General features: G+C 55.9%; 8 protein-coding genes across 20 annotated transcripts in view; 3 read left to right on the top strand and 5 right to left on the bottom strand.

The window, feature by feature from the left end:
• Nucleotides 1–874, top strand: part of CRTC1 (CREB regulated transcription coactivator 1) — a 78,523-nt gene extending 77,649 nt beyond the window's left edge. For all 5 annotated transcript variants that reach the window (XM_064597562.1, XM_064597572.1, XM_064597568.1 and 2 more), the window contains one exon: nucleotides 1–874. This exon is cut by the window's left edge and continues 4,598 nt beyond it. The gene's annotated coding sequence lies outside the window, so the exon portion shown is untranslated.
• A 432-nt stretch (nucleotides 875–1,306) lies between these two features.
• COMP (cartilage oligomeric matrix protein) lies at nucleotides 1,307–9,044 on the bottom strand. The gene is made up of 19 exons (XM_045902213.3): nucleotides 8,857–9,044; nucleotides 8,526–8,611; nucleotides 8,077–8,128; nucleotides 7,443–7,612; nucleotides 6,605–6,742; nucleotides 6,244–6,318; nucleotides 5,991–6,149; nucleotides 5,779–5,883; nucleotides 5,583–5,690; nucleotides 5,220–5,379; nucleotides 4,588–4,706; nucleotides 4,333–4,385; nucleotides 4,048–4,229; nucleotides 3,689–3,867; nucleotides 3,529–3,577; nucleotides 2,991–3,187; nucleotides 2,184–2,356; nucleotides 1,583–1,722; nucleotides 1,307–1,497 (listed from the first exon to the last, which is right to left on the bottom strand). The coding sequence occupies exons 1-19, from the start codon at nucleotides 8,933–8,935 to the stop codon at nucleotides 1,451–1,453; spliced, it is 2,271 nt and encodes a 756-aa protein (XP_045758169.1). The 5' UTR covers nucleotides 8,936–9,044; the 3' UTR covers nucleotides 1,307–1,450.
• A 34,883-nt stretch (nucleotides 9,045–43,927) lies between these two features.
• On the top strand, nucleotides 43,928–80,608 carry UPF1 (UPF1 RNA helicase and ATPase). Of its 3 annotated transcripts, none has more exons than XR_010413602.1 (24): nucleotides 43,928–44,433; nucleotides 58,315–58,457; nucleotides 60,086–60,175; nucleotides 62,419–62,586; nucleotides 62,933–63,113; nucleotides 64,428–64,589; nucleotides 65,244–65,361; nucleotides 65,513–65,611; nucleotides 66,100–66,208; nucleotides 66,360–66,519; nucleotides 66,633–66,751; nucleotides 67,191–67,355; nucleotides 67,457–67,571; nucleotides 68,053–68,196; nucleotides 68,854–69,067; nucleotides 72,514–72,631; nucleotides 73,008–73,164; nucleotides 73,820–73,962; nucleotides 75,118–75,292; nucleotides 75,733–75,814; nucleotides 77,198–77,359; nucleotides 77,492–77,709; nucleotides 78,038–78,230; nucleotides 78,746–80,608. XR_010413602.1 is itself a non-coding variant. In XM_045862673.3 (24 exons), exons 1-23 carry the CDS (start codon nucleotides 44,203–44,205, stop codon nucleotides 78,155–78,157), a joined length of 3,360 nt encoding a protein of 1,119 aa, XP_045718629.1. In that variant the 5' UTR covers nucleotides 43,928–44,202; the 3' UTR covers nucleotides 78,158–78,160; nucleotides 78,746–80,608. The 3 variants fall into 3 exon arrangements, 2 of the variants coding, with proteins under 2 accessions (XP_045718629.1, XP_045718628.1); XM_045862673.3 differs by having other exon boundaries at nucleotides 65,244–65,328; nucleotides 78,038–78,160; XM_045862672.3 differs by having other exon boundaries at nucleotides 78,038–78,160.
• Nucleotides 80,609–80,738: 130 nt separating this feature from the next.
• Nucleotides 80,739–82,761, bottom strand: GDF1 (growth differentiation factor 1). The gene is made up of 2 exons (XM_045862674.3): nucleotides 82,437–82,761; nucleotides 80,739–81,798 (listed from the first exon to the last, which is right to left on the bottom strand). The coding sequence occupies exons 1-2, from the start codon at nucleotides 82,759–82,761 to the stop codon at nucleotides 81,014–81,016; spliced, it is 1,110 nt and encodes a 369-aa protein (XP_045718630.1). The 3' UTR covers nucleotides 80,739–81,013.
• A 3-nt stretch (nucleotides 82,762–82,764) lies between these two features.
• On the bottom strand, nucleotides 82,765–100,719 carry CERS1 (ceramide synthase 1). 3 transcript variants are annotated; one of them, XM_045862675.3, is made up of 7 exons: nucleotides 100,447–100,719; nucleotides 97,894–98,053; nucleotides 93,795–93,975; nucleotides 91,819–91,980; nucleotides 91,327–91,474; nucleotides 91,000–91,109; nucleotides 82,765–83,142 (listed from the first exon to the last, which is right to left on the bottom strand). In XM_045862675.3, the coding sequence occupies exons 1-7, from the start codon at nucleotides 100,702–100,704 to the stop codon at nucleotides 83,100–83,102; spliced, it is 1,062 nt and encodes a 353-aa protein (XP_045718631.1). In that variant the 5' UTR covers nucleotides 100,705–100,719; the 3' UTR covers nucleotides 82,765–83,099. The 3 variants fall into 3 exon arrangements, 2 of the variants coding, with proteins under 2 accessions (XP_045718631.1, XP_064453611.1); XM_064597541.1 differs by lacking the exon at nucleotides 82,765–83,142 and adding an exon at nucleotides 88,223–88,921; XR_010413614.1 differs by lacking the exon at nucleotides 82,765–83,142 and having other exon boundaries at nucleotides 91,327–91,502.
• Nucleotides 100,720–103,755: 3,036 nt separating this feature from the next.
• COPE (COPI coat complex subunit epsilon) lies at nucleotides 103,756–119,290 on the bottom strand. 2 transcript variants are annotated; one of them, XM_045862671.2, is made up of 10 exons: nucleotides 119,109–119,289; nucleotides 113,768–113,830; nucleotides 112,344–112,444; nucleotides 109,819–109,971; nucleotides 108,577–108,630; nucleotides 108,257–108,338; nucleotides 107,145–107,300; nucleotides 105,232–105,300; nucleotides 104,122–104,196; nucleotides 103,756–103,972 (listed from the first exon to the last, which is right to left on the bottom strand). In XM_045862671.2, exons 1-10 carry the CDS (start codon nucleotides 119,232–119,234, stop codon nucleotides 103,925–103,927), a joined length of 927 nt encoding a protein of 308 aa, XP_045718627.1. In that variant the 5' UTR covers nucleotides 119,235–119,289; the 3' UTR covers nucleotides 103,756–103,924. The 2 variants fall into 2 exon arrangements, with proteins under 2 accessions (XP_045718627.1, XP_064453627.1); XM_064597557.1 differs by lacking the exon at nucleotides 108,577–108,630 and having other exon boundaries at nucleotides 119,109–119,290.
• A 199-nt stretch (nucleotides 119,291–119,489) lies between these two features.
• DDX49 (DEAD-box helicase 49) lies at nucleotides 119,490–127,374 on the top strand. Its single transcript, XM_045862667.3, has 13 exons — nucleotides 119,490–119,722; nucleotides 121,390–121,513; nucleotides 122,474–122,559; nucleotides 122,649–122,770; nucleotides 123,060–123,247; nucleotides 123,397–123,537; nucleotides 124,262–124,337; nucleotides 124,617–124,693; nucleotides 124,875–124,972; nucleotides 125,689–125,763; nucleotides 126,514–126,602; nucleotides 126,683–126,754; nucleotides 126,845–127,374. The coding sequence occupies exons 1-13, from the start codon at nucleotides 119,608–119,610 to the stop codon at nucleotides 127,031–127,033; spliced, it is 1,452 nt and encodes a 483-aa protein (XP_045718623.1). The 5' UTR covers nucleotides 119,490–119,607; the 3' UTR covers nucleotides 127,034–127,374.
• Nucleotides 127,375–128,005: 631 nt separating this feature from the next.
• HOMER3 (homer scaffold protein 3) lies at nucleotides 128,006–135,486 on the bottom strand. Of its 4 annotated transcripts, none has more exons than XM_045862668.3 (10): nucleotides 135,279–135,484; nucleotides 133,484–133,558; nucleotides 133,248–133,404; nucleotides 132,872–133,003; nucleotides 131,658–131,765; nucleotides 130,749–130,870; nucleotides 130,141–130,297; nucleotides 129,700–129,810; nucleotides 129,518–129,604; nucleotides 128,006–128,481 (listed from the first exon to the last, which is right to left on the bottom strand). In XM_045862668.3, exons 2-10 carry the CDS (start codon nucleotides 133,495–133,497, stop codon nucleotides 128,290–128,292), a joined length of 1,080 nt encoding a protein of 359 aa, XP_045718624.1. In that variant the 5' UTR covers nucleotides 133,498–133,558; nucleotides 135,279–135,484; the 3' UTR covers nucleotides 128,006–128,289. The 4 variants fall into 4 exon arrangements, with proteins under 4 accessions (XP_045718624.1, XP_045718625.1, XP_045718626.1 ...); XM_045862669.3 differs by lacking the exon at nucleotides 135,279–135,484 and adding an exon at nucleotides 134,613–135,108; XM_045862670.3 differs by lacking the exon at nucleotides 135,279–135,484 and adding an exon at nucleotides 134,277–134,298.
• Nucleotides 135,487–135,752: the final 266 nt, after the last annotated feature.

The raw sequence follows: 135,752 nt of genomic DNA, 5'->3' as shown, positions 1-135,752 counted from the left end.
TTCTCTTGGCCTTTGGCCTCCAGGGGTCCTGGTTGGGTGGGGCTCAGGCACCTCTCATCACCCTTCGTGTGCCACATTCTCTCTGAAGTGGCCACTCCCCAGGAGGGAGGTGGGGTGACCCGCACCTTCAGGCCTGGGCGCTGGAGTACTCTGAGAGGTATGGGGGAGGGGAGGGTAATGGGAAAAAGGCCCTTGTGACCCAGGCCTCAGTTTCCCTCCGTCATTGGCTCAGACCCCATGGGTCTTGGGGCCTCAGGCTCCTCCCTGGCAGGGTCAGGGGTAGGGGCTGGACATGAGAGTGATGCTGACTTCAGACAGTTTCCCCCTGCATTCTGCCCTCTTGGCCAGCCCTCCACACCCTGTCCCAGGATGCCAGGGACACATGGTACCTGCGGGGGAGGGGTGTTGCCAGGGGAGGGTTCTGGAGCTTGGGGGCAATCAATGCCCAACCCATCCTAGCCCATCACTTCTGACCTCTTGCCCACTCGGGACAGGTGGACACAGCTGTGGCCTTTGCCACTAGGCCCCGAGAGGAGGGCTTTGGCAGCCAAGGTCCACCAGCCCCTCTGTGCCCCACCATAGGAAACTGCCCCCCAGGGGGCCGGGCAGGCCCGCTGATATATGCAAACCACTGGTCCGAGCCCTGCTCCGCCTGTGTTCTTCTGTCCCCAGGCTGGCTCTGCCCCCCTCCTCCCCCCAGCATGTACACTCTGCTGTGGATGTCCCGTGGGCCGTGGGTTGGGTGCCCATGGCGGGTGGGGGCGGGCGGCTCAGGGCGCACTCGGCCGGCCCCTGCCCATCCTCTCTGGTGTGGACGCTTTTGTCTTTGTACCTTTGCATCCTTTGTAATGAAACATAATAAAAATCCAATGTTTTCGTCTCTGCCTCCTCCCCTTTTTTCCCCCCACAACGGGGATGGAACATGGGCCTAGTGGGATATGCCAGGTGGGAGCCACACACAGGCACCCCCACACACACACACATGCATATGGACACACAGGCGGGAGCCCCTCATCCCCAGCCCTAGCCAGCTAGTGGGGCCTAATGTCTGGAAGGGGAAGGACCCCCCACCCCCACCCCAGGATCCTGGAGCAGGCACTCGGTGGGATCCAGGCCCATGACCTTAAGTGGGTAGGATGCAGCAGCAGGCCTGGGGCCTCCCACATTGGGGTTGGACACTCCTAGTCAGGTTGTTGGGCCCTAGCCAGTCAGGAAGGGAGTCAGCGGCAGGCCTGGGTTTGGGGTCCTTTCCCAGTGCTCCCTCAGAGGCCCCACCCCACCTGCAGCAGAGCTCGCAGCCAGCCACTCCAGCACACACGCTTTATTCTGTCCTCTCTGAGCCCCTCTAGGGCAGCCACCCCCTGGAGCCGGGTGTTAAGTTCCCTGCTTGTCGCAGTAAGGGCGGCCACGATGGTGGCCATCTTCCAGCAATGGATCCCCACCCCCATCCCTAGGCCTGCAGCAGCCTCTGAGTCTCGTAGTCCTCTGGGATGGTGTCTGCGGAGAAAGGGCAAGCAAGCGAGAAGGGGTGAGCTGGGGCAGGATGAACTCCCCACCCTCCCTGGCGGGACGCTCCCCTCACCATTGCATCGGTAGCGTAGATTGGCCCAGATGATGTTCTCTTGGGAGAAGCAGAAGACGCCCAGGCGGCCACCCCGCATGGTTGTGTCCAGGACCACGTTGCTGTCGGCCACCAGCTCAGGGCCCTCGTAGAACCGCACTCTGTGAGGAGGATGGGACGGTGAGGCAGGGCCCTGGGCTAGGCCCTCCCTTCTGAGACCTTGGCGTCTGACTTGGAAGATGGGTCCCCTCCTGTCTGGGAGTGGGGGCCATGTGTTCCCCCCTGCCTGGGCCACACTTAGGGCAGGTGGGGCTTCTGAGCTGAGCCTCAGTTTCCCTGCATGAGAGGATGGACACAAAAGGTGCTAAGCAGAGTGCCTGGACTTGCTGGCAGTGCAGAGTGGGGACTGAGAAACAGGGAGTGAGTAGGACCCCACCTTCTATCTGAGGACCTGCTGTGTCCTGGGTCTTAGGAGGAGGGTCATGTTCCAGAGCCAGACAGTTAATCTAATTGCCCGTATCATTCCCATTTTACAGATAAGGGGACTGAGGCCCCCTGAACCGCCAGGAGCCAGGACAGAGCAAGGGACTCCTGGTCCATCGGCAAGGGGTGGGGTCCCCACCTGATGTAGCCCACTTGGGGCCGGTGCTGCAGGAACCAGCGGTAGGATGTCTTGTCCTTCCAACCCACGTTGCGGGGGTCCTTCCATAGCAGTCGCACCTGTGATGCTGTGTCCCCTGTGTGCCAGAGTGCGTTCCGCAGCTGCTCCCCAGGGCCTGTGGAGGACTTCACGGCCTGCCAAGCCCAGGGACGGGGGAACAGAGTCAGAGACCGCACAGGCTACTGGAGCCCCCCAGAACCCTGCCTGCTGGGACAGGTGGGGAGCTGCAGGTCTTGGCAGTGGTGGGAGGCCTTAGGGTACCTGGATGGGAGACCTGCAAGGAAGCTTTTCTGAGGATCACTTGGAGATTTGTAGGTGGGATATGGGGGGCAGGGATGGTCCGGGATCTCATGAGAGGATTTGGGAGTCCATGGACAGGTTTGGGTTCTGAGAGGATTTGGAAGGGTCTGCAAGAGGACTTAGTGACCTATAGAAAGTCTTGGGTGTCCATGGGATAAACGGGGGGCTAGAAGATTTGGGGAATTTACTACAGGGTTTCAGTGACATACTGGGGTCTAGAGGTTCTGCAGGAAGATTTGGAATCTGAGGAAAAGTTTAGGGCTCCATGAGAAGGTTTTGGGGCCTAAAGGACGATTGGGGGGCCCCGAGGGAGTGTGTGAGGGCCTGTGGGACCCAGGGGAGGGCTGGGAGGACTCTGAGATCCATAGAATGATGCTGGGGGGCTGTAAAGGCTTTGGGAGTCCGCAGAAGGATTTGGGGCCTCCTAAAGGGCACAGGGACCTAGAGGGCAGGTAGGGCCACAGACACCTTGAGCTGAATGCCGGGTTCAGCTACCGCGCGGAAGGGATTCGCCTGCCAGTATGTCTGCTCCATCTGCTTCCACATAACCACATAAAAGCTGGAGCTGTCCTGGTAGCCAAAGATGAAGCCTGCGTAGTCGTCATCCGTGACCGTGTTCACGTGGAACGTGCCTTCGAAGTCCACGCCATTGAAGGCCGTGTAACCTGGGGGAAGGGACGCTAACTTTACCCCCACCGGAGCCCTGGCCCCCCTCCCCACCCGCCCCTCTGGAGTCCAAATTGCCTCCTAGGCCCAGATCCCCACCCACAGGCCCTCCCCATCCCCCCCCCCCCAGGCCAGCCATGACCACTCCCCTGAGCCTGCCAACCGCCTAGGGCCACGCTCCTTCAGAGTCCGGAACTGTCCGGCCCCCGGAGCCCAGTCCCAACCTGGCTCTGCTTTTCCTGCGTTCGGACCCGCCCCTGGCCCCGCCCCGCCCCAGCCCTCCTCTGACCCCGCCCCCTTTTCAGCTCGCTGCACCGCCTTGCCCCTCTCCTCGTCTCACCCACAGCCAGGCCAGGGTCGCTGTTCATCGTCTGCACGATCTCCATACCCTGAAGGGGTCAAAGGAAGAAGGGCCTCAGGCCGGCCGCGTGGGCCCTCGGTTCCCCCGCCCCCAGCTTAGGACCCGCTCCCACCACCTCCCGCCAGGGCCCAGTCCCAACCTGGTTGAGCACCACCCAATTGGGATCTATTTGCGCGTCGCCCTCGGGGTCCAGTACGACAGTCTGGAAGGCCCGGAAGTCAGTGAGGGTGACCTCGGCATTCTCCGGGCACACATCGATCTTGTCCACCACCTTGTCCGCGTCGAAGTCGCCCTGGCACGCGTCGCCCACTCCGTCCCCTGAGAGACCCGAGCGGTGGGGTCAGCGCCAGCCCCGCCCAAGACCTGGTCCCGCCCACATCTGCTATCGGTCCCGCCCACACCAGGTCCCAGCCCCGCCCACACCTGCCCACGTCTCCACACCTGCCCACGTCTCCACACCAGCCCCAATCCCACCACAGGCCCCGCCCCCTGCCTTACTGTCTACGTCTTCCTGGTTTGGGTTGGGCACCAGGCGACAGTTGTCCCGACTGTCGGGGACCCCGTCGTTGTCGTCATCCTCGTCGCAGGCGTCACCCTGGCCATCGTGGTCTGAGTCCTGCTGGGCACTGTTTGGTACTGTGGGGCAGTTGTCCCGTGAGTCCTGGTGTCCATCCCCATCCCTAGAATTGGTGGGTGGGACACAAAGACAGTGAGATTTCCCAGAGTGCTGGGTCGGGGCCGCCCACCCTCGGTCCCCACTCGCACCCCAGATGGCATCCTTACTGGTCTTGGTCGCTGTCGCAAGCGTCTCCCACAAAGTCGTGGTCTACATCCCTCTGGGGAGGAAGGATGCAGGAGTCCGAAATAGGGCAGGGAAATTCCGAAGCCTCCCACCCACCCCCACCCCCATTCCAGAGCCAAGGTCATCCTGACCCCACGGAACACCCCCCACCGCGCTTAGACTAGGTTTCAGTCTCCTTAACTAGTCTAGAGCTCATCTCAGGGATCTGACCCATCTGGGGTGTGGCCCGCGCTCACCTGGTCTGGGTTGCTTTTCTGGGGACAGTTGTCGCAGGCATCCCCTACACCATCACCATCACTGTCCTTCTGGTCTGAGTTGGGCACCCTTGGGCAGTTGTCCACCGTATTTCGGATCCCTGCGAGAAGCAGGGGGACAGCACAGGATCCCAAGATGGGGGCGGGGCCAGGCTGACCAGCAAGGCAGATGCAAACCACGCCTCTCCCGTAGATACGAAGTTAAATCAAGTGCTTCTGCACGGGCCCAAACCTCAGAGACTTAATGATGGCCGGCGGCTGAGGGGACTGGCTCTCACAGGGGAAGCTCAGGGGGACCTTCCAATGGCACTGTGAATGTAAAATTGGCACCTCCCTGGCACTAAACCCCAAGCTCACGTCTCTGCGCTCCTACTTAATCCCTGCAGCATCTGACCCAGGGTCCACCTTCCCCTCCTCCAAATGTTCCTGCCTTTTACCCTCTGCGTCGTGTCCCGGCTTGCATCTTTCCGCCCACCAGAGCGCAATCGTGGTGCCTGGAGCCCAGGGGAGCTCACCGCGGCGGCTTCTAAAACTAGCCGAGCTCCGCCCCCAGGCAAGCCCCGCCCCTCGCTGCCGGCCCTGCCCTCTTCCCTCCCCTCTGCTGCTGCGCTCACGGTCGCCGTCGATGTCGTCGTCGCAGGCGTCGCCTTTGCCGTCCTGATCTGTGTCCTTTTGGTCGTCGTTCTTCTGGGACCGGCAGTTGTCGCAAGCGTCACCCCACTTGTCACTGTCCGCATTGCGCTGGTCCGGGTTCCGCACCAGCTTACAGTTGTCCTGGGTGACAGGGCCGGGTGGGGGGGGGTAGGCCTCGAGGGGCAAACGTCACTCCCCAGACCAGCCCATCTTCGAGGCCCCGCCCCCTCCGCAGAGACACCCTCATCCCTCCTGGACCCCCGAGTCCACATCCTCTTAGGTCACTTTCCTCACCCAAGCCACACCCCCACCCAGCCTTGCCTAGGACTCGACGTTGGCCCCACCTGCTCGTTGAGGACCCCGTCCCCATCGGCATCCGGATCGCAGGCGTCTCCGATGCCGTCGCGATCCACGTCCTCTTGCCCTGAGTTGGGCACCGTCACACAGTTGTCCTAGGGGCGGGCACAGCGGGCATGAGGGGCGTGGTCGGGGAAGCCCCGCCCATCGCCGTCCAGTTCACGCCCTTGAGACCCCGCCCACCTTACGGCACTGGAGTTCTGAGCAGCGAAGCTTCTCGTCAGGGAAGCCGTCTAAATCCGTGTCTCGGCCGCAGAGGAGCCCGTTGCCTGCCCAGCCAACGGCGCACTGCGGGTGGGGTAGTGAGTAGGTGCCCCGGCGTGATCGCCACCCATCCCACCCCACCTCACTCTTTCATACCCATGCCACGCCCCTCCCTGCTCGCCCGCACTCACCACGCACGATCGCGAGCCATCGCGTTCCAGGATGCAGTCGGCCTTCTCATGGCACGGGCTGGGCGTGCCGTCCGGGCAGAAGCGCTGTGAGCGCCGCTTGCAGCCAGATGTCTGGTCGCCCACGAAGCCGGGCTGGCAAGGGCCGCACTGGAAGGAGCCCTGGGCCCGGGCCGCGGGCAGTGAGCTTGGGCTGCCTGCCACTTTGCACCCACCCCCAGTGTCTCGATCCTTCCCCACTCCTCCCGGGCCTTACCCGGGTATTGACGCACACGGAGTTGGGGACACAGTTATGCTGCCCGGTCTCACACTCGTTAATGTCCGTGCAAACCTGGAAGGCAGGGAGCGCAGAGGTCACCGCCCACACGCACAAACCCTCAGGCCTCCCACCCGGTTCACGTCTCCTCTGCATCCTACCTCTCCCCTCCATTCCTCCCCCAACCTCAACCATCCTGATGAGGACCCTTCCCCTATCCATCCCCCAGGCCCCGGTCCTCCACCCCTTCCCGCTGAAGCGAGGCAGGAAAATGGCCGCAAGGCTGGAGGACCAGTTTATTGAACAAAATGAGGCGCCCCCCCCAATTCCCTCCTGGAACCCACCCCTCCATGGCCCTCACCTGCTTGTTGGCCTTGGCGAAGGCCAGCCCCACGCCCTCGTGAGCGGGGCCGCTGTACCCGGGCGGGCAAGCCTCGCAGCGGAAGCCGGGGCTGGTGTTGATGCAGCGGACGCGGGGAAAGCAGGGATGGGCGTTGCACTGGGGGAGGAAGGGCCACGGAGGGTCAGAGGATGCAGGAGGTGGGCCCCCTCGAGAGTGGCGCCTCAGGATTTTTGGGGCTTGAACTTAGAAAATTCAGAGGCCATCAGCCAGCATTTGGGGAGGGGGGTGCCCTGTGGGGCAGAGGCCATCGTCCCAGGGGTCAGGGGTCAGGAGCGACTTTGCCTTGATGGGGCTAGGGGAGCGACCTGGCGGAGAGAGGGGAGTGTCTGGAGGGGGCTGTTCCCGGGAGCGGAAGAGCTGGGTGTTCAAGGGTGGAGGAAGGAATTGCGAGGGCGGGCGTCCCCAGCAGAGGGGGGTAGTGGTCGTCGGGGCGTGCGTGTCCTGCGGGGGAAGCGTCGTCCGGGCGGGGGCCTCGCGGTGGTGGAAGCGCCGCTGGGGCTTGTGAGCCCCGGAGGTGAGGGGGGGTCGTCGGGGCGGAGGGCTCTCTGCCGTAGGAGAGTGGTCGGGGCGGGCGTCACTGGCTACGGAGGGGGTTGGCGGGACCGGAGTCACTGATGGTGAGGGAAGTGGTCGGGGTGAGGGCCCCCCGCCGGCAAGGTCGTCCGGACGTGCGCCCCCAGAGGTGAAGGGGTCCTCCGGGTGAGGACCCTCAGCGGGGGAGGAGATTGTTGGGGAGGTCGGTAGTTGTGGGGGCAGGCGTTAGGGAGATCGTCGGGGCGGTGGGGGGCGAGCGCACCTCGTTGACGTCGACGCAGTGCGAGCCATTGCCAGTGAAGCCCGCGGGGCAAGGTCCACAGCGCGCGCCGCTTGCCGTCTGAGTGCAGAGCACGCCCGGGTAGCAGAAGCCGGGCGCGCACTGGGATAGGGGCCGCACGCTCAGGCCCGGGGTGCGCGCCGGCTGCATCCCTGCGGGGAGTGAAGTGGGGCTGGTCAGGGCCACGCCGGGGGGTGGGGCGTGGGCAGAGTCTATCGGAACCACGCCCCGTCCTGGGGGCCACCCCTGGGGGCGTGGCGAGGTCCCGGGCTTTCTGGGACCCCGCCCCGGACCACGCTCCCTGCCCGCCAGGTTTTCTCAGTCACTGTATCTCCGCGCCCGTCCGTTTTCTGCTTCTGCCTCAGCGTCCCTGCATCTCCCTGCATCTCTCGCACGGCCTCTGCTTCTTTTCGTGTGTCCACCATCTCCCTTCCCATAGTCTCTGTCTCCCCTCCTTGTTCGTCTCTCTCCATCCCTCATCCAATCTCTCCATCTCGGTCAGCCTCCGTCTCTTCCTGCCTCTTTTCCTCCCGGTCTTATCGTCGCTGTCTCTTTGTCTCCCCATCTCTTCTCCAGCTCCCGCCTGCCGCCTCTCTGCCGCCCCAGCGGCGCTCACCGCACGCATCACACTCCATCACTGTGTTTTTCAGAAACGTGATCTCCTTGACCTGCGGTGCAGGGGGGATGGGGTGTAGTCAGCGGGGCCCCATCCCTCTCTTCCTCCCTTGTGTCTCCCCTCCCCCTCCCCCAGACTCCCTTCGCACAGGCCCACTCACTCCCCTCGGATCCCCCCCCCCCGCCACCCCGTACTCCCTATCCTCCCCGCCCCTCCCCTCCTTCCCTGGGACTTTAATCCCCTCACGGACCCCTGTCTTCTCCCGCGGAACCTTCTACCCCTGGGACTCCCCTTTCCCTCTTTTCTACAACGTCCTCCCCGGATCTTGGTACCCAGAACCCTCTCCCTCTCCACCGGGACCTCCTTCTCCCATCCTCCCTCCCCTCCCCTCCTCTTCCACGCCTCTCTCCCCTCCTCCGCACTCCCTGTCTCCCCACCCTGGTCCGCACCTGCTGCCGCAACAGCTCCCGCACATCCTGCAACGCGGCGTTGGTCTCCTGAAGTTCCCGAAGCATCTGCGGGCCCAGATCTGCACCTGCGCCGACAGGAGGCGCTGTTGGGGCGTCGGGGTTTGGAGACCCCCACCACCAGTCCTCACGGCGCCGCGGCAGGGACCCGGGACGCCCTCATTCCTTGAACGTCCGCCCTGCTGCCTGCTTCCTCCGTCCTGCACGTCCCGGTGAACAGTCCCCGAGCCCCTGGGAGCCGCGACCCCAGGCCTCACGGGTCCTCTGGTATGGTTGGGGGTCGAGGCCACGCGTGGGGGAAGGGGCGGCTTACCTAGTGGTAGCTGGCCCTGACCCGACGCGCCGAGGGCGACCAGGGTGAGCAGGAGAACACAGGCGGCGGCAGGAACCATGGCGGCGGCGGGGAGCTGGACTGCAGGTCGCTCTCTGCTGCCCACGAGGCCGCGGGGCCTATTTATCCCGGCGGCGCAGCCGGCTCCCGGGACGGCCCACCCCCGGCCCTGCCCAGCGTCCAGCCGCAAGGTAAACAGATGGCACTGGTCTCTGCATTCAAGGCCCCGCCCGGTGTTGCTGAACCTGGACACGGCGGGGAAACTGAGTCACGGGGGAAACTGAGTGTAGAGGTCGGTGGGGCAGGTTGTCAGGTGGGACCACCCTCCAGCCCTCTTTCCCTTATTTACTGAGTGCCTGCTGTATGCCAAGAGTGGGACATGGCTGAGTACGAGGTGATCCCCGTGGCGTCTCCCCTCAGCTCTCACTTGGGGAAACAGAGTCAAGAGAGGCTAAAGGTTAGCCTCCACCCCCGCCCTCTGCTTTAAGTCAGGCTGACTGGCCCTCCACTCTTTCCTCACTTGCTTCAAAATGTGGCAAATGACATCTTTCTGTGCTTCAGTTTCCTCCCCTGCACAATGGAGGTAATAAGTATCATTGTTAATGATTATCATTATTACAGGAAAACGGGGAGTCAAGTGAGAGCGGGGACTCTTGGGTTCCCTGCCCAGGTCTAGAGGGTTGCGAGTGCCTCCCCATCCGCTTTATGGTCTTCCCTCTCTGTGGTTCTCTGGCTGGTGAGTGGTAGGTAGGGACGGCTTGGCCCGGAGCCCACGCAGTTTCCCAATCTGTGTAATGGGCTGTGTGGAGGTCCATCCTCAGCAGGGGAGCGCACAAATTCAAGGGCTCCAGCAGGAGGAGGTCTGTGGGGGGTGGGCAGGGCTTCTGTTTGTGGAGACTTCGCCATACCTTCCGAGCTCCAATCCAGCTCCTGTGGGCACAGCCTGTAATAAAAATAAAAATTACTGCTAATCAGGAAAATCGTCCCTCCCAGCGCAGCCTCAGCCTCGCTCCTGAGCTACAAAACATCTCGACTTTCTGGAGTTAACCCTCTCCACCCCACCCTCCAAGTGCTCGAAACCTCTATTGTATAGATCAGGAAACGGAGGCCCAGAAAGGGGAAGTGGCCGGCCTAAGGCCACCACGAGGGGCAAGGGTGAAGTCAGAGTAGGGTCATAGCCAGATCTATTCTCCTGGGAGGCTGCAGAGAAGTCACCGAGGGCTTCCCAGAGGAGATGGAATGGAAACCTCAAGGAAAGGAAGGACTCAGATAAGCAGAGGAAGCACCTATGGCTTGGAGGTGGGGAAATTTCAGACACATTAATTTATTCTACAAACACACACTGAGCACCTACTATGTGTCATGTCCTAGGCCGGACTCTTGACACAGGATGAACAAGCCAGACTGGGCTCTTCCCTCGAGGGGAGACCAGGTTGGTGGGGAGGCAGCTGCATAATCACCCAAAGGGGCCAGAGCTGTGATGGGGATACACAGGCAGCAGTGGGAGACCCAGTGAGGTGCCTGACCTAGCCTGGGGTGGGGTGGGTTGGGTGGGGTTGGGGGGAACCTGGGTAGGCTTTTCAGAGGAGGAGGGAACACTACTAAACTTGGACCAGGAAGGTGAGGAGGACATGGCCAGGCAAAAAGATCTTGGTATGCATTCCAGGTAGAGGAACAGAATATGCAAAGGCCCTGAGACAGAAATGAGCCTGGTCTGTTAGAAGGAATGATCTCAGCGTGGAGAGATGTTGGGGCTCAGAAGATGCAGTGCCAGTGGTCCGGAGCTCAGGCTGTCTTCTAGGGCAATAGGGAGCTGCAGAGGGTGAGTAGGAGGGGTTGGGCCTGGCAGGGAGACTAGGTGGGAGCAGTCAGCCCCAATGTGGGCATTTCTAGTGAAGCCTGCGCCCTGACAGTGCCCACCTTGCCTGCTGCCTGAGGCTGGGCCATGAGCTCACCTCCTGTTTTCCTTGGCGCCCAGCACATCTGGGGGCCGCTCCCGGCTGGCACTGGAGTTCTTGGGAAAACCACAACTCCAGCAGGGCCTGTGGGCTTGCGTGTGCCTCATGCAGCTGAGACAAGGGCGCATGGAAGCCAGGCCTCTGCCACAGGCTGGGCACGAGGCTGGGACTTGGACGCACGTGGCCTTGTTCATGGCCAGGCCACGGGGAGATGCAGGGAAGGGCATTCCAAGCAGGGGGAATGGTAAAGGCAGAGGTCCTGAGGATGTCCCAGTTTGCAGATCAGACAACAGAGGCCCAGAAAAGCAGTCTGCTTTCACGATCCTGCCTCCTGGATCTCACCAACCCTGAAATCCTCCTTCCAGGCGGTGATTCCTTCTCTCAAGCACACCACACCACTCTCACATTACAGAATAACTTATTCCAGGTGTCCTTCCCGGTCTTCGCAGATACTGTTCCCCATCACCCCAAATACCTTCTTCCATCCTTCAAGTCCAGGCTCCGATGCCTCCTCTTCCATGGAGCCCTCCGTGCTCTTCCCGGGCTGGGCTCAGGGGCTGGCGGCTGTATGACAGCCCTCTGGGACCCCTGGCAGAATATTCCTGGCAGAAAAGGTTGGGATGGCCTGACTCTGGGAACTGGGATTGTCTCTGTTTCCTTCTGTCTCTCACAGCCTGGGGATCCCTCGGTGCAGAGAGAGGAGGCTGGTGAGCTGTGAGGTTACCTACTAGGATTAGCATGTCACTTCTTATTCCTTATCATTCATGTGACATCATTACTATTACTATTAATTATATTAATACTTACTATTAATCATTATTAATTACTATTTACTATTAATAATAGTAATACCTGCCCCCACTATACTTTACAACAGACTTGGGGGTCACATGGTCTAGGTTCAAATGTTGGCTGGGCTCAGCCTTCCTGTGTGACTTTGGGCAAGTTGCATGACCTCTCTGTGCCCCAGTTTCCTCACTTGTAAAATGCGGGTGATCATGGTTGAGAGAATTGAATGAGCTAACCTGTGCCTGATGTCTGGCTCCAGTATTAGCCTTGCTATCCAATATGGAACGTATATACTACGTCACTTACACCTCAGATTGCCCTTATTCACATTTTCCTTAGAGAGGAAACGAGACAGCTCGAGGTCACACAGCAGGAATTAGAACTGGGGAAGGCGGGACCCCTAAGGCCTTCACACCGCCCTCATTGCCCTTGGCCCCAGAATCCAGACAAGAAGTGCTGGCCCAGGCCCCTCATTAGCTGTGAAGATTCTGCTGCCCAGGACCTCCTGGCCTGAGCCTTTGGCTGGCGCCCCAGCCGGCTCCCCTTCCCATCACACCAGACCCAGTGGTTCTGGGACCCTGGCCAGGCTGGGGCAGAGGGGCTGGTGCCTGTGTGATGGGGCCCCCGGGCCCTTCCTGGCAGGGGCTTGCTGGGCCAGGAGACATGTGGGCGCCCCCAGCTTACCCAGCCGCCTCTCGTGAATCCAGAGGGAAAGTATGTCGGGAAGGCAGCTGCCCTGCCTTGGGCGGGTCCGGCCACAGGCCCAGGGTCTGGGGAATTCATCAGGGCCATGAGGGAGGCCACTTGGCCACGGCTGCATCCGTAGCTGAGAGTCTGACCCAGCCTGCCTCAGACGGCCCCACTGGACCCATCTCTCCAGAAGGACCAAGTAGTTGGGGGTATGGGAGTGGGTGCCAGGGTGCCACCCAGACACTGGAGTCGGGCACACCCACCCCGACTTACACTGTGAACTTCAGGAAGCCCTGCCTACGCTCCCGGTTTCCAATCTGCCCCAACCCTGTCCCCATTCCATCCCAGGTGCCCAGGAAAGTGCTGATAAAGAAAGGAGATAACAATAAATATAGTGGCTACAATTTTATTGAGCAAGTGCCAAGGGTTCAAAACCTTGCCATACCACATGTGTGGGTTTCCCGTTTCTGCTCCCCCTCTCCTGGCCCCAGGAGGCAGGAACTCCTCCTCATGCAGGGCAGCAGGGCACAGCGATGAAGGTCTTGCTTTTTTCCCCGGCAGGGGGCCCTGGGTCGTGTGTCCCAGCTCTGCTGTGGGGCCTGAGGTAGGCTGCTTAACTTGTCTGTGCCTCGGTTTATTCTTTTTTCTTTCCTTTTTTTTGGGGGGGAAGGGCAGAGCCACCTTCAAAAGTTTATTATCATGTAAATTTTGAATTCTCAAGGTTAGTGAGTGTACTGAACAATCATTGCAGGGGAGAAGGAACTTCACCTCATGAGGAACTGACTGGAATTGACCGATGTGGCATTTAGCGGGTACCGATTTTGGAGAATGAAGTTATAATTCAGGGCAAATCAGCACCTTGCTCCTCTCTCCTTTCCTCTCACATTTAATGAGAGTTTTGTAGGGTAATAGTAAAACAAGTCTGTGTCTGTGTTACAGGGAGAGAGACAGCCTGTGGGGCTAACTACACAAGTTTTGTTCTCTCTTTCTCTCTGTGTGTTTAATGAAGTGAAGAAGAGAAATGGCTAAAGTTTTGGGCGCCTTAACAGGAGCAGTAAAAACCCAGGTGAAATGGGGACAACAAGAGCCCCCACATCTTACGGTCATCATGAGAACTGAGTAAGTTAGCCCATACATAAGAAGTGTGCTGAGCACTTTTCCATGGAGGCACTCATTAATGTCCCCACTCTACAGATGGGCAAACTGAGGCTCAGAGAGGCAGGTTCGTCCTGTTGCCTCAGTTTGGGCACCGGATGCTCAAAGAAGGAAGTCACACACTCCCCTCCCCACAAAGGCCATAGGGAGAGGGTCCCCCACCCAGGCTTCTGCAGCTGTCGGGAGGATGGGTGGGTGGGCAGCAGAGAGCACAGGAAGCAGGGCCCTGACCCCGACTCCTCATCCTTCCTCATCCTCCCTCTTCCTGTCCCTCTCTGGCCCCCACCCCAGCTCATTAACAGGAGGCCCTTGTTCAGGTCAGGGATGGATGGGGCGGGAGGCTGAGGGCGGGGTGTGTTTACCCACCGGCTGCCTGGCAGGCAGTGGCCCAGACCAGGGCATGGGCCAGTGTGGGAGGGAGGGTACTGGGCAGGGAGGAGCCCCAGCCCCAATGTAGGAAGACTGGCACACAATGGGTGCCAAAGAAATGATCATTGGTCAGTGGGATGAAATTAGACAATTTCGTCCACCATACAGACCCCTTGCCACATGGCCAATAGGGAGGAGGTGGTCTTGGCTTTTCAGCCCCGAGGTGGGTGGTCTCGAAGGTGGACAAGTGCACGCAGGGGCATGGAGTGCTTGCTGCTCGGAAGGAGGAGCCAGCTGGACTGCAGGGAACGAAGCCCAGGGGTCAGGGAGGCCACTGTGGGGGGATGTTGGTGCCAAGACCAGGGCAGGTGAATGGGTTCTGGCTGATGAGCATCCCAGGCAGAGGGCACAGCAAAGGGCCCAGAGGTGGGAGATGTCTGATGCATTGGAGGTTCACCGAGGAGGCAGGCGTGGCTGGAGCAGAGAGGTGAGGGAGCAATGGAGTGGGGAGGGGTGTGGTGATGGGAACCCTGTGCAGGGACAGAGCCATGAACCATGTTTGAGCTCCACAGGTGAGTAGGTGGATGGATGGATGGGTGACAGATGGGAAGGATGATGAGTGGGTGCGTGGTTGAATGAATAGATGGATGGATGATGGATGTTTGTATTGTTGGATGGGTTGGGGATGAGTGGATAGATGGATGGATCATGGATGGATGGATGGATGGATGGATGGATGGATGGATGGATGGATAAATGATGGATAGGTAGATAGATGGAATGGCTGGCTGGCTGGGTGGATGGATGGACAGTCAAGTGGTTGGGCAGATGAATGGATGAGTGAGTGGATAGGTGGGTGGGGGGTGGGGGGGTGGGTGAATAGGTGGCTGGGTGGCTGGCTGGCTGGACCCCACCCAGGAGCCTCTCTGGCTATGTGGCAACCCCATTCAGAAATCACTATAAGGAGTCAATGGGAGAATGAAACTGAAGCACATAGTAGGTGTTTTTTGTCCATTCCCTGTTCCCTTTGCCCTACTTGAGACAAAGGGAGGTGAACAATTAGGCCTCAGTGGCTGCCTCTCTGGGCCTCTCACCTTTCAGCTTCTCCCCGTCTCAGGACCTTTGCACAGGCTGTACCCTCTGCCTGGAGCACTCTTCCTCCTGCTCTTTACCTGGCTGGCCCCTACTCACCCTAACCTAAAGGTTACTCCCTCAGGCCAGACCAGGCTGTCTGGCCTGTGTGTCCATATTCCTGCGCCACAGAGGGAGACTGAGGTGTTTAATAAAACCCTCCAGGAATGGCCAAACCACGGCAACTGTCAGGGCAGTCTGAGAGGGAGCTGTGGAACGATGACGGCTCCATGGAGCCTTCTGGAAAAGGGGTGATGTCACTGTTGCTGTTGGTCCACATGGTGCTGGGGGGGGGTGTCTCTGGAACACCCACCTCATGAGGCTTCCTGACTCTATTTCCCACTGGTGTGAATGACTTACTCTTTTCTAGAGTCATGAAGTTCCAAATAATCTGAGTCATGAGACCACAGAACAAGGAGACACAGAACTAAGGAATGACAAAGTCATAGCGTCATGGGTCAATGGGGCCAGAGGACCACAGTGTGCTAAAGCCACAGGACTGTGGGATCCTAGAGCTGCGGGACCGTGGTGTTACAGAGCCACGGGCCTAGGGTGATGTGGCTGCCAGTCAGTGGGAGCACGGAGCTGTAGGATGGTGGAAGCCACAGGGCCCCAGGGAGGCTGGAGACACGGCACGGGGGCATCCCACATCTGAGGTGCCACAGGAGGGAGTCTCCGAGTTGACCCCAACAGAACCGCCCTCTTGGCCATACCCTCATGCGTTGGCTGTCCGGGAGCTACGAGGCGCTTTCCACCCCCATCTCTGGAGCAGCCACAGGAGAGAAGGACCACGCCATGTGCCGACGCCCGGAGCCCGCCAGCCGCCAAACACTCAGTGAGTCCCTGTGCCAGGGCCAAGCGAAGCCGTCCAGGTGCCTGGGAACAGTACCAGTCTCCGGCCGGGCGCGCCGGGACGCTGAGTGCTCGGCAGCAAGTGGAAAAAGAATCAACGAGTTACTTCTACATCCCTATCCTTTCAGAAGCCAATAGCAACACAGCACAGAGGGGAGGATGTATCCTGGCCGCATCCCTCTCCGGGGGGGGAGGGCGCAGTAAACTGGAAAGCTGTCCCCGCCCCCTCCCCCAGCTCCCAGCTCTGCCCACACCAGTAGTCCTAGTCCAGCTCGGATGCCACCAGACACATCCGTGTATTAACGAGCTCTCCTGAGACAGCAACTGTTCACCCTGCAGACCCTGCACCCGACACCCAGAACAACCAGTCTGTTTTGGAGAGGGGAAACTGAGGCCCAGAACGGGAGAGAGCTGGCCCAGGATCACAGAGGGCCAGAGCCAAGACATGAACCCAAACTTATCAGATGCTAAGCGTGAGCTCATCAGCACCCAGCCGGGCTGCCTCTTGGGGCCCCAGCCACCTTCCTCCTGAGGCCCTGGCAGTTTGCTTAAAGGTGGCATGGCATGGAAGGCAGGAACATGGGCCCCGGCAATTTCTTCCCTTAGCTGAGCTCAGAACACCTTGTTCACAGGCCTGTGATGGACAATGAAGCATCATCCTAGTGAGTGCATACTGGGACCTGGTGTTGCTAGTGTGGCGGGACCTTGCCCCCCTCTCATCTTAGAGATTGCAAAGCAGAGGGCTAGGGAGTGAGGTTTGGACCTTCCTGAGGCCTCCAGCACCTTCGGTGAGGCTCTTCTCATCATGATGGGGACATGGGCAAGAACAAACACAGCTAACTTTCTGAAATGCCAAGTTATAGGGAGAGAAAGCCCATCTCTTGCTGCCTTACCCCAATGGCAGGTCTGCCTTCAGGCATGGCTGGATCCAGACCCCAAATGAAGCCTCCAGGATCTGTGTCTGTCAGCTGTCTTCTTCTTCCTTCAAAAAAAAAAAAAAAAAAAAGAGCTTGTGGTAAAATACCCATGACATAAAATGTATCATCTCAACAATAATGAAGTGTGCAATTCAGTGGTTTTTAGAACATTCGTGATACCCCACAATAATCCCTTCTATCTCAGAACATGTTCCTCTCCTCCCAAAAGGAAACCTGGTCCCCATTAGTAGGCACTCCCCAGCCCCTGGCAACCACTAATCTGTTTTCTGTCTCTATGGATTTGCCTGTTCTAGACGTTTCATATAAACAGAGTCATACAACATGTGTCCTTTTGCATCTGGCTTCTCTCACCGAGCGTGTCCTCAAGGTTCATCCACGTTGCAGCTTGTATCAGAGCTTCGTTCCTTTTCATGCCTAACTAGCATTTTATTGGACGCATGGACCACATTTCGTGTATCCATCCTCCAGTGGCTGGACAGCTGGGTTGTGCCCACCCTTTTGCGATTGTGCGGAATGGATGCGGTGAACGTGTCCCTGGAGTATGTAACTGGCGAGTGAGATCCCTGAATCCTATAACTCGATGTCTGACTTTCTGAGGACCTGCCACCCTGTTTTCCACAGAGGCCAGGCCACTGACAGGCCCTCCAGCACTTCCTGAGGGTTCCGGCTTCTCTGCAGCCTGGCCAACACTCATTTTTTCGGCTTGTGATGACGGCCAGCCTAGTGGGTGTGAGGTGGTATCTCGTCGTGGCTCTGATTTGCGTCTCAGTGGTCGGCTCTCTTCCTGCCCCTAGGGGCCAGGCGGGCCAGGCGGGCCAGGCTTAGATCTCTCCTAGCCCAGGTCTGGAGGAAACGGAGCACCTTTCCCCTGATAGGCGCAGCGGAGATCTCAGGGCTAACTCTCATTGGTCCAGCTCAGGTCCCATGCCCTTCCCAGGACCAATCACTGTGCCCTGGCCCGAGCCAGCCTCTCTAGGTGTGTGTTTGGGGGGGCGGGGGGGGCGGTGTCGGTGGTGGTGGTCAGCCCCTCCTGGATGCCACTCTGAGCAGGCAAATGGTAGAGACTGGATCCCCCACCCCTCACTCCTGCCTCGGTGGGCTTTCTGGATCACAGGCTGTTAGGCTCGACCTTCTTTAAATGGGGGGTGATTCTGGCAGCGTGCCAAGCCCCCATTCTCTCCCTCTGTCTGCAAACACTATGAGAGGCCCTTCTTGCTGCCCTCTGCCCTTGGGAAGGGTGGCGGTCCCAGCTGTGACCCAGGCTTCCCTGGAAGGGTGCTGCTGGGGGCGGCTGCAGGCCCAGCCAAAGCCCTTCCCTACTCTGGTGGCCTCTTGACCTCTCGTGGGTACCAGGCAACCTTGAACATCACAGGAAACAGGCTTTGCCCAGAACGGCTGCTACTGCCAGCCTGTTATTTCCAAATGGCTGGCTCATAGTGGAGGAGCCCACAGGAGGGACCTCCTCACCCCATCACCAGTTCCAAGGCAGCTCAAGTGATGTTCAGCTCCCTTGCTCCCAGCGCTGCTTCGAGCCCCAGAGGGCTGAAACCGGGAAACGCAGACTTGAAGGGAACCCGTAAAATCAAGGTGGTGACCCTGACCCAGAGCTGGGAGGGAGGGAGGCAGGGAACAAACAGGAGCCCAGAGAGGGTAAGACATTTGCTCGGGGCCACACAGTAAACAAGAGGCAGATCAGAGGGCGCTTGCGTGGCTCAGTTGGTTGAGCGACTGCCTTCGGCTCAGGTCATGATCCTGGAGTCCTGGGATTGAGTCCCGCATCGGGCTCCCTGCTCGGCAGGGAGTCTGCTTCTCCCTCTGACTCTCCCCCCTCTCATGCTCTCTCTATCTCTCATTCTCTCTCTCAAATAAATAAATAAAATCTTAAAAAAAAAAAAAAGAGGCAGACCAGATTCCAAACTCTACCTTTTTTCCCTCTTTTTAAAAAATCAGCTTTTATTGTAGTAAAAAACACATAACATAAAATTTACCATCTTAGGGGCGCCTGGGTGGCTCGGTTGAGCGACTGCCTTCGGCTCAGGTCATGATCCTGGAGTCCCTGGATCGAGTCCCGCATTGGGCTCCCTGCTCGGCAGGGAGTCTGCTTCTCCCTCTGACCCTCCCCCTTCTCATGTGCTCTCTCTCATTCTCTCTCTCTCTCAAATAAATAAACAAAATCTTTAAAAAAAATTTACCATCTTAATAAATTTTTTTAAAATATTTTATTTATTTATTTGATAGAGAGAGGGAACACAAGCAGGGGGAATGGGAGAGGGAGAAGCAGGCTGCCCGCTGAGTGTGGAGCCCGATGCGGGGCTCGATCCCAGGACTCTGGGATCATGACCTGAGCCAAAGGCAGACGCTTAATGACTGAACCACCGAGGCGCCCCCAGAACACCTGATTTTTTCTTTTAAGATTTTATTTATAGGGGCGCCTGGGTGGCTCAGTTGGTTAAGCGACTGCCTTCGGCTCAGGTCATGATCTCGGGGTCCTGGGATCAAGCCCCACATCGGGCTCCCTGCTCAGCGGGAGGCCTGCTTCTCCCTCTCCCACTCCCCCTGCTTGTGTTCCTGCTCTCGCTGTCTCTGTCTCTGTCAAATAAATAAATAAAATCTTAAAAAAAAAAAGATTTTATTTATTTATTTGAGAGAGAGAATGAGAGGGAGGAGGGTTAGAGGGAGAAGCAGACTCCCCGCCGAGCAGGGAGCCCGATGTGGGACTCGATCCCAGGACTCCAGGATCATGACTTGAGCCGAAGGCAGTCGCCCAACCAACTGAGCCACCCAGGCACCCCAAGAACCTGATTTTAAACAGCCAACTTGCCCCCTTGGCCTGGAAGATTTGGGACCACCTGGTGCTCCAGGCTGGGTCATAAACAGTCCCATAAGGGGAAGCTGTCACAGGAATAATGATGACTCTCAGAGGTAGCTGCTATTTTTCTCCCCATCATAGAGATGGAAAAACCAAGGCCCAGGGATGTGACAGCCCTTGTCCAGCGAATCCTGCATCTCATCCCACCTGCCTGGGAGACTGTGAGGGCAGAGCCAGGCTTGGCTTGTCCAACATTCAAGTCCCCAGCACCTGGAGAGGGGGAGGGGGGCTTGGTGACCCGTAGGTGTTTCAGGAGAACTTGAGCATGATGTGATTCTAGAGCAATGTCCTATTTTCCAGACGGGAAACTGAGTCACCCCGGTAGAGAAAGATTGGGATCCAGCTTTATGCCCTCTTGACCCCTGCCACTGCTCATGAACGGGGCGGGCCCCCTGGGCAAGTCTCAGGCCTGTGGGCTGGCGGGGGTCCCGGGACCTGTTTTTCCACCGGCGCTGGAGTTGATGCTGGGAGGGGCCAGATCTCAGTGCTGGTGATTATTTTTTTAACCTTTGTTGCAGCCAGAGACTCAAAGCCGAAGCCATCCTGCCCCCCACACCCGGCCGGGCCACACGGAGGCCTGACCCACTGGACGCCTGGCTGCTGGGCCTTCCCAAACCGCACGGTCACAGGACCGTGTCCAACTCCACATCTGGACCTTTCGATTTGGTCCCGGTTTCCAGCTGGAACAAAAGGACCTGGGGTGGGCCCGGCATGGTGCACAAAAGTTGGGCGTCAAGGGCTTGGCCCCTGCCCCCTGCCTGCCTCTCCCCGGTGGACCCCATCCAGGCCCGGACACCGAAGGCCACTCTTGGCCTGCAAAGCCCATGGTTCCATCTGGAGCCTGGCCATCCCAGCCCAGGCTCATGGGTCCAACCAGACACCACAAGTGCACGGCCAAGGTGGGGCCGTTCCTGACGTCATCTCTCCAAGTCTTCCTGTCTCCGACAACGACCCCACCATTCACTCAGCGCTGGGCCTGAGACCTGGGTGGTGTCTGAGACTCCTCCCTGCCCCCCTCTGTCCAGGACATCAATAGCTCTTGTCCCCTCAGCTTCCAAATCCAACCACTTGTCCTCTCCTGCCAGCCGGTCCTGGTCTCCGCCCTCCCGACTCCTGCCCAGACGCGGCCCTCGCCTCCTCCCCACAGCAGCCGCAGGGGATGTCTCAAAATCACAAATCAGATCGTGTTCCCCTCCCGCTCACACACCTTTCATGGCTCCTCATTTCTCTCAGAATAAAACCCACCTTCTCTCTGCAGCCTGCAGAGCCCCGTGTGATCTGGCCTCAGCCCATCCCTCTAGAGGGTCTCCTCCTCCTTTGCTCACTAGGCTGCAGCCACGCCAGCCTCCTCCATGTCCCTCCAGCCCCCAAGTCCTTTCCTGCCCCAGGGCCCCACGAGTCATCCCTTCTGTCTGGAATGCTCATCTCCCATAGCTACACAATACTCTCCTATCCTCCTTCAAGTCTCGGCTTAAATGTTAGCACCTCAGAGGCCTCCGCCAACCCCTGAGCAGAAACACCTCCACCCAACTTTCTTCCAAATACTCTCCAATCTTTGAAGTTATCATCTTGGTGTGTTCATGCAAATGCAAACTGTGTTTTATCCCCTGGGGCGTACCACTGTGCCTGGCCCGTAGTAGGTGGGGTTGTGTCTTCTTGGGGACAAAGGGACATACCCAGTCCCACTGACAAAGTTTGAGAAACATCTGTCCCTCCGAGACCCCCTGACCTCCCCTCGGAGGTCAGATTCACGGCAACACCCCAGGATCTGTAACCAGGACTTGCATCTCAGCCAGGATGGTTGCAGCCGTGATGGGGGGCACACAGGCAGCCACGGGGGACCAGGAAGAAGGACCTCTAAGCTCCAACTGAAGGAGGGATAGGAATAAGCCAGGTCAGAGGCCACAGAGGGTGCTTGGGGTGGTAGGCCCCAGTGTGAGCAAAGGCCTGGGGGTGACAGAGAACGAGGCGGCGTTCTTAGAACTGGGTACACATGGGGTGAGGGGAGACGGGCTGATGGAGCTGGATGGGATGACAGCACCTGGGATGACAGTGTCTGGATACCATCCGAGGGCAATGGGGAACCATAGGAGGTGAGTGAGCAGAAGGCACATCAGACCTGTACCCCATCGCCCTGTGCCAGGCCCTTGGAGGCTCCCTCCCCAGACCTCAGCGCCCTGTGGGGTCAACATGCTCATGCTTGCTGAGACCAGCTCCAGGCGGCTTTATACAAATTCCTGTGGAGAACTGCCTCTGACTGGTGAGGCCGCCCGCCATCCCCACCACCACAGGGCCCAGGGAGGTCCATCAGTCCCCAGGATCCTCCCAGACCCAGATAACACAGTGACAGCTCCCTGGCCCTGCCCGGGTCCCTCACCCTCCCCTCAAGACAGCTGGGTCCCCCCAGAGCCACGGGTATGGCCACCGCCTCCCAGCCCTCAGTGGCTGCTGAAGACTTCTCTCCCTATTCCCCTGGAATTTTCCTTACAGGCTCTGCCAACGCCTCCAGGAACATATTAAAGGAAAATGTTTCTAGTCCAAGCAGGGCTGTTTTATGGCTCTCGGGGCCAGGAGTCTGACCGCAGAGTGGAAAGGCCTCGTCACGCTGCTGTTCCTTCAGCAGAGCAGCTCAGACCCCACCCGTCCTCCTCTGCTCTCCTCGGAGGTCCAGGCTCTGCAGAGACTCTCTACCCGAGCAAAGTCCCCCTCGCCCCGTCCCCCAGACCGGGGAGAAATTCCCTAGAGGCTTGGGCTAAAGCCAGGGGCTGATGTATTTTCCATCGTGTATTCACTCAACAAACACCTACTACTGTCCCACTGTGCACCAGTCCCCATCGGGCGCTGGGGACACAGTGGGAACAAGAGGGAACCGGCCTGCCAGAGCCCTCGATTGTCCTAAGACAGTGCCGTGGAGAGTTTTACATGTCAACGTGGCTAAGCCTTAACGCCCAGTCGACTATTAAACACCAGCCCGGGTGTTGCCGTGGAGATATTTCGTAGATGTGATTAACATCCACACCATTTGACCCTAAGTAATTGGGGTGGGCCTCATCCAGTCAGCTGAAAGGCCTCGAGAGCAAAACAAGTTCCAGCTTGTCCAAGGTAAAGCCAGACCCTAGCTGAAGTCGGGACAGACTTTAGTCAGTAACATACTATTGCAGTAGGCAAAGGGCCCAGGGTGGCGTGAACTCAACATCAATTTGGCACTTTACAGGGAGAATGGGGGAATGGGGAGGTGGGTGAGGGGGGCTTCACAGTCAGGGAACTGAACAAGTACAAAAAACTGAAAGGAGGGAGGGCTTGGTCCTTGCGAAACCCATCTGGGTTTGCTAACTGGTCCTTCTTGAAGTTCGGCCCCAGAGGCTGGGAGATGGGGCCCACCTTCAGGTGCTGCTGGAACAAATGGCCAGTTCCTTGAGCAGCCTTGAGTTTTCTCAGGTAGGTACTGTAAGAGGGGCTAGGGTCATCCTAGGGATGAGGTCTTGAGCCTTTAGGCACCATGTTAGTGAGTCTTTAGAGGGCCAAGGTTCAGGCCTAGTCGAGAAGTGGGTTCAGAGGAGCCTGGCTTGAGTTTGGTTATGGAGAGTCTGGGTCAGCCTGTGGACTGTGGCATCGGGTCCTGCATGAGACTCCAGGCTGCCCGCCTGCCCTACGAATTTCAGACTGGTCAGCCCCCATGGTTGCATAAGCCAGCTCCTTGCAATAAGTCTCTTGACATATGCATATCCTTTTTCGGGGGGGGGGGGCAGAAAAGCAAATTTATTGAGCGATAGCAAAGTGATAGTACAAAGCTCCAGAGGAGGGAGGGGACCAGAGAGGTTGCCCAATATATGCATATCCTGTTGGTTCCATCTCTGGGAGAACGCGGTTGATATGCCAGGCAAGGTGGTAAAACCCCCACTGAGTCATGGAGATGGTGAATAGAATTAACAAATGTCTCTCTTGGGCACCTGGGTGGCTCAATTGGTTGAGCATCTGCCTGAGGCTCAGGTCATGATCTCAGGGTCCTGGGATCGAGTCCCACATCGGGCAGAGAGTCTGTATCTCCCTCTGCCTCTGCCTGCCACTCCCCCTGCTTGTGCGCGTGCTCTCTCTCTGTGTATCAAATAAATAAATAAAACCTTTAAAAAAAAATGTCTCTCTGGATGAGATGGATGGGCAGCCACCGAAGGTGCCTTTTAATTAACATCCATCACCTGAGAAAGGAAGATAGGAGTAGGATGCCGAGGCCGGGCGCCCCAATAAAGCCACAATCGCTTTGTGTGATTCTCAGGCTTGAGCCAGATGGAGGAGGTGGTCAGGTGCCATGACAGCCCCCAGTCCTTCCCCACGATGACCTGCGGTCCTGAACTCGAGTCACCGTTCACTGCGGAAGGGGGCGCCCAGACATTTCAAGGACTATCAGACCCAGAGGCTGAGTTGACACTGATCCCCAGAGACCAACAAGTCACAGTGGCCATCTGCAGACTGAGGGCTGGGGGTCCAGGGAATGGACAGAGTCCCAGAGAAAGTTCGGCTCACCGTGGCCCGGCTCACTGGGCTCCCAGTGTGTGATCAGAGCTGATAAGAGTTGGTGGACCTGCCTCCGACCATTGAGCTCCTGGCCTGGGGGTTAAGAGTGGGGAAGGCTGTAGGAGGCTTCTGAAACTGCCCCCCACCCCTGCCAAAGCAGTAAAAGATAACGGATATTGCACCTGCAGGGAGGCCACCATCAAAGGCCTGAAGAATGGAAGGTGTGGGTCCCTTTACATCTCCAGTCAGCATCTGTAGACCCTAGATGGGCACCAGAGAATGACCGTGGACCCCCACAGGCCTGAGTGAGTAGCTGCCCCCATCCAGCTGCTGGGCCGTATTGGGGAGCCTTGCCGGAGCTTATCCCTGGTAAGTGGCACATGCGTGTGGCTCATGGCCACTGGGTGGGTGAACACATTCTTCTCTATTTCAATGAGAAAGAAGGATGGGGGAAAAAAAGGAAGGAAAGAAAGAATGAGAAACAGTTCACATTCCCATGAGATGGACAAGAATATGCATTTATAGTTTTTGTCCCGGGGCTAGGATTGCCAGATAAGATACAGATGTCTATTCTGTTTGGGGTGGCGGGGGGAGGGTTGATGAAAAAGTTCTGGAACTAGATAGCGGTGGTGTTTATACAACATTGTAAATGTACTAAATGCCAATGGATTTTTATGCCTAAAAATAGTTAATATGGCAAATTTTATATTATGTGTACTTTACTGCAATGAAAAAAGAAACAAAAATATAGGACGCCCAACTGAATTTGAATTCAAATCAACAATGACTTTTTTTAAGGATAAGTATATCCCAAATGTGTTTGCTGCTCAACAGGACTAATTATTAGGGAAAGGCAAACCAAAACCACAATGAGATATCTCCACATCCCCATCTGGTAGCTGGTATCAAGAACACCAAAAGCAGGGGCACCTGGGTGACTCAGTCAGTTAAGCATCTGCCTTCAGATTGGGTCATAATCCTGGGGTCCTGGGATCAAGCCCTGTGTCGGGCTCCCTACTCAGCGGGGAGTCTGCCTCTCTCTCTCCCTCTCCCTCTGCCCCTCCCCTCCACTTGTGCTCTCTCTCAAATAAAATAATATATAAAAACCTTAAAAAAAAAAAAAAAGGACACCAAAAACAAGTGTTGGCGAGGATGTGGAGAAACTGGACCTGCTGTGCACGGCTGGTGGGAATGTAAAATGCACAGTCCCTGCGGCATTTCCTGAAAGAGTTAAAAACAGAATAAATAATCCAGCAAGTCGTCTTCTGGATAGATCCCCAAAGGAATTGAAAGCAGGGTCTCAAACAGATATTTGCACACCCATGTTCACGGCAACGTTATTGACAATAGCCAAAAGGCAGAAGCAACCCAAATGTCCATTGACAGGCAAATGGATAACCAAGATGTGGTGCATCTATACAAGGGAATAGTATTCCGCCTTAAAAAGGAAGACAATTCTGACTCAGACTATAACGTGGATGAACCTTGAGGACATTATGCTGAGTGAAATAAGCTGGTCACAAAAGCACAAATACTGTGTGATTCCACTTATATGAGGTCACTAGAATAGTGGGATTTTTGGAGACAGAAAGAACGGTTGAATGCCAGGGGCTGAGAGAAGAGGCTAAGAAGTTAGTATTTAATGGAGTTTTTGTTTGGGAAGATGAAAAAGTTCTGGAGATGGACAGCTGTGACGCTTGCACAGCATTATGAATGTTCTTAAGACTACTGAGGTGCACAGGGGCGCCTGGTGGCTCAGTCTGTTAAGCGCGTGCCTTCGGCTCAGGTCATGATCCCGGAGTCCCGGGATCGAGCCTCGCATCTGGCTTCCTGCTCAGCCTCCCCCTCCCCATCTGCCTCTCCGCCAGCTCATTCTCTCTCACTCTCTCATTAAAAAAAAAAAAAAACCTTAAAAAAAAGACTACTGAAATGCACAGTTAAGTGCACATAAACTTTATGTTGTGTATATTGTACCACAATTTTAAAAAATTGTAAATGAAATTTGTTGTTGCTTCTGTGAAACTCAGATCCATCCGGGTGTGCTTTTTAAAAAGCTTTGTTTGGGGGCGCCTGGGTGGCTCAGTTGTTAAGCGTCTGCCTTCGGCTCAGGTCATGATTCCAGGGTCCTGGGATCGAGTCCCACATCGGGCTCCCTGCTCCACGGGAGGCCTGCTTCTCCCTCTCCCACTCCCCCTGCTTGTGTTCCCTCTCTCGCTATCTCTCTCTCTGTCAAATAAAAAAAATCTTTAAAAAATAAAAAAATAAAAAATAAAAAGCTTTGTTTGTTTTCTGGGTGTGTGTTTGTCTGTGTTGATAAATCTGGCAGCCCGACACTCGGGGGCATGTTCACCCTCCTGCATGGGTCTGTGGGGGGTTGTTTGGCACACAGGGACAAGCCAGTGGCTGCAGTCCAGCCTTGCGCAGGTGGGTCTGAAGGACAGTGGAGGGGCATCCTTCCCCATGAGCAGAGCTGTGAGGGAGACCGTGGCCCCCCACTTTGTGGGGTGGGGAGGTGACCTTGAATGAGAGCATTTCTGGGCTGGGGCCACAAGGAAAAGGACAGAGACAAGGAGGTCAGGGGTAGAGGCATGCATGGACCAATGGGGCTGGACTAAGCGTGAGGATTTTTGTCCCAGCATCAATGTCCTCCAGGAGGCATCCGCCACGAAGGGGCTTGGAACCATCACACAGACCACATGACCTGGCCTGGTGACGTTGGCTGCCTTGGTAATTTGTCATGTGACAGGCTCACGAACAGAGGAATCATGGGGCCGCAAAGGGGCGACACATAGGCCAGCAGCAGGCACCCCCACTTACAATGATGATCCAGCTACCACTGCTTCTGGAAGAGTCCAGCGTATCAGCCACAGAGAGCAACACTGATATCGGGCAGGGCCCAATCAGGAGGACTCCTTCCTTCCACCTGACCTGGACCTTCTCATGGCTCCCACCCCCAGCCTCTCCCCACCCTCCTTCCTCCCCTTCTCGGGGTGGCACTTGCGTGGTCTGATGGCCCCACCAGCCTCTGGCAGCCCCCCCAAACCTCTAGCACATCTACTCCCTTCTAGGTGCGCCTGGACGTGAGCTCCTTCCACAGCCATCATCCATGCTCGGAAAGACGCATGTCTACCTCTCCCAACTTTGTGCGCATGGGGGTCCTAAGGGTACACTTCCTCTGTCCCAGCGTGTGCTGTTTTCCCCACGTACAACATATCCTGCAGGTAAGTCCTTATCAATTCTCCAGCACTGTTTGTCCTCTTTTCATTGAGGTGACATTTACATAACATAAAATTCACCATTTTATTTATTTATTTATTTATTTTTAAAAAGATTTTATTTATTTATTCATGAGAGACAGAGAGAGAGAGAGAGAAGCAGAGGGAGAAGCAGGCTCCCAAGGAGCAGGGAGCCCGATGCGGGACTCGATCCCAGGACTCTGGGATCATGACCTGAGCCGAAGGCAGACGCTTAACCGTCTGAGCCACCCAGGCGCCCCAAAATTCACCATTTTAAAGCAGACAATTCAGTGGCCTTTAGTACAATCGCAATGATGTTGCAACCATCCCCTCTCTCTGCTTTCAAATCATTTTTAAAAAGATTTATTTACTTTAGAGAGAGAGAGAGCACACAAGCAAGGGGAGGCGCAGAGGGAGAGGAAGAGAGAATCTTCAAGCAGACTCCATGCCGAGCGTGGAGTCCGACGCAGGGCTCGGTCTTGACCCGGAGATCAGGACCTGAGCCGAAATCAAGAGTTGGCCGCTCCACCAACGGAGCCCCCCAGGTGCCCCTCAAATAATTTTGATCAGTCCCACACAAAGGCCCCAGCCCCATTAGCTGCCACTCCCCATCCCCCTCCCCCAGCCCCTGGCCCCCACCGTATCTGCTTTCTGTCTCCATGGATTTGCCTCTTCTGGACATTTCATAAACATGGAATCCCACACGATGTGGCCTTTTGTGTCTGGCTTCTTTCAATCCGCATGATGTTTTCGAGGTTCATCCACAATGTGGTGTGTATCAGGGCTCCATTCTTTTTCATGGCTGAGTAATACTCCTCATGCCCATGGACCACGTTGTTTATCCGCTCCTCTGTTCACGGATACTTGGGTTCTTTCTACCTTTGGGTGATGCTGCTGTGATCGTACATGTATAAGAATCTCCTTGAAACCCTATTTTCTTTTCTTTCTTTCTTTTTTTTTTTTAAGATTTATTTATTTATTTATTAGAGAAAGCATGAGAGGGGGGAAGGGCAGAGGGGGAAGCAGACTCCCCGCCGAGCAAGGAGCCCGATGCGGGACTCGATCCCGGGACTCCAGGATCATGACCTGAGCTGAAGGCAGTCGCTTAACCAACTGAGCCACCCAGGCGCCCGAAACCCTATTTTCACTTACGTTGGGTACTCACCCAGAAGTGGAGTCTCTGGGTCATAAAATAATTCTATGTTTAACTTTTTGAGGAACCGCCAAGCTTCTTTCCACAGTGGCTGCCCCATTTTACACTCCTGCTGGCGGTGCTCGGGGGTTCCAGCGTCCCCACGTCCTTGACGACACTGGTTATTTTCCATTTTGGACGACGATCATCCCAGTGGCTCTGACGTGGTCCGTTCTCCTTTTGATTCTTTTGTTCACCTCCTGACACACTACGCGCGTTACTGATTCCCGACGACTTTGCTTGTCGTCCATCCCGCTGCTGGAAGAGGTCACACAGCTATCCATGAATGGGGGACAGTGACCTGGGGTCGGGGCCTCTAAGAAGGGGTTGGTTAGTTTCCCACCCCAGCACCTTCAAAAATAGCCACCGTGGTATTCCATCCAAAATATATCCCGGCATGCAGCCTGGTGCGGGAATAGAAGGGGGTCCCCAGGGGCTGCCTTCCTCCTCGGAGCCTTGCCACCCACAATAGGGGCCTTGAGTCTCTGTGGGAACCAGAGCTTTGAGGCCAAGCCAAAACCCACCTCTCCAGACACCCCAGCACATCCCCCAGAAAAGCAACGTATGGTCAAATTAGAATCGAGGTGGCCACACACGGTCCTCCCACCCAAGGCCTGCTGTGACCCATCGTCACCTTCAAAGAGGCCGTTCAGAGAGCAGAGAAGGGCTATGAAATATACACACATGTCTATTTTCTGTTCCCCACCAGCATCGCTGGGGCCTTGGCCACACAGCCATGTTCCACAAAGGGCTCCTTTGAAGCAAGAATGGGGCCGCAGAGGGGTGCCCACAGAAACCCACAAGAGCCCACTGTTCTTGGGGGGAACCCTACATGGGGTCCAGGTTTGCTGGAGCTGGCCTCATCTCAGCAAGGGCAGGGGGAGGGCCATATCTGTGCGAGCCGGGACCCCAAGACAGGGGGGTTTCACAAAGGCTGGTGGCCGGGCTGGGAGAAGCAGCTGCATGATCCTAAACCTCCTTTCTCCAAAGTTGTAGAACTTCCCTGCGGCAGCCACAGCCGCTGCTTACCCTTGAGGGACCTCTCTTGGTACGAGAGAAGAATTCCAGTTTCCTGGACTTGGAGGCTGGCGGGGAACTTGAGGAGGGGCTGGACCAGGATGTGGGGCCAAGCTGTGAATCCAGGACTGGCGGGTGGATTCAAGAGTGCAACCCGAGCTGGGTGAAAGTCACCAAGTGGGATGGGCCTGGGATTAGCCGAGACCTACCCGGGACCCAGCCAGGGCCGAGACACACACACACACACCTGTAGTGGAAGCCCTGTGGGACTTGGCATGGTCTGAAAGGATATTTTTAAAAAAATTTCAATGATGAATTGTTAAAATGTAGACAAAGCAAAGCAGAGCTGAGCATTCGTAAAAAGCCAGTGCTTGATGGCTGCTGGCCAGATGCTGCCCTAAGCTACACACCATGGGGCGTCGGGGCTACTAGAATCCCATTTCACAGGTGAGGCACAGAGAGGCCAAGACAGTTGAGAGAGGTCACAAAGCAAGCCAATGGCAGGGCAAGGAGGTGAATCCAGGCCTGCTCTAGTTAACCCAAACTCATCAACAGGCTCTCCTCTGTGGCTAAAGTGTACAATTTTTTAAAAAAGATTTTATTTATTTATTTGAGATAGAGATCGAGAGCGAGCGAGTGAGCACGAGCTGGCGGAGGGGCAGAGGCAGAGGGAGAAGCAGGCTCCCCTCTGAGCAGGGAGCCCGATGCAGGGCTCGATCCCAGGACCCTGAGATCATGACCCGAGCCGAAGGCAGACGTTTAACGGACTGAGCTACCCAGGCGCCCCTAAACTGTTATAATTTGATACATTTGGCATACGTCTACACCTATGAAACTGTCACCAGGATTAAGATAGTGACCATAGGGGCGTCTGGGCAGTCGTTAAGTGTCTGCCTTCGGCTCAGATCATGATCCCGGCGTCCTGGGATCGAGTCCCGCATCGGGCTCCCTGCTCCTTGGGAGCCTCCTTCTCCCTCTGCTTCTCTCTCTGTCTCTCATGAATAAATAAATAAAATCTTTAAAAAAAATTATTAAAAAAAAAAAAAGATAGTGACCACAGCCATCACTCCTGAATGTTCCCTCCTGCCCTTTCTCGTCCCTCCCTCTCACCTCTCCTCGGGCACCCTCTGATCTGTTTTCTGTCAGTTTACAATACTTTGCACTTTCTACAACCGCAAATAAATGGAATCTTGCGCGATGTAAGGTTCTAGGTCTGGCTTCTTTCACTCAGCGTAATGCCCCAGAGGTAAACCCGTGGGGTTGCCAGCTTCCACTTTCTCATTGTTGAGAAGTATTTCATCGTGGCTCCATCCATCACCCTGATGATGGTCAGTTGCGGGGACAGCCTGGCTCCACGGTGGGTCCACGATGAACCTGTTCAGAAACTGCCAAGCTGCCTTTCCAAGGCGCTGAGCCATTGTGCATTTCCAGCAGCCTGGACGAGAGTCCCGGTTCCTCCCCATCCTCACCAGCACTTGCTGGTGTCAGCTTTTTCATGTTAGTGCGGTGGGGAAGGGCTCACGGTTGACACAGTGTTCTGGGTTGTGAGGTTCCAGTGGTTTTATATTCCACTTTTCTTTTTTGTCCGATTTTTTTTTCTTTCCCAACATCAAGAATATGTTCCTTTTACAGTCGGGGACCCTCCGTCTCATACACACCAACCTTCTGGGTTTCTCCCAAACAGGAGAAACACACAAATATTAAATGCTGATTAGACAGCGGCTTAGTTTTGCTCAGAAGTCTCATTAAAGGTACAAGGTTTCCTTTTAAGGTGATGAAAATGTTCTGGAACTAGATAGAGCTGATGGTTGCACAACATTGTGAATGCACTAAATGCCACTGAATTGCCCAACTTTAGAGCCACTAACGTGGGACATTTTACGTTATGTGAATTTTTAAGATTAGATTTTTTTTTTAAATTCAATGTTTTAAAAAGGTGCATCAGAAAAGCCTGAGTACCTCAGTGAGATACCACTTTGCCTACAGTTGTTTGGGGAAAATGACCAAGGGAGACAATACCCAGCTTGGTGGGAGTGGGGCTCCCCAGGGAGAATCTCACAGACGGTGGGGGGTGGGGGTTTGCTGGGGGGTTTGCTGATGGGTAATAGTAGCTGTGTTGAAGCCAGCTGGTTCTTCCTCCTGGAGTGGAAGAGTCGCACGCCCTGTGATTTGCCCAAGAGAAATTGCTGGATGTGTTGGAGGTGTCCAGAGCCAGGCAGACCTGGAATCTACCTCAATGCCAAATGGAGGTCAGAAAGGCATCCGAAGTGCGCCCCAAGGGCTGGGCACCAAAATGGCCAGAGCTCAGACATAGAACCACTACGTGAAAAGGAGTAAGGACCACTTAGATCACAGCTAGCATGATGACCTTTACAAAGTGAAACAATCCAACTAAAAATGTATATGCACTTTTTTTTTTTTTTTTGTAAGCAGGCTCCATGCCCAGCGTGGAGCCCAATGTAGGGCTTGAACTCACAACCCTGAGATCAAGACCTGAGCTGAGGGCGCCTGGGTGGCTCAGTCGTTAGGTGTCTGCCTTCAGCTCAGGTCATGATCCCGGGGTCCTGGGATCGAGCCCCGCATCGGGCTTCCCGCTCTGCGGGAAGCCTGCTTCTTCTCCCTCGCCCACTCCCCCTGCTTGTGTTCCCTCTCTTGCTCTCTTTCTGTCAAATAAATAAAATCTTAAAAAAAAAAAAAAAAGACCTGAGCTGAGATCAAGAGTCAGACTCTTGGTATGCCTGGGTGGCTCAGTCGGTTGAGCGTCAGCCTTCAGCTTAGGTCATGATCCCAGGGTCCTGGGATCAAGTTCTGCATCGGGCTCCCCGCTCAGTGGGGTGTCTGCTTCTCCTTCTCTCTCTGCCTGCCGTTCCCCCTGCTTGGGCTTTCTCCCTCTCTGTCAAATAAATAAATAAAATCTTAAAAAAAAAAAGAGTCAGTCGCTCAACAGACTGAGCCACCCAGGCATCCCAGGCATCTGTATTTTAATACTAACCCCGAGGGCGTTTTTAGGATGTCACATGGAAAGGATGAGAAAGAAAGTAACGCTTGGTCTGGCCATATTCTCATCACTAGAGGTTCTGTGACTACTTCTATTTACTTGGTTACTGGTCATTTTTTAAAAAAACCTAACAAGCAATAATTAACATTTGCCTCCTATGTTAGGTTGAGTGGTGTTCCTCCAAAAGATACGGCCAAGTCCTGACCCCCAGAACCTATGGATGTGACCTCATTTGGAAAAAGGGCCCTTGCAGATGTACTTAAGTGAAGGACCTCAAAATGAGATCATCCTGGATTTAGGGTGGGCCCTGAATCCAATGACAGGTGTCCATATAAGAGACAGAAGAGGGGGTGCCTGGGTGGCTCAGTCGTTAAGTATCTGCCTTCCGCTCAGGGCATGATCCCAGGGTCCTGGGATCGAGCCCCGTATGGGGCTCCCTGCTCCACAGGGAGCCTGCTTCTCCCTTCCCCCACTGCTTGTGCTCGAGTGCCCATGCTCTCTCTCTCTCTCTCTCAAATGAATAAATTTTTAAAAACTTTTCTTTTTAAGGATTTTATTTTATTTTTAAATTTGTTTGACAGAGAGAGAGAGAGATAACAAAAGAGGAAACACAGCAGGGGGAGTGGAAGGGGAGAAGCAGGCTTCCTGCTGAGCAGGGAGCCCGATGCGGGGCTCCATCCCAAGACCCAGGGATCGTGACCTGAGTTGAAGGCAGACGCTTAACGACTGAGCCACCCAGGCGTCCCTAAAAAAAAAAAAACTTTAAGAAAATGCAGATGCCTGGGACTATCCAGGACCTTCTCAAGCTGAGTGCCTGGTGGGGGAGGGGGTGGGGTCCTTGGAGATTGACCCCCTCAAATTGTGATGCCTGTATCCAGGGGGACACCCCAGGCCCCTTTGAAAAGCCCCTGGGTTCCCTTCTGGGACAATTTTTCCTGGACAATTTTTTAAAGAGTATCCAAGTGAATCCCACCCTCCTCTCCCCCAGTGTTGGATTCAAAGGCAGTGTGTTTCACTGCTCTGAGCCTCAATTTCCACTCCCGGAAAATGGGCAAATGCCACCTACTCTCAGAGTTGCTGTGGTACCGATTATCAGGTGACCTATCCCCTTGTTTGTTTCATGGGCGGGGTTTCTCAACCTCAGCACTTTCAACCTTTTGTGCCAGATTTCCCTGGGGAGGGGAGGGGAGGGGAGGAGACTGCCTTGTGTGTTGTAGGACTTCTAGCAGCATCCCTGGCCTCTACCCACTAGATGCCAGTATAGAGTTGCCAGATTCAGCAAATACAAACCCAGGATGCCCAGGGTAAATTTGAATTTCAGATAGACAAATAATAATTTTTTCGCCTGAGTATATTCCAAATATTGCATGGCACATATTTTTTTTTTAAGATTTTATTTATTTATTTGAGAGAGAGAATGAGATAGAGAGAGCATGAGAGGGGGGAGGGCCAGAGGGAGAAGCAGACCCCCCACCGAACAGGGAGCCCGATGTGGGACTCGATCCCGGGACTCCAGGATCATGACCCGAGCCGAAGGCAGTCGCCCAACCAACTGAGCCACCCAGGCGCCCTGCATGACACATATTTACACTAAAAAACATTGATAAGGGTGCCAACAATTCAACGGAGAAAGAACAATCTTTTCGACAAGTGGTGCTGGGACATCTGGATGTCCACACACAAAAGAATGAAGTCAGACCCCCACCGTATACAGGAATAAATCTCTGTGACCTTGGATTAGGCAATAGTCGCTTAGAAACAACACTGAAAGCGCAGGCAACAGCAGGAAAAACAGATAAGGGGGAGTTGATCAAAATTTAAAACTTTGGTCCTGCAAATAATACTATCGGGAAAGTAAAAAAGACAACCCACGGACCGGGGAGAAAACATTTGCCAATCATACATCTGATGAGGGACTTGTATCCAGAAGATAGAAAGAATTCCTACCATGCAATAATAAAAATACGAATCATTTAAAAGGGACAGAGGAGGGGCGCCTGGGTGGCTCAGTCGTTAAGCGTCTGCCTTCGGCTCAGGTCATGATCCCAGGGTCCTGGGATCGAGCCCCGCGTCGGGCTCCCTGCTTGGTAGAAGGCCTGCTTCTCCCTCTCCCACTCCCCATGTTTGTGTTCCCTCTCTCGCTGTGTCTCTCTCTGTCAAATAAATAAAATCTTTTAAGAATAAATGAATAAATAAAAAATAAAAGGGACAGAGGACTCAAATAGGCCATTCTCCTCCAGGAAACGACCTTTAAAAAAAAAAAAAAGAACAAAATCAGAGGACTCATACTTCCTGATTTTGGAAATCTCTCCAAACCACAGTAATCAAGACAGAGTGGTACTAGCATGAGGATAGACAAATATATTAATGCAATGGAATTTGGAATCAAGAAGTAAAGCCTGACGTCCGCAATCAGTTGATTTTCAAGAAGGGCGCTATCTTAGTCTGCTTGGGCTGCTATAATCCTGTAGACTGGGGGGCTTAAACAACAGACATTCATCTCTCACTGTTCTGGAGGCTGGAAGTCCAAGCCCACGGTGCCAGCCTTGGGTTGAGGTTCCTGGTGAGGGTTCTTTGGGGCTTATAGATGGCCACCTCTTGCTGTGTCCTTGCCTGGCAGGAGGGGGGATGACACTCTCTGGTGTCTCTTCTTATAAGGGCACAAATCCTCTCATAAGGGCCCCACCCTCATGACCTCATCTACCCCTCATTTCCTCCCAAGGGCCCCACTTCCTAATACCATTGCATTGGGGGTTAGGGGTTCAGCCCATTCTGTAAATTATCTTTTCCTTTTCTTCATGTGTCCTTTGGTACAGAAAATTTGCACAATTTTCATCAAGTCCAGTTGGTCTAGTTTTTCTTTGGCTGCTGACACTTTTACTGTCAATGTCTAAGAAACCTTTGTCTATGTCAAGATCACACAGATTATCCTCTGTGTTTTCTTCTAAGAGTTTGATGGATTTAGATCTTGGGTCCTTTTTTTTTTTTAAAGATTTTATTTATTTATTTGACAGAGAGAGAGCACAAGTAGGCAGAGCGGCAGGCAGAGGGAGAGGGAGAAGCAGGCTTCCCGCGGAGCAGGGAGCCCGATGCGGGGCTCGATCCCAGGACCCTGGGATCATGACCTGAGCCGAAGGCAGACGCTTACAACTGAGCCACCCAGGCGCCCCAATCTTGGATCCATTTTGAGTTAATTTTTGTATATGATGTGATGTAGGGTTCTGAATTCTACCTCTCTCTCTCTTTTGCCTGTGGATATCCAGTTGTCCCAGCATCATTTGTTAAAAAGAATGCTTTTCCCCATTGCATGGTGCATGAGTCAAAATTCTCCAGAAAAATAGAACCAACAGAACAGAAAGTGAGAGAGAGGGAAAGTGGGAGAGGGAGGGGGAATGAGGGAGGGGGGAGGGAGATTGAGAATTTATTTCAGACAGCTGGCTCACATGATTATGGAAACTTGGCCGATTCAATATCTCCTGGGTAGGCCACCAGGCCAGAGACCCAGGGAAGGTTGCACTTTGAGTCCAAGGGCAGTTTCCTGGCAAAATTCCTTTTTTCTTGAGGTCAGTCTTTTTCTATTAAGGCCTTCAACTGATTGGATAAGACCCACCCATACTATGGAGAGGAATCTGTTTTACTCAAAGTCTGCTGATTTAATTGTTCATCTCACCTAAAAAATACCTTCCTGGAAACATCTAAAATAATGTTTGACCGAACATCAGTGTACCGTGGTCTAGTGAAGTTGATGCAGAAAATTAACCGTCATAAGTCCACCTCTTCTCAACTGGCCAATCATACACATGTCCTTAAATCATACTTAATCTTCAATAAAGACACTAACAAGGTCATAATTTCACCTAACACGATGCAACTCTCCTGAGAACAACTGGAAATGCACTAGTCCTTTCTCCAGAAAGAAGGCGAAGTCCGCGGGTGATGTTTGTTCTTGACCCTGATATCCTGGAGGTTAAATACTATGATGTGAAGCTGACAACACTTAAATGCTATGATATAAAGTCAATACATCATGGCACATGAGAAGGGGAGAAGAGAAGGAAGAAAACAAAGATATTTGCTATCTACATTGTACGCGCACACATTCATAACAGAAGAAGGAAGAAATACTCATGACAGTTACAGTCCTCACCTTGTAGCTGGCCCTTTGGGCATGTCTGGTCTTAACTAGCTTCTTCTACCACTCATTCCATATTCCCTTTGCCCTCGGCAAGCACCTGAGTGCTCATGGTTCTTTACTTTGTGGGGCGAGCCAAATCTTCATTCCTGAAGGGTCTGGGCCATGAGTGGTCCTGGCCTAATTGTGTTGTAATTTTCCATTGACCTTAATGATAATACTAAGGGCATGCGAATACCAAGAGGTAACTTCAGGGATCTCCAATATTCCAGACCACATATGTTCTTCCTTACCTACATTGTGGAGTCGCTGGCTGATTCTCCTTGGTGGTCAGGATCAATAACCCCCACCAGCACAGTAACTCCCTTCTTTGCCTGTTAATTCCAAGGCATGAGGAACCCGGAGTGGCCAGGTGGTCGTCTTAACTTCCGGCTCAATGGGATCATTGTTTCTCCTGGTCTAAGCATTCCTCCCTTTGACATAAAGACCGCTAGGCCAGGAGAGCATAAGGTCATAGGGACAGGAAGCCGAAACTTCGCTAGTGGGTCACTGCGGGTAATAATTCCTGGATCCTTGATTCCTGGTTGGAGATAAAAACAGCACCATATATTGGATGCTGATCTGGAGTACACACAGCCTCCTGGAGAATCGTGCCCCCGCTCTGCAATGCAGTACCCCCCTGCTGGTGCTGTGCCTGAGTCTTCAAATGGCTATTCGACTGCTCTACCAAACCAGCAGCTTCAAGGCGGTGGGGGCCATGGGAAAACCAGTGAATTCCACATGCATAGGTCCATCGCTGCACTTTATTTACGGGGAAGCGAGTTCCTTGGTGGGGAGGAACGCTGTGTGGAACACCATGATGGTGGATCCTTCCCATAATGGAACCATTGTAATCAACCTACCACTAGGTGGCTGGCTGATCACCTCAGGGAATAGGGCCGTACTGGGGGCTCAGTGTTGGTCTCTGCTACTGGCTGATTGGGCACTCAGCCGTGGACACAGCCAGACTGGCGTTGGTGAATGGAAGTCCATATTGCTGAGCCCATGCATAACCTCCGTTCCTGCCACATGGCCTCATGGTTCATGAGCCCACTGGGCGATGGCGGGGGTGGCAGGGCAAAGAGGCTGCCTGGAATCCATGGAACAGGTTATCCTATCCACTTGACTATGAAAATCCTCCTCTGCTGAGGTCACTCTCTGGTAAGCATTCACTCGGGACATAAATATCTTCACACCTCCCCCCATTCCATGAGGTCTATTCACATACCTCTTTCCCAGATTTCTTTGTCATGAATTTTCCAATTGTCTTCCTTCCAATTCTCTGACCACCCAAACAAACCATCCGCAACAGCCCAGAAATCAGTATAAAGTTGCATGTTTGGCCAGTTCTCCTTCCAAGCAAAATGAACAGCTAAGCGTATTGCTTGAGGCGTTGCCCGCTGGAAAGACTTCCCTTCACCGTTGCCCTTCCGGGATGTCCCAGAGGGACAATAGTGTTGCGGCTGTCCCCTTTAGGCGGTGTCTGCATATTGGATAATCCCGGCCTAAGATCACTTCCTCTGTGAGCCCATCATAATGAACTTCACAGGAGGCCGTAGATACAGATACAGGAGAGAGAAGGCAGCAGAGCGCAGGTGGGGACCATGGGCATTTGGGCCACTTCTTCATGGGGCTTACCTGGGCCTTTGGGATCTGCTTGGGCCAGATCTGTATATACACCACTTCCCTTTGATGGTGGGTGCTGCTGTGCCTTCCCACCTTTCCGGGTTGATGTGTCAGACAATATCAAGTTCGTGGTGGGTAGCTCAGGTCACATGGTAACTTCATGGCCCATGGGGCAGTATTCAGTCATTACTAAGGCCTAGAGCTGCTTCACAAAAGGAGGGTAGTTATCTGCAGAGGAGGGCAGGGTCTTGCTCCAAAATCCTAAGGGCCTGCGCTGTGATTCTCTTGTAGCATCCCTATCAGCCACGGCCGCTTTGAGCACGATGGTAACTGCTGGGTCTCATGGCTCAAGTGGCAGAGCTACTTGCAAGGCAGGCTGGGTCAGTTGCAGAGCCTTCTCTTGTCCTGGCCACCCTCCCCCCCTTAAAACTAAGTTTTTTTGAGGCACCCAGTAAACAGGCCAGAGGAGCACACCCAAATGAGGAATCTGTTGCCTCCAAATACAAAGAGGCCCACTAGGCATTGTGCTTCTTTTATTTATTTTTTATTTTTTAAGATTTTATTTATTCATTTGAGACACAGAGATACAGAGAGAGAGAGAGAGCATGAGCAGTGGGAGAGGCAGAGGGAGAGGAAGAAGCAGACTCCCTGCTGAGTCAGGAGCCCGATGTGGGACTCGATCCCAGGACCCTGGGATCATGACCTGAGCCGAAGGCAGACGCTTAACCATCTGAGCCACCCAGGCGCCAGGCATTGTGCTTTTTGTTTGGTTGTGGTAGGCGCCAGATGCGACAACTTATCCTTTACCTTAGAAGGGGTATCTCAACATTTCCCCACACCGCTGGATGTCTAGAAATTTCACTGAGCTGGATGGTCCCTGAAATATTGTCAGATTTACTTCCCATCTTCCGATAAGAGAATGTCTTGCCAATAAGTCTAGAGGATTTTCTCTTTCCTTGCTAGGCTCAATCGACAGAATGTTATCGATGTAATGGCCTCGAGCAGTATCTCGTGGAAGGGAAAGATGGTCAAGATTCCCGATACTTAAATTAGGACATAAGGCTGGAGAGTGGATATACCCCTGAGATAGAACCTTGAAGCTGTATTGCTGGCTTTGCCAGCTGAAAGCAAACAACTTCTGGTGGCCCTTAGGTACAGGATTGGAGAAAAAGACATTTGCCTGCCCAAGAGCTGCACACCAGGTACCAGGGGGTGTGTTCATTTGCTTAAGCAATGGAACCACATTGGTTGAACAGCTGCAATTGGAGTTACCACCTGGTTAAGCTTGCAATAATCCACCGTCATGCTCCCAGCTCCATCTGTCCTCTGCACAAGCCACATAGGAGCGTTGAATGGGAATGGAGTGAGAATCGTAGCACTAATCTCCGGAATCCCAAGAGTATTGCTTTGGTTTACCATTTTTTTTTTTTTAAAGATAAAGTGGTCTTCTTTTTTTTTAAAGATTTTATTTATTCATTTGAGACACAGAGATACAGAGAGAGAGAGCATGAGCAGGGAGAGAGGCAGAGGGAGAAGGAGAAGGAGAAGCAGGCTCCCTGCTGAGCCAGGAGCCCGATGTGGGGCTTGATCCCAGGACCCTGGAATCATGACCTGAGCCGAAGGCAGATGCTTAACATCTGAGCCACCCAGGCGCCCTGGTTTACCATTTTATTAGGTAGAGGCAGTTCTAGTGGCTTTCCCTTTGCTATGCCCCTCCCTCCCATAATAGTCCTTACTCCACAGGTCAGGGAAGCAATAGGAAGATTCTGCCAAGTGTATCTATTCCAATTGTGCATTCCAGAACTGGGGAAATAACCACAGGATGGGGTTGGGGACCCACTGGACCCATATCTCATCTCCAGAAGGCCCTACTCTGACTGTGGACAACAGTGAGGTTTTGGGTCTCCTGGAATTAGTGTCAGTTTAGAGCCAGTGTCCAGTAATCCCTGAGAGCTCTGATTATTGCCTTTTCCCCAACGCACAGTCACCCTGGTAAAGGGCCAGCCATAGGTCCCGGGGTGGGGGGAGGCTGTGAGAAAGATTAATAGTATAAATTTTCAGTAGTGTAGTGGGGTCTTTCCTCAAGGTGACCTGGCCTCCCCTTTATTCAAGGGACTTGGGTTTGTGAACTGGCTCAAGTCCAGAAGTTGATTGAGAGGCTGTGACTCTCTGTTTTTGATTCAAGTTAGACTTTCGTTCACTTGATCTAGAACTCTTCTGCTTATACAGAACAAATAAGGATTTAGTAAGCTTCCCATCTATTTCACTTCTGGGAGTACCATGATCAACTAGCCCAAACCACAGACTATTCTGTGGGTCAGACTATTCTGAGTGCTCCTTTGACCCTGCTATCCATTATGGTAACCACACCTACCTTGCCTTTGGTGGTTGAGGGCCACCACTGGGCCCCTACCTCCCCAGAGTCCAATTACTCTCATTACATTTAGGTTTCCCAATTCAGTGGCCACTCTTGCCACTATAAGTTCTGGCCTACAGAGATGAGTGATCAGAGAGCTCACCTTAAGGATGCTGGGGCTCCCCCCAAATTCACTTCTCATAGTCACAGAGAAAAAGTGTGTCCTCTGGACCCTCTGAGGGTGGTCTTAAATGACCATCCACTCTAACATTCCAATCTGGAAGTAAGTCTTTGACTTCTTTTCTCTATTGTAAACAATAGTTACTATTTAATTGTTTATTTCTTCTTTCAGTTTTATCCCATTTTGCCTCATGTATTTTGGGACTTTGTTGATAGGTGCATATACTTTTATAATTATTGTTATCTTCCTTTTTTTTTTTTAAGATTTTATTTATTTATTTGACAGAGAGAGACACAGCGAGAAAGGGAACACAAGCAGGGGGAGTGGGAGCGGGAGAAGCAGACTTCCCTGCTGAGCAGGGAGCCCAGTGCGGGACTCGATCCCAGGACCCTGAGATCATGACCTGAGCCGAAGGCAGACGCTTAACCCACTGAGCCACCCAGGCATCCCAATAATTATTGTATCTTCTTAATAGATTGAAATTTTGGGGGCGCCTGGGTGGCTCAGTGGGTTAGGCGACTGCCTTGGGCTCAGGTCATGATCCTGGAGTCCCTGGATCGAGTCCCGCATCGGGCTCCCTGCTTGGCAGGGAGTCTGCTTCTCCCTCTGACCCTCCTCCCTCTCATGCTGTCTCTCATTCTCTCTCTCTCAAATAAATAAATAAAATCTTTAAAAAAAATTGAAATTTTTATCATTATATAATGTTCTTTGTCTTGAGTAATAATTTTTATCTTAACGTTTATTTTATCTGATATTAGTATAGACAATCCAGCTCTCTTTTTGTTGTTGTTTGCATGGACTATCTCTTTCTATCCCTCTACTTTCAACCTATTTGTGTTTTTGAGTCTAAACTGGGTCTCTTGTAGACAGCATCTAGTTGGATCATTTTATTTTTTAAGATTTTATTTATTTATTTGACAGAGAGAGACACAGTGAGAGAGGGAACACAAGCAGGGGAAGTTGGAGAAGGAGGAGCAGGCTTCCCGCAGAGCAGGGAGCCCAATTCAGGGCTCAATCCCAGGACCCTGGGATCATGACCTGAGCCGAAGGCAGATGCTTAACGACTGAGCCACCCAGGTGCCCCAGTTGTATCATTTTTTAAAAAGATTTTATTTGAGAGAGAGAAAGAGAGAGAGCATGAGCAGGGGGAGGGGCAGAGGGAGAGGGAGAAGCAGGGACCCTGAGATCATGACCTGAGCCAAAGGCAGACACTTAAGCGACTGAGCCATCAGGCACCCCTAGTCGGATCATTTTTTAAAATCCATCTGACAATCTCCGCCTTGTAAGTGAAGATTTTAATCCATTTACATTTAAGTAATTACGAATAAGGACTTATTTCTGCCATGTTGCTGTTTGTTTTCTATATGCCCATGTCTTTTCTCACCACAATTCCATTACCAACTTTTTTGTAGTAAATAATGTTTTAGCATAGCATCCAAAATGTCATTTTGCAAACGTAACTGCATGTAGAAAATAAGGAGGAAATCCTTAGAAGTGGAATTGCTAGGTCAAAGGAGGGGAGGAGGAGGTGTTTAAAACTCTGATAGGTGTTACTAGATTGGTTTTAAATGCTTCTATCAATTCAATTGAGTATTTTCCAAAGAGCACTTTGTGTTTTATTGAAACCATCTATTGGTTTGTTGGAATTTCCTCTTAAACTGTGTTCCTGGGGACCTAATTATTTAATTTCTATATTCCCACATTTTAATGCATGGTAGGAGGCCAGAAAAGATGTAAAGAAAGAAAAAGGAAACTCTTATCAATGTAATGACAGGAATATTGGAAAATGAGGAACCATGAAGGATCAGGAACTTTTAGTGTAGCTGTGCAAACCAGGAGCCCCGTGAACTGACTTCAAGCATTTAGAGGGCCCCAGAATATTGTGACAAAAAGGGAAGTGGAGGTGGGGAGGTTCTCTGAGTCGCTATTAAAAAAGGAAGCTGAGGCTTCCTTTGGACAAACTTTTACTGAGCACTTACTGTGTGGGGGCATTAGTCTCCCCTTAGGGAAGACTGTGTGATGTGAACAAAGCCAACCTCTGTCCATGTGGAATTTTCCTTTATAAATACTTAAGGGAGTGAATAGTAGTTCACGTATTCTTCATCCCATTTTTAAAATATTTTTTAAAGCAATCTCTACACCCAAGATGGGGCGGGAACTCACAACCTGGAGATCCAGGGACAGGCTCCACCCCCTGAGCCAGCCAGGTGCCCCTCTTCATCCCATCTTAATGGATAGTATTTCCCTTTCTCAGGGGAGGAAACTCTAGGCCCTGAGAAGTGAAGTCACTTGTACAAAGTCACACAGCTGGCAGGTGTCCAGGTCTGGATTTCACCCCAGAGCAAGTGCTCCCAATCACTTTGTTATATACTGCCTCTGAATAAGATTAAAAATTATTATGTGATTATAATTAATGTAATTAATAATTACAATATATCATGTTATTATGGCTAATATAATAATTACATTAATAATTAACATTATTGTTATGATTATGGTCCGAAGCAGCAGCAATCACCATTGCCCTGTGCCAGCCTCCGTGCTAAGGACTGTCCCCATTCCTTTATTCAACCAATGAATAGTGAGCACCCGTTCTGTGCCAGGCAACCCCATTTTACAGATGGGGAAATTGAGGCCCAGGGAGCTTCTCCCAGAGATGCAGGTACATCGTCCCTGCCAAGCCTCCTCAACTGGTTGTTCCGAGACCACCTTTGTAAAGCAACCAGATAGTGCTCAATTAACCCGAGGCACTCTCGCCACCCCTACCGAAGCAACTATCTCAGTCAAACCGCCGGGCGCCACTGGGCAGTGGTTGGGGCGGGACCACGTCCTCGTGCGGCCGCCGCGACGGCGGTTAGAAGCCCCGCCTCCCGCGCGTGCGCGCTAAGTGTTCCGCTGGCCCGCTCGGCTGCGGGCGTCCGGGCGCGGTTGGAGGCGTCCGCGAGGAGCGCGCGCGCCTGCGCCGGCGTCGGGCTCGCGCACGCGCACCTGCGCCGGCGTCGGGCTCGCGCACGCGCACGGCGGCGGCGGCGGCGGCGGTTCCTGCCGGGGGCTGCGAGCGGCGGGCGGCTCCGAGGGGAGCAGCGGCGCTGAGGGGCTCGGCGGCAGCGGCGGCGGCTCGGCACGCGTGGCTCTTGGTCCGGCTCGCGCCGCGGCGGGCGTTTCAACCCGGTTCAGGAGCGTGGGCGCGGCGGCGGCGGCGGCCCGAGGCCTGCGGCCTAGGCCTCAGCGCGGCGGCGGGCTCGAGTGCGGCGCGGAGCCGGCCTGAGGGCCCTACTCGGCGGCACCATGAGCGTGGAGGCGTACGGGCCCAGTTCTCAGACGCTCACCTTCCTGGACACCGAGGAAGCCGAGCTGCTCGGCGCCGACACACAGGGCTCGGAGTTCGAGTTCACCGACTTTACCCTCCCCAGCCAGACGCAGACGCCCCCGGGTGGCCCCGGCGGCCCCGGAGGAGGTGGCGCGGGCGGCCCGGTCGGCGCGGGCGCGGGTTCTGCGGCCGGACAGCTGGACGCGCAGGTGAGCGGCACATGGCGGCGCCGGAAGCCGGGGCCGGGCCTCGGCGCCCGGGAACCTGCCCCGGGTCCCGCACTCTGGCCGGGTTCGGAGTAACCTGTCGCTGGTCCTCCACTCAGGCTCGGCCCGGGCTGACCTTCCCCGGGTCCCCCAATTACGGCCGGGTTCGGAGTAACCTGCCTCGGTTCTCGGTCTCCAGCCGGGCCCGGGGAGACCTGTTTCAAGTCCGGCTCTGGTTGGGTCTGTGTGATTTGCTCAGAATCTGCCTCAGGCTGCGTCTTAGGTCACCTGCCCGAAGTCCCTTCCGGGCGTGTCCGAGGTGACCTGCCCTCGGTCCGTCCCTAGCCAGGTCGGGGGTGACCTGTCTCCGAGTTTCCCTCCTGCTGGGTCCGTGCCCTGCTCAAGCCAGCTCCCGGGGTGGTGATCTACCCCGGTTCCCCCTCTGGCCAATCCGTCCTCCCTGCCCCACCCCCCTACCCCCCTAATCATGCCCACTGAGCTGCGGGTTCAAATTTCCCCGGGCCCAGGGACGCTGGAGAGGGGAGGGTCGAAGCTCCCGGAGCAGAAACGGAATTTTTGCCTCCAGTGGAGAATCCCATACTTGCTGGCTATTAAGATTATTCAAGAGTCAGGTTGGGTTTTGTTTTTCCTCCTTACATTGCCTGTTGCTGAAACCGACCTGTTATGTAATTCCACAGCCCTACCTTGGAAAAGTTAGGTTTGAGTTTGTTCCTCAAGTGGGGCAGTGATAGTGGGTTTTACGTAAGTGGTACTGCCACGTTGGAAAATTTTGTTTTCAATGATGTGAATGTTTAGGGAAAGCTACTTAGGTATTTTAAGTTTGGGTTGTGTTATGGAAAGTATCATGCTCACGCTTCTTGGAAAGCAGCTATGCTCACCGCTATACCACCAACGCCTGCTCACACTTCTTGAACCTAGGTCCCTGCCCTGGAGTGGCAGAGGGGAATGGCAGGGGTCTTGGGCTGGGATCCCTTGTCACAGGGGTCCCTTGGCGTGAGGACCCACTGTCAGGGCTGGGGGAGCCACCTCATCTCAGCCAGAGTGAGCTCAGACTCTGTCCTTGGGGGAGGAGGGTTTGCATTCTAGTTGATTGAGTCACTCCCGTGGGTAGACCACCCACTTGGATTTTCTTTTAGCCCCTAATAGAAGCAGAAAACATTTGACTCATTCTAACCCCAGACTCCTTAAAAATAGACGCCTGATGGGCGGAGCATCAGGGAGAACAGGTGTGTGAGTATGTATGTGTTTTCAGTTTGGTGTACATATGGTGGAGGAAGGTAGAGACTGGGAGAGTTTGCCTGGAGAAGTGAATGAGCTGTTGGAGGCTCATAATAACACCTGTAGTTTCATACTCTGTAGACTTCTCTGTTCCCACAGCTGTAAAAAGGGGGTGTAAGGAGTTTTATTTTTGTTATTTTTAAACATAGATGAAATCTGGACTTATGTTTAGATGGATCAGATAAGCGCTGTCTATAACTTGTGTCCAGTGTGTCCAGAAGGCTGAGGAGAAAGATTTCTCAGTTGAGCGGTGTGCCATGATTCATGGCAGCTCAGGATTGGGAACGGTAATTGTTTTATTGCAAATTTTTTTTTAAACTGTAACTAATATAATACAGCAGCTCTGACTTCTAGTTTTGTTCCTTGCATTCCATTTGCGATTAATTGCAGGGTGTGTCCTTCTCTTTAAGTTGAAATAATCTATTTTTCTGCGCCTGGACACTGAGCTGTATAAAATAAGAGCCTTAAAACTCTCCACCGAAGGTAGATGTTGCAGTTGAGCTCACTTGAGTTCTGATGACATCGAAAAGGTTTATCCTTCCTTGCCTTTAATTAACTCTAATGAGCCACTCACCTGTAGCCTAACTTTTGTGTTTGGGGATTGGGAGTAATATCCTTTGTATTGCAAGAGAAGGCCCTGAATTTGGGGCAGGAAAGTCTGAGTAGAATTGGGAAGTAGAAAAAAGTTGATTATCTCCTGTGCCAGGTGGTAGCATTGGCTGCCTACAACATTTGGGGTTTTTCTTATTTGTCTTTAGGAGTTGGCTGTGTAGCTAACTGTATGATGGGGCTTTCAGAAAGACTCAAAAAACCCATTCTGAATGCGTTTTGATTTTATCTTATTGGGTAAGTGGCTGTGACTTATCAAATGCTGTGCAGCCACCTCTGTTTCACAGCTTTCTGGAGATAGAATTCAGAGACCGTACGGTTTGCCCATTTAGAGTGTACAGTTCAGTACCTTTTAGTATATTCACAGGTGTGCAGCCATCTCCATAATCAATTTTTGGACATTTTCCTCACCTTAAAAAGAAACCCCACACCTCTTAGCCTGTCGGTTCTGCTTTCTCCAACCCCAGGCAACCACTAATCTTAATGTCTCAGGTTTACCTACTGTGGACATTTGATATAAATGACCATGTGTGGTCTTCTGTGTCTGGCTTCTTTCACTGAGCATGTTTTCAAGGTTCATCCATGTTGTAACACGTATCTACTCCCATTTCTTTCTGTGACTGAATAAATTTTCACAGTACAGACAGACCACAATTTGTTTATCCACTTATCTGTTGGTGGATGTTTGGGTTGTTTCCACTTTTAGCTATTATAAACAGTGCTGCTGTGAACATTCGTGTGCAAGTTTCTGTGTGGCTGTAGGTGAGATTGCTGGGTTGTGTGGTAGCTCTGTGTGTAACCCTTCCAGGAGCTGCCAGACTGTTTCCTGACGTGCAGCCACATTTGATAACAGTTTTGTTGAGTTGGTTTTACCTGAAAGTTTGTTTAGAGGCAGAATGTGTGTACCTGCCAGAGTAGGAGAATGGCAGGCAAGGGTGACTCCTGCTGAGCTCTTGAGTCCGTTCAAGTAACATTTATTTTCTTGTATATGAAATAAAACTGGTATTTCTTAAAGCCCTTGAGATCCTGGGATGAAAAGTGCTGACATAGTCCTGCCAAGTGTCCTTAAGATACAAGGGACCATTTTCTTTTGCTTATCTGAGTCTTTTCTGGGCCATTCCCCCACCCCTCAAAGGGCAAGGAAAGGTAATTTCAGAAGCGCTTTGCATAATAGCTGGTGTTACAAACCTTCTGGCCTGCCTAGTTGAATATTTCCTTTTGATGGTCGCTGTTGTCATGTTTTCTTCAAATATGGGAATTATGGTAAAAATCTAAGTTGGGAACACTACCCAGCTTAAAAAAAAAAAAAAGGAATGAACTATTGGTACACACAATGATGTGGATGCATCTCAGAATAATTACATTGAGTAAAAGAAGCACTCTGACAAAAAAAGAGTATATACTCTGTGATTCTGTTCATATAAAGCTCTAGAAAGTGCTAGCTAACTAATAGTAATAGAGAGCAGATCAGTGGTTGGGGGAGGAAGGAAAAAAAGGAGGAAGGGATGACAAAGGGCATAAGGAGACTTGGTGATGGATGTATTCATTATCTTGATTGTGGGTGTTTACATATATTGATGTATGTCAGTTTGTAAAATTGTACACTTTAAACCTGCACTCTTTATTGTATGTCAGTTATACCCCAGTGAAACTTAAAAGAAACACCACACAGAGGTATCACTACCCACTCATAAGAGTGGCTCAAATTTTTTAAAAGGCTGGATGGAAAACCACTTGGAACTTTCATACCTCGCTGGTGGAATGGTTCACACCCACCTCTGTGGCCCAGCAGAGAAACAAAGGCGGTTGTCCCCACGTGAGGCTGTTCTGAGCGTTTATAGCTACTTCATTCATGAGAGCCCCAGACTGGAAACAACGCCAGGGGCCATCAACAGGTAAACAGATAAACAGAGGCTCCTCATCAATTGTAGTTTTTTTAAGTAGGCTCCGTGCCCAGCGTGGGGCTTCAACTCATGACCCTGAGATGAAGAGTTGCTTATTCTACCAGCTGAGCCAGCCTGGTGCCCCCATCAGTTGTAGTCTTGTGTACATACACTTGGGCTTTTTTTTCCTATTTAAGTAGTAAGATACTTGGCTAAAGAGTTGCTACCTAGTCTTCAAAACCATAGTCCTGGCTGCCTTCAGAATTCATCATGGAAGGCTGTCCTTACATATTCATGATCAGCCAGGTAAACAGGTCATCTTCTGCTTACTGGCCTGTAGCTTATGAAGAGGAGGAATGAGTTCGATACAGTCCAGGGGTTCCTGAAAGTGGTGAGTTTAAAATTTGAGTGGGACTTTTTCCATCTGGTTTTGTGAACACTCAGTTCAGCTGTGATATAAGCACACCTTGAGAAAATTGGAGATAAGACGCTGGTAACCTTGCAGGAGCTCTGGCAAGTGTTTGTCCGGCACTTTCCCCTTATTGGATTTCCCGGGTTTGTTTCCAAATGGCTAGGACTCTCTGGGCAGTCAGGGGAGAGAAAGGGTTTCTGTGTCAGTCACATAAGTGAAATGACTTCTTACCTTATTTACCCCAATTTCTTAACCCAGATTCAGTATGATTGGGGGCAAAGTTAACACTAGTACAATATCAATATTAACTTAAAAAGTTCTCTTTCCAGCTCTCACAACGAAAGAAAAGGAGGCATTTCTTCTAGTAGCTTTATTGAGGTATGATCACATACTATAGAGTTTCTTGTTTGTATGTGTGCAATTCAGTGTTTCGTAGTAAATTTGGGGAGTTGTTCGATCATCCCCCAGTTGTTCATTGTCTTTGATTCTCCTTCACTCTTCTTTTTCTTTCCTTCTCCTTCATTTTTGCTCCTGTTAATCTTTGTAGTGTCTCTTCAGCAGCTCTAATGTAGGGAAATGGAGTGACCCCGTGCTCAGCTACTCCCAGTCACATGTTGGGGAGATTCACCACCCTTGTGCTGGGCCCTCCACTTGAGTTCAGAGTCAGGAACTGAGACCTGGCCACACTGCTTTCAGGGTGAGCCTGGGAGCCCTCATATATCTGTTCATGTTTCCTTTTGTCCCCACTCTATAGGCTGTCAGGCCAACCTCTTCGGCCCGGTCCTTGGCTCTTGGCCCTCTCAGCAGTTCCTGCTTCCTTGCCTTGCTGTGCTCTCTGAGCGCTGGGGGTCAAAGTGAATCCTTTGCCATCCGTAACTGTTTTGTTAGAAATGACAGGTGCTGCCCAGACTGCAGTTGACCTTAGGGATCATGAGGGCCCAGAAGAGGGAGTGGTTTGTCCTGCACAGGGAAAGCCTTTGTGAGTAGTGGTCCTCGAGTTGTTCAGGAAGGCATGCCTGCTAGGCAGAGGGGTGGGCACGGGACACTACACTTGGCTTGAGGTAGAGGGAGAGTGGGGGCAGGCACAGGCTGGTATGCCATGCCATGGGGCTCGGGCTGGATCCTGGAGCCTCATGGAGCTGCTGGAGGGCGCCGTGACCTCAGTTGAGAGGAAGGGCCCTTAGATTCAGGTAGACCTGGCAGAGTGTGGACGAGGCCAGAGGGGAGCTCAAGCAGAGTGCATGATGCTCAGACATGTGCCCCTGCGCACTATGCGTGTGTGTACCTGTGAGAGTGTGAACTGCCACAGTACCAGGCCACCAGAGTGGCCACTCCTCCTGGGATGTGTTCACTGCACTGGATACCCTGTTGGCCCTGAGTCCTCAGAGGAATTATGGCTGGAGCAGACACGAGTTCCTGTCTGTGGTTTTCATCAGGGCCCATGATCCCCCAAGGGTGAGGCAGGGCTCCCCTCTGATGGGAGGTATGGGTGAGGGTGGTGCTGGTTAGCAGAGCCTTTGGAGGCCCTGCCCTGAGAGGAAGGGCAAGAGGCCCCAGCAGAGTAGCATGCATGGAGGCTGGAGGGGGCAGATGCTGGGCAGTGGCTCTCAGCTGAGGGGCAGTTGGGGTTGTCACCCTGGCAGGGTGGCAGGGTGGTCTTTCAGTGATGTGCGGTAGTCCTGACCACAGAGAAGGGTCATGACACCTCGCTCTGCTCAGTGGGACCCAAAACAGAGCGTGGCCTGGAAGGTGCAAAAGGGCAGTGAGTCTGGCTGAGTCTTCGGTGTTTCTTTCCAAGTCTCAGGGTCACGCTCTCAGGAGGACTTTGAACTCTTCTTGCCAGAGGAGGTTTCCTTGAGAGCAGAACCCTCCTTCCTCTGATAAACACCAGGATCCTGGGTCCTGGGACCCCATGCCTGGGAAAGGGTCATTGTGCCGTTTATATATGTTGGTCTGGTAGCACCTTGTGAGCTGGCCTACCGAGCCAAGCCAGATCCCTGCAGACTGTTGCCAGGATGGCTTCTAGACATAGGCTGCTTGCTGAACTCTGTGGGCAGCCATTTGTCACAACTGAGGACGGCACCTTCCTGTCTGCTTAGCTCCTTGCAGAACTCAGCTGCCAGGGATGACAGTGAATCTGGGGAGGTGGCTCTCCTTATCCTGGATTGGAAGGCGTTTGGTCAGAGCTGTGCTTGTTTTCCATTACTCTTTTTGAGTGCATGGCTCCACAGAGTTAGCCCAGATCCCAGGAGGCCACCTCGTCCATCTGTATTGTGTAAAAATGTTGGTTATGAATTCTCTGTAAATAAAACAAACCCTGACCATCCATCTCCTCAATTCAGCAGTTGTGAAGATTTTCTTCTCCCCCTTTCTTTTCATTGCCGAAGAGTTCTAAAGCAAATCCAGCTTGTCATTTCACCCTTCCTTCTGAGCTTGAGCCATATGAGTTAGTGATACTCAGTCATTTTGACTTATCATATTTAGTATGCATTTCTAGAAACAAAAGGCATCTTTCTGTCATAGTACTGCTGTTGTCGGATGAACAGCACCAACAGTTTTTTGGGATCGTCTAATACGTGGGGCTTCTCTTTCTCCACAATCAGATTCTTCACTCGTCAGAAAATGTCTTGGCTTGGTCTGGTCCCCTGTGAGGTCTGCGTTAATGTGATTGTCTTGTCTCCTGGTCCTGCTCTCCAGGGCAGCCCCTCCCTCTTCCTTTCATGCTCCTGAGCTGGGGTTCAGTCTGGGTCATTGTCCTGTGATGTATCCTGGTTTTTGGATTGAGCCCCCCATCACATTCCAGCCTTTATGTTTTTGGAGAGAAAAGCGTCACACCCTGGCTTCTCCCTGCAGGTGTGGAGTGGGCTCCTTTGAGAGTGGTGATCCCAGGACTGGGCAGGTAGGGACAGCCCAGGACGAGCTGGGGATGCTTTGGACACGTCAGGGATACTTTGAGCATTGAAATGGAACCGTAGGGCTGGACTCTGCATGCTGACCAGAAAAAGGGTCCGCTGTAAAGGGAGAGGCCGGTGAAGATCCTTTTCTTTTCTTTCTTTTCTTTTTTTTTTTCCTTGAAGATTTATTTATTTGTCAGACTGAACATAAGCAGGGAGAGGGGCAAAGGAGGAGAGAGAAGCAGGCTCCCAGCTCAGCAGGAAGCCCGATGTGGGGCTCGATCCCAGGACCCTAGGATCATAACCTGAGCCGAAGGCAGATGCTTAACTGACTGAGCCACCCAGGTGTCCCTGAAGATCCTTTTCATCCAGAACCTGGGGACCACTCTCTCTTTTTTTTTTTTTTTTTAAAGATTTTATTTATTTGAGAGAGAGCACATGAGAGGGGGGAGGGTCAGAGGGAGAAGCAGACTCCCTGCCGAGCAGGGAGCCCGATGCGGGACTCGATCCAGGGACTCCAGGATCATGACCTGAGCTGAAGGCAGTCGCTTAACCAACTGAGCCACCCAGGCGCCCTGGGGACCACTCTCTTGAGTGGGACCGTGTGACATCTTTGTAGGTCAGAAATGGTTGAATCTCAGCCGATATATCTGGTTAAAACTAATGAATTAAAGAAGGCTAAAGAGACATCACAAGTAACGTGTTATATAGGTCTTGAATGTAAAAAACTATAAGACATTATTAGGATGTTGGGGAATTGTGACTGTGCTTATTAGATAGCAGTATTCTGTCAGTTTCATCAGTATTATTCCTGAGTGGGAGGCTTGTGATTATGTGGAGAAAATGCTTGTCCTGGGGCCCATGACTCTGAAATGGATGGGGAAAATAAGTGTGTGTGTGTGTGTGTGTGTGTGTGCACGCGCACAAAGGGGGAGAACAAGCATGGCAAAATGGGAGTGGCTGGTGGATACAGGTGACAGATGTGTGAGTTGTTCACCCTCTGTAGTTTTGAAACTTTCTCAAAAGCTGGGGGGGAGGCCAGAACTTCTGTTAGCCTTTTCCTGAGGTGAGGCTCAGAGGCTCTGCCACTCCCCTCTGCCTTGGGCCACACTGAGGGAAAGGTGATTTCCCACTCTTTTTATTTAAACCTTGGGATAAAAGAATATTTAATGAGTTATTTTACATCCCAGTCTTTAGGTTTTTGGATGTGAAGATATAGCCTACGCTATGAGGACCTCCTGGGGGTTGGGCTCATTTCTAGGTGTTGGGGTGATAGCAGGGACTTCTGCCCTGGGGCCCCACAGATGGGGCCAGGGGAGGCCTTCCTGGGAGATGCCCTGTGCACTGAGACCCAAAGGACAAAGAGCCAGCTGTGCAGAAGCCAGGGGACAGTGAGTGGAAAGGCCGTGGGGCACTGGCAGACTGAGGGACTGTGAAAGGTCCCATTTCTTCCTGAGTGGTACAGTGCTTATGAGGTTTGGAGTAAAAATCTGTGGTCTAAAAGTTCTTACCAGCACATTTAGAAGTAATTTTTGAATTTTCATGCTTTTCCTCTGTGGGTCTGAAATGACCTCTCTTCCTGCTACTCTGATGTGCACAGTCTGAGTTCTGTACTCGGTTGTATGAAACTGTCCCTGGGCAGAGAATGTCGGCAGGCCTTGATCAGCTCAGCAGCTCATAGATGTACTTCAAATAGTACTCAGAGCAGAGGTGTAGAGGGAATCATTTCCTCAGTGATGTGGTGCCTGGGGGTGGGCTCTGTATTCCGGGGGGGGGGGGGGGGGTCCTGCCCCTCAGCCTAGCCGGCGCCAGGGGTCCTGGCTGGAAGTGAGAGGTTGATAACCTCAGAGGACCTCAGTCCTGTACTGGCCAAGGACAAGGACCCTTCAGTCCTCCCGTCGTGTCACCTGGCACTGGTTGTGGACCTTCTCTGTGCCGGGCACTCTCTAGTGCTTTGTTTTAACTAATTATAGTTTCTAAGGTCAAATGCATTTTTGAAGTTAATGTTTATCTTAAAACTTCCCAGAGAGTAGAACCCAGCAATAGAAGTCAGTTTGTGTTGTGGCCAGATCATAGCTGGGCAGGAGTGGGGCTGAGTGGGAGCTGGGAGTGGGGTTGGGGGTGTAGGGGGTGGTGCATGTACACGTTTCCCAACCAGGGGGCTAGGGGGCTTCTGGGCCTTGGGAAATCTGGACTCTTCTCTCCAGCCTCCCCAGCTTCAGTGGAGGTGCGGAGAGTCTACCTGACCTTGTATCTGTATCATACTGTCTCCCAAGAGTTCTGAGAGCAGACCTAAATTTCCTGCCCCTTATTAACCTGAAGGGGTAAGTGTGGTGCAGGGAGGGTCCCCACATGGCTGGTCAGGATGTGTGCTCTGCTGGGTCAAGCCTCCCCCTGGTGATGGGAGGTGAACTGTGGGATCTGAGGCCCAGATGAGGCAGGAATGGGTTGAAAGAGGGCATCTGGGTGGTGTGTACTTTTCTATATTACTCTATGTACTAGTTTTGATATTTCAGGAAAGTAAAGGTTCAGGTATCACCAAGGGCATTTATTTATACGTAAAAGCTTATGCAACCTGATAAAAAATTTTACGAGTTGTTCTAGGCAAGGAATCTGTAAACATTTTCTTAAAGGACTCAATAGTAAATATTCTAGACTTTGTGGGACAAGAAGCAAAATTGAGGATAATCCAACCATTTAAAAATATAAGTACTGTTCTGAGCTTGGGGGGTGGGGGCCCGCGAGCTGATTCCTACTGGACTACCTTCTTAGCCCTCTGGTGTTCCTGGGTTTTAAGGTGTTTTTCTGCTTAGATTAGATTGGAAAAGTAGCACATTTCTCTCTGGAAAGATGAAAGCTGATCAGAGTTAAGTCATAAAAGGTATCAATACCCATTTATCTAAGCTCAGAGTACCAGATCTATGGAAAGAATAGTTTCAGATCAAGTAAAAAGAAGTGCGAGTTTCATATTATTCTTAAAAACATTGTTATCTCAAATACTTGAGAAACCAATTTATTGAGTTTAAGGGGTCACAGATGTCGATTTCTAATTGCTGCCTTCTGTGGTGTGATATGTATACTTCCTTCACTGCCATAAGGTAAAATCCAGGTGCCCTAACTTGGCTACACACTTTCAGGAAGCCAACGTGTGTGTGCCTGGGCACAGTCACACCAGGAGTGGTGTCAGGAGAAGCGTTGGGAAACAGAGGTGACTTTTTAAAGTGATAGCCAGCTATCAGAATTTCAGAGCACAACTCAAAAAATCTAACAGTCGATTAAAAATGGGCAAAGGACTTCAATAGACATTTTTCCGAAGAAGATATGCAGGTGGCCAACAAACCCATAAAGAGATGGCTTGGTTTCATTAGCTATCAGAGAAATTCAGGTCAGAACCACAATGAGATATCAGGTGGCATTCATTAGAATGGCTATTTAAAAACAAACAAACAAAAATGATAATGAGTATCGATGAGGCTGTGGAGAAGTTGGAATCCTTGTGCACTGTGGGTGGGAATGGAGAATGGTGTAGCCTCTATGGAAAATCCTATGGCAGTTTCTTAAAAAAGTTAAACAGAGAATTACCATAAGATGTAGCAAGCCCACTTCTGGGCATATCCCCAAAAGAATGGAAAGTGGGGACTTGGTATTTGTATACCATGTTCACAGCAGCCAAAAGGTGGAAGAAACCCAAGTGCCCACTGAAGAATAAATGGATAAACAAAATGTGTATCTATACAGTGAAATGTTATTCAGCCTTAAAAAAGGACTTTTTTTTTTTTTTTGAGAGAGAGCCTGTATGTGCGGCGGCGGTGGGGGGCAGATGGAAAGGGAGAGAGAATCTCAGGCAGGCTGCACACCCAGCTCGGAGCCCGATGTGGGGCTTGATCTCACAACCCTGAGATTATGACCTGAGCTGAAGTCGAGAGTCAGATGCTTAACTGACAGAGCCACCCAGGTGCCCCCAGCCTTCAAAAAGGAAATTCTGGGGCACCTGGGTGGCTCAGTCGTTAAGCGTCTGCCTTTGGCTTAGGTCGTGATCCCGGGGTCCTGGGATCGAGCTCCGCATTGGGCTCCCTGCTCATCAGGAAGCCTGCTTCTCTCTCTCCTGCTCCCCCTGCTTGTGTTCCTGCTCTCGCTCTATCTCTGTCAAATAAATAAATAAAATCTTTAAAAAAAAAAAAAAAAGAAATTCTGACACCCGCTACAGCATGGATGAACCTTGAGGACATTATGCTATGTGAAGTAAGCCAGTCACAAAAAGACAAATACTATGAGACTATTTATATGGTGTCTCTAGGATAGTTAGATTCACAGAGACAGAAAGTAGAACGGTGGGAGACAGGGGCTAGGGGAGGGGAATGAGGAGTTGGTGTTTAATGGGGACAGAGTTTCAGTTTGGGAAGATGAAAAAGTGCTGGAGATGCGTGGTGGTGATGGTTGCAAAATAATATGAATGTGTTTAATGCCACTGAGCTGTACACTTAAAAATAGTTACAATGGTACATTTTTTTAAAAAAAGATTTATTTATTTGACAGAGCGAGAGAGGGAACACGAGCAGGGGGAGTGGGAGAGGGAGAAGCAGGCTTCCCGCGGAGCAGGGAGCCCGACGTGGGGCTCGATCCCAGGACTCTGGGATCATGACCTGAGCCGAAGGCAGACACTTAACGACTGAGCCACCCAGGCGCCCCACAATGGTACATTTTATATTGTGTGTATTTTACCACAGTTTTAAAAAGAGATCAGGGATTCATAAAGAAATGCTTGTAATTATGTTATAGCACCATCTTCTTTGCATTAAAATCCAAAAGTTGATTTTGATTTTTCTTTGGGGAAAAAAACCTTTTTTCCCCCCAAACAAAGCGCAGTTTTCTTGCATTTAAGTTGGTTGTTGCCTACATGAAAAAAGTACGTTAAAGTAGTGGCAGAAGCTGTGAAATGGTGGTCTGGTCTGGGCTGACCCCCTACTTAAAACCCAAATTTACCCCTGCAATTTCCAGAATGCCCCCTAGGGGGCAATGCACCCCCAATTCCTGCCTCCCCCCCTCCTCAAATGAACTGCTGTCTTTTTTTTTTTTTAAGATTTTATTTATTTATTTGAGAGAGAATGAGAGAGAGCGCGCACATGAGAGGGGGGAGGGTCAGAGGGAGAAGCAGGCTCCCCGCCGAGCAGGGAGCCCAATGCGGGACTCGATCCTGGGACTCCAGGATCATGACCTGAGCCGAAGGCAGTCGTTTAACCAACTGAGCCACCCAGGCACCCTTTTTTTTTTTTTTTTAAGATTTTATTTATTTATTTGACAGAGACACAGTGAGAGAGGGAACACAAGCAGGGGGAGTGGGAGAGGGAGAAGCAGGCTTCCTGCAGAGCAGGGAGCCCAATGCCGGGCTTGATCCCAGGACCCTGGGACCATGACCTGAGCCGAAGGCAGACCCTTAACCATCTGAGCCACCCAGGCGCCCCCCCCCCCCTTTTTTTTAAGATTTTATTTACTTATTTATTAGAGTGCAGTTCTCAAGCAGGGGAGGGGGAGGGAGAGGAAGAGGGAAAGAATCCCAAGCTGAGTCAGCAGCGGGGGTGGGGGGTGGGGTATAAAGCTCTATCCCACCACCTTGAGATCATGACCTGAGCTGAAACCAAGAATCCGAGGTTCAACCCACTGAGCCACGCAGGAGTCCCTGAACTGCTGTCTTTAGAATCTTCCAGGTGACTTGGCTGGAGCAGTGGAGAGGGAAGGGTCCTGTGGGCACTGCTGGCCTGAGCTGCACTGGCCTGAGCCGGCCCCACATGGCACGGCTCTAGGTGGCAGGGGCTCTTTGAGGGCAAGGGCCAGTGTCTGATCCTCTCTCACAGTTCAGAAAAACCTAGTGCCTGCCCTGGGGCTCCTGTCATTCCTCCCTGCCCTCATCACCACTCCACGCCCTTGCTGCCTGACCGAGCCTCATATGGGAGATGTGTCATCCCCACAGGAGGGGGGGGGGAATGACAAGGACTATTAACTGCCACCCGAGGTTCCTGGGGATGGCTTTAGGAATGCCCCTCTCTGGTGAGCTGAATCTGTGTGCCTCTGAATGGACTTGTGAGCTCAGAAGTGCCCGTGAAATTCATGGGTATTGTTAAAGTTGCCTGTTTGTATGTTTTTGCTGTTGTAACCTATAAAAGGTAATACATGTAGTAAGGTTATAGCCTGAGTTCAGAAGGTTATCCTAAACATTGAACTTCTAATTCATAATGAAGAAGGGCTGCCTTCTAGAGAGGGAAACTGGCAGTGAAGGAAGTATGTTGACTAACGAGGGAACTGCTCTCTCACATTTCCAGTGGACACAACCTTTACTTTTGGCTTAGGCTTTGGCAGGAACCTTCACTCTGGTGGGATTCCAGGCCGTCTGGCCTGACATTGTGCAGCTGTCCCCAGAGGGGATTGCAACTGCTTTGTAAAAAGTCATCTTGCTCCTTGTGCCCCCACCCCCCCCATCATGGGAACGAAGCGTCTTCTTCAGCATCCTGGTTTGGTCATGGCTCTTTGACCAGGTGGGGTTGGACCTGGATATGCAGGAGGCAGGGTGGATGACCTACGCCACCAGCACCCTGTTTTTGGCTAGGTAGGTTTAAGAGGGAGGTGGAGAGTGTGAAAAGTCCAATCAGAAGAAGCTGAACTCTCGAAGTGGAGAGCAGGCCAGCGCTTCTTGGGAAGGTCGCCGTGGCTGCTCGTTTGGGGAGAACCCATGTGCCTCGTCTAAGGCCCGAGAGCTGCAGCCTTGCGTGGTAATGGTGCTATTCTGCTGTAGGTTGGTGGACCAGAGGGCATTCTGCAGAATGGGGCCGTGGATGACAGCGTGGCCAAGACCAGCCAGTTGTTGGCTGAGTTGAACTTTGAAGAAGATGAAGAAGATACTTACTACACGAAGGATCTCCCTGTGCATGCCTGCAGGTAAGTGCCGATGGTGGAGGCGCAGACTTACCTCCCAGAGCTCTTGCATTCTTGAGTGGGTTTGCTGGCTTTAGAAGCCCATCTAAGATGAGGGACTGTGACGTGGTATTACAAAATAAGGTTCTTCAGGCCAATGTATACATAGTCCTTGTTACTGGGCAGGAGGGTGGGATCAGCCCCCTCTGATACCCCTGATTCACCCAGAGGGTAGGGGAGAGGCTCCCCTTCTCTGCCTTCTCTTAGGTCCTGGTGGTTCCCGGTACCTGTCCCACTCACTCATTCAAAACAAACTCACATTTGGTGAGGACTTCGGTTCAGAGGGTAAACAGCAGCTAAGATTTCTTTTACAAAGAGATGAATGTAGGGTACTTTAAAATATCTGCCTCTCTGATGTGTTCAAAATTCCCGAAAAATTGGAATTGAATAGTCCGTGGATAGAACTGCTTTTGGCCAAATTTGGAATTCTCATTTAGAGCAGGACCCATCGCTTGTATTTGGACCCTTAATATTGGACTTCTTACTTTTCTGTTACACGTACACAAGGAAATTGAAACCAAAAGAGATGAATTGATTTTGTTCAGGACACCTGGCCAGTCAGGGCCACTTTGGGCCTGGGCCATGACACTGTCTTGCTGGCCTCCCAGGCACACTGCCCCTCCGAAGTCTGTGCCCACCACAGAACAGAGTGCTGCTTCTTTCCCTGCTCTGTGGGGAGACCTTTTTTTTTTTTTGAACTTTATTTTGGCTTTCTGTTTTTAACTTTATTTTGGCTCTTTTCTCACTTGTTTAAAATCTTTTTACATATGTGTTAGTGATGTGTTAGTGTTCTGTTATCTACACATTTGCCGGTGAAGTGGTTCTAGTAAAGCTGCAGGTGCTTAATGTTTGCACACCCCCTCACCCGCCCAGCTGTCCCCATGGTGTGGGGTATTGGGGGAAGGTTCTTGTCTGGAGCACATTCTAGTTTGAGACTGAGGCTTGGCTTCATACACATTCAGAACTCTGTGGCGAGCCGGGTTTTGTTTTTGATGTGTTGATTTTCAGAAGAATGAGGCTGGGGGCTCTCTTGAGGTGCTCCTTGCAAGCTTGAGCTCAGTCTGTACCCGCACCCGGAGACCCTCTGCTGCTGGGTCTGAGCTCCCGAGTGTTCCCGGGAGCATGGCGCCCTCTGCCGGAGAGTGGAGCGCCTTGTGAACGCAGTGTGGTCACAGCCTGACTCTTGTGTGCCCAGAGCCAGGGATGCTGATTTCCCTGCTTATAAGTCACGGTTTCTGAAACTTAAGGCCAAAGTGGGGTGGCTAAGGGTTGCTTTGGGGCATCAGACCTCTGTTGTTGGGTTCCCCTGGTACCTTCCACAGCTCTTATCCCCCACCTGGCAGGGGCTTTGCTGTTGCCTAGGGCCTCTCTCGGGAACCCCCACAGCACCCTGTACCCTTTCCTTGCATTTGCAGGGTCAGGAAGCCTCTGCAGTTTAACTGATTGGATTTTGCTAGTGGGATCATTGGGTTTGAGTATGTGTTTAATGAAAAATTTTAAAATGTTGTAAGAGGAAAGAATTTTACATCCTGCCAAATTAAAACCAGAGAGAGACCTTCCAGCTTTAACTGTTGATGTTTTGACTTTTTTAGTTACTGCGGAATACACGATCCTGCTTGCGTGGTTTACTGTAACACCAGCAAGAAGTGGTTCTGTAACGGGCGTGGAAATACTTCTGGCAGGTAGATAATCAGACGGTGCATGTGTCTTTAATCAGTGCTGTGCTCAGATTTGTGTGTAAATTATGGAAATGTTGAAGCGAAAGCACAATATAAAATCACGCTAACAAACCTGGTTTTTTCCCTCCTCTGTGACTGGTTTAACTTGAAACAGATGGTGGTGTGTGAATGCCTTAATGTATTTACCCTTGATTTATTCTCTGTGGTTCTTTTTATTATGCAAGTAGGGTTGGCTTAATTCTCGTTCCCAGTTTTTATTTATATTTTCCTGCAAGAAGAGCTCCTGGCACGCCCGTTCATCTTCATTACTGGGTGCCTGAGGAGGATGTTCCCAAGACAGTAATGGGCATCCATGGGAGCCGCTTCCTGAGAAGGCTCCCTCTGGCCTTAGCTCATCGGAGCAGTCCTGAGGCTAATACGGGCCAGATCCTGAATCATCGGATTAAATTAAGTTCACTTGACCGTCGTCTCTGGGCTTCCCTTCCTGCTGTTGATCAGCAGCAGCTGTGACTGGGTCTCTTGTTTTGTGTTTTGTGTTTGGGGTGAGACCAGTTTTGTGCTGGGGCTTGGATTCCAGGGGAGAATCCAGTGCTGGTGGCTCCTCCAGAGCTGCCGTGGTGTGTGACAGCTCACGACACTGTCATGGAGAAGCAGAGCAGGGTCCTGTGGGATAGGGCTCCAGGCTGCCAGCAAGAAAGCAGCATCTTCCTGGGCTCGTGTTTTGGAGACATACAGTGACAAAACCCCATAGGCAGGTTTATTTGCACAGAGCCCCCACCCTTCCTGTGTCTTCCACAGCTGCAGGCCAGGCCTCACCATCTCGTGCTGCCTGAGGATACAGTGGTCAGATCTCGTGTCATCTTAAAAGTTAGCAGTGCAAACTGTGGGATTCTGGGTGAGGCAAGAAAGTGGGCTGATATTTAATTCTAAAGATGTGAAAGGAAAAGCATCTTCAGGGTAACCAGATTCATGTCCCATTTTCAGAATGTTCTGGGTAATTTCAGCATTACTATGTTTGCATTAGCTCCTCTCCTGCAGGAAAAGCAATTAAATAAAACTTCTTAGCTGGCAACCCCAGCTTCCGGTCAGCAGAGCCAAGATCAGGGAAGTGAGTGAAAGGCCTCTAAGAGAAAACAGACCCCATCAGTCAGCACTGAGTGTTTGTATGAGGCCAGATGGTAAAATGATGGGGCAGCCACTTGCCTTCAGGGAGCTTCCAGTATAAAGGGGTGAGGTGGGTGTAGGAAAGACAAGAGGAAGTCAGAGTCCGGTAAAATGCCCAGTTGTGACAGCTTCAGAAGAGTGGGCGCTTTGTGGGTGCCGAGAGTGGTGACAGCTGGTTAGATGATCTGACTGGCTTCATGGGTTAGAATGGGCCAGAGGGGGTTAGAATGTGGCGTCTGAGCCGAAGCTTGCAACAAGGGGTTTCCCCGAGGTCGGGGAGGGCGGCGACCAGGCAGGCTGGATGCCTGGCGGGCTCGGTGTCTGACAGAGCCGCGGCAAGGCTACAGGTAGCTGGGAGAGCCTAAGGCAGAGCCAGGCGCCACCCATGGGCCCCACGCGAGGCTGGCTTGTCTTGGGGCAGCGTTTGCAAGCCCTGGGAGTAAGTGAGCTGTGTCCCGGAAGTGGGAGGGACAGCAGAGTCCTGGCCACGCGGCGGTAAGGAAAGAGCCGAGACAGCGGGGTTTCAGACAGTTCAGAACCGGCCCTCCGCTTCCTGAGAGTAGCCCTGAGCCCCACTGCTCAGTATTTTTTACTGTCCTCAGGTTTCTAATACGGTTGGTTATCAAGTTTCCTGGCCTGCAGCAAATTAGGAGGGGCTGTTGTTCCTGGAAGCAGGCACAGGGGCCCGGAGAGGCGACGTCGAAAGTGGGGGCAGCAGCCGAGGAGCCTCAGCAAGTGGAGAGGAGCTGTGGAAGCGGCAGGCCGCCTGCCTCACTGTAGGTTCATTCAGGCCCTGTCCGTAGGATTTCAGAAAGCAGGAACTAAAAGAAAGAAGCAAGAACTATGTGAAACGTGTTAGGAGCGTTTTCCTTAAAGGCTGTTCAAGTCAGATTGATTTTTGCGCTCAGTGGGGAGCCAGTTCAGGGGCGGGCTGGTCCCCTGGGACGCCAGATGGATGAGGTGTGACCGCCCCTGCTAATGGACTGTGAACGGTACCGGAACTTTTAACGGGGGGCTCGACAATTGGAAGTGGTGAAAAGCCAGACTTTGGGTGTTAACTATTTATCATTTCCTGGTTTCAGCCACATTGTAAATCACCTCGTGAGGGCAAAATGCAAAGAGGTGACTCTGCACAAGGATGGGCCCCTGGGGGAGACAGTTCTGGAGTGCTACAACTGTGGCTGCCGAAATGTCTTCCTCCTTGGCTTCATCCCTGCCAAGGCCGACTCGGTGGTGGTGCTGCTGTGCAGGTGAGGGCGGGGGCGGGGCACTCAGCCCCAGCGGGCCGGTTCTGCCGGTTAGAGAGGTGTGAGGATATTTGGGGGCTGGGGCTCGTTAGAGAACTGGGAATGCTGAGTAACTCTTTTGGGGTGTGTTCTGGTTAAATCATAAAAAGAATTCTGTAAAAACAGTGTTAGGAGTTTTAAGAGTTCAGAGCTCAAGTGCATGGGGAGAGGCAATGTATTACCAACAATTTAAAGGTAATATGATCACATAGTAAAATTCAGGGAACGTCACTTGGGGATGAAAGGTAAGGCTTGTGGGCGGAGGTCGTCATCCTCACCTGGGCTCTCCCTGCCCTTGGTGTTTTTGTAGGCAGCCCTGCGCCAGTCAAAGCAGCCTCAAGGACATCAACTGGGACAGCTCCCAGTGGCAGCCCCTGATCCAGGACCGTTGCTTCCTCTCCTGGCTGGTCAAGATCCCTTCTGAGCAAGAGCAGCTGCGGGCCCGGCAGATCACCGCCCAGCAGATCAACAAGCTGGAGGAGCTCTGGAAGGTGAGGGCCTGCTGAGAATGCAGATCTGCCTCAGCACGGTTCTTGTCCAGGGAGAGCTGCTGGGAGTGTCTTCAAAACAGGAGATTCTGGAAGGAACTTGAGCGAGAGACTGCAGTCTCTACCTGGAATGGCCCTTTGGTGGAATCCCACAGGCACCTCCTGCCAGGCCTCTAGGAAAGGACAGCTCCAGTTGTTGGAATTTTTCTTTTGTTGCAGAGGGCGAGGGCGAGGGTGGGTGGTGGGAAGGAGGAAGGTCAGAACTGGCCGTAGGTGGCTGAGGATGCACATGGCAGGAGGAGCCGGGCCTGGGGAGACAGGACTGTGAGGGTGCTGTAAGACCTCGTTGGGCTTGTGATGTGTCTCAGCCAGGGTAACACCAGGCCAGGGGTGAATGTCCAGGGGAAAAGGAGTCCAGGTCACAAAGGTCAGAGAAGCAGGGTCTACCGCAGCTGGATGAGTGAAGGGGAGGGGCTTCCAGGTTGGGTGGTGGGGTGCCTGCCCTGCCTGACAGACCCAGTTCTCCAGGAAGCCCTTCTCTGATTCTGGCCGTTCAGCTTTTATGATAAAGTTTTAGTAATTGGGCTATAAATTTTAATTAGGTGCCCATATAATCCAGAATCTTAAATGTGAGTTTATTTTCAATTTGAGTGCAAGTCAGAATATTTCTCAAGTATCATCTAGCAAGGTGCCCTTCTGCTTTGATTTTTGGATGGCCAGAACTCTTTGACCTTTCCCGTTTATAGCCACACAGCCCAGATACCGTTCTGTCCCTGCCAGGGAGGAGTGTGTCGCCCCTGTCGGTGCAGCACAGGGTCAGGAGGAAATTGGGGCACTGGTGGGGGGAAGAAGGGCCTCCCCTTCTATTTACACAAGCAGAGAACTAGTGGTCTTTCTGGCAGCTCGAAAGAGGTATTCTCTCTTTCAGTTCAGGGACTAGGCGTTGGTTGGGGAATGAAGCCATTTGGTGGTGCAGGTGTGTCGGGCTGTGTACCTGATACCTGAGGTGTCCTCCCCAGTATTCACCCTGTCGGTGTGGCCCTGGGCAGGGGAGGGTTAGGGGCAGTGGCTGAAGGGTGAGCAAAGACCCAGGCCAGTGTCCACCTCCCCGTGCCACATACACTTCCCCGTACGAGAGCTGTCCTCATGGAGGGGACACCACCAACCACCGGTGCCCTCTGTATGACGGGCCGACCTCGGCTCGTTCTGAGAGGTGACGGATAGGCCTTGTTCTTCTAGTGACTAGTGATCCCGCGTGTAGTTCCTCTCGTCTGTAGGCGAAAATGGGGAAGAACCGGCCTGGTGCTTGTCTTCTAGGAAAACCCTTCTGCCACCTTGGAGGACCTGGAGAAGCCAGGCGTGGACGAGGAGCCGCAGCACGTCCTCCTGCGGTACGAGGATGCCTACCAGTACCAGAACATATTCGGCCCTCTGGTCAAGCTGGAGGCCGACTACGATAAGAAACTGAAAGAGTCCCAGGTGATGTGGTGTGTGCAGGAGGGTTTCGGTCGTTTTAACACAGCCTCTCTCCTAAGGTCTGGGGAGGGCGGTTTCCTGTGCAAACTGCGGACGCTGCTGCGGGCTGAGGCGCGGTGCCCGGAGAGACAGACGGCGGACTGAGGGCAGGCGAGGGAGTGACCCTTGGGCGCACGCCCGGTCGCTCAGAGCTGAACGCCGGCCTGAGTGTTTTCTGATGTAAAAGCCAACAAAAATCCCTCCCGGTCGCGGTCGCGGCCTTTGCCCACGGCTACGAGCGTCAGAACCGAGGAGCCTGTGGCGCACCGAGGGCACCCCTGTGCCAGTCCCGCGAAGATCACCTCGAGGCGGCGGGAGCTCAGACGGCCGGCCGCCAGCTTCCTTCTCCCTCCGCAGTTCACAGAGAAGCCGCCTCCGAGAGCAGACGTCGTGTGGGGGTCTCCTGGTCATCCTGAGCGGGGTCTGGGGGTCCTAATGGCTTTTCTCCCGGACGTGCCCTTGTTGGTGTCGCAGGCTGTTGGGTGCTGCGCATGGCACCCTGACGTCACGGCTCGTAAGGTCGCCGTAGGGCACACACCTGTGGAAACGCAGACACGAGGAGTCCAGGGCCGTGTCTGTGTCTCAGGCTAACAGGGCTCTTATTTTTCATGTGCTCAGACTCAAGATAACATCACGGTCAGGTGGGACCTGGGCCTTAACAAGAAGAGAATCGCCTACTTCACTTTGCCCAAGACTGACTCTGGTAATGAGGATTTAGTCATAATTTGGTTAAGAGGTGATTTTAAGTTTTAAAATATTTGTGACCATAAGTAGCATAAAATTCCTAGTTTCACCCTTGTAAAGTGTCCCTTAATTTGAACTCTTCATGATGGCAGCCACGGCACGTGTTGAAAGCGCTAACTTTCTTGCTGTCTTTTCTCTGTAAGACATGCGGCTCATGCAGGGGGATGAGATATGCCTGAGGTACAAAGGGGATCTGGCACCCCTGTGGAAAGGGATCGGCCACGTCATCAAGGTCCCTGATAGTATCCTTTGTGTAAAGACGGGTGAGCTCGTCCTGAGCACAGGCGGCCTGTGTGGGGATCGCCACAGGTGGAGGAGAGGGCATTGTGGGCGGCCACGCTGGGGGGGCCCCTCCGAATGGTGTTTGCCACTGAGTCCTTTCTTCAGTTGTACTCGGAGGTGCACCATGTGTATCAAACTGATCAAAGAGCTGCCTAGCCTGAAGCCAGGGTGCTCCCAGCTCTGCGCCCCAGGGCTCTGGCGGCTCAGCCCGACCCCCGGCCGGCGTGCTCCATGCTGGGCGCTGCCCAGGTGCTCACAGGGAGGGCACGGGAGCTGGCAGCAGGGGCCCCGACACTGGGCCGGCGTCTGGCGGTGAGCACAGGCCGGGCGGGCTGAGTCTTCTGTGTTTGGCGCAGAGGAGGGTCTTTTTCCTCAGTCACCAAATGAAGGCTCCTCAGAAAGGTAAACTCAGCTTTTGACAACGATGAAACTTAACTCAGCGGCACAGATTATGGCGATGAGATCGCCATTGAGCTTCGGAGCAGTGTGGGTGCGCCCGTGGAGGTGACTCACAACTTCCAGGTGGATTTCGTGTGGAAGTCAACCTCGTTTGATAGGTACGTCCACCTTGTCCCTGCCCGTGCCACTGCATCTGCTCTGGGGTGCCCCACCGCCTCCGGCATCTGGACGATTCTGCTCACCCGCGAGAGCCAGGCTTCACCGCTCCATGGTCGTGTGCATGCCGCTGACCCCGAGCTTGCCTTCCAGGATGCAGAGCGCGCTGAAAACATTTGCTGTGGATGAGACCTCTGTCTCGGGCTACATCTACCACAAGCTGCTCGGGCACGAGGTGGAGGATGTGATCATCAAGTGCCAGCTGCCGAAGCGCTTCACGGCACAGGGGCTCCCTGACCTCAACCATTCGCAGGTTCTCACCCCTTCTGGGGGATAGGAGGGGCCTGGCTGGCAGAGCCTGCTTGGGTGGGTGGCCCCCCACTCCCCGGAGGTGGCTGCAGCCTAACGACTGCCTGTTATCCGAAGGTTTACGCTGTCAAGACTGTGCTGCAGAGACCGCTGAGCCTGATCCAGGGACCACCAGGCACGGGGAAGACGGTGACCTCTGCCACCATCGTCTACCACCTTGCTCGGCAGGGCAATGGGTAGGGCTCGGCACGGTCCCGGCACTGTGTATTCTACGTTATTTGTATGTGATCTGGTCTCTGTGGTTGCTACTCACAAGTAAGCCTGCTGCTCTGGTGGAGGCAGCCGTGGGGCGGTGGGTCAGCGCATCCCGAGTGTCGGGCCTGTGCGCGTCGCAGAGCTTTCAGAGTCTTTACGGTGCAGACCCAGGAGGGTGAGGAGGCAGGATTCACTTAGTAGCGTTGCTGTACATGAGAAGTGTGAAAACCAGCTGGGAACAGGAAGCTCCAGACCAGTTGGATTTTAGCTCCTTCAGCTTTGTTCACTGACTTTAGTTCTAGGTCCCCAGTGGGGAGGTGCTCCACTGCCTAGGATTCAGAACGATAGTCCTGGCAGTGAGCATTTCCTGAACTTCCTCTGGCTGAGCTCTGAGATGTTTGTTCGCCTTGTGTGTTGAAGGCCTGTGCTCGTCTGTGCTCCGAGTAACATAGCTGTGGATCAGCTGACTGAGAAGATCCACCAGACTGGGCTGAAAGTCGTGCGGCTCTGCGCGAAGAGCCGTGAGGCCATTGACTCCCCAGTGTCCTTCCTGGCCCTGCACAACCAGATCAGGAATATGGATAGGTGGGTGTTGGGTAGCCTGCCTCGAGTGCAGCACGTCTCCCGTGCGCGGTCCCTGGCGACGCCTGGCTCCCGTGCCTGCTGACGTGTCGCCATGCTTCCAGCATGCCGGAGCTGCAGAAGTTACAGCAGCTGAAGGACGAGACGGGGGAGCTGTCCTCTGCTGACGAGAAGCGGTACCGGGCCCTGAAGCGCACCGCCGAGAGGGAGCTGCTCATGGTGAGCTCTTAACCTCTGGGCCGTTTGGCCCCGTGTGGCCGTGGGACCTGTTGCAGAATGCGGATCATGGCGTGGAGCCTTTACATCAGTTTAGTTTGCTTTTGAGAAAGAACTTCAGTACCTCCCGTATTTGCCTTGTCAGTGGTTGTACATCTTGGCCTGGAGGTGGGTCTGGAACACTCCCCTGCTCTTTTATAACAGACAAGCTTTCCCCAGCTCAGCACTGCCTCTTTGAGGCTGTCTTGAGGCACAGGACCACATCTGTGCTGATAGGTTTTTGTGACGAAGCATGATCACTTAGGGTCTCAGAAGGTAGTGCCGCTGCAGCCCGGACGTAGATGCGGCCCCCCAGGTGGGACAGTGGCCTGTGTCCGTAGGTGTCGGGGAGGGTGCCAGTCAGTGTCCTGTTCCGCCTGCCCTTTGGGGCCTGGTAGCATTTACCGTGCAGGTTTCCTGATGCCTTGCCTGCTCTCGTCTCCAGAATGCAGATGTCATCTGCTGCACGTGTGTGGGTGCAGGGGACCCGAGGCTCGCCAAGATGCAGTTCCGTTCCATTTTAATTGATGAGAGCACCCAGGCCACCGAACCAGAGTGCATGGTCCCTGTGGTCCTTGGCGCCAAGCAGGTGGGCCATTCACTGTCGTCCTGTTTGAAAACCAGTGTGTGTTCTCTTGTTCCAGTTCCGTGTCATTCTCAGTGCTGGGGGTTCATTTCTGATAATGCTCTGTAATGCCGTGTGATGTCCTGGCAGAGCAGAGGGATGCCCAGCGGGCTCATTGAGTGGTTCTTGGAAGGATGGGTGCCACACAGAGCACCTCTTGTGGGTCCTGAGTGCAAGTCTGTGTGTTTCATATATAGGTTTCCCCCACTATCCGAAAGTGAAACACTGCTTTGAAACCTCTTATAAGCCAAAATGGGATAAAGCGAAGAATATCCCTACTTTCTGAAAGTTCCTATTACACCACCTTGCTTTTACAAAAGACTTACGTTAGTACCTGTTTTTGACAACCAAAAGAAATCTGAAGAGGATTCTTGCTTTTACGACAAAAGCCATTACCTCTAACGTAGGTCTTCCGTAAAAGAGCAGTGACATGACACGAACTTATTTAGGAAAGCTGGATGCCTCTATGTGGTGGGTGGTGTCCTGTGCTGGTCGCCTCTTCCTGGTTGAATTCATGTGGCTGGGTGGTTGTATAACACCAGGGCCCCTTGGTGCCCCATGAGTGGACGTCTGTGCGGTTTCACACCTGAGCTCCTCACCTGTGTGGACCTCTCGCCACAGCTCATCCTCGTGGGTGACCACTGTCAGCTGGGCCCCGTGGTGATGTGCAAGAAGGCAGCCAAGGCCGGACTATCTCAGTCACTCTTCGAGCGCCTGGTGGTGCTGGGCATCCGTCCCATCCGCCTGCAGGTCCAGTATCGGATGCACCCTGCGCTCAGCGCCTTCCCATCCAACATCTTCTACGAGGGCTCTCTCCAGAATGGCGTCACGGCAGGTAGTGCTCAGCCCAGAGTGGGGGGCCTGGAGGGAGTGCAGCCTGGGGAGATGAAACCTGTTGTCACGGCCTAAGCGGCCTTAACATGGTGATCACTTATGTGTAGGGGGGACCTCAGAGAGGTACAGTGGTCTGCGGGACGGCATGTCCACTCTGGAGTGGGGACGTCCTTGGCCCGTGGGCAAGGGGGAGCTTGTCCTTGTAAAATGCAGGGTCACTCCATGAGAATTCACGCTGGGGGCCTGTCACACGGTGGACAGAACAGGAGGTGGCTGAGCTGACCGTGCCTCCCACTCCTCACCCTGGTGCTCTCGTACCCCGGGCCCTGGGGCTTCACAGGACTGAGGCCAGAACTACTCTCATAGTAACACTGAGGGATCGTGTGCCCTTTTGCCATGCGGACGCTCGTGCTGAGGGTACAGAAACAACCCTGGAGGGCTGGCTGGTGCCTCGACATGAGTGGGGACAGTGCTGCCAGACTGCCATGTGTCGTCACCACCACATGCTTGCAGCAGGCAAGACCCTGAATGCATCAGTGGAGAGTACTCACTTTACTAACCCCTTGGGTGCCCATCCGTATGACCCTGGGTGTGACGGGGTAGGGAGTTCTGAGACACTTGAAGGGTGTGGTAGGTGCTTTTAAAAGGGTTCAGGGACACAGTATGGTCGGTCATTCAGACTGGGGTTGAGTTCAGCAGTGCTTTGCCAGAAATGATCAAAGTGAGTCAGCCCTTGGCTTCAAGGAAAACAATTGACAGTATTTGTCTCCAGTGATAAAACCTGAGGATTCAAAATGAAAATCAGAATTTTGGAAAACTCATGTTCCTAATCTGGGCTGACCAAGTCTTTCCAATGCTGAGTGGCTTTTCTGGTGGGATCTGTTGTGGTGACAAATGTCCGTGAGGCGTGCGAGTCTTTGGGAGCTCTGCCAGACTTGGTGAGCAAGTACTTCTCATTCTGATGGCCAGCAAGGGCATTACAAAGTCAGAGGCCGTCCCAAAGGCAGGGCAGAAGAGAGAGGCCAGCATCACGAACCTGCAGGGTGACCTCCTGTCCAGCTTTGGTCTGGAATCGGTCAAAACCCCACGATTGTGGGGAAAGTTATAAAACACTCTTCCCTTTTCCAACTATGTGCATCTGTGACGCCCAATCGTCCTCCTGCAAGGGCTGATGGGAGACTGAGCACAGAAGCAGAGTCAGCCACGTCGCTGAGTTGCAGAAACTCAAGAGATACATATTTTAGTGGGAAATGTTATTTATTTATTTATTTTTAAAAGATTTATTTATTTGAGAGAGCGAGAATGAGCGAGAGAGAGTACATGAGAGGGAGGAGGGTCAGAGGGAGAAGCAGACTCCCCGCCGAGCAGGGAGCCCGATGTGGGACTCGATCCAGGGACTCCAGGATCATGACCTGAGCCGAAGGCAGTTGCTTAACCGACTGAGCCACCCAGGCGCCCAGGAAATGTTATTTTTTATAAAATATGTTTTTGGCTGATTATTTTTAAAGGAATTCATAAATATTTTATGTTTCTGGGTTTTAAAATACAGCAAATGTCGTAGATACAAGCTATGCAAATGGTAGCTGCTTGGATTCCTCAACTTTTTAGGCTGTATAAGGGGTCCTGAGACTGGCGTTCTTAATGTCCGGTTAATGCCAGCAGCCTGCCATGTCGGCCTTGCCCGGCCCGCCGTCTGGGTGAGACGGAGGCTGAGTGCCCGCCTGGCCCGGCCGTGCAGCCGCGGTGTCGTGTGGCCCTGGGGGTTGACGGCACTGTTATCATCACCATCACCGTGACACTTAGAACGGTGCTGGTCCGTTGGGGGGTGGGGCGAGGAAAGGCCAGGCCACAAGGAGCTTGTTTGCCATTTGACACTAGTTGGGAAAGCCACCACTTAGCACCGATTCTGGCCCTTGCCGGCCCTGCTCTGCCTTCCTCGTGGTGGCGGCTCTGGGGGGCAGGGAGCCATAGTGCTGGTGGTTCCCTGTAGTGTCCTGCGTGCCCGGCACGTGGTCAGCACCCAGTAAGTACGTACGTGTATGTATATGTCTGTCTTTTTTTTTTTTCCATTCAAAGATTTATTTATTTATTTTAGAGACCGTGAAAGTGAGCATGAGCGGAAGGGGCAGGGAGAGGGAAGAGAGAATCTGAAGCAGATTCCACGCTGAGCACAGAGCCCAACACGGGGCTTGATCTCTTGACCCTGAGATCATGACCTGAGCAGACGCCAGGAGTCGGACACTTAATTGACTGTGCCACCTAGGTGCCCTGAATACATATTTTTTAATTTTTCATTAAAGTGTAAAGAAGTGCCCAAATCCTGTGTTCAGCTTGGTGAGTCTTCTCTAAGTGAACACACCTGTGTAATTAGTATCTGAACCCAGAACACAGCCTGAGCAGCTCCCAGGAGCCCCCTTGAGCCCCGAGGTGGCCCCTGCCCAAGGCGGTGCTGGCACCCACCCAGACTCCCTCTTGGGGTAGCCTGACATTAGCTGGGGCAGGAGCCTTATAGACCAGCCCTGCCCCACCGCCCCCAGTGGGCAAACGTTTGCCGGCAGCCCCTGGGCTAATGCGCCACTGAGCTAGCCAGTTGGCTACTGCCCTTGCGGGAAGGGTGGAGGTGGATGTGGCCTCTTTCTCAGCTTGACATAAAGTGGATCCCTGATGTTAGGCTGTTTTGAGGCAAAAATGCCATTTTTCTCATGCTGATCTGTTGATTAGATGCAGCTCCAAAATTCCCAAAGGGGTGAGTGGGGCGTGTGAATGGATGAGCTAATTTTTTAAATTATAAGGAAATAAATGCACAGGGCCCAGAATAGCCAAGGTGAACATGAAGAGCCTAGTGGAGGTGGTGGCTTACACTACCACATGTCCTGAATTACTGTAGAACTGCAATTGCCAGGGTACTGTGGGCACGGTGCCCCAGGTAGAATCCAGAGGCAGGCCCACCCGTCCGTAGGCTTTGGTCTGTGACAGGATGAGATTGACTCAACAGTGTCATCCACAAAAGCCAGTTGGAGGGACTTAGGGGTCCTTTAAGGCACCACAGTAAAACTTCTAGAAGAAAACAGAGTATCCTTGTGACCCTGGGGTAGGCAGAGATTTCTTAAACAGGCCACGGAAAGCACCAGCTGGTGAGAGAATGTTCAGTGAGTGAGCCAGCTTTGTGCACCGGGCAGCTGGGTGTTGGTATGTGCAGCTTCCCTTCATCCGAGGCGTTTTGGGGCAGTGGAACCCGCTCCAGCGGCCTCCTCGGGGCCCCATTGACCAGGGTCTCTTGCCCGAAGCCTGCTGTTAACTGCTCTACCACAGGCCTCTGCCTCTGATGGCCCGGTCTCTGCATTGCTCCATCGGCACTCAGTCAAGGTGGGCTGTGGCTTTTTTCTCTAATGGGTAGTGTTGTCTCTTCCCCTCCCTCCCCCCCCCCCCCCCCCCCCCCGGTGACAGCGGACCGAGTGAAGAAGGGGTTTGACTTCCAGTGGCCCCAACCTGATAAGCCGATGTTCTTCTACGTGACCCAGGGCCAAGAGGAGATCGCTAGCTCAGGCACCTCCTACCTGAACAGGTAAGCAGAGACTCGCCCTCAGCATCCGCAGGCGTCAGTGGCAGCTTGGCACTCCGTTTTCTACCGCGGTGCTAAAGCTTTTCCTCGCCCTTCTCGTCCCCATTCTGTGTGGACACCTAAACCAACAGCGTATTTCCACCTTGCATCTTCAGTGTGGGTTCTTCTATTGAGCAGATACTGCTAAGCCCACGTGTGAGCCTGTCCCGTCCCCTGTGACTCTCTTGGTAAATGATGGGGAGCCTGGCTGTGGGCGCAGCGGGTAAGGCCTTCTCAGGGCTGCCCCAGAGGTGGAGCTGGCCCCACACCTCCCACAGGCTCCAGCCTTGGTCTCGGGCCCGCGGGGGCAGCCCAGGAGCTGAAAGGTGGGTTTTCTTAGGACGGAAGCTGCCAACGTGGAGAAGATCACCACGAAGTTGTTGAAGGCGGGCGCCAAGCCTGACCAGATCGGCATCATCACCCCGTACGAGGGCCAGCGCTCCTACCTGGTGCAGTACATGCAGTTCAGCGGCTCCCTGCACACCAAGCTCTACCAGGTGCGCGCACCTACTCGGGCCTGCCGGCTCCCCCTGCCTGGCCTGCGGCTGTGAGGGCACCGGCCTGCGAGGGATAGTTTTCAGAGCTAAACAAAATAATTCTAAGTCGAGCCATACGGTGTGATTACGAGGCAGCCTTACAGTGCGTGTTATGTAGTCATGAAAATGCGATTCACCCCTGTGTCCTTGCCTGGATTAAATGTCCAGGATGTGTGTGCTGAAAGGGTGCGGGACAACGTCATTCTTTATCTCTGCGGAAATGAACCAAAATGCAAAGTAGCAACTGAGTGAGGATGACAGGTGGTCTCTATTTCATTAACTTGGGTCCAGTCTAAGGTCTTTTATGGCAAGCACGTGTGCTTTTATTATTGGGAAACAAATTGCCACAGTTAAAAAGGCAGCTGAAGCACAGGAAGGCCAGGAGAGTGGGGCTGGGGACCGTGAAGGCCCAGTGGGAGCAGGCCCAGCCAGAGGGGCTCCGTCCTTGCTGTCCGGAGGCGCAGCGAGCAGGTGGGTGGCGTGGGGGTGCTCTGCAGGCTTCAGGTCCCAGGCTCCTTGGTGGGATTGGACGGTGCACCTCAACAGCGTTCCCACAGTCTGAGGGTCCTTGAAGGCAGCCAGCAGCTGGCTGACTGTGACCGTGTGTCCCTTGTAGGAGGTGGAGATTGCCAGCGTGGACGCATTCCAGGGGCGAGAGAAGGACTTCATCATCCTTTCCTGTGTGCGAGCCAACGAGCACCAAGGCATCGGATTTTTAAACGACCCCAGGCGACTTAATGTGGCCCTGACCAGAGCGAGGTACAGAGGACTGTGTCCCGCTGGGCCTTGCTGATGGCAGGTGCCTCCCTCCTGCCATGGGAGTTCTTCAGAGGGACTTTTCCCTTAGAGTCTGGAGCTGGGAGGGTCCGCCCAAGAGCTGCTCCCTGCCTGGATCGCCTCTTCGGTTCTTCTCCTTGCCCCACACCTGAACCTTGGGCTGCACTTGGGGCGGGACTGGGCTTCGCCAGCGCCAGAGGTCAGAGCGCTCCCAAGCAGCAGTTTAGAGAGAATGCCTCCCCATGAGATGCCTTTGTTTCATGTCCTGGTGGGTTTGTGTGGCCTCAGTTTTGTGGGAAGGGTCATCTAGGCCCTTTTGACCTAAGAAAGCCACTAGTGCAGGTTGTGTCCACGTGGAGACATTTAACCCTAAATCTTATCTTTTGGTCTCACCTACCTTTTTGGCCCTAGAATGTAATGTTTTTTGAAATAATGATAGCAGAGGGGACCCAGAGAATAAGGTGGCTCTTTGTCACCTTTGAGTAAAATGACTGCAGCTGCCCCCATACCAGCCAGAAGTCAGGCTCACTTCACACATTGGTTCCTTGCCCTGTCAGGACATGTTGCTTGTTATCTGTTACCACCTCCCCCCTTTCTAAGGTGCTGTCTTGTTTGGTGGCCAGCACTGGGGCACGGGGGTCCTGAAACAGCTCGGTGGGGTGAGCGTCCACCAGAGAAGCCAGTCCCCGGCTTGGTCATTGAGGTCTGTGCCCTGGCCTATCGGGGTTCCCAAGGCCACGGAGCCTGCTGGGGCTGACCTCCCAGGAGGCCGACCCGTGGCTGCAAACAAGGAGACTCATCTGAGCTCCTCTGCTCATGGAGGGGTTTTGATGTCTGGGCTCCTCAGAAATTGTCTGCAGATACACCCAGTGCACTGTGGGCAGCTTGCGTGGCGGGCTTCAGTGCCGGGTCACTGTGACCAGCGGTATGCCCTTCTGTCCCCGGCACTCAGCGGTGGGCGCTGTCATGGGCAGGCCGGGCGTCGGGGCAGGGAGGCAGACAGGGTGCCGGGAGAACGGCCCGTCACCTTGGATATGGATTTTGAGTTTTTGTTCAGTCTTGCTTCATTGTGTTACGTGGTGTTCCACTCACCATGCAGAGCCCCAAACACCGTGTTTTCGTGCCCACGCCTTGCAGGTATGGGGTCATTATTGTGGGCAACCCAAAGGCCCTGTCCAAGCAGCCGCTCTGGAACCACCTGCTGAACTACTACAAGGAGCAGAAGGTGCTGGTGGAGGGGCCCCTGAACAACCTGCGGGAGAGCCTCATGCAGTTCAGCAAGCCCAGGAAGCTGGTCAACACCATCAACCCGGTGAGCGGCGGCGGGTGCGGTGGCAGGAACCCAGGGCCGGGCTGCGGTTCGCGGCGTGTGGCAGTGGGTGGCGGCCGGCGCGAGCTGAGTTGTCACAGAGCTCCTCCGCCCCACATCTCCAAGGCTTTTCCACCTGGCCTTTCGGGATGTAAAGTCATGGGTGGCGCCCAGGAGTTGGACACAGGCAGTTAGGAAACCCTGTGAACCCAGGGTGCTCTGGGGCACCTAGAAGCTGTGCTGCCGCTTGACGTGAAGGCCGAAGACAGAGTTCGTGCAGCACCAAAGGCCAGGTCCGTGGAGGAGGGGCGTGCAAGGCCCAGAGCCCACAGTCAGCAAGTCCGTGGAGGAGGGTCGGCCCAGGCGTGGCCCGGCCCGCAGATCTTGAGAGGTGGTTCTTGTGTCGAGGTGGTAAATTCCTCACCTATCTGAACTGTTTGCAGGGAGCCCGCTTCATGACAACAGCCATGTATGATGCTCGGGAGGCCATTATCCCAGGATCCGTCTATGATCGGAGCAGCCAGGGTGAGTCTGCGGGGGACCACGCGGGCCCTGGATGTTGATCATTCCCACGCCTGCAGCTTTTGGCCCTGTCACTCCTGGGGTCACCTCCCAAGCCTCAGTCCACAGAAGCTTGCCTGACAGTTCCTTCTCACCTTCCCTTGTCTGAAATCAAAGAATTGGTCTTTGCCAGTGTCTAAAGACACATTTTTAAAAAATACCACAGGTCTGCTTATGGAGGGTTGCAAGCAAATACTGTAGCTCTGCCTGTTTGCTCCTGGGCCCCAGGCCACGGTGTTCCCCTCCCCCAGCCCCTGCGCTTTGCCCACTCAGTGGGAGGGGCACCGCTGCAGCTCCTCCAGGCTGCCCACAGTCTTGGTTCCAGTTTCGCCGGTCTTCCCGTTTCTGCTTGCTCTCTCAGACCGCTCTCCTGTGTAGGGTCTCTGTTCTGAAGCTGAGCATTACCCCTGCTGTGTGCAACAGCCCCTCTTGCCTGAGCCAGCATCTGGATGGTTCCCCTTCATCGCCCAGATCCCTGCCTCCTGGGACCCTTCCCCGCACCAGCCTCTGCAGAGGGTGACTGGCTCACCCAGGGCTTGGTGCCACACGCCCGCATTTTACACTGAGCTTCGTCCCCTCGCGAGCTCACTGGCCATCCTGGGGCCGGATGCACCCCAGCAGCTCCTTTCACGTGTGAAATGAGCAAGCCCCCGCTTTCCTTGCTTGCCCAGTATTCTCCTGGTTGTTGGCTCAAGTGACAGATCTCATTGCCACATCCAGTGAGTTGCCATGTAGGGTGCTCTGGGTCCATCTTTCATCCTTGAGCTCACCGTGGGCCCAGCGAAGGCTCTCGGCCCTTGGGGGCAGACCAGAAGGCTGTGCTGTCATGCCTTGACTCCCTTTGACTTCCCAGGCCCTGGGGCGGCTCTGTGCACATTGGGATATGCCTAGCCTGGGGGTACCCGGGGGCCTTCATTTTCAGTGGGATCCACTGGTCTGTTCAGTAAGGTGTTTTCTTGCTTTTGGTGGTAATGGTAGAGAGGGGGGTGCGGGTAATACGAGCATAGAATTTTATCCACAAAGAACTTTTTTTTTTTCAGTTGGAAATGCAACGTAGCTTCAGTCTTTTGGGTGCTTGTAGGCCAGGGATTCTCCAAATACCCTGGGAGAAAAGGCTTGTTCCCAGGAGCCAGCCCCAGGGAGGCTCTCAGGAGTGGGGGTCGAGTGGTGAAATTCTGTATCACCCAGGTGGCTTTGCTGTCGGGCTGCCCCGAGCAACGCTGTGGCACTCAGAGCAGCAGCAGGGTGCGAGTGACATTCCAGCCACTCCAGCTGCCATTGGCGGGGCAGGCAGCAGGCTCGTTGGGATGTGGCGGTGACGCCTGCCATCCACCTTGTGTCTTGCAGGCCGGCCCTCAAACATGTACTTCCAGACCCACGACCAGATCGGCATGATCAGTGCAGGCCCCAGCCATGTGGCCGCCATGAACATTCCCATCCCCTTCAACCTTGTCATGCCCCCCATGCCCCCACCAGGGTATTTTGGACAAGCGAACGGGCCAGCAGCAGGTGAGCGCCAGGCGGCAGCATGTCGGACAAAGCACGTTGGCGTTGGAGTCTGTTCAAGTCTGGGCTTTGGGCAGCTGGGCTGGTCGGTCGGGTGCAGATCACCTTCAAGGAACCTGGGCTGCTGTCTTTCAGGCCGGGGTACCCCAAAAGGCAAGACTGGTCGTGGGGGGCGCCAGAAGAACCGCTTTGGGCTCCCTGGACCCAGCCAGACGAATCTCCCCAACAGCCAGGCCAGCCAGGACGTGGCGTCCCAGCCATTCTCCCAGGGCGCCCTGACCCAGGGCTACATCTCCATGAGCCAGCCCTCCCAGATGAGCCAGCCTGGCCTCTCCCAGCCCGAGCTGTCCCAGGTGAGCCGGCGGCAGGGAGGTCAGGACAGCCGGGACTGACCCCCCATACTCACCCCTGCAGACCTGAGCACGGCTCCGCCTGGCCTTCTGCATAGGTCCGCTCTCAGCAGGGGGGCTGGGGGGCCTAAAGCATCACCTTCCCGATGCAGTCTTAGGCAGCTGGCCTGGGTGACCTGTGTCCGATGGTGAGGTAACCAGTGGGGGTCTCCTGCCACTTAGGCTTTAGAACCGGGTTTTCCAGATCCTTCTCTGGGGCAGGTACTTGAGGCTGGAAGGACGTGAACACATCCTCCAAGTGGATGCCTATCTCCCCAACTTTGTTTTTCAGGACAGTTACCTTGGCGATGAGTTTAAGTCACAGATCGATGTGGCGCTGTCGCAAGACTCCACGTACCAAGGGGAGCGGGCATACCAGCACGGCGGAGTGACAGGGCTGTCCCAGTACTAGAAGGCAAGCTGACCCCTGCAGGAGGTCTTCATCGTCGGGATCTGGACTTGATGGGAAATCAGGGAAATGTGTGGTAGGGGTCTCAAGTCCCCAGGAGGCCAGCTTGTCCTGTGGCCGGCCGTTTTGGCTCCTGTGCGTCTGCTCGTGGTGACGGGGATAGGAGCTTCGTGCCCAGCTCCCTGCGTGGTGGTCCTTGCCTGAGAGAGTCCTAGGACTCCGTGAGGAAGGGGTGGGGGTGGGAGTCCTGTCCCAGCTACACGGGGCTCCTCTGCACCAGGGGCTCGGGGGGCCGCTAAGACCCTGACGTAGGGTTCCCCCGAATGTGGCGTGACCAGAGCTGGTGAGCCTGCGCCCGGGCCCCCTCCCTGTGTGCTGGGTGAGCGGGGTGCTAGTGCCGCTGGCAGAAGGGCCCCTTAACTCTCGGCGCCCCTCTCCGTGGCGTGGGGAGTCACTAGTGCGGGCATTCGCCCAGCCTCCGACGCTCCATCTCACAAGCGCATGGTGGGGCGAGGGGAGGAGCCCTGCACCCTCGGGGCGGGGGGTCCCCGAGCTGCTCTGATGGCCCTCTGCTCTCCTCCCTCCCTGCAGGTGGCAGCGGAAGAGCTAAGCTATGTGGCTTAGTCCATCAGCATCTTATTCTGGGTAATAAAAAATAAAAATAAATGGATACCTGTTTTCCACTGCTAAAACTGAAGCACCACTGTGAGCAACAGGAGAGGGAGAGGAGCACCCGAGGGAGAGAGGAGCCCGAGACCGAGCGAGCGCCCACTGCTGGCCCGCGGCGGCGAGGAGAAGGAGAAGGGAGAGCGGGAGGCGGGCGGCCGCGGAGGACCGTCCGCCAGCGAGCCCTGCCAGGCTGCCCCGCTCGCCAAGGAGGCCCAGCGCTCGCCGCGTGCACACCTGGGTCTGCGACCAGGGCGGAGGGAGGCACACCCTCATCTCAGAGTAGCCCTTTCCTCTGTTCTTTTCTTTCTGTTTCTCTTTTCTTGAAAGGGGACTACGTTTTAGCAGGAAAAACTTCGCATTTCTGTGCCGAGCAGGCTCCTTGCCGAGGCAGCCGTGCTGGGAGAGCCCCGCGGAGGTGTGGGTTCTGTCCACGCCAGCTCTGCAACGGCCCTGGTCACGCTGCCTGTGTTCTAAGAGGGTTTCATTTGAAGAAAACACGGTGTTTGGGGTTTTTGTTTGTTTTTTAAAGATTCTTTCAAATGAGTACTGAAAAATATACTTTCCTGAGTTTGTCTCCCAAATCTTAGTGGTGGACCTGGGAGATGTGAGAAGCTTCCAGAAACGAAGTTTAAACAAGCCAACACATCTCAAGATTAGGATCAACACCTGTGACGGGATCGCGAGGAGAAATTTTGTTTTCAGTTTTAGCTTCCAGCGGCTTCTCCCTGCACGTCAGGGCTGTGAGGGAGCACGGTCTCGTCCCGGGCCAGGCAGCCCCACGGTGTCTCCGCTGGACTCTGAGAAGCCAAGTGCTTCCCGCGCGCCGCGGACTCGTGCCCCACCCACCCCTGGACGGGCCTTGGGCAGGACTGGCTGTGAGGCCAGAGGGTGGGGGGGTGGCTTCTTCCCCGGGGTCCTTCCTGAGGATTTGGTGGAAGACCGCCGCCAAGAGGACCCATCCCCAGGGAGGCGCCCACAGTGCCCGTGGCTGGTTGGACATGCCGAGCGCCCCACCTGCCTTGTTCTCTACCCCACCCTCCGGGTTGGGAGACCTCCTACCTGTGGGTATGGCTGTGATGGGGTGGGGTGATTTCTGCTTTTTTGGGGTAAAGGAGTTTCAGAAATAAGTTGGTTCTACGCCGAAGGGGCTTGGAGCAGTTCGTCACATCAGCTAGTAGAGGGGGCTTCTGTCTGGAGGGGTCTGGGCCACAACTCCAGAAATTACTGTAGCTGGGAGAGCCATCCCCAGCTCCTTGCACACCACTGTGGGGGTGGTAGTCTCCCTGACAACCACCTACTTGGGGACCATCCCCTGCCTACCCAGGCCCTGGTGACCCTGACCATACCCCCCCCCCCCCAGCGTCCCCGTCCCTGTGAGGCTGACACTGGCCCTTATCAAAGCCTCCAGATTCCAGCTTGTACTTGGGAGACGGGGACACACAGGCCACCTTCCTTCTGGCTAGGCCTCTTATTTATTACCATTGCTGTAGGGCTTTCGGTTTCCCCCTTCTTTTGGTAGGCCACATAGAGGCGTAGAGTTTGGATAGGTTTCCGCTCTGACCCCCTGTGCGACACCCCGTGGGCAACCTGTGCCCACCTGCCCGCCCTGTTCTGTTCCTTGGAATGCTTTGCCTCTGCTTTGTGCTGTTTGCTTTGTTCTCCACCTTAATAGCAGCAGTTCTTGTTTTCCAAATTGAGGGGCATCTGTACCAAGGCAATGTAACTTTTGATTTCTGGTCGATTTGTTTTAAGCTCTATTGTCACCAATAAAATCTTAATAAACAGCTCTTGTGTTCACACTGGGGCAGATGAACTGCAGGGAGGTGGCAGAGCTCCTGGTCTGGGGGCCTGGCTTTTGGGAAGCCTTGGGGTCGCCTGGACGGCAAAGCTGAGAATGGCTAGATGATCAGCATGGCGGGGACTGGCGGCAGGTAGTGACCAAGGCCCCTGCTATTGGGCAGTGCCTGGGCCTGCTGTGGGCAGCTCCCAGGCTCTTGGGCAGGTTAGCTGTTGGGCTACGTGGAGATTGGGATGTAGGACCCCAGCCCTGGGAGAGCTGGGCAGGTGGCGTCACTGGGGGTCACTGTCCCACCACCTTGGCTGCTTCCTCTCCCGCCCCCAGGCGACCAGACGGGAGACAGGGGAGCGGACCACGCAGTGTTTATTGTCTGGGCCCCCCATCTGGCCCCGTCAACGGCAGCCACACTCGTCCACCACCATGTCCTCGTAGTGCCGCAGGACCACGTTGTCGCTGTTGTCAAAGAAGAGCACGGAAATGGGCGACAGGCGCGCGGGCACGCAGCAGGGCAGGCCGCCGGCGCCGGGGGCAGCCGCGTGCATGAGCGCGCGCAGCACGGCGTGGTTGAGCGGGGCCGTCCCGCCGGGGCCCGACAGCGCGGCGGGCAGCGCGCACTGGCCCTGGCAGTAGTTGGCCAGGAAGCCGCGCGGCGCGATGACCCAGCGGTGCCAGCCCACCTCGCGGAAGCTCACGTAGAGCCGCCTCGTGCGACACGCGCCCCCGGGGCTGCCGCCCACTGCGGGCTCGGCTTCGCGCCGCGGCCGGGCCAGCGGGTGGCACAGGCGCGGGTCGAGGGTCACCAGCAGCAGCGAGGCCTCGGCCAGGTGCGCGCAGCCCGCGGGGGCCCGGGGAAGCAGCGCCAGCGCCAGGCGGAGGCTGCGCGGCGCGGACGCGTTGCGGGGCCAGGCGGCGCCCAGCAGCTCGGCGCGCACCGGCGTCCGCAGGGTGGGCACCGCCTGACGGAGCAGCACCGGCCCGGCGCCCGCGCCCGCGCCCTCCGCCGCCTGCCTTATGCTCAGCTCCCAGCCGAACGGCGCCTCCGCCGCCGCGAAGCGCAGCTCCAGGCGGGCTCGGCTCGGGCGCTCCGCGGGCTCCACGGCCGCGAGATCGAAGACGACGGTCCACTCAGGGCACTGCCCCGCGGCCCGTGCGGGCTCCGGGGGTCGGGTGGGCGCACCTGGGGAGGCAGGGAGAAGGCTGGGCTCGCGCTGCGCCCCCGCGCCCTGCCTGGCCTGCCCGCGAGGGGGTTTCTGCTGCGGACGGGGAAAAGGTGAGCGCCTGGGGCTGGGGGCGGCAAATGTTGGAAGGCGTCAAACGGTGTTAAGTGGCGCGCGGGGCGGGGGAGGGGGCGGGGAGTGAGGGAGTGGGGGCAGGGCATCGCTGGCAAGTAAGAGGAGGCCCGGCCCGGTGCAGGGCGGCCTGCCGGCGGGACCCAGCCGGGGCTAGAGATGAACGGATGCCTGGGGCCGGTGGGGAAGCGATGCTGGAGAGGTGGTATCTGCAGGAAAGGCATCAAATGGTGTGAAACAGCGGGGGGAACGAGCGGAGAGTGGGGGCAGGGCTTCAGCTGCAAGCTAGGGGCCTTGCCCCGTGCAAGGGATCCTGGCCGTGGGACCACTCCAGCCGGTCCCCGCAGGTGCCCACGGGGCAGAGCCCATGGAGTGCGGGGGGCCAGGTTGCTCGTGGGCTGGACGGGACGGGTGGGGACATTCGGAGCCGCTCTGGCTTCCCCCACGCGGCGCTGGAGGCTCGTGGCGGGGCGCGCGGCGGGGTCCAGCCTCCCCGACACACGCCCCCAGCGCAGGCCCCACTCACCGCGGTCCGGGATGTGGCGCACGATGTTTCCGGCGACCCCCAGCTCCTCCACGTGGCACGGTCTCAGGGTGGTCCCCTGGGGCGTCCGCCGCGGGCCCACCCTGGCCTCCTGGGGGTCCCGGTGGCGGAAGAGGCGCCACATGACGGGGGGTACGGGCCGGGGCGTGGGGGCGCCCCGGTGCACGTCGGGCAGCCCGAGAGCCTGGAGCAGAGCGGCGGCGGGGCCCGGGGGCGCTGGGGCGCGCGTTGGGGGCGGTGAGGGCAGCAGCAGGGCCAGGAGGAGGAAAAGGACGCGGCGGCCAGGACGGCGGCGCGGCGGTGGCATCTTCCTCGCTGGCGGCGGCCGGACGAGTGCTCAGGAGCCGCCGGGCACCCTCGACTTGCAGGCTGGGGGCGGGGCCGAGGTCCCTGGAGGGGCCTGGACGGAGGTCTGGGGCTGGGCGGGGTCAGGGTCCCGGGGGACGTGGCCGCGGTCCTGAAGCCGGACGGGGGTAGACCCCGGGGGCGGGGCAGGAGTCCAGGGGGAGGTGACCGGGAGTGGCCAGGGCCCAGGTGGGGCGGGGAGGGACGGAGCCAGAGTCCCGGAGGAGGGGCGTGGTCGGTCCCTGGGGGGCGTGGTCGGGCGAGGCTGGGTCCTAAGGGGTGGGACGGTGATCAAGGAATTCAGAAGCGCTTGTCTTTCACCAGGCCGTTCCTCAGCGGCTTCCTGGGGGCCAGAACCGGACCCAGGTTAGCCCCGGGACCCCATGCCCCGCATACCGCCCTGTCTCGCCCGCATCGCCCTCCCCATCCCTTTTTCCTGCCAGGCGGCGGCCCACCTGGGTCCTTCCTCCCTGCCCACACGGCCATAAGACCTTGCCTTCCGCCTAGTGGGCATGGCGTCCCTGCTCCTCCCAATTAAACCCTCCTCTCTCCTCTCTCTGGAGCTACCCACTGCCGCTGGAGGGCAAAAGCCCTCCGCCTGATTTAACCCCACCACTTGGGTCTGGATAAACCCTGCACTTTATCTTCCTCCCCTTCCAGAGAGTGGGCAAAACTGGCCAGAGCTCCCTGACACTCCGCCCAGAGTAGGGCTCCTCCCTGGCTCCGGGGGCCCTGGCTGGCTCACAGCCCAACAAGGAAAGTCTTCACAGCCTCTGTGATTCTCCATCCACTGGCCTCTGTCTCCATCTGCCACAGCCCCTACATTCCTTCCACATTCTGAAAACAAGTTATGCAGTGTTTTAAAAACTCGAATCAATATGGTAAGTGTCCAGGTTAAGTCCAGAGAAAGCCCCCTAATTTTTTTTTTTAAAGATTTTATTTATTTATTTGACACACAGAGAGAGAGGGAACACAAGCAGGGGGGGCGGCCGGCAGAGGGAGAAGCAAGCTCCCCGCTGAGCAGGGAGCCCGATGTGGGGCTCGATCCCAGGACCCTGGGATCATGACCCGATCTGAAGGCAGACGCTTAACCGACTGAGCCACCCAGGCGCCCCAAGCCCCCTAATTTCTAAATAAGGTATGGTTTGCATATTTCAAACTATAAAGATGTCTTCTGGGGGATGCCTGGGTGACCCAGTCAGTTAAGCGTCTGCCTTCAGTGCGGGTCCTGATCTCGGGGGTCCTGGGATAGAGCCCTGCTCAGCAGGGAGTCTGCTTCTCCCTCCCCCTCTCCCTCTGTGCTCTTTCTCCCTCTCTTGCTCTCAAATAAATAAAATCTTAAAAAAATAAAAAAGATGTCTTCTGCACCCCAGTGTTCCCAAAAGTCGACCCAGAGGTTGCTGCCGTGCGCACCACCGCTCTCCATAAATTCTATTTTCCCTGCCGGCGCTGGTGGCAGGTCTCGGGTTCCGCCTCGGGGTCTGCCCAGGACCACCTGACCAGATTCGACAAGGGTTTCCGCCCCTGCTCCTTGGTGCCTTTGCCAGTGCCTGCTGGTGCTGACCCAGCATCTCACTGCCGCTTACTGGTCATGGCATTGGCTACTCCTGTTCCCACTTAGGGGAGCCCCCTCCTGCCTCTGCGCATCGGTCTATCCGTGTCTTTGCAGAAGTGGGTCCTACGGTGCGGCTTACGTACACCTGTTATCAAGTTTTTTGAGCGGCTACTGTATTCTCACGATCTGGACATCAGAAAGCACAGGGAACTCACAGTTTGCCTGAGCCACTCCTGGAAATCAACCTGGGTTTCTTGCTTCCGTGCAGCATTTCACACACATCTTGCGGGTATCTCACCCACATCCTAGCTCACGGCGTGTGCTACCACCCCGGGCATCCCCTCGTCTTGCGGAGCACTCTGGCTCAGAGACCCTTTCATATAGGAACCTACTTCCCTCGAGATGACCTCAGTCACTTTAATTCATTCTTTCCTTGGGCTGGAGCCACTGCATGTCCCTTCCTGGGAGCGCGCGTCCCATCCTCTGCCCACTTTTCCGTGGCTTGCTGCCCTTTCTCTGGCTGCTGCCACCGGCAGGAGCCCTTGATCTGTGAGGTTAGGGATAAGCCCCCAGGGATAAGCCCTCAGGTTTGTCCTTTGTCGTCCGTTTTTGCCTGTTGGTTCTCTAGACGGAGCAGAGGTGGGGGCTGATGGCTTCTAGACTCTTCTCATGGCTCAGGTGCTAGATGCCACAATCTCCCTTTTCGGTTCGGGTTTTATTTCGCAGCTTCTGCTTTGGCTTCGACATCTGATCCATCGGAAGTTGGCCTCGGGCTGATTCGAGATACACAAGTTTGCTCTTTTCTCCAGATGGTTACCAAGTATTTCTGACAGCTCTTTGCTCCCAGTGATCTTTAGGACTGCAGTCTATTCCATTTATGGACTCAGCTCTGTTCCTCACTGTTTCAGTTCCTATACTTTTATAGTAGGTTTAATACGTTCGAGGATCGGTACCCCGCCATGCACCTTACCAGAACTTTCCCGATGATGCTGGTTTATTTTTCTGTACAAGCTTCCAAGCACCCCTCCCCACTCAAAACCAGTATTTGGCGGGGTGGGGGGTGGGGGGTGGGGTGGTGGGGATGGCTTCTCTACGATGTCAGATTTGCGCTGTTCAGTGTCATCGCCCCACTATGGGGAAAAGAGAATCAGAACAAGGGTGGAAACTGGAGGGAGAGGAAAGCAGGCAGCATCTTGGGAGGATTCTGGATATTTCCTCGGAGGTAAGGAGGACAGGGAGCGAGGGGACTCCCTAGGGTTTGGCAAGGTTTCCACTTTGAGTTTCCCCCCACTGCGATAGGCAAACGTTCCAGAAAGGTACTTTGGGGAGGGAAGAGGGGCTGATTCCCAATAGTTTCACAGAAGCTGGGAATGTCAGGCGGACCCGGAGACAGAGAATGGGCGCGCAGAGGAGCATCGGGAGCTGGGGGAGAAACTTGGAAGTCAGGTGAATTAAATGAAGGGGCCGTGAGAGGGGAGGCCGTGGGGAAGTGGTGGGTGCTGCAGGGCAGGTCAGCAGACCGAGTGGGGTGAGGGCCCTTGGTGGCTGCTGGTCTCAGCAGCCCCTGAGGCGGCAATGGGGGGCTTCAGACCGAGGGGCTGGGCCAGGACTGGGGCACGGGGGCCCCTCCAGGGGGCTGATGGTGGAGGCAGTGCTGGTGGTCCTGGGGCTCTGGGAGGCAGAGGGAGTGAGAAGAGAGAAGCAGGGCGCCTGGGTGGCTCAGTTGGTTAGGCGACTGCCTTCGGCTCAGGTCATGATCCTGGAGTCCCGGGATCGAGTCCCGCATCGGGCTCCCTGCTTGGCAGGGAGTCTCCTTCTCCTCTGACCCTCCCCCCCTCTCATGTGCGCTCTCTCTCTCTCAAATAAATAAAATCTTTAAAAAAAAAAGAGAGAAGCAGCCAGAACGAATGAAGCCGGGCACTACGAGGAAGGGGGCGGGGCTACTTACTGGCCACGTGCTCGGTTTCCCAGCTCCACAGTCGTGGGTCTCAGTCAACATTTCCTCACTGTTCTCAAACCTCCCTGAACTTTCGTCTACGCAGCCTGCAGGATCCTGGTTCTGGGGCCTGGAGATTTCCCCTGTGGCTGGGTTTGGTCAATTCTGAGAAACGTCCTGTGCTTAAAAAGAACATCTGTTCCCACTGCTTCTGAGCTGCTCAATGAGGAGCTCGGACTACCTCCCGTGGTCCCGTCATGCTGAGATTTTAGGGTTGTGACACGTGGAATGTTCCAGATCAAGTATTACATCTGATTTTTTTGTCTTGTTCTTTTACTTGCAACGTTCACGTATCCTGGACTTGAAGTCCTTTAACCAGCGAAGAGGTGGATTAAAAAAAAAAAAATCTTGTGGGGCGCCTGGGTGGCGCAGTGGGTTAAGCATCTGACTCCTGGTTTCAGCTCAGGTCATGATCTCGGGGTCGTGGGATCGAGCCCCGTGTCAGGGGTCCACATTCAGCAGGGAGTCTGCATGAGATTCTCTCTCGCTCCCTCTGCCCCTCCCTGCTGCACTCTCTCTAAATAAGTTTTTTTAAAAAATAAATTTAAAAAAACCTTGTAACTGTCACGATTATTCCATGTATGCTTATTTGGATGAGTAATATTTGAGAGTCTACCCTCTGGTTTTGCCTTCCTTATCCTGCTTTTACTAATCTTCCTTTTTTGCATTTTTTTTTTTGTTGTCCCTGTCCGGGGTTCCCCTCTACATCCTACCAGCGTTCCCAGAAGTCCTTAATATAGCCTAAAGGTAATCCCCACCCTCTTGCAAAGTGCAAAGGCCTCAATCCCATTTCAGTATTTACTGCTTCAGTTCTCATTTTTTTAAAGCTCAGATCGGGCCTTTACATTTTTTTACCCAGATATGTGTCATTTCACCTGCTGATCTACCTCTTGGGATAGCTTTCCTGTGTTCTAAAATACACCCCTCAAGATCTATGGGTGGTAAACTTTCCTAGTTTTTCTTCTTGTGGGTGTTCTGTCTCTTGAGGAATTGTTTTTATTTTTAAAGATTTTACTTTTTTTTTTTTTAAGATTTTATTTATTTGACAGAGAGAGAGAGAGAGGGAACACAAGCAGGGGGAGTGGGAGAGAGAGAAGCAGGCTCCCCACTGAGCAGGGAGCCCGATGAGGGGCTCGATCCCAGGACCCTGGGACCACGACCTGAGCCGAAGGCAGACGCTTAACGACTGAGCCACCCAGGCGCCCCTAAAGATTTTACTTTTTTAAGTCAACTCTACACCCAACGTGGGGCTCGAACACAGGACCAGGAGATCAAGAGTCGCGTGCTCTACCGACGAAGCCGGTCAGGTTCCCTCAGGCAAATGTTTTCAGAATTGTGTAAGAAATTCCCAGTTGCTGCTTCCTTCTTTTCGGCACTGGACAGGACAGTCCCCTCCACACTCGTCCTGCGTCCCTTGCGGCTGTGTCCTTGTTGCATAGGCCATCTTTCCTGTGGCTGTTTTGCATTTCTCGCTACGACGTGTTTGGGGCCATGGATGTCTTTTTATTCATCCTCTTTCTGATTTACACCGTTACGTCTGGAAAATTCTCAGCACTGTGTCTTCTCATGTTGTGTCTGTCTCCTATCAGAACTCAGCGAGGCCAGGTCATGCTTAGAATTCTAGCTGTCATCGTTTCTAGCTGCGGTTGCTGTAACCTTGGTCACTTCTTCGCAGCTTTTAACTTTTTTTTTTTTTTAAGATTTTATTTATTTATTTGAGAGAGAGAATGAGAGACAGCACGAGAGGGAAGAGGGTCAGAGGGAGAAGCAGACTCCCCGCCGAGCAGGGAGCCCGATGCGGGACTCGATCCAGGGACTCCAGGATCATGACCTGAGCCGAAGGCAGTCGCTTAACCAACTGAGCCACCCAGGCACCCCCAGCTTTTAACTTTCTGATTCTCTCTCCAGCAGCATCTAATTCTATGGGCCTTAACATCCACAGGGGGCTGATGGGCAGTCCCCACATCCTAATCTCTGGAACCTGGGAATGTGACTTTATTAGGGGAAAAAAGCTCTCTGCAGATGTGATTAGGTGAAGGAATCTGGGCGGAGATCAGACTGGATTTAGGATGGATCCTCAGTCTGAAGACAAGTGTCCTCAGAAGAGAGAAGAGCTGGAGAGCAGAAGGTCATATGAAGACAGAGAATGGGCACTGGAGTGACACGGCCACAAGCTAAGGGACCCGTGGAGTCCCCGGAAGCTGGAAGAGACAAGGAAGGGTCCTCTGCTAGAGACTTCGGAGGGGGCACGCATGGCCCTGCCGACAATGTTAGACTCCTGGTCTTCAGGGCTGTGAGAGACAAATTTCTGTTCTAAGGCCCCCCAACTCACGGTACTTTGTTCCTACAAAACTGGCAACACACTATGACATCCAATGTCATTTTTGACGATCTTTCATGTTTTTTTTTTTAAATAAGATTTTTATTTTAGGGTAATCGTCGGTTTGTGGAGATGCTGTGAAGGCAGGACAGGGAGCTGTGGGGTACCCCTCGCCCGGCTTCCCTGCATGTTACCATCTCACACCTCCACCGTGTATTTGTCACAACGAGGACACCAAGGCCGGGACAGTGCTACGAACGAAACGCAGACCTTATTTGATTTCCCGAGTTTTTCCGCGAATGTCCTTTTTCTGGCCCACCAGCCCACACTGCGTTCAGGCAACATGCCTTCATTGCCTCTGACAGGAGACAGCGCCTCAGCTGCCTTGTTTTCCACGACCTGAGGGTTTGGAGGCGCCCTGACCACTCTTCGGCAGCATGTTCCACATTCTCCTTGCTTCTTATCCATGTTACATCCGACTGCGCTAACTGTGGCCAGCCTTGGGGAACTGAGCTCTGCGGGTGACACCCGGGGGGTGGATCCTGGCAGTGCGTTCCCTGGTCTGCCCTGTCCTTTCTGTGCGGAGTTCACGCTCTCATCCTACTGGACATGCCGGCCACGTGCCAGCCCCCCGCCCCCCACCCCATGTTCTGGCCGGGTGTTCTCAGGGCAGACAGGCTAGGGAGCCGCACCGAGTGGGGCTAGGTGGTCTGGACATCTCCACCAGGAGCTCCCCAGTCTACAGCAGGAAGATCTTTCCAGTTTTTCGTTTTGGCCAAGTAGGTGCTCCCCTCTCGCACCTGCTGCTTTAGCTGTTGCTTTTTCTGAGGTTTTCTCTGAGGGTTGGTCAGACTCCTTGGGGATACCTCATTGATGTCTTCGTGGAATTCCTAACTCATGTTCCCTGGACATCGGACGATCAAACAGCCCCCAAACTAGATGCCTGATTCCTGCCCACCCCCCTTGGCCGGTGCACACAGCCCTACCCCAACTCAGCCCCAACTTCCATCTCGGTAAATGGCAGCTCGAGACGGAAGTCTTGGATTGTCTTTGCTTTTTTTATTTCTGGTTCACCTAAAACAAGTCTGGTAGGTTCTATAGCAGAGCTGGGATCTGACCACACTCGTCCTGGCGACGGCCCCTGTGCCCACCCGTCCCGATGACAGGGACGGCCGCGTGGTGATTAGGCCCCCACACCATCCAGCTGCGGAGACCTCACCTGCTGTCCAGTCCTCTCATGTCCGTGATCCCTGCTCGCCTGTCTGGTCCCTCTCTGGCCTGGGCACTGGCATTTTGGCCTTAGCACCCCCCCAACAGTAGTGCCACGCTTGCGGGTTGCAAAGTGCTTTTATTTATGTGAACTGGCCAGAGAGCCCTCAGCTCTCCACTCTGGAACCCGCCGGTTCTCTGCTCCCCTTCTTACGTATTCCAAGGAGATTTTTAAAATCTCTCCTTCTCTCATCCTCCTCACAGCCCATTCTGACCCATCTCATCGAGCTCTGAGCACACTGCTTCCCTGAAACCCCCTTTCTCAGGTCGGTCACTGATGAGCCCCCCAGAAGCCAAATCACAGGGCCCACTGACTTGGTACCTTGCAAGCCGACAGCAGCCCCCCATCTTGGGGTGTTGTACACCCTAGACTCTGTTGATCACCCAAAACTGCCTCCATTCACTCCTGGGGCCCCTCCAGGCTGGGAGCATTGGACATCGTCTGGCTTATAACCTGGGGCTGGCGAATCCCAGGGGTCCTACCTCCGTGGTGCTTGATGAGGCCCCTTTTCCCCTCCTTCCCTAGGACTCCCGCCTGGGCCAGACTGGGTCTGAGCCCCCAGCCCCCTCTCCTGCTTGACTGCCCTGTGGGCTGCCCTGCTGGGCCTCAAGGCCAGGGAGCGTCAACACGGACCTAGTGTGGGCTCTCTGGGCCATCACGGCTCCCCGTCCTCCCCACCTCCACTGCCACCTGCTTAGAGGCTCCCCTCTGACCTGGATCATGGCTGCTCACCCACTGGGCCAGCGACTCAGCTTGGCCCTCATGCTCCTAGCTCCTACCACCAACTCCTACCATCGAGACCCAGATTCTCCACCCTCGCCAACCTGCCCCACCCCCAGGCTGCTCCACCCACTTCCTGTCTGGCCTGACGCATCTAACTCTGTCGCTAAGCTTCCACGCCTTTATTGCACTCTCTCTGGGACAGAGGCTCTGGGGGCGGGGGCAGTGTCCATGGCAGCCTCATCCGCTGCCTTGTCTCCAGAGCCGGCCCCCAGAGTGTGCGCACCAGACAGATGTGGCTAAAGGAATGAACCGGGGCGGCGGCCCCTCCACACTCACTCAGCTTTGCTGGGCTTGGGGCTCTGGGCCTCTGCTGCGTCGTATTCCCGCACGTCCTTCAGTTCGTGTACCTGGCCTGTCAGCACCTTGGCAGCAAAAGCCACGATGTACTGTGGGGGGAGGGGGGCGCACAAGTGAGAAAAAGCCACTTCCCTGACCCTGCTGCCCTCCCGATGGCTGTGTGCTCCTGCCACCGGACCTTTGCACGTACTGTACCCAGGGCCGAATATGCCCCCTCCCTGGGCATGCCTGAGAAGGGCCTGTGCCTGGACCACTGCTTGGGGACCAACCACTGGGTGGGCAAGGAGCGGTGGGCTGCTGACTCACCAGGAACCAGTAGAGGTTCATGAGGGTGAGCAACAGAAGGAGAGCGTTGAAGAAGAAGTAGAAGGGGATGTCAGGCACGGAGCGCAGGCTGCTGTGGCACGTGGCGTACAGAACCTTGAGCGGGAACCAGTAGAGGCGGAACCAGAACCTGCAGCGGGGAGGGGGGCTTGGGGAAGCTGTCGGGGAGAGGTGGAGGGTTGCCCCACCTGGGCCCTGTGCTGTCCCACCTGGACTCATCCATCTGTCCCTGCACACCCCCACCCATCCCGGTCCCCCTGCCCCATCCTTGCCCACCCCTGCCCGTCTGTCTCCATCCCCGCCCAACCCTGCTTCTGCCCCGCCTCCGGCTCGCCCCTGTCCCACTAGGTCCCGCCCACCTCGCCAGGCCCCACCCCCTCCAGCTTGGCCCCACTCCTTCTCACCAGCCCCACCTCCTCCCCGGAATGCCTCCACCCCTTCTCGCCAGCCCCACCCCCTTCCCTACCCCCTCACCAGCTGAGGCTGAAGCTGAGGCAGCCCAGGTCGGCCGCCAGAGCGTGGAGCCTGTGATGGGAGCCGCCGCGGGACTTGAAGTAGACATTGAGCTTGGTGAATTCCAGCTGCACGTCGCTAATGTCATGCAGGAAGAGCACGAGGATGCCCACATTGTGGTACCTGGGGAGGGGAGTGGGATAGGGGAGGAGAGAGGGTGGGTCACACTGGAGACCCTTATCCTGCACCAAGGCTGTACCCCAAGCCTCCTGTGGGCCCCTTCAAAGCTGCCCTCCCTGGCCTCCGTGACCTGCCCATTTCCTCAGCGGGCCAGGTCAGGGGCAGCACCCAAGCTGTGCCTGCGCCTTGGTGGCCCCACTCACTCCCTCACCCTCCCTGCCTCACTGTCCCCAGGGGACCCAGGAGCCTCCCTGGAAGTTCCTTGTCTGCCCCTCCTCGTCTCTGTGACCCCTGACCCTCAGTGGCCTGGGCCATTTTGCATCCCCCACAAGTCTGTCCCTCACCTCCAACATCATTGCCACGCTGACCCTCCTAGGTCTGTTCGTTTAACCTGAACATTGCTGCAATCTGCAGACCTGCCTAGGGAAGGCCGAGTCCCCACCAGGCTCTAAAGAAGCCTGAAGGCGTCCGCCTGTCCCTCCCCAGCATTCCACCTGACAGCTGCTTGGGCCACTGGACCTGAATTCAGCCTGAACATACCTGAGCACCTCTCTCACTCTGCCTTCCTGACAGTTCACGTGCCACAGGCCCTTTGCACATGCTGTTCCCATCGCCTAACATGCACCTCCCCAGTGTTCACGGAGCCTTCCTTCACCTTTCAGACTTTGCTCACGTGTCACCCAACCACCCACACCTCACCACCCCCACGGTCCTTATCTTCCCACTTGATTTTTCTCCATAGTTATCACCTTCAAACAAACTGTTAGTTCTTTTCTCATCTGTTTGTTTGTTTGGGTCTTATCACCTAATTCTACTCTAGAACATTGCTACCTAATAGAACTTTCTAGAATGATAGGAATGTTCTAAACCTGCACTGTCCAGTAGGAGAGGCAGCAGCTACACGTGACCACTAAGCAGCTGACACGTGGCTACTGTGGCTGCAGAAGAGAACATGCAGCTTTATTTCAGTTCAGTCCGAGCTGACACAGGCCCTGGCGGCCGGCAGCTCTAGAGGTGTGGAGCAGCCCGTCCAACGGGAAGCAGGTGAACCGTGCGTGTTACTTCAGATTCTCTATCAGCCACATTTAAACAAGAGGTAAAGAAGACGTACAATTAGGGCGCCTGGGTGGCTCAGTTGGTTAAGCGACTGCCTTCGGCTCAGGTCATGATCCTGGAGTCCCGGGATCGAGTCCCGCATCGGGCTCCCTGCTCGGCGAGGAGCCTGCTTCTCCCTCTGACCCTCCCCCCTCTCATGTACTCTCTCTCTCTCTCATTCTCGCTCTCTCAAATAAATAAATCTTAAAAAAAAAAGAAGACATACAATTAATTTTAACACTATATTCTAATTGACTCGGTAAGTCCAAAATGTTGTCATCTTCACATGCAACTGATACAACAAAAGGATTGGCAAGAGATACTCACTCTCCACTGTCTTTGACCTTACACGTACGGCAGGTTGAGGTGCGGACGGGCTGCGTCTGAGGCCCTCAGGGGCCACGTGTGGTGGCCGCAGTGGGCTCTAGAATGCTAGGGTGGGTTGGTTGTGTTCCTAGCCGCACCCCCTGCAGCAGCCGGGCATGGCCGGTGGCCCAGGAAGCACTTCTAAGTGACCCGGCCAAGGCTGCCACGGGGTCGGAGGGGCCAGAGGGGGACGGATGGGGTATGAGCAGGCTGGGGCTTCTCTGCACCTGATATACCCCATCCCTCTGCAGTCTCTCTCCAGAACCCACCCCCATGGATACCCACCGTGGCCCCTGCCAGCCTACCCTCTCTGCTCATGCTGTGCCCGCTGCCCTCCAGCCCGCTCCCGGACTCACCGGAAGGCATAGGAGGAGACGATGAGGACCAGGGTGACCACGTGGTGGATGAGCATGACCACCGAGTCCTTGCGCCAGGCGTCCATGTACAGCGTGGCATAGATGGAGTGGCCGTAAAAGCTTCCTTGCAGCAGGTAGGCGGCTGCGATGTCCCGGGGCACCGCCATGCCCGGCGTCCAGTCTGGGGAGAGCAGGCCTGTGTGGTCAGGGGCCTCCAGGACCCCTCCAGCTGGGGTGCAGCCTCCACAAGCCAAGGCGTGCCACCCCCTTCTGCAGGCACACTGGTCCCTGGTAGTCTGTTCCCACTCTCTACCTGTTATTTTTTATGAACGGGTGTTCTTTTTTTGGAGTGGTTCTAGATTTATAGAAAAAGATGCTCCCACCCCTGAAATCTGTCCCTTGCAGGATTTCCAACTCTGGCTTGGTTTCCCCTTCCTGTGTTCTCTTACTTATCAGGCTCTCTGGAGGCAACTTCGATGCCCCTGTCCCAGGTTCTCCCATCCCGGCAAATCCCCCTGCAGGATGGAGGCTGCCACCCGCCTCACCATGCCAGGCAGGACTGCCGAGGCAGAAAGCTGACGGGCCAATCCTGTTGCAGATGGGCTGTCCCACCCAGTGGGGTGTGGCTCCCCTCCACCTGCTCCTGCGGCCACCCCATTCCTGCTGGCACCTGTGCCCACCCACACTCAGGCTTCACCCTCTCCCGGTGACACTGACCCCTGGCTCTCCCCATTTCCTCTCTCAGGACCGTCACCAAGAGGGCTCGGCCTGCATCGACCTGGACTTCCCTGGCCACTCCCTCTCTGCTCACACCCCCAAAATGACCACCCTGGGCTCCCCCCGAGGGCTCCTGCCTCCACCCTCAGAGACCTGGAGCCAGACCCTCATGCCGCCTGGAGCCTGGCTGTCCCCTAACCCCCACGCCCAGTGTCTCGCCTCGGCGACCCTTCTTCATCCGCGCCTTGACTCCTTACGCAACAGGGACCCACCCACGTGGACCCCCATCCGGGGTCCCCTCTCTGTCCAGGCCTCTGCTCACTTCCCCTGCCCTCGCCACTCTGACCCTGCTCCGGGCACCACTGTCTCCCGCTCAGCTCGGCCCCAGCTCCTCCTGGCTTTCCAGAGCCTGTCCCCAACGGTCCACCCTCCCTGCGGTGGTTGCAGCAGCTGTGAACACACGAGCCCCATGTGCTCCACCAAGTCCACTCCTAGTCAGGTGCTCAAGGGAGCTCAGGCCAGGGCTCCTTGCACACGCAAGTGCACAGGAGTGCCGCGGCCGCCACCAGACGGTGGAAGCAACCCAAGTGCCCACCAACGCGCGAGTGGGTGAGCAAAACGTGCGCCCTGCACACGACGGACTACCACCCAGCCGTACAAAGCGGCGAGGCACCAGCTCTCCTATGGGGTCCATGAACCTCAAAAACACGGCGCTGAGTGAAAGAAGCCAGACACAAAAGGTCACAGAGAGCATAATCCCTTTCCACGTCCAGGAAAGGTCCAGAACAGGCAAATCCATAGAGACAGAAAGCAGATCCGTGGTTGGGGCGGGGGGGGGGAGTGCCTGCCCGCGGGGACGGGGTCTCCTTCGGGGGGGGGTGGGGATGGAGGCACAACACGGTGAATGTGCCACGTGTGCCACGGAACTGCCCACCTGAACATGGTAAATATTTAAAAACTGTGGTAAGACACGTACCACGTGAACGCTGACACCTCAGCCATTTTTCCGTTCTGTGGCCCCACTGTGTTTGCACCGCGGCGCGGCCATCTCCAGAACGTTCCTCGTGGCGCCCACCCGAACCTCTGTGCCCCTTAAGCCCCGGCTCCCCGTGCCCTCCCCGAGTCCTGGCTTCCATCTCCACGCACCTGGCTACTCCAGGGACCTCACGCCAGCGGACAGTACCAGCCACTGGCAAATTATGGTTGACTTTACGTCATGTATATTTTACCTAATTAAAAAAAAAAAATGCACCCCCCCCCAATGGATTAGATCTCCTCCCACCACTTTATCAGGTCCAGGGGCTCCTCAAAGTCTGACAGCAAAACGCACACTTCTGGCAGGAGCCCCCCTCCCCGAGCTCTGTGGGAATGTTGCAGCCGGTGGAGGCCCCCCCAACACCTGCCAGGCGCCTCTGCCCCCCTTGAGAGGAAAGGGATGTAGAGGTGCCTCGGTGCACAGAGCCAGCCCGCTGTGGAAACAGGACACAGAATTTTCCACCAATCGCACTGGCAAGACTTTTACTGTTGCGTGAGCGTCCCCCTCCACCCTCGAGCCCCGGATCTGGGGCGGGGTAGGGAGAGTGCGACACACATGGGATCCCCCATCCAGACTCCGTCTGCACCTCCCCGCACTCGGGGGGCCATGGAGCCCCGGCCTGCTCTCCGCATTCACATCCAACCTGCTGCTCTGGACGCTTCGTGTCACCCCCACCACATCCTCCACCCTGGCCTCTGGGATCAGCGCCGCGGCGTCCTAAACCCAGCTCCTTGCTCTCCCTGAAACCTGCCCCCTACCTCGGATCCCAGCCCCTGGTGTCATCCCCACCCTCCCTGCTCACCCCTCCCTCTGGCCTGGCAGTGGATCCTATCAGTTCTGCCCTCAAAACATTTATCAAGCCGGCCATTTCTCTCCCATTCTGGGCCCCATCATGGGCCTAGCCCCCTCGTGTCCTGGCTCCTGCCCTCAGCCCCCTTCTCAGTTGGGCCTGTCAGTATCCCCCGCTGCTCACAGCCCTCCGGTAGCTACCCCCTGTCCTGGGGGGGGGCTGCTCTCTGCCTCTGAGCATCTGCCAGGAGTGTGCCTGTCCCACGGTGGCCCTTGCATTTCCTATCTGCTCCAGGCACCTCCAGGTCCCCATGCAAAGGTCACTTTTGGTGGGGCCATCCCCATCTCTGTAGAACATTCCCCGCCCCCCTGGAGTTTTCTTATCAGCTGTTAACAGATTTCGTACTTAATTGTCACCACAAGACATCAAGGCGGGGGGCTTTCTCTGGAGCACTCACAGCCCTGTCAGCACAGTGCCTGGTACACAGTAGGTGCCCAATAAGTGCACATGCAAAGCAGCAGCTCACCTGCAAGCATGTTATCACATCATAATTTAAAAGAAAAAGCCAGAGGCAACTCCATGCCTGAAACTGACAGGGATCTATGGTGGTTCAGTCACACAAAGGGAAATTGAATGACAGCTAAAACCTGCCCTCCAGGGGTTTATAACAAGGGCAATGCACGTGGGGAGAGTGGCCATGTGGGCGACGCAGTCCCACCAAGACAGACAGGTGCCCAGCAAACGCGGTGCTCGTCACCGGGAAACTGAAACACAGAAGCTCTGTGCCCAGCCCTTGGATCGGAGCGCGGGGTTGGTGCCATGGAGGCTTCAGAAACTGTTTACGTCCCATGGCAGGAAACACTTCCATGTGTGTCCCTGGCGCACAGCCTGCGTGGTCAGCACAGGAATAGAGAAATCCCGACACCCCCATCACAGATTGGGTTTTCTAGAACAGCCTGCCTGCAGGCGATAAAGGACACTACAGTCACCTTCCTGCCTACCCCACTAAGCTCAGGCCTTGACGACCCCCACATCTAATCCAATCAATGGATGCAGCCGTTTCTCACCATCCTTATCTCTTCGCCAAGCTGGTCCAAGCCACACTAGGCCCTCACCTCCCCCCTGGGCCCTTTCTTCCTTATCCGGGACTCTCCTGCCTCCACATGGCAGCCAGAAGAAGCAGCTTTTTATGATCCACAAACCCATCCCATTTAGAATGAAACTCAAACTCCTCCTACCCTCCTCTCGTCCTCACACACCAAGCTCAGGCAGGCCCCAGGGCCTTTGCACATGCTGTTCCAGACACCAGGAATGCCCACCTGGGTCCACACAAGGGGTCACCTCATTCAGGACACCTCCCTGAGCCCTAATAGCACCAGGTCCTAAACAGGACCCTTTCCTGTCCCCAGAGCCCTTTAGGCACCCTTGTCTTGGGGCTACCTTGGGACGGCCCTATCTTGGAGCTGACATCCAGCATGAGATGTATGATGAGTGTCCAGCTCCCCCATGTCGAGCAGAATCCTCCCCCACCCTGCTCTGTCCAGCAAGGCCCCTACCGTAGAAGACAGAGGGTGGGTCGTGAAAGAAGGGGTAGTCGGTGCCGAAGAGCAGGTAGGCGCTGTAGCTCCAGGCGCCCAGATAGAAGAGAAACTTCCAGGCGCTCTCAGGCATCTTGGCGGCATCTCTAGGCTGGAGGCGACACCGCTTGGCCAGGGGCTATATGGGTGAGAAGGCGGTGGCCATCAGTGCTGGGGGCCAAGGACCAGGGACCACTTCTCCAGGGTGGGGAAAGCCAGGCTCAGGGGCTCTCCAGGCTGGGCAGTGTTGGGGAGGGCCGGGCCCCGGTACCCACTGCCGCCTGGAGTGTAACCAGAGCCCATGTGTGCCAGCCAAGGGCTAAACTTAGTGCCCAGCTGTCCGGCGCAGTGTGGGGAGGGGAGTGGGGGGAGGCCTGAGAGAAACGTAAGGGAAGGCCATGGCGGAGAGGAAGGGGACATGTGAGTACAGTGCAAGGGAGACCAATGGGGCCAGCCCAGGGGAGCTGGGGGACTTGGGGTTCCCAGAGGGAGCTGGGGCTATACCAGGGAGGAGGGGAGATTAAAGATAAGATATGGAGGGGCCTGTAGGGGCAAAGCTGTGGAGAGAGCATGGAGGTGAGTATGGGGGCATCTGGGAGAACATGGGGAGGCTGGAGCCCCAAGTGATCCCCACGGGGGAGAAACCTGAGGGGAAGGTGTACCTCAGAGAATTTGGGGGTAGGCTAGAGAGAAAAAGAGGTTGGGGAAGATGGGGTGGGTACGTGAGGGACAGCATGAGAATGTAGGGGGACAGAGGAGAGAATGGGGCAGAGAAAGAGGGGGCAGGGCAGGGGAAGGATGTACAATGAGATTGGGGACATGAACTGAGCCACCTAAGGACACACCCGGGAGGACTGGAAGAAAGAGAGGTCACATAACCGTGAAGTATGGAGGAATTTGAGGGGTGCAGCTCCCCCGGAGTCCAGGAGCCCCCGCCTCCAGCTCCCTGGGGGCGGGGCTCCAGAGCTGCTGGGTCAAGCCCGCCCCCTTCCCCGCGAGGAGAGGCTTGTGGGGGCCGGAGCACCAGCAGTTGCCATGGAGACAGCCAGAGCCAGTTCCAGTCACCCCTGGCAACCAGGCGGCTGCCAAGAAGATGAGCTTTGGAGGAAACGGCAGCCCCTCCACCCGTTTCTTGGGAAGGGCGAGCCTCGAATTGGTCTTGCCCCACCCGGACGGGCCGCACTGGCCAGAGCTCCCAGGATTCCAAAAGGGAGGGTGCTCATGCTCTTGCTGTCCCCCACCAGGCTCCCTCACTGCCAAGCCTCCTCCTCAGGGAGGGCGCCCGCTCCACTCTGGTTGTCCCAGAGCCACCACATCCCCCTCCTGGGCTCTGACCCTCAACCTCCTGGACCTCCCACTTCCCAGCTGGAAACTGGGAGAGCAGAGGGACCAACAAAGCCAGATGGGGACCAAGGCTGACCCGTGGAGGGGCCCTGATGCCTGCCTCCCCCCTGCCTGGAGAAGGGTGGTGGCAGGGGGCTCTTCCCCATGTGGGTGATAGGGGATGGTGGTGGGGACAGTAGTCTCCAAACAACACCCTATCCTTAACAAGGGCCAGCCTCTTCCCAGCCAGCAGAGAAAGGCCCCTTTGTTGGCGCCGGGCTCTCTGTCCCTGCAGCCCCTGCCACCTCCAGCCAGACTGGGGCGGGGTGAACCCAGTCAGTCCATGGGGGAGTCGCAGCCAAGCTAGGGGCCCGAATGCCTTCCCACCAGTTCCCATAGCAGCGACCCCTCCCTAAGGATGAGAGGGAGGCCAGGCGCCAATGTCACCCACAGGGTCACTCTCCACCTGCGGCGGTAGCCTCCCCAGACTCGCTAGAAACCGGGTAATTCGGACGCAGCCCCTTGGAGGCAGCCCAGTCCAGCTCTGAAGACCCAGGCCGTGCCACCTCTCAAAACTGCGACCACCGGCGTGGCCGGGGAGTCCAGGCCTTTGCTTCCCCAGGTCGGAGGGTGGCGCTGATTCCAGACATGCGGGAGGTAGCGACCGGGTAGCTCCTGCCTCCTTCCCGAGAGCAGCGGACAAGTCCGCTCCGCCGCCGCGTGGACCTCGGGCCCCGCTCCGGTTCCGGGAGCGCCCCGCACGGCCCCGAGGCTCAAGGCGCAGGCGGCTTCTGTGTCCCGAGCCCACCCCGCCCGCATCCTCCGCTCCTCCGTCCCCGATTCGGCCCTGCCCGAAAGGGCGCGAGGCGGCCCGGGCCCTCCCACCGGCCGGGGCCCCCTCGTCCCGCACCCACCGGCATAAGTCGGCCCCGGTTCCCCCCGCATCTCGAACACCCCGTGTTCGTGTGGGGGTCCCCACATCCCGGGCTTGCTCCGGCTCGGCCACACCCCCGCATCCGCCCCACCCCCACCCCTCTCAGCCCGAAAGGGACGAGCTCCTCCAGCCCGAGGCCCCCCACGTTCCAGTCACCCGGCCCGTAGAGGCAAAAAGGGGTACGCGAGGGCCCGGGGTCCCGCGCCCCCCCATAACAGCCCGTCCCCCGCCCCCCCAGCCCGCGGCCCCACGTCCCGGCCCCCGGCGGCACTGACCCGAAAGAGGCGCGCGGTGGCCGCGGAGCGCAGCGCCGTCCAGCCGAGCGCGCCGAGCGCCAGCAGCAGCAGCTCGGGCGGCGCCAGGTGCGCGTGCTCGGCCAGGCCGCGGCGCGCCAGCCCCCAGCCGCAGTCCGCGCAGCCCCGCGCCGCCGCCAGCGCGCTGCCCCAGCTGCGCTGCACCAGCTGCGCGTAGCTCGGCATGGGCTCGGGCCCCGCCGGCCCCGCCGGCCCCGCCGCCGTCCCCGCCGCCGCCATGCCGCCCGCTCGCCGGCCGCCGCCGCCGCTTTGCGCCCGCCCGCGGTAGCCGCCGGAGCCGCGCGCCCCGCGTCACGCGCCGCGGCTGGGCCGGGGGCGCGCCGGCCGGAGCTGTGGACCGGGGGGCGGGGCCGGCGTAAGCTCCGCCCCGGCGGGGGCGCGGGCGGCGGGGACTTGGGGCCTGGTCGCGACGTCCGAGACCCTGAGGGAGCGCGGGTGCTCGGTCTCCCGGAGGCAGCAGCGGCGACCACGGGCAGATAAGACCCGGAGTTGTCGCGACGCGTGCTGGAGCCGGGCCCGCGCTCCAGCTCATTTTCCAGTGGAGGAAACCGAGGCGGGGAGCAACGCGGGGAGGGTGTCTGCCAGGCGCCTGCACGGCCTGGACCCCGTGTCCGCACCCCCTGCCCCCGCTCCGTAGTGCCCCTGCCCACTCGGCTCCCCCACCCCACCACTCGGTGTCTGCGATGTGCGGCACGGTGAGCACCAACAGGCAGTGCCCTTCAGCGGTAACTCTTTCCCTGCCCTCAGGGCCACCTGCTGCTATCCGTGACCCTGAGGACCTGGCAGGCCTCCCTCCCCCGCAGCAGGTTAACACGGGCCTGCCTGCGGAGAGGCAGAGGGAGTGGACACCCACCTGCTGGGACTCAGAGACTGGATCGAGACCGCTGGCTCCATTGGGACCACCCCTGGTGATACTCTACTATCCAGTGACCAGGCCCTGTGTCTGAAGCCCCCACTGGCCATGACCAAGGACACCAGTCACCTATTGGGAATATCACCTTCCCTGACACTGACAGCCCCCCCAGGACTCCCACATTCCTGTGTTCCTCCTTCCCTCCCACCAAGGACGTCATCCCAAAGCTTTTAAGATGCAGAGTGAAAATCAGTGTGGGCCCCACAGGAGGCTTGACCTGACCCTCAGGTGCATGGGGGAAAACAGGCAGGAGGACTGAGGAGGCAACATCTCTCCTCCTTCCTCTCAACCTTCATCCGGTCTAGCAACACACTCAGTTGGCCCTACCTCTGAATGTTCACGAATTCAGCCACTTCTCTGCACCTGCACAGCCTCCTGTGGCCCTGGGCCCCCCTAATGCCTCTTGCCTGGTATCCTGGCTTCCTCCTGACCCCGGACAGAGGCCAGAGGGAGTCTGCTTGCTGGTCTCTGTTCACAGCCCCCATGGCTCCCATCATGCAGAGTAAAAGGCCAGCTCCTCACCGTGACTCACATCCTACCGTCATGCTCTCCTCTCCACCTTGCTCCCCATATGCCACACTGGCCACCTCACTGTTCCTCTAGCACCCCTGGCACAGTCCTGCCTCAGGGCCTTGGCACTGGCTGTTCCCTCGGCCTAGAATGCTGTTCCCCCAGGTGCTAGCAGGGACCTTCCCTCACTTCCTTCAGACTTTACCTACAAGTGTCACCTGCTCAGCACACCCCTGACTTTCCCATCAGTCTTCTTGGCAGTTGTCACCATCTGCTCACTGTATCTCCTACTCATTATTCTTGAACATGCACTCTGTGTGGGCCAGGGTCCACCCGGCCCATCAGACCAGGAAGACAGGCTCAGCACGTTGGGGGTATGAGGCCTGCCTGGCCTGGTCACGTATTAAGGCTCAGCCCGAGGCCAGAGAACTGACTAATGCTGCAGCTTGCCTAGCAGGCAGAGGGGCCTCGGCGATCCTCAGCTAGCTAGCCGTGCCCCCAGAGGTCTGGCTGGGCCTGCGGTGCAGCCCTGGACCTTCCAACTCCCCCACCTCCGCCCTCCCACCCAGCGCGATCTGTCACTATCTGGTCACCATGGCAGCCATCAGTAATGGGAGAGGCACCCCCGCCCACCAGCCCAGCCCCAGCTGCCTTGAGTTTCATCTTGGCGGGGCCAGCTGGGAGGCCACCAACGGGTGGATGCAGGGCAAAAGGGAAGGTGGCTCCTGGTGCTGGCAGCTGGGACCTGACAAGCGGCTGCTAAGGTCCCAAGGCTGGCGCCCCTTCCCTGTTCCACCTGACGGCAGGCCTCCTCTACCCCCCGGGAGCTCATCCCCAGGCCCCCCCATCCCCACCCCTGCCGGATGCCTTTGTCACCTCTCTCCCCTGCTGAGCTCCTCACCAGGCAGGGAGGGGTTAGGGCTGGGCCCTGCCCCTGGGATTTCTGAGCTCTCCGTCCTGTCCTGGCGACCAAGCACCAGGTTTCAGGCAGCCACCTCTGAGGCAGATGAGGCCAGACTCCGGCAACACAGGTCCTCCCTCCTTCCTGGGAGAGGCCCAGACACTGACCTCGGGACAAAGGGCACAAAGCCCTGTCCAGCTCACGGAGCCCAGTGCAGCCGCAGCGGCTTTGCAGGGGCTGTTCATGCTGCCTTGAATGAATGCTGGTCCCCCCAGAACTTGGCCTGGCAGATCCTTCTAATTGTTTGGGTGGTGACCTCATCTGAGAGGCCCAGCCAACAACTCTCCCCTGCTCGCTTACCACCCTCTCTGGACAAGAGGGGCCAGCTGGTGCCCTGGCTTTCTCTTATGGAAGGGTTCTCGCCATGGGTTTCTCCAGGTAGAGAGTTCAGCGCCTCAGCCACTGTGGCCCTCCCGCGCCCACGGCCCCCACAGTAGCCGGTCTCAGTCTTGGCGGAGGACTGCCCACAGGGCAGCAGTGAGGAGCAGGGGACAGGTCGGGCGGGGCGGGCGTGCATTTGCTCCTTGCACACACCCTCCCCATATGACTGAACTGAGGCCTGAGTGCTTCCTACCTCCCTTGCCACCTACAGACCACCCTGGGATACTGGCTCGGAGTCCTAATGCCCCGGGTGATGGCGATCCCCACTCTGTACCTCAGTCTCCCTGGATGCCAAGGGAGCTTGGGAGACACGCCTGTGCCACTCGGAGCTCAGCATCATGGAGTGGCTGTCTGAGGGGTGGGCACTCGGTGCAGCTGCTGCTTACAGGCCCTGGTCTCCAGGGCTCCCCTCCCAGCAAAGGTCCTGGGGGACGGTGCCCAGGACCCTCCCTTCTAAGCCTTGGTTCCCACATGTCCCTCCGCAAGTGGCCAGAGCAGACATGGATCAGGTGGGGCTTCCCATGGTGGAGACATTTATTGACAAGAGCGGGGCTGGGCTGGGCTTCCAGCCTCCGCCTCTGGCCAGAACAAGGGAGAGCGCGCATGACGATGGGCGCCCTGAGGGCGGCATGGGTCGCTGTCCCATGGCTCAGGAACCACGGTTGGGGCGGGCCTCACGCGCTGGGAGCGTACTGCAGCACCAGCCGGTCAAAGTCGTTCTCCTTAAACGCAGAGTGCGGATGGCAGGGGTGGGGGGTGGGGGGGTGGGAGGAGAAACAAAGAGAACATGAGTCAGGACCCCTGTCACTGGCCTTCCCCGGCCCCGCCCGGGGGTCTGGGGACCTGGGACAGACCGACGGCTCGGGCTCACCTTGGCCTGGTACTCCTTGATGAAAGGGTGGCAACGGTGTGCGTCCTTCAGCTGGGACAGGTAGCGGTTTGTCACCTGCAGCAGAGAGGAGGCCAGGTGAGCTGAACAGGGGCCCCCAGGGGCCTCTCACATACAGGGTGAGGGGAGGGCTAGGGTGGGGTGGGGGCTGCCCAGCTGACCCCAAGCAAGAGCCCCCGTCTTCCGTCACCTCCATCAGCCTACCCTGGAATCTGGCAGATGACAGGACCCTCAGGGCTGGGGTGGGAAGAGGGGGGGCAGCTGACACAGAGCCTACACTCCGCACACAGTGGAAGGAGGCACCACAGGGTTCAGGCGAGTGGGGTGGGAGGGACCCAGGCCCTAGAAGAGGGCGGAGGGCCAGGAGGAGCGGAGGGCAGGTCGGGGGGAACAGGGCTGGGAGGAGAGGTGGGTTTGTTCTGGGCACACTGTACGGAGAAACCCGAGGTCTTGGTATTAGAACCTGAACCCCGGACAGAGCCCTTGCTGCCACCCTCGCCCCACCTCCCCAGGCCCGCCCCCACCACATGGGGCGGGGGCAGCTGTCTCCCTGAGACTAGGGGTTCAGTGCTGTTTGTGGGGTGAGTGGGAGAGTGGTCCTGTCTGCTATACTATGCTAGCCCCGAGGCTGCCCGGGGGCCCTTCTATAAGGCATGGGTGACGGACTGCCAGGAAGCCTGGGGGTGGGTCCCCAGCCAACTGGGCCAGTCAGCCACCTAAACAGCGGGGCCCCAGAGTTCTCCCTCCCTCCCCCTCAGACAACATGGACCCCTCTTCTCTGTTCTTTCGCCCACCGTCCACCCGGAGGCGGCACAGGTGGGGGTCCCGGCTCAGCTGGCCCTGGCCTGGGCACGCTCTGAGACACAGCCCACAAGTTCCCAGGGCCCACGGGAGCAGCTGGCCTACAGCCTCCGCACCCGCAACACCCCCTTCCCAGGGCCCCTCGCGCTGATGGCAACCGCACCCCCTCCAAAGAAGTGGCTTTCTGCCGGAGACCCTGACCTTCAGAGCTGGGGCCACACCACAGACCCCTGCCCACCTTAGGCTGGCGCCGTGGAGAGCAGAAAACCTCCCTGTGCCCGGGGGTCCTACCTCAGGGGGCTTGCCCAGGTGCTGTGACAGGACGATAAGGTTGATCAGTGTCTCTGGGTGGCCACTGTCCTGGAAACACAGGGGCATAAGCGATCAGGGTCAGCTCCCCAGGCCCCCGACTTGGCCTGCCCACTCCCATCTCAGGTGCTCCCACTGACCCAGGGTGAAGACATGACCCACACAAGGTCACACCCTCAGAGGTGGGGCAGGGGGTGGGGCTGGGAGACCCAAAGCGCACCCACTGGCCACTCTGCAAGGCGGTGACCTCGGGGCCCTCCTTTCTGCCTGGGAGGCAGTGCGGTGGCAAGGGGGGCCCCAGCCCCACTCCACCTTCCTGGCCTCCCTGCCTCTCCTTGCCTCTCCCCTGCCCTCCCGGCTTCTTCCCCTCTGAGCCTGTTGTCTCATCTGTTGCCCAGGATGAGACAGACCGCCCTGCCGGTCGCAGTTTGGGAGGGGTTATTTATCACACCAGTCGCAAAGGAACAGAGCCCAGCCCAAGGCAGCCTGAACACCATCACAAGCAAGCTGTCCCTCTCACTGCAAAAATGAGGTCTGAGACCACGGGGCAGACCGCGCCTGCCCCTCCTGCTCACCAGGGCCCTTGGCAAGAAGCTGCAGGGAAATTACCAGAACATCCAAGCAGGTGACCTCACCCCACCCACCCACACGGGGCTCTGAGGCACAGGGAACCCTGGGAACTGGCCCCGGATGACCTCGGCCAGGAAGGTCAGACCACTGCAGGGAGCCGACTGGGCACTCGAAGCAGAGACACAGCAACCCGGACACAAGGTGTTGTAGGTTCGAGGGGCCTCTGCACAGACCCGGCTCCACTCCATGGCTGCTCTTCTTTGGGGAGACTCAACGCCTCCCCACTTTAGTTTCCTCAACAGTTGTCATGGGGGACAATGGCACGTGTTCACAGAAGCAAAACGAGGGGAACGCCAAAGGAATGGGAAGGACAGTGGGAAAGCATGGGGTGGCCCACAGGACCAGGACGACAACTGAGGCCATGGCATGCCTCGGGCCATCGAGGGGTCAGGGCCACGGGGCAGTAAGCCAGCCCAGACGGGGTCGCAGAGAATGAGGACAGATGGGTGTCATTTAACTGGGGACCCCATTGCCCTCTCCTTCTGGGGCAGAGACGCCCCACCAGGCCAGGCATTCCTGACGAGCCCTGACTGCACCCAACAGTCCAGCTAAGGTCAGAGCCTGTCAGGAAGGCACGGTGGCCGGCATGGACAAAGGGCGCCTTGGCAGGGCAAGGCACCTCCACGCGTGCAGCCCAAGGAGCACCTGACTGATGACCCCTGGCCCGTCCCTGATCTGCAAACAACTTCCTGATGGTAACTCGACGCCTCACACAGGTAAAGGGGAGAAAGCTTCCCACCGGTGTCTGTTTCTTGTTAGATGACGAAATGTTTTCAGAAAACAAAAAAAACTTTGACATTTCCTCTGATTATAAAAGTAACACACAAGACCTCACATGTTGGTTGGGGGAAGACAGCGGGGGCTGCCCTGCCAGGGCCCCACTCTCAGTCCCTCTTCTAGACCCAGACAGGCAACGTCTCCCGTCTGCATCTCGCTCTCCCCTTGGTAATGAACGGCAGGCATCTCTTCCAAGTACTGGCTCAAGTGAGGAGTCACATCAAGAGGCCCCCAGGTCCAGCAGCCAAGGTGATAGCGAGACTTTTTGCTCAGCTCAGGCCAGCTGAAGCCCAGGCCGATGGGATCCTCCCATTTCTAAGAGAAGCCACGATCAACATTTCTATTTGCAATCTGATTCCTAGCTGATTTGGTGTTAAAATAAATTCCCACGTGGTCACATGCCAGGCCCATGGGGCTGCCTCTGCAGCAAGCCCCGCGTCCCCTGCCGCCCCCACCGGGAGCCTCGGTGCAGGCTGGGCCTGCCGTACCTTGTCCAGCGCCTCCTGGAGCACGCCTTCGGCGGCCTCCCATCGGCCCTGGGCCATGTGGCAGGCCGCCTGCCCGTTGAGCAGCAGCAGGGTGGATGAGCACTTGTCAGCCATTTCCTGAAAGATGTAGTAGGCGTCCTGCAGCTTCTCGCCACCCTGCAGGGACAGTTCCAACATCACCGGTTTGTCAGCCCGCTTCCCAGCCCTACCACCTCCCGCTCCCTCACAGAGCAGGAGGACGCCAGCACGCCGGCACTTCGCTGAGGCGATGTCGGCGTGGCCAGCGCGAGGCAGGCGGTCCCTGGAGCCCTGTCACCGGCATCCTTCGTTCAGAAGAATGAAAGGTTCTGCCTGCCTGCTAAAGACGCAGCACCACTCTTAGAGGGGAGCCTGAGGCCAAGACGTGTGTGAAAAAACGCAGAGCTGGCGAAGAGCGGGCAGGGTTCACCCCGCTAAACTAGATACTGGAAGCCAGCTTGGGTGGGGCTCAGTGCCCCCAAGGCCGGTGCAGGCGCATGCGGACGGGGAACACATTTTAAGCAGCCCATACAAAAACAAAACAAAACAAAAAAAACGACTTAGAGAGAGGAAGCCCAGTGCCAAAGGCCAGAAGAGGGGCCATTGCCAAGAAAGGGGGAGCAGGTGCCCAGGCATGGGGGGAGATAGGGGCTGGGCACAGGGGAAGGTGTGTGTGTGGGGGGACACTGTCCACTGCCCAGTGCCAGGAGCCCAGGGAGCAAGCTGAGTAGGAGCCAAGCCCAGGGTGAGCCCCGGGAGGCTGCACTGCCAGGCAGGCCCACTCGCTCCATCAAGTCTGGTTCCAGAGCACCCCAAGCTCATTCACTCTGGCTCTGGCCAAGCTGCTCAGCTGTGAGGAGCCAAGAATGGGGCTGGGGCTGAGCAAGGTGCAAAATGTGCCAGGGCGCAATGGGCTGGGGGCTCCCCTGGGGGACGGGCCCTGGCCCCAAAGGAAGGAGCAGGTCCAATGTGTCCACAGCAGCCTGCACCAGCACCCTCCCCACAGGAGCGGCCAGCACTGGATGCAGGGGGCACCTCCCACCTCCCAGCTCTCTGATGCTCCCTCGTTCCCCCAGCACGGCCCAGGGGCTCACCACAGCCAGATTGACCCATGCGGTGGCCAGCTGGGTGAGGGTAGCATCCTCGTCCTGGTCCTGCATTTTCTTCAGCTCCTTCCTGGGGACAGAACAGAAGGGTAGGAGGGAGCCCCCCGCATTCCTGCTCACAGGGCACACATTGGCGCCGGCTCGAGTGTGCCAGGAGCCCCGACCCGGCCGCTCTCACTGCACACTTGGGAAGCTCACCCCAACTCTGCAGGTCCCACCCTCGTCACAGAAGGAAACTGAGGCAAGGACGGCACCATCCCTCGTCCCAGGCAACACCCTGCAGGGAGGGTCGCATGGGAGAGACGTACCGGGCGAGGTCTAGACGGTCCAGCTTCAGCAGGATCTGCACGGTCATGGCCATGCTGCAGGACAGAGAGGCAGTCAGCCGGCACCCTCGCCACTCTGCTGCCTATCGGGGCTCCCCCGTGTGGGCGCCACCTCCAGGAACATTCCTAGGAGTGCTTAGGCCACCAGCCCTGCCTTGCGTAGGGCAATGCTGAGCCACACTGGACTCAGACCCAGGCACTATGCGCCGGGCCAAGCCTCCCACTGCTTCCCAGGGCCCTGGCTCCCCCCTTTCACCACTGAGCACACGTGGGGCTGGAGCTTTCATGAGGTCCCAAATCGTCCCACTCTGACTACCCTGAGGCTGGGCATCCTTTCTGCGCCCCACTCCTGGTGTGAGGGGGACACTGGCCACTGCCCAGTGGCAGGAGCCCAGGGAGCAAGCTGAGCAGCCACGCCCAGGGTCAGCCCCAGGGAAGGCTGTGGGTCCAGTCACAGAGGTGCTGCGTGGGGCAGGTGCTCACCCCCTCTGGTTCCCGCACCCGTGGCTTCCCTCTCTGCCTGACAGCTATGACCACCAATGACGTATGTAGTCACTTGTTCCCACACTTTCCCGCCCAGATCAACATGTGTAGGAGTCTGAGAAATAGTTACAGAGTCTGCTGCTTTGTAAGCTGTGTGCCAGACCTATTTCTAAACCGCCACAAATCCCTTTCTGGATAGAGCGGGGACAGAAACAAGAAACAAAAATGAACCTGTAACCAACCAACCAAGGGACAGCAGGCCCCAGAGAGTTCACAGGGGTGGGCTGTCGCACCCTCCGGGACACGGCGCTGTAGATGCAGCGCTGGCCGGAGTCACCTCCTGGGGTGGGGGCTAGAGCCTCTGGCACGCCGCAGGCCCCGGAGTGCCGTGAACGGGAGGGCCTGGGGGAACGCGGGGAGGACACGGAAAGGCCCGGGCCCAGGGACACAAGGCTCTGTGGTGGGGGTGGGGGTACAGAAACCACAGGCAGAAACAAAGGTGCTTTCTCCTCTGCCACCGGGAACGGAGGGTTTCCAGCCCTGGGAGCCGTGTCCTTGGGAACAGCAGCCCAGCCGTGCAGAAAGGACCGAGGATGGGAGCTGCAGCCTGAATGGGAAGCCTGGGCCCCACTGGTCTCTGCCAGCAGCCCCCCACTGTTCCCATGACAACGGCCAATGAAGCACTGAGCAGCCTGGAGACCAGCCTGGAGGCCTTCTCCCTGGAACAGGGAGGACACTCACCACTCCAGGCTGTCCCCCTGGTGCAGGGCACGCAGGGCTGCATCTGGGTTCTGGTCGTGGAAGTAGATGGAGGCAGCCATCAGCAGGAAGGTGGTGTTGGTCACGTCCACGCTCCTGCTCATCTCCCGGTCCAGCTCGGCCACAATCGAGTCCCTGCAAGACAAGGCTGCTGAGGGCCTGCAGCCAGGGGTGGGAAGCAGCCTCGCCCCCATGGGAGCAGACAGGTCCAGAGAGAGTGGGTCAGGCGCCCAGGGGAACACAGCAGCTGCAGGCGGAATGGGCCCAGCTGTCTCCGTCGAGCCCCACTGGGTGCCAGCTTCACCGCCTTCCCACCTGGCACTTCCCACCATTATGCAAAGAAACTGAGGCCTCGTGAGGAGATGTGGTGCAGGCGGGGCCATGTCCACAGAGCAGCGCAGATGACTGCCTAGGCCTACAGATCCAGGGGGCTGTAGTATCCACACCACCCCGGACGTGGAGGGCCGGGCCAACTCGCCGGGGATGCCTCTCTGGAGACAGGAAGCCACACAGATGAATCTCACCCTGATGACATCGCTGCCTCCCCAAGGAGGCCGGCTGCTCCTGGCAGGTAGGCCACATGCTGTGCTGGGGGCCAGGCTGGAGTCAGGGCTCCGCCAAGGATCAGCCAGTTCCCCCACAGGCCATAGAACATCTGAACCATGATCTGCTTAACTAGAAAACAGAGCCAAAACCTGTTGTTCCAAAAGGCTGCTGAGCAGTTGACAGGAGAAGGGAAGGGCCAGGCCCTGAGTCGCCACCAGACAAAAGCTGCTGTTCAGGGTCCACGGGTTCTCCACAAACACGTGCATGGCACGTGGGCTGCTGGTCAGGATCTACATCTAAGGCCCTGGAGGATGGGGACACTCCTGTCACTGTCTTCGTGACCACCAAGGTGCCTGATGGACAAATGACTTCACATCTGAGACTATTTCCCACTCTGCACACCCGGACCGCATACAGGGTGTGACAGAGAGTTGGCATGGAGCCCTCGTGGCCACCCCATGATGTTCCCTGCCTGGGAACCTACTGAGAGTAGACATGCCACCTGCCATCGTTAACGTGATGCGAGCGTCATGCGCTCTGTTACTCAAACATGTCATTGTTCACCTACAGGTGCCGGGACTTTCTCCACAGCCTGCTTGCTGGGCTGGCTAAGGGGCAGCAGTTTGGGCTGCCAGGACGGACGTACCCTGAACCCTTCTGCCCTCCTGGGCCCCTGCCCCAGGCCCCAAAGCAGCCCCTGCTCCTAGAGGGTCCCAGAGTCCCCTCCTCTTCCGAAAGGAGACTAGGGCTTGTCACCCTGGCTCATGAAGTGTGGAGAGGGAGAAAGGATAGCCTCAGGAGCCTGCCTGTCTTGGTGTCCCGGGGCTGCCGTCACAAAGCACCGCAGACCGGGAAGATGCAAAGAGGAATAGACTCTCTGAGAGAGAAGAAGCTCTAGAAAGCAGGAGTCTGATATCCAAGTGTGAGCAGGAAAGGTTCCTTCTGAGGCCTCTGAGGGTGAATCCATCCCAAGCCTCTCTCCTGGCTTCAGCTGGCTGCCCACAGTCCTTGGCATCCCTTGGCATCTGTGTCACCCCGATTCTGCATCTTCACACATGCCTCCCCTCTGTACCCTTCTCTGTCTTCTCCTCTTCTGTCTCTTATGAGGACACCAGTCTCTTGCCTCAGGGTCCACCCTATATCCAGGATGATCTCCAGATCTTTAACTAATTACATTTGCAAACACCTCATTTCCAATGATGTTATATTTGTGGGTTCTGGGTATCAGAACCTGGGGGCCCCCATTCAGCTGTCACTGCTGACAAGTAAATCCCCCTGAGCCTCAAGCTTTAAGGGAGAAGGAGCCCAATCAGGAGCCGGGGCACATAATGCTGCCCTCCGTAAGGGCAGTGGTAGGGGTCACAGCAGGTGGTCTCACCTACACCTGGGACCCAAAGACAGCCTCTGTGGCCCACAAGAGTAGCACAGTATCAATAAGGTCATGATCAAGTCCTGATCTAAGGAGTTCCACGAGGCAGAGATTGGGGAAGGCTGTTCTGTGAGGCTCCTTGCCGCTAAGAGGGACACTCCAGGGTGAAGGTGGGCTCTTGGGGCTGGGCAGGGGGGCAGAGGAAGACCCACAGAGCAGAGCGTCTCCATGTCATGGGCTAGGCTGTTGCCCTATCCCAGGCACCCTGTGGGGAGCAGATTTGAACATAAAAGTTCCTAATCCCAGGGGGGCCTCACGACCAGCCATTCCTGGGGTGGGGGAAAGGGTGCAGAGGAGCCGTGGAGCCCGCCACGTCATGCTGGTGCCCCACGGCACGAGCGAGATGGGGTCATACGGCTCCCACCTGCAGAGACAGAGGCAGAGCCCATAAGCACCCGGGCAAGTATCCTGGGCAGCAAGAGAATGAATGGTTTACACAAATGCCCCTGCAGGGTAGCAATGTGCTTTCACTGAGGCTCGGGGAGGTAAGAAGGTGGGGAGAGAGAGCCCACCCCCGCCCTCCCATCCTCACCTCCGGCTGTCATTGGCCAGGTACTCAGCGAACATGTGCACGGCCTGGAGCTCGGGGGCCGAGGAGGGCTTGATCTCGTCCAGGACCACACCATACTTCCTCTGCAGTCAAGATAAGCATGCCGTCAGCTTGGCCTACTCTCTGCTGTGGGGCTCAGACTTGGCCTCCTGGGGCACACGAGAGCTTCTTAGGGCTCTAGCAGCGCCCTGGCAGAGCCCCACTGCCTGGAACGAGCGGCCGCCACCCCCAGGGACACCCCCCCCCCAGGCTGCCAGGGGCCAGCCCTGCTACAGCACCTACTGGGAGCCAGCATGGCATCACTTGTCACCTGTCAGGCCATGGTGCCCACCACTCTAGCTGAAGACTCCAGCTGTCCAGCCCCCAGGGCTGAGGTGACGGGACGAGGGCCCTGCCAGCTCTGGGGGGAACGCGTTGCCCAGGGACAGGGGTTCTGGGCATCAGGACATACACCCCCTCCCTGGTGACACACAGAACTGGTGGTGGTCACTGCTGGGAGGGGAACTGGAGTCAGGGTCGCATTTTCACTACAACCCTCTCTAGGTGGTTTTGATGTTTTTGCTGCCACCTACAGGTGTTCTTCTGTGTGTACACATCGCACAGATACATCACAAGGAGATTCTGAGGGACACTAGGGCAGCCCCTCTGCTGGGGGCCACACATACTGTTCACTGTCAAGGGCAGGGGGCAGGGGGGGTTGAGGGGTTGGTCAACGGGAGGGTGGGGTCCCATCAGGCTCCAGAACACTCCACAGAGGGAAAGATATGAACACAACCAGGAAGCCACCCAGGGCCTAATGTGAGGTGGGGGCAGCCGCGGAGCCATGTGCCCAGGACAGATCACAGTCCAAGACTGAAGCCGGAGGGAGAAGGCAGGTGGGAGGCCGGCTGCCGGTGGGCCTTGGCAGGGGAGACTGGGACAGGGCACAACTTGGTCCTGTCTGCACCATCTGGACTGCTTGCACGCCCAGGGCAACGTTCCTAGAGCCTGGAATAAACTATGGCCTCGACTTAACAGCAGTGTCAACCTTGCTGCATCCACCAATGAAAGCACCCCATCAATCTCAGACGTGAGTAATAAGAAAAGCAGCCTAGGGGCTGGGGGTGGGTACATGGGATTCTCTTTACTATCTACTTGATTATTCTGCAAACCTAAAACTGTACTAAACAAACAAAACCTACCGATTACATAAAAAAAGAAAAGGGAGAAATCCCTACGCTGGTCCTTGGGCCTGGTGAGTCCACAACCTCAGGGACACGGCCACCTACTTGTGGAGGCCACATCGGCTGCTCAAAGTCCTGGACTCTGCCCTCCTTTGTCTGGCGTCCCCACCCCCATCCCCACCCAGCACTCTGTTCCTTTACTCTGTTGTCCCAGGGCTCTGGAGGTCACTAGCCCACACTCACCTGTGCAAGGTATGCTCTGTACAGGAAGACATCCCTTTCCACGTCTCTCTCCGGGCTTGAGGGCTGCAGAGAGAGAGACAGCTCAGGACGCTTGGAGCCCCGTGCCAGACACATGGAAGCCAGGAGCAGGCAGCTTGCCCAGTGGACACTGGGCCTACGTCCCAGCCCTGATCTTGTCCAAGACCACCACCACCCTGGGACGGGGGCTCAATCCTCACCCACATCCGTCCAGGTAAAGACAGTGGGGCACCCACTCCAGCGGCACAGCAAGGGGTCAGGGTGGAGCCCACGCCTTTAACCACTGGACATGTGGCCACTCATACTGATAGGCACCCCCAGGGTGCAGCGGATCAAAACAGAAGCCGCGCAGTGGTATGGGTGGTCCAAGATGTTGGGGGAAAATGCCCCAGTGCATGGGTTTGTAAAAGTAGAGAAAACAGGGGCGCCTGGGTGACTCAGTCAGTTAAGTGTCTGCCTTCGGCTCAGGCAGTGATCCCAGGGTCCTGGGATCGAACCCCGCATCGGGCTCCCTGCTCAGTGGGGAGTCCACTTCTCCCTCTGCCCCTCCCCCGGCTCGTGTTCTCCCTCTCTCTCTCTCTCTCTCTAATAAATAAATAATATGTTAAAAAAAAAAAAAAGAAAAAAAGGTAGAGAAAAAAAGCCTGGGAGGAGTCCCATGCAGAGGTGGATGGGTGATTCTGAAGAACCGATGGGACCCAGGAGATGTGCAAAAGGGACTTTACTTTTTTTAACAAATATTTCCATGCAGCCTGTTCCTGTCCCGTTTTTGTCCCGAAACACTTTTTAAACATGGAAAACAGAGGAGACAAAGGTCTGCCTCACTCAGAGGACCTTTCTGGGAGAGCTCAGCCAGCTGCCCGGGCTCAGGGACATCCGCGTCCAGCCGGGGCCATGCTGCTCAGCCCCGCCGCTGTAGAGCCGGGGAGCCCTGGTGAGGGGATTTCACACACTGCTCACTCTGGGACTGTGGGGAAGCCCCCTGAGCCCTGGCCAGGCCACGAGGCTATGGGGGAGACGACCAGAGCCAGGAAAGGAAGAAGGCTCGTAAGGACTCGGGCAGAAGCTGTGTGGTGAGTGCTAGGCAGACCTCCAGATCTGAGAAAACAGGAATGGCATGTTTCTGAGCAAATGCTTCTCCGCCATTTGCAGCTTGGGGATAGCTCACCAGAATTACTTGAGAACAAAGCCAGGAGGCCCACACCCACCAATGCCGGCTGACCCCAGAGTGGCCCCTGACTGCCCCCAGACAGCTCAGAGGTGCAGCTAATCCAGAGGACAGTGAGTACCACGGGGGGTTGGGTAGTGATGGGATGGGGGCCACCGTCAGGATGGCCACACTGGACCTTCAGCTCCTTGAGGCTTTCTTCACTGCTTCGTCCCCAAGACTAGGCAGTACCTACCATCTTGTGGGCACTTAAGAATGTCTGACAAACAAGGAAACGTCACGATGGTGACAGAGCACTACATCCGATCAAGGGCAAGGACACCCTGGGTGTTCCACGCGGGGCCACCTCAGCTCAAGTCTGTCAGAGATTGCTGGGGCCACTGTAATGAACTACCATAAACTAGATGGTTGGAAATAACAGCAAATTATTCTCTCATGGTCCTGGAAGCTAGCAGCTCAAAATCAAGGTCAGCAGGACCATGCTCCCATCAAAGGCTCTATAGGAGGATCCTTCCTGGCCTCTTCCAGCTTCTGGGGGCTCCGAGCATTCCTTGGCTTGTGGCCCCATCGCCCCCCATCTCTGCCTCCATCTTCTCTGTCTGCCTCAAACCTCTCTTTGCCTTTTTCTTAGAAGAGCACCACTCATTGGATTTAGGGCCTATCTGAAATCCTGGCCGATCACATCCAGAGATCCCTTATGGAATTATATCTGCAATGATCTTTTTGCCAAATAAGTCATGTTCACAGGTTTCGGGTGAACATATCTTTTAGGGGACACCGTTCAACCTAGTATAGGCTGCCTAAGAGAAGGTTTAGGTGGCCCATGGACCAGAATTAAATCGCACTGAATGGCTCAGTGGGGACAAGGAGAATGGCATGGTTTTGGGCCAGTGCATGTTTCCCAAGTCACCAAAGAGAGAGCAGTTCCCTGGCTGAGAGGCTGGGCTGCAGTGTGCATCCACCCACAGCGACCACCAGTCCGGTTTCCGTGACTGTTTCCAGTCCCTCTCTAAGTATAGCAGGGCACGCTGGTCCTCCCTTTCAGCAGCGACAGAAAGTCTGAACATTATGACAGGAGAAGACTCAAAGAACGTACTGCTAATGTAAGTAGAACACAAAACAGAAGCCAGACAGCAGAGCATAACTGTGACGCTGAATCTCACAGTGACCCTGGTGAGACAGGTGTCATTGTCCCTATCGGACAAGAGGGGAGACAGGCACACAGAAATGTAGGGACTTGGCCCTGGCTGCAGAGAGAATGTAACAGAGCCAGAGTCTGAGCGCAGGTCTGTCTCGATCTTCTGTCTACATGCCCCAGGAAGGAGGCACACAACTGTGGTGGTGAGCCAAATAAGGGATGCCCCCCTGTGATGTCCATACCAGTCCCTGGGACCTGGGAACAGCTTCCATTCTGTCACCAAAGGGACCTCGAAGATGTGACAAAGGTTATGGATCCTAAAATGGAGAGAGTGTGCCGAGTTATGGGGGAGGGCCCAGCCTAATCTCAGAAGCCCTTAATAGTAAGAACTTTAATAGCAGAGGATAGTCAGAAATAATGCAGGAGCAGGAGAAATCCCAGCGAGCCCAACTGTGAGAAGGATTCGACCCGACATCCTGTGGCTGGTTCTGACATGGAGAGACCCCATGCAAGACCGAGGATTGGAGAGAAGCTTCTAGGAGCTGAGGCTGGCCCCTGGCTCAGAGCTAGCAACCTGGAAGCATATACTTCCCTAGAATCTCCAGAAGAGACACAGCTTGGCCAACACCTTGATTTTAGCCTGATGTGAGCCATGTAGGATTTCCGATCTACAGAAACTGAGAGATAATGAACTTGTGTGGCTACAATCTGCCGTTTGTGGTCATTTGTCACAGCAGCATCAGAAAACGAATACAACTGCACAAGTGTCATTTCAAGTGTGACAGCTACCTGAAGTCCATTTTAGGCTTTATCCCCATGATGCTCAGGGAAACCAGGAATACTGTCAAAGGCCAGAAGCATGACCAAGCAAGCCTTCTCTATTTCAGAGTCCAAAGTCCTCCCAAGCCTCTGGCTGCCTTGGTGAAGAAGTCCTCTGCTCCTTTGCTTGGTGCTCCAATGGCCTCCCACACCTTCAGAATAAAATCCAAACCCCTACTGTGGCTCCCGAGGCCCTGCCTAGGGCCCTGCCCACTTCATTCTCCATCCTCCCCCTGCCTACACTCACCCCACTTCTGCTACACCAACCTTTTATGCTCGGACTACCCGGAGCTCATCTCTGCCTCAGGACCTTGGCAGCAATTTATGGGGTTAGACGCATCTCAAGGTTCAGTCTCAGGTTCAAATGATGGTCAGAGAGGCTGGGGCTTACCGGATCACTCCCAGAGTCAGCAGCCTCCTCACCCCCATTTTCCAACACAAAACCTTTTTTTTTTTTTTTTTAAGACAGGTATATGTGCTGGGTGTTTTTTGTTTTTAAGTTTATTTATTTATTTTTACTCATCTCTACGCCCAACATGGGGCTCGAACTCAAACTCACAATAAAGATCAAGAGTCATATGCTTGGGCGCCTGGGTGGCTCAGTCATTAAGTGTCTGCCTTCGGCTCAGGTCTGATCCGAGGGTCCTGGGATCGAGCCCCACATCGGGCTCCCTGCTCAGTGGGAAGCCTGCTTCTCCCTCTCCCACTCCCTCTGCTTGTGTTCCCTCTCTCGCTGTGTCTCTCTCTGTCAAATAAATAAATATAATCTTTAAAAAAAAAGAGTCGTCTGCTCTTCGGACTGAGCCAGCCAGGCACCCCTCCAACTCAGCACTTTTTATCTCACCCCTTAAGCACTCAAGTTACTACATATTTACTCGCTTCTTTACTCCTTTAACCTCTCTAGGACACTAGGCTATGTGAAAACTAATAAAAAGAAAACTAGTTGAAAACAGAGTCAGGAGGCCAGAAGGGGGAGCTCTCAAGCCCTGACACTAGAGGTCAATGGCAGACCCCAACAGAAGAGGAGGTACCACGCATTCCCCACAGGAGGAAACATACACTTTATCATCCTCACAGGAGGATGAAAGATCGTCTCCTTGCCTGGCAACTGCCTAGCCAAGGAGAGACTGTCACAACTCAGGCAATGAGAAGCCACTAGACTTTGAGCTCCCAGTTTACTCCAATGGATTTTTTTGTTTATAACAGCCCCTCTCAATTCCCCCTTTCCCCTGTGAAAGAGCAGTCCTCTTTGTTCTCTGGCTTGCCTATGGTTTTGCCATAGGTTATACGTCCCAAACTGCAATTATCCATTTCCCCAATAAACCCATTTTGCTAGTAAAATAACTTGCCAGTTTTTTTTAAGGTTAACAACAACAAGGGCGGGCAAGACCCTGTCAATTTCACTGCTCTTAGAGAATCGCCAATAGTTCACAAAGTGTCAGTAACGTCCATGTCCCTCCCTAAAAGTTCCTGCTAAAGGACCTGCCGCCCCCTCTTGTTATCCACTGGCTGGGCCCTGCCTAGCAGGGCTATTTTCTGGCTCTCAAATGGCCAACCTCATTCCCATCACTGTCCATCACACCACCCCCTGACTTCTTGTTTATTTACTCGTTTACTGTCTCCCTGAGGACCTTAAGGTTTCCAAGAGACCACGAAGTTTTATCTATTTTATCACTGCTTTGAACCCAGCACGAATACACCGCCTGACCCATAGAGAAGCTCAATGAGGAAATGAATGAATAAATGAATGAATGAATGAAATGAATGGGCAAGTTTGGGGAGAAATAACAGAGCTAGTGGAGCAGGGTAACGTCGAGGAAGCCATTTCTCTCTTTAGCATCCTAAAATGAGAACAAACAACAATCCCTACTTCACGGGTATTGAGGGTATGGTGGCACATATGGGCTCTCCACAAGTGAAAATTACTATTATTAATACTATAGTAGCATAAACACCTCCCTTACTCAAATGCCTTCCACAGCGCAGAACGAGCTCTCAAAGTGAGAAATATCAAAAACTGTCACGGCTTTGAGTTTTGTGATAGGCAAGGGTAACTCCTCAGAGCGCTCTGAAGAGATACGTTGGGGGGAAAATGCCGCAAGAAGAAGGAAGATTTTTTTTAAAAATCAGAGCGCGACCAGCGGCCACTAGGAAGCGTCTTTCGCCACCACCATCCCCTCGCCCCCGAGCGGCCGCACCTTCACCCGCTGCGCCTCGTTAATGCACTGCTGGTAGCTGCCAATGTAGAAGGCATTCTTCACGTCGAACAGCTCGTCCACTTCCCCGGAGCCGCCGGAGGCCGGGCCGGGAGCCGGAGGCGCCATATCGCTGTGGTCCCAGTCGCTCCTCTTCCGGAGGGACACGTCGGCCGGAAGCAGGGCCTCACCGCAAGGCACGCTGGGTATTGTAGTTTACTCGTTCCTGTCTGGAGATGAACCAAACGGGAATTAAAGGACGGGAGTCGCAACTGCGACTCGCAGGGCATTCGGGAATTGTAGTTTGATTTTATCGCGCGAGCCAATGGAAATCGGGGAAACATGGTAGGCATGGTGTCGAGGCTGGGAATGGCAGAGCGAGCTAGAGGTGGGTGGGACCACGCAGCTAGCGATCCAGTAAAGGGGAGGGTTTCTGTGACGTCATCGGTACGCGCCGGAAAGCACAGCTCACACGGGTGCTCACACGGGTCTGGCGGGCAGGATGGCTGGCTTTGCGGAGCTGGGGCTGTCATCGTGGCTTGTGGAACAATGTCGGCAGCTGGGTTTGAAGCAGCCCACGCCTGTACAGCTCGGCTGCATCCCCGCCATCCTAGAGGGTAAGTGTGGCCTGTCGTCTTCCCCAGGAAGCCCCTCCCCCTCCATCGGCTCCCTTTCCTTCGCGCAGCCTTTACCCACGCCACTCTTGCGAGGCGAGGGATACGCTTGGGCGTTATGGGCGAGCCTGGGTCCCAAAGGTAGATTGGGCAGTGTTAGCGTTTGGAATGCACAATTGACTCCCTGTGTGTCCGCACACAAGTGATGTAATCCCAGTACTTTCGTGACCTCAGAGCACAGGGATGAATGACTAATCGATACTATTGGAAAACTTTGGTAGTTTGCATTACCATCTTAATTTTACAAATGAAACTGAGGGGGCGCCTGGGTGGCTCAGTCGTTGGGCGTCTGCCTCGGCTTGTGTCGTGATCCCAGGGTCCTGGGATCGAGCCCCGCGTCAGGCTCCCTGCTCCGCAGGAAGCCTGCTTCTCTCTCTCCCACTCCCCCTGCTTGTGTTCCCTCTCTCGCTGTGTCTCTCTCTGTCAAATGACTAAATAAAATCTTTTAAAAAACAACAACAACAAATGGAAACTGAGGTCAAGATTACTGGTAAAGGCAGGACTCTGGTCCCATGAATCCTCTGCTACCCACTCTGGCCCAACCCAGTTTGCCATTAAAGAGATGCTCTTAGGGGCATCTGGGTGGCTTAGTCGGTTAAGCGTCAGACTCTTGATTTCCGCTCAGGTCATGTTGTCAGGGTCGAGAGCAAGCCCAACATTGCGTGGAGCCTGCTTGGGATTCTTTCTCTCCCCCTCTCCCTTTGCTTCTCCCCCTTCCCCGCGCTTTTTCTCTATATATAAAAAAAAGAGAGAGACAGACAGATGCTCTTAGGAAGCCTAGGAAGTACCAAGTTGAGGGTTGAGGGATTAAATAAACAAAGATGAAGAAATCAGTAAGGGAGCCTAGGATGCAGATTGGGGGAGGGCATTCAGGTTTCCCTAAGCCGGGATGCTCTGTGAGGGAGTCAAAATGAGATAGTGACCAATAGCAGGGCGCCTGGATGGCTCCGTCAGTTAAGCATCTGCCTTCAGCTCAGGTCATGATCCTGGGGTCCTGGGATCAAGCCCTGAGTCGGGCTCCCTGCTCATCAGGGAGCCTGCTTCTCCCTGTTCCTCTGCCGCTCCCCCTGCTTGTGCTCTCTCACTCTCTGTCAAATAAATAAATAAAATCTTAAAAAAAAAAAAAGTAGGGCGCCTGGGTGGCTCAGTTGGTTAAGCGACTGCCTTCGGCTCAGGTCATGGTCCTGGAGTCCCGGGATCGAGTCCCGCGATGGGCTCCCTGCTCTGCAGGGAGTCTGATTCTTCCTCTCCCGCTCCTCCCTCTTGTGCTCTCTCTCCCTCTCTCTTAAATAAATAAATAAAATCTTAAAAAAAAAAAAAAAAGTAGTAGTAGCATCTTGGGTCGGATGGATGTGGGTTCCACTCCAGCCTGCTACTCACTGGTTGTGTGTTCTGGGCACATCTCTGAGACTCCATTTCCCTTTCTGTTCAGCGGAGACAATAATGGTTGCACCCTCCGAGAATTTGTCTGTATGCCCAGAATGTAAATGACATAGGCCAGTTTTGGACCTACGGTAACTGCTCATGGAACGTTAGCTATTCTAAACTGTGCCCAGTAGAACCCTTGTCTACACCTGGAGTATGTTGACGTTCCTTTGCCCTCTGCCCAGGTCGGGACTGCTTGGGCTGTGCCAAGACAGGCAGTGGCAAGACAGCAGCATTTGTCCTGCCCATCTTACAGAAGCTGTCTGAGGATCCCTATGGCATCTTCTGCCTCGTCCTGACACCCACCAGGTGAGCCCCCCACAGGCTTTCTGGGTGAGTTAACCATCTGTGTTTTTAGGCAAGCACCTTTACCTCTCTGAGCACACTTTCCCTACATATAAAATGGGGACAGAATCATTCCTGTCTCTTAAGGGAGGTACAGAATTAACCAGGATAGTGTGTGAGAAGTGCTGAGCGCAGGGCTTGTCTCATGGCAAGCCCCGGCTAGACAGGAGTTATCAGTAGTCTTGTAGCCCAAGATGGAGACACATCTCATGTTCTTGGGCAGACAAATACGGCAGTTGACATGGTAAGTCCTCTAATGCCAGTAGGAGAGTGTGTATGCTGTGAGGGTGTGGCCTGGCGAGGAAGGCTTCATTCCCGGGATGCCTTAAAGGATGACAAGGGTCTCTCAAAGGGACAAGGTTGGGGAAAGAGATTCTAGGCCGAGGGAACTGCTAGTGTATTCGAGCAGAGGTGTGAGAGAGGCAGGGAACTTGGGGTAATTCAGGCCGGGCAGGTTAGAGCCAACTTGAGAAAAGTCTGAGAGTTAGAACCAATTCTGTGAGTATGTCGACAGGAGAGGGCAAGACAGGAGGACAGGAAGTGGGCACATGGGCCAAGGAGAGGCCTGGGCAGAGCTGGGGCTGAGGGGTAGGGAAGAAAGGACATGGACACTGACCAGCCCCAGGGGAGAGGGCACTGACGCTTAGGTCTCGGGCTTTGGTGACTGTGGTGTCGAGGCCACTGCTGAGGAGGAGAGGCCAGTTTGGGTGGAACTGGTGGGAGAGGGGCCGTGGGATGTCTGGGTCCCAGCCGACAACAGGGCTCCAGTGCTCAGTATCAGGGCCTTTATCGAGAGGGAACTGGGAGCTGTGGTGGGTGTGTAAACAGGAGAGGGCCAGTCAGGAGGTCTGAGGGATGGACATGGGAATGGGGGGCAGGCACAGAACCCCTATTTAACCCAGCCTGGCCCCTTCACACCCACAGGGAGCTGGCCTACCAGATTGCAGAGCAGTTCCGGGTCCTGGGGAAGCCTCTGGGCCTGAAAGACTGCATCATTGTCGGCGGCATGGGTACAGAGGGCCCAGGGAGGCTCTGGGTAGGGGACCCCCCGCGGCCTCAGGCTACCCACCCAGACCCACCTCTCACACTCCACCTGCAGATATGGTGGCTCAGGCCCTGGAGCTCTCCCGGAAACCACATGTGGTCATCGCCACACCAGGGCGCCTGGCTGACCACCTCCGTAGCTCCAACACTTTTAGCATAAAGAAGATCCGTTTCCTGGTGAGTCGGTCTGGGGCCCGGATTCATCCATTTGGGACATGTGTCCCGCAGGCCATCCAGCAGAGCCTTAGGAAGGGTGACAAAGACAGCTGAGGGATCAACAAGCCAGGGTGGTGGGGGGCAGGGCCTCTCTGAGGCGCAGAAATGCTTGAGGGAGCAGATGTCCGAGACCTAGAGGGAGAACGCTCCAGGGCCCATGTGCAAAGCTGGGAAGGAGGCATGTGGGGGAAGCAGGCCCCAGACAGCACTCTCACCCCAGTTCCCCTACCCCCGGCCACTGGTGCTGCAGGTGATGGATGAGGCAGACCGGCTGTTGGAGCAGGGCTGCACCGACTTCACCGTCGACCTGGAGGCCATCCTGGCGGCCGTGCCCACTCGCCGGCAGACCCTGCTCTTCAGCGCCACACTGACTGACACGCTCAGAGAGCTTCAGGGCCTGGCCACCAACCAGCCCTTCTTCTGGGAGGCTCAGGCCCCGTGAGTCCACAGCCAGGTCCCGAGGGGCAGGGCAGGGCAGGCAAGGGGTGGGGGGCCACACCCAACAGAGGTTACTGCACTCGGACAGTGAGGGGCATTGGCTGCATTCAGCAGTAGGGGAAACTGAGCCCCCCCCCCCCCATCCCCAGGGTACGTACAGTAGAACAGCTGGACCAGCGCTACCTGTTGGTGCCTGAGAAGGTCAAGGATGCCTATCTGGTCCACCTGATTCAGAACTTCCAGGACGAGCACGAGGACTGGTCCATCATCATCTTTACCAACACGTGCAAGTGAGCATGGCCCTGCCTCTCTCTCCCTCAGACGCCCTCCCATAGCCCTTTCCGAAGGCCCGAGATACGAGGCACACCGCCTGTCTTGGCACTCCAGGGCCTCTGCTCAGACCAGAGATTTCAGAGGATTCACTCAAGGAAGCTCAGAGAGGTCAAGCAATTTGCTGAGGCCACCCCTCCTGAAGGCAGGACCAGGATTTGGGGTTCCTCAGACCTGCTCTTAGCCAGAAGGTACAGGGTCCTCTGGCTGTCCCCCAGAAGCCCTCTGCAGCAGCCGGGAAGGCCTTGAAGCAGTCTCTTCACTGTATCGGGGTGTCACTAGGGCCCAGCACATTGGCTCCGACAACCAGGCCCTCCTCTCTACAGTCCCAGCGGCCTTCAGAATCCATTGAAGCTCTTGGGGAGGTCTTTAGGAAGCGGTAGCATGAGCCAGAGTAGATAGGCAGCCTACCTCACATGGAGGAGACCTCCTGAGTGGCTGCCGCCCCCCAAGAATTTATTGGCTACCAGAAGAGGAAAGTCTGGAGGTAGGGCTGACTCTCATTGGCTTAGGCCAGGGAAGGGGTCGGCAGAGAGGATGTCAGCAAGCGTGATACCCCACACCCCTGCTTCTCCTTCACCAGCTGTGCAGGGCCACCTACTTGCGGTCCTGGGGTGTACTGGGGCAGAGTGCCTTCCCAAGACCCTGGCTCTGGAGAGGCTGACACTGTGTCCTTCCCCCCAGGACCTGCCAGGTCCTGTGCATGATGCTGCGTAAATTCAACTTCCCCACTGTGGCTCTGCATTCCATGATGAAACAGGTATGAGACCAGGCTGCCCCAGAGATTCCCCCCCGCCATCCCTAGCCTTGTCCCTGGCAACTTGTCCCAGCCTCAGGGCCTTTGCCCACACTCTTCCCTCTGCCTAGAACACTTCTGCCACCCATTTGCCTTGGTCTATCCTCATGGGTGAGCCCCGGGAGGGTGGGACTAGCCTGGACTCCATCCTGTTCCCAGGCCTCACACAGTAAGTGCTCAAATATTTGCTGAGATGCCACCTGACCCCTGTTCTTCCCAATTTTCTCCCCGACTTGGCCACAGAAAGAACGCTTTGCTGCCCTGGCTAAATTCAAGTCCAGCATCTACAGGATCCTGATTGCCACGGACGTGGCCTCCCGGTGAGCGGCCCCAGGGTACTCCCTCCCCTGTGCCGGCCCAGTGGCACCCCCACAGAGCGACCAGAGGGCTGACCCTGGCAAGAAGTGGGGCAGTCCCGACTTCACGGCTGAGTGACCTGGGATGAGTCCCCGCCTTGGTTTCCCCACGTGGACGGTGGCACTGACTGGCCTCTGCTTCCAGGGGCCTGGACATTCCCACAGTGCAGGTGGTTATCAACCACAACACCCCCGGGCTCCCCAAGATCTACATACACCGAGTCGGCCGGACAGCCCGTGCAGGTAAGTGGACAGGGTAGGGTGACCTTCGGACCTATGTCCCTCCAGCCTGCCCACCCTGTGAGGAACCAAAGTTAGGAGCCGGTGGGAGAAGATGTGGGGATAGAGCCCGCAGGTGAGAGGCAGTGTTCACAAATTGGGGGAATCATCCTTTTGAAAGCAGAGGCAGGAATGCTCTGGTTTCTGAGATTCTGTCATGCCTGGAGTGGGGAGAGGCAGGGATTCTGGGGTGGCCAGACTGGGCCTGGCCCTTCTCTCCTGTCCTGTGGCCTGGGGGCAGGTCACATCAGCTCTGGGCCCATCTCCTCAGCAAATGACAAGTAGCAAGAATGACGCCTGTTTGGTGATGGTCCAAGGGCCACGGGCCTTGCCAGCTGTGAGCGCTGTTCCAACACCATCACCCTCCCAGAGATGGGGGCTGGAGAAACCCGTGTGCGCAGCCCTGTGCTGAGGCCCGTTGAGCCTTATCGCTGACAAAACTCTGATAGCCGTGCCCCAGAGGGAAGTCAGCCCCATCACCCGCCCCCGAGTAAGGCCAGCCTGGTAGGAGAGCCGCCTCTCCTGGTGTCCTGTGTCTCCTCTGGGAGGGACCTGCCCTCACCCCGTTCACCGAGCCCTCACTCTGTTCCCACCAAGAGGGGCCCTGAGCTGCCTAGTGGTCACAGCCTGTCTCTGTCGGCTCCTACCTCATAGCAGGTAACCGTGGCGTGTCCTCGCAGGGCGGCAAGGACAGGCCATCACCCTGGTGACGCAGTATGACATCCACCTTGTTCATGCCATCGAGGAGCAGATCAGTGAGTGGAGGGGCGGGAGAGGGGCTGGGGGGAGGCGGGTGCTTCTGGGTGCAATGCCCACTCACCCCCCTCAGACACCTGCCGGGCTACTCACTGAGCAGAACTTAAACTGCACCTTCCATCCTGTGCAACCCCAAATGAAGGTTTTTAGCCCAGTTATCAAAAGAAGCTTCCCACAGTGGCCCTCACCTGCCGAAAGCCACATCTGGTGGGAAGGGACTTTGGTTTCTCAGCCTGGGATGTATGGATGGTCCCTGTGGATGAGCCAGAGGCCCCAGGGCCAGGGTCTGGGTGTGTTTAAAAACCCCCTTGGGTGGTTTTTAACATCTAGCCCAGACCAAGAAGCACTGGAAAATCTGTAATCACTGTACAGACTGCCCTAAAATTCAGAATCTCTGGACTGCAAAGGACAGTATTTGAGTAATCTCTACACCCAGCATGGGGCTTGAATTCATAATGCCAAGATCAAGAGTCGCACGCTGTTCTGACAGAGCCAGCTGAGCTCCCCTAAAGGATAGTGTTTAAAAAAAAAAAATACTTCCAGTCAAATTCATAGTGTTGCTAACAGCAACCAATAAAGGACAGCCTATCTCCTTTAGGTCTACAATCCCAGATCTCGTCCACCTGACCCTTTTCTGATATGACCCCATTCTTGCATGCCCCACTGCATGGGGAGCTCCCTCCCAAGCCAGAATCCCTCCCCTTGTCTTGTCTGCCCTCTCCCGCCCCCTGGGACCCCTGCCCCTATAGAGAAGAAGCTGGAGGAGCTCTCCGTGGAGGAGGCCAAGGTGCTGCAGATCCTCACGCAGGTCAATGTGGTGCGGAGGGAGTGTGAAATCGTGAGTATTGGAGGCCTTGGGACCCAGGGTGCCCCCTTTGACACGAGGGCCTCCATGATGGCCTCTCCTTCCCTCCCCAGAAACTGGAGGCAGCCAACTTTGACGAAAAGAAGGAGATCAATAAGCGGAAGCAGCTGATCCTGGAGGGGAAGGTGAGGGCTGAGCTGGCAGGTGGGCGTGGGGGGAGGGCTTGCAGGGGGCAGATTGGGCAGCTCGGCCACCTGCGGGTCCTCCCATGTCAGGACCCCGACCTGGAGGCCAGACGCAAGGCTGAACTGGCCAAGATCAAGCAGAAGAACCGGCGCTTCAAGGAGAAGGTGGAGCAGGTGCTGCGGCAGCAGAAGGCCGGCGGGGCCAGCCGCCGGGGGCGTCCACCCAGGGCCCCACCTGGAGCGCACTCAGCCCCGGCGCCCAGCCAGGGTCAGGCCTGAGCACTACGTGGCCCCCACCGGCACCTCCTGGGATTCCTTCCCGGAACTGACGGTCGGAGGGCTCCCCCCTCCCCCCGGGGCCTGCTCAGTCGCTGTCCTTTCGACCCAGGGACACCCATGTTGTGCACCACACAGCTTTCCACCTTGCAGCCCCCGGCTGGCCCCTTCTCAGAGCCCCTGCCAAGGGTCAGGCTGTGGACGAGGAAGGACCACTGGCTATGAGGTTGGGCCCAGTTCCACACATAGTGACCCTGGGTCACCTGGGGGGGTAGTGGATGTACAGGGCCCCAGAGCAAAGGTGTGTTGCTTGCAGGAGTCACTTAATAAATAGGTCTCTCAAATTCCCTGGTCTGACTATGCGGGAGTGGGGGCAGGGGAGGAGGGTTCAGCTGCTGGTGCTTGCCAAGGCCCCCAGAACATCATGTCACCCCCACCCCACCCCCAGTTCTCCATTCCCGTCGGGTCAGGCCAAAGGTTTGAACTATAGTGCTGGCCAGGTGACCTTGGGTTTGAGAAGTCCCCCCCCGGGGGGGCTTCAGTTTCCTCATCTGGAAAATGGGCACAGCAAGGGCACCAATTTCCAAACGTGGCCATCAAGTTAAGTGACAGGATGCCTGTGTGTAGTGAACACCTACCATGTTCTAGGAGCTTCCCCACCTGCCTACCTGGTGGAATTTGGGGCTTGTACCAGAGTAAAGGGAGGGGTGCTTAACCAAGGGCCACTTAAGGGCAAACTGGTCCAGACAACAGGAGTTGAGCCCAAGAGGGTGGGGACAGCTATGCTGGGCAGAGCTGGGCTCCTGGCTGTGTGGCCTGGGCCTGCTCCTCAGGCTCTGAAACTTAACTCTTCTCACCTGCAAGTGGCTTACTGAGCCCTACAAAGAGAGCAGCTGAGGTGCATCGAAGAGAAAGCGGGTAGAGGGGTCCAGTGACGGCGGTTAGATGCCTGGGTGTCCACATAACACACACATGCGCAGCCACTCTTAGAAATGTAATCTGGGCACCAGCACGCGCCCTGGGGATTCTAGAAATTCTACACAATGAAAAGCCCCGAAACGGCCCCTGAGCTGTGAGCAGCCAGGGCCAGCTGGGGCACTGTGGCCAGGCCCTCCCCAGGCCGAGTTGGGCCCCCAGTCCCTGCCAGGGTGAACAGCCCACTGTGCCGCCCGCGGCCTGGCTCGTGCCCCAGGTGGGAATCATGCGTCTAAAACCAGCTCCCGCGGGCCCCAGCTCCCACGCAGACCCTGCAGCCAGGTTCAGGGCGTGCCCTCTGCCAGGCGGGCGAGGCCCTCTCGCAGCTCGCTCAGCTCAAACAGCCTGACGTCCAGCAGCTGTGCAGCCCGGCCCACCTCAGCCCGCGACCGTTCCCGCTCGGCCCGCGCCTCTTCCAGGCTGCGCTCTGTTGCCCGCAGCTGGTGCTCCAGCTCGGCATTGCGGGTCTCCAGATCCTGCAGGGAGAGGGTAGACAAGATTTGGAGTCCCAACAAGTTTCTAGTGTCACCAGCCCTGCTTGGGGCAGCCAGCATCACAATGCCATCCCATCAGACCCCACTCTGGGCCATGCCATGCCCCCTTCATCTCTTATCCTCCCTGCAGCTTCTGCCCAAGACACTCCCTAAGCCCTTAGCCAATTTAAAGGTAATAAAACTGATCACATCCCTTTTCTGCTCAAAACCCTTCTGTGACCCGTCAGGCTGGGAACAACATCACATCCCTCCCTCCCTTTCCTTGTTCATTCCAGCTCGGACTCGCTGGCTTCCTTGTGGGTCCTTGTACATGTTGAGTTTCTCCCCACCTCAGGGCCTCTGCACAGGCTGAGCACTCTGCCCTGGAGACAACAGGGAGCATTTCCCCAACTTCTCTCTTCTGGGTCCCCAGATCCCCCTCTTCACCTGCTGGACTCATAGGACATGCGCCATGAACATTTCTCAGATAAAGTCCTCAGTGAAAGCCAGGACAGTCAGACCTGGGTACAAATGCAGGCCCCTGGACCTGAGGATTTGATGGGGTGAAGCATGGCAATTCATCAGGGACTCAAAAATTGTTTGTTTAGGGGCGCCTGGGTGGCTCAACTGGTTAAGCATCTGCCTCCGGCTTGGTCTCAGGGTCCTGGGACTGAGCTCCATGTTGGGCTCCCTGCTCAGCAGGGAGCATGCTTCTCCCTCTCCCTCTGCCCCTCCTCTCCCCCCATGCTCTACTTCAAATAAAATCTTTTTAAAATTTTCTTGTTGAATCAAAGAATATGAAACATCGTACTAATGACAACTGTCCTTTACAAAACATTGGCTGCAACTCAGACTTTCCATGCCCCTGGTCCTCCCAATCCTTCACAACCTTAGGTAAATCTCTGACCCCACCTACTGAGGCTCAGAGAGGCACACAGCTGCCCAGGACCCATCAGGAAGGAAAGATCCCAGGTCTGTCCCACAGCGGGGACTGGCTGCCCCTGTGCAGTCACCCCACCCGGTGACAGCCAACACACACCTGCACTTTCTGCTGCGTCTCCTCACGCTCGGTGGTGTCCACGGCCTCACGGGGGCCACCAGTCTGGCTCTTCAGCGTCTGGATCTCCTAAAGAAGAGTTCCCAGGGTCTATTCTGGGGGTCCTGGCTCCCCTGTGGGAGGTCAGGGAAGATGAAGCCCAGGGACACACCCTCAGTGCTCACCTGATCTTTGGTTTGCACCAATGCCTCCAGCTGCTCCAGCGACTGGCCTGGCCCTTCCTTCTCACTGACTGAGGGGGGCTCGGCGGCTGCCTGGGCCTCCAGCTCAGCTACCTGTGCGCACAGGAAAGTCAGCCCCTGACACCCCAGCCTGCACTCTCCTGACCCCTGGGGAATCTGTCCCTTGCTCCGTCACACCCATGACGAGGCACTCACCCCCTCTGACTGGGGCTACCACCTCGCAGCAGGTAGGACTTTAGGGTTTGACAAAGGTTGGCATTCTCTCAGACCCATAATACAGAACAAGAAACTGAGGCTCATGGAAACGACCTGCAGAGATCACACAGCCAGGCAGTGAACCCAGGACGGAGAGGACATGCGGAGGCAGGGGCTCCCCAGCTGCCTGCCGGGGCCACTCGGAGTCTCTGGAAGGGGTCCCCTCACCCGCTGCCTCAGCCTCTCGGCCTCAGCCCGCTGGGCCTCCAGCTGCTGCCTCCACTGGGCGGCGGCGGCGTTGGCTTCTCGCAGGGCGCCCGCCAACTTGTTGTTGCTGTCCTGCAGCGCGAAGAACTCGGCCTCCCACTGCACCTCGCCCACCGAGCTGCAGGGACGCGGCGGTTGGCGGGGGCGAGGCCGGCCGCACCGGGTAGGGGACAGGGGCAGGGCGGGGCGGAGCTAGGGGGTGGGGCGGGGCCGGGGGCGGTGCCATGGGTGGGGACGTCCCGGGGGAGCGCGGTCCTGCCGGGGGGCGGGGTCAGCCCATCGGGGAGGGCTCAGAACCGGGTGAGGGTTGGGAGGCCCGGGTGGGTTTTGAATTTGGTCGGGGAGGCGTGGCCGAGACAGGGTCCGCCCCGAGAAGGCGTGGTCAAAGGGGGAGCGCGTCCGAGGGGCGAGGTCCGCTCCAGAAGGGGCAGGACCGGAGTCAGCCCCCGGGCCTTCCCGGGCCTTGGGTACAGTCAAATCCCGCGGCCCGTCGCGCCGCACCGGCTTCAGAGAAGGTCCTCTCGGCGCCCTCCGTCCCGCCACGCCCTGTGCCCGCCCTACCCCCTCACCCCTCGGACAGCATCTTCTTGAGCCGCTCGCGCTCGGCTGGGCCGGGGACGTCCGCACTCTGGCTACGGAACAGTTTCTCGTCGCCGGGGCCGTTGGCGCTGACGAGGGGACTTGGGGGCACCTAAGGGTGTGGGTAGAAGCGGGGTCACACTGGGGGTGGCTTCGGTCAAGGACCGGTTAGGTCCTGGTTGGGGTCGGGGCTGTTGTCCTTTCCAGCGCTGGGATGCGAGCGAGCCCCTCCTCTCCTCATCCACCCTCTATGGCTTCCCATGACCCCTGGGCCAGAGTTTCGGGAACTGTACAACCCACCTTGCCTGCCTGGGCTCTCACCAAGCCCCCAGGAGCACACCCGATGCAGGCTAGTCTAAATAAACCCACTGAGATATTCAAAATCTGCAAAGGTCAGGGGAGCACTGTGAAACGTCTGTGCCATCCCTTCATAGCAATGCCCTTCCCTGGGGCCAAATTTCAACATGCTTTTGAGATTCAGACAGGAAGCCCTCTACCAGGCTGACTGAATTCACTGCCTGCACCAGGAGCCTGCTTTTTCACCTCGGTAACCCTCTTTCCCAGCCCTGGGCCCGGCACACAGTAGGTGGGCAGTAAATTATGCTGAATGAATTAATGGGGGAAAGCTCCCAGGACAGTTTTTCACTCTGCCGCCTGGCCCCTACTTAGCTATTTCAACCTCCAGGTTTTTACTCTGCCAACTAAGCTGGTTTCCAGGCCTTTCGTGATTCAAGGCTAGGCCAGACCCCCAGGACGTGCTCCTGACACTTCCCTCCAAGGCTCCTGCTGTAGGTCTAGTTTTACACGATCTGTGAGCATTTGGTCCTGGGCACCCGCACAGCACCTGGACCCTCAGTATCAGCTGAGTGACCGGCAGGCATGGGACAGGGAGTACTGACCTGGTGAGCAGTGAGCCCCAGGGCTGGACTGGTGAGCTCCCCCCCATCCTGAGATTTCTCCCTCGCCAGCCTTGCTGCTTCCTTTACTTCCTGGAACTTCTCAGCAAACTGGCGGGGAGGGGGGGGTGGCAGAACAAATAATCAAAGAAAACCCAGCCCCCTCTCCCAGGGCCCCACTTGGTCACCCCCACCCAGCACCAGCCCTGTCACTTTGGAAGGGGCTTTAGGAGCCATGCATATCCTCTCATCTCATGAACTGGAAGAGTGGTCAGAAGGCTTGGAAAATGTTGTCCTGGTGAGCAGACTGAGAGCATCATGGTGGGGGTGGGGTGTTCACGGAAGTGTATTACACGGAACCACCTTGAGAAAGGGCTCCCCTTTTCCTCTCGGTCAGGCTTATTTCAGCAAGGAGAGCCTCAGGTGGGTACTGTCTTTAATGCCCGGGACACTTGTGAATATCTTTTTATAACAAAGAGAAAGTAGGTCTTGGGCTCAGAGCCTCTGAGAGGACACCTGTACCCAGTGAGAACTTAAATTGCCCTGTTCTCATTCCTACTGTATTAATGTTTACCACTGACATTGGTTTTCCAATTAGGGTGGATAGGATACACTGTTTTTCGTTTTAAAATAAATTTCTTTAGTTGGAAAATAATTTTTTAAAGAAAATGTTTACACACAGACAGTCCCTTGATTGAGGCAAAGGGGCCAGTGCCATTCATGGGGATGGGGGGAGGAAATCATCTCAAAAAATGGTCCACGAGCAACTGAATACTCAGTGGGAAAAAATACTCACGCCTTATAGCACCAAGAGAAATTAATTCAAGACCTAAATCTGAAAGGAAAATGAAAGCTTCTAGAAGCAAAGAGAATCCTCACGATCTCATTAGGAATCAGAAAGTACTACCCATCGGGGGAAACAATGGGATGAGACAATATTGAAGTCTGGAGACAACAGAGGGTGGAGGGAGGCAATGATGAAGGTAGTGCTAGGGTGTGTGAGGGAACTCCCAGCCAGTGCCAGGCACCCAGAGAAGGGCAGGGTGTGTCCAGAATTGGAGTAGGTGGCCAGCAGAGCTGAGACATGAACCAGGGAACCAGGAAGGTTGTCTAATTCTGAGGCCCATTCTGCAGCACCTGACCAGGGGCCCCAGTGTACCTGGGAGAAGACCCAGGCCCAGCCCTGTCCCACCCACCATGTAATCCTGCAAGCCCACCTGGGTCAGATGCTGCTCAGAAGCAAAGCCAAGGCCATAGACAGTGTTGGCGCGGCTGTCTGCCCACTGCCCGAACTTCTGGGAGGTTTTGGTAAAGGTCATGTTGGGGGTGACAGTGCTGTTGATGATGGCCTGGGGAGAGGGGGAGAACAAAATTCAAGGTTGATGAGACTGATAATAATGAACACGAAACCCCCAGGGTGTCACTTCGTATTAGCTCCTGGGAGGTCCCTGGTGTGAGCCATTTCAGGAGGGAGACTGCTTCTGGGCTCCTCCCAACCCCCAGCCCCCCTGGCACACAGCAAGGTAATGACCAGACCCAGGCCTGTCTCTGAGACCCCAGGAGTCTGCCACCCCACCCAGGCCCTGCCAGGACCTTGGCACCCCCAATGCTGATGATTCGGTAGACATTGCGGGTGGCATCATAGAAGTAGGAGACAGTGAGTGCGTGCTTGCCCGCGGGGATCCAGTTCCGCTTGGTGGCCGGGTCAATCTGGAACACGTGCGCCCGTGTGCTGAAGATGGGCTGCTCCCTGCATGGGGAGAGCATTCTCAGTGGGGCTGGGCATCCCCCAGGGGACTCAGGGCCAAGCTGAGGAGGCAGGGTCTCACCTGGCTGTGGACATTGGTCAGGCTGGGCTCTCCAAGAGGCAGCCAGAGGGATAGCAGGAGCTGCAGGCTCAGTCTCTGTGGGGAGGGGGGCTTGTGAGTGTCCCTCAGGACAAGGTTAAGGAAACCAAGCAGGTCCAACCTCAGGACCCACCGCCAAGGTACACCATTCACAGAACGCCAATCAAAAAGGTAAGGGAATCAGCAGATCACTCAGAGCAAAAAGACCCTGTCCCTCTCCAACTGGAGGAAGCCCCCACACACCCCAAGCAGGAGATGGCTCTCTGAGAGGAGGCAGGTAGCCCCTGATATCCCAGCATAAACTTCTCAGCATGCTGGTTACTGGACCCCCAGTGACACCCCCTCAATCTTGGGGCTAGGTAGAGAAGGCCAAGGTGAACCCCTGCTTGGTATTTTCTGCCACATTCACTCATCACTCCCCAAACCAGGATCTCCAGCAAAATGTGGGGCAGCACCAGGTGCCTACTGGGAAGCCAGTTCCCTCCAGAACCCACAGGGGGACCCCTCAGCTTCCACTCTAGGGCAGAGGCACACCTTGGAGTCAGAGTCCAAATCCCCAGGGGGCTCCCAGCCTAGTTAAAAAGATAAGATGTAGCCAAACAAGTTGATCGTGGTACCCACTACCTGATCACCCATACCCACTCAATCCCAATACCATGCAGGGCTGGGCGGTATCAAGGATTGGGAGAGGGGGCTCCCCAGCCCCTCTTGGTGCCTCTAGCCACAACCCCACAGAAACCAGGAATGGCTGCCCTGGAGAATTCCTGACCCTCACCTTTGGGCCCGCAAAACCTGAATCCGGGGGATCTGTAGGGGACCAGGAGGGGCCTGGGGAAGGGAGGTGGCAAAGTGGGGGAAGGGAGGCCCCCCGCGGAGCGGTCTCTTTGGTCAGAGGAGGGATGCCCCCCCACCCTGTCCTGGGCAGCTGCTGCCCCGGTCACAGGGTCTGAAATCGGAGCCCCTGTGTGGGGGAGGGGCGGCAGCTCTGTCCTGGGTTGGGAGCAGGTCCTGGGGCGAAGCAGGGTTCCAGGGTGCAGGGGTCCCAGAAACTCAGGCCCTTCCGGCCCTGACGGTCCTGCCGCGACTTGCAGCTTTGGGGAAAGTTACTCACCAACTAGTCATGTGCCTCGGACGCCGCCGGCCCGCGGGGCTCCCGGAGGAGGCCCCGACCCCGCCCGGTGCCCACGATCCCCAATCGCGTGTGGGGGCGAAGCCCCACCCCATGAGCCCCAGTCCAGGGGGCCTGATATTCAGTAAGGAAGGAGTTCCCATCCGCGTCAGAAGCGGGGCGCCCAATACGCGCCCCGACTTCGGGAAGTGCCACCCTCGACCCGGGAACTTCCGACCCAACTCCGGGTCCAGAACTTCGGGGACACATTCTCCGCCCCCTCCAACCCCAGGTCCAGAACTTCGGGGATCCCTCGCGCCACCTCCGACTCCTAAATTTCGGGGACTCCCTGCCACCTCTCCAGCCGCGGGTCCAGAATTTCGGGATCCCCTCGTGCCGCCTTCCTACCCCAGGCCCGGAACGTCGGGGACACCGCAGCCTCTTCCAACGCCCGGTCCGGAACTTTGGGAACCCTCGCACTGTGCCCTCCCCGACCCCGACTCCGGAACTTCGGGGCCCCTGCGCCCTCTCAAGCCCGGGAATTTCGGGGCTCCGCAAGCCGCCCCCAGCCTCCCTGTCCGGAACTTCGGGGACCCCCGCGCCCTCCCCCTGGCCCTGGCAGCTCGGGCCCCCCGCGTCCCCGGCGCAGGCTCGGACAGCCGGGCTCACCCTGCGAGCTCGGCGCCCCGCGAGTGTCCGGGCGCGAGTCGGGTGCTGCCCCGCGGCGCCGACTCCCCGCAGCCGGGCGCCCCGCTCGCTTGCTGGCTCCGGGGCCCGCGCCCTCCGCGCCGCCCTCCGCGCCGCCCTCCGCGCCGCCCGTCGCACCGCCCGCGCCTTTGTCTGCGCCTCCGCCGCCGCCCGCGCCGCCTCCGGTCCCATCGCGGCGGGTCCCGACGCGGCCGCCGCCCGCCCCGCCTCCCGGGGCCGCCGAGGCCGCCCCGCAGCGCCCCCTGCCGGCCCTCCGCGGCGGCGGGGAGGGGGAGAGGGAGGGGCGGAAGCCGGGAGGCAGGGGGGACAGGACCGGCGGGGAGGGGGTTAAGGGCGGGGAAGAGGGACTGGGGGTGGAGGATGGGGACAGAGACCCCGACCCAGAGGCAGAGATATCGGGGAGAGACACTGGAGACAGACAGGTGGAGAATGTGG

This window comes from Mirounga angustirostris, unplaced genomic scaffold (assembly GCF_029215605.1).
Source record: "Mirounga angustirostris isolate CCGP_5_RB_7025 unplaced genomic scaffold, mMirAng1.0.hap1 SCAF_1, whole genome shotgun sequence".
Lineage (NCBI taxonomy): Eukaryota > Metazoa > Chordata > Mammalia > Carnivora > Phocidae > Mirounga > Mirounga angustirostris.
Note: the sequence above shows the minus strand (reverse complement) of the source record. Positions and strands in the feature narration are given on the sequence as shown.

Coding starts and splice junctions, on each gene's coding strand:
- COMP (XM_045902213.3), bottom strand. CDS start 8,935: ATGGTTCCTGCCGCCGCCTGTGTTCTCCTGCTCACCCTGGTCGCCCTC. Junction 8,129..8,525: donor GGGAGCTGTTGCGGCAGCAG/GTGCGGACCAGG, acceptor CCTGCACCGCAG/GTCAAGGAGATCACGTTTCT. Junction 5,884..5,990: donor ATGGCTCGCGATCGTGCGTG/GTGAGTGCGGGC, acceptor CCCCACCCGCAG/TGCGCCGTTGGCTGGGCAGG.
- COPE (XM_045862671.2), bottom strand. CDS start 119,234: ATGGCGCCTCCGGCTCCCGGCCCGGCCTCCGGCGGCTCCGGGGAAGTG. Junction 108,631..109,818: donor CAGGGGGACAGCCTGGAGTG/GTGAGTGTCCTC, acceptor TCTGTCCTGCAG/CATGGCCATGACCGTGCAGA. Junction 103,973..104,121: donor TCAAGGAGTACCAGGCCAAG/GTGAGCCCGAGC, acceptor TCTGCGTTTAAG/GAGAACGACTTTGACCGGCT.
- DDX49 (XM_045862667.3), top strand. CDS start 119,608: ATGGCTGGCTTTGCGGAGCTGGGGCTGTCATCGTGGCTTGTGGAACAA. Junction 119,723..121,389: donor CATCCCCGCCATCCTAGAGG/GTAAGTGTGGCC, acceptor CCCTCTGCCCAG/GTCGGGACTGCTTGGGCTGT. Junction 121,514..122,473: donor CTCGTCCTGACACCCACCAG/GTGAGCCCCCCA, acceptor TCACACCCACAG/GGAGCTGGCCTACCAGATTG.
- HOMER3 (XM_045862668.3), bottom strand. Junction 131,766..132,871: donor CTGAGCAGCATCTGACCCAG/GTGGGCTTGCAG, acceptor CCTCCCCGCCAG/TTTGCTGAGAAGTTCCAGGA. Junction 130,298..130,748: donor AAGAAGATGCTGTCCGAGGG/GTGAGGGGGTAG, acceptor GCGTCCCTGCAG/CTCGGTGGGCGAGGTGCAGT.
- UPF1 (XM_045862672.3), top strand. CDS start 44,203: ATGAGCGTGGAGGCGTACGGGCCCAGTTCTCAGACGCTCACCTTCCTG. Junction 58,458..60,085: donor CTCCCTGTGCATGCCTGCAG/GTAAGTGCCGAT, acceptor TGACTTTTTTAG/TTACTGCGGAATACACGATC. Junction 69,068..72,513: donor CCAGAATGGCGTCACGGCAG/GTAGTGCTCAGC, acceptor CCCCGGTGACAG/CGGACCGAGTGAAGAAGGGG.
- GDF1 (XM_045862674.3), bottom strand. CDS start 82,761: ATGCCACCGCCGCGCCGCCGTCCTGGCCGCCGCGTCCTTTTCCTCCTC. Junction 81,799..82,436: donor GCGCCACATCCCGGACCGCG/GTGAGTGGGGCC, acceptor CTGCCTCCCCAG/GTGCGCCCACCCGACCCCCG.
- CERS1 (XM_045862675.3), bottom strand. CDS start 100,704: ATGGCGGCGGCGGGGACGGCGGCGGGGCCGGCGGGGCCGGCGGGGCCC. Junction 98,054..100,446: donor CCACCGCGCGCCTCTTTCGG/GTCAGTGCCGCC, acceptor TCACCCATATAG/CCCCTGGCCAAGCGGTGTCG. Junction 91,110..91,326: donor TGAACCTCTACTGGTTCCTG/GTGAGTCAGCAG, acceptor CTCCCCCCACAG/TACATCGTGGCTTTTGCTGC.